General features: G+C 36.0%; 1 protein-coding gene across 1 annotated transcript; it reads left to right on the top strand.

Annotated features, from left to right (window-relative positions):
- Positions 1–40,911: 40,911 nt before the first annotated feature.
- LOC113435640 (cadherin-19-like) lies at positions 40,912–112,766 on the top strand. Its single transcript, XM_087931025.1, has 12 exons — positions 40,912–41,061; positions 64,881–65,108; positions 70,220–70,322; positions 82,536–82,637; positions 84,105–84,263; positions 87,651–87,835; positions 89,814–90,070; positions 90,894–91,030; positions 94,133–94,254; positions 102,695–102,812; positions 109,903–110,151; positions 110,847–112,766. The coding sequence occupies exons 2-12, from the start codon at positions 64,902–64,904 to the stop codon at positions 111,338–111,340; spliced, it is 2,133 nt and encodes a 710-aa protein (XP_087787151.1). The 5' UTR covers positions 40,912–41,061; positions 64,881–64,901; the 3' UTR covers positions 111,341–112,766.
- Positions 112,767–144,179: the final 31,413 nt, after the last annotated feature.

Consider the following 144,179-nt stretch of genomic DNA (forward strand, 5'->3'; position numbering starts at 1 on the left):
GGATCTTTGGTTGTTCGGGTTTTCTCCCGCGTAAGATTGAAGTATCTAGGCAGCGTTTCGATGAAGTCTCATTCATCATCTTCAGGCTTCTGTCTCCGGCTCTGTGCTTTTCAGAGTAATGTGAGATTGCAGCTGCTTCCTCCTTTTAACTGCCAGTGGGGTGGGACTTGATTGGGTGGGGGCTTGGCTGTGTTCTGATTGGGTGGGGTGTGTTCTCATTGCCAAGCCCCCACCTGAACAGAACACGCCTCCAACCAATCAGAACACGGCTAACCCCCCAACCAATCAGAACACAACCAAACCCCCTACCAATGAGAACACACCCCCACCCAATCAGAACACAGCCAAGCCCCCACCCAATCAAGTCCCACCCCACTGGCAGTTAAAAGGAGGAAGCAGCTGCAATCTCACATTACTCTGAAAAGCACAGAGCCGGAGACAGAAGCCTGAAGATGATGAATGAGACTTCATCAAACGTTGCCTAGATACTTCAATCTTACGCGGAGAAAACCGAACAACCAAAGATCCACATATATATATATATATATATATATATATATATATATATATATATATATATATATTATATATACTTCTTCTTCTTCTTTTTCTTCAGCGTTTGTCTCGCGCTCTGGCGAGGTCCGCTAATGTCCTTAAGTACTTTGGCGCAGGCCAATGGTCTCCTGCGCTCGTCGGTTCCCCCAAACGCGGTAGCATTGGACGTGTGTTTTGTAGTGGACATTTCCACCATGTTGATGCGGCATTTAAGTACTCCAGCCGGCCTGTCGCGTGGGCCTGTCGTCGGAGGGTCTGCTCTCAGTTACGGTCAGCGTTTGACGGCTTCGCGCATCCAGGGGACACCACTTATAAATTATATATACCAATTATACATACCATCTTTCTAAATATGTTCTGATTTACCATAAATATTTACTTGTCAAGAACATTTTTAGAGTAATTGCTTGCTTTTTAACATGTGAATGTTCATAATACAAGCTTTAAATGGTAAATTTAATGACAATTACCACTGTTTTCATGCACCTTTCAATAACAAGTTTTTTTTTTCTAAATGAGCCTGATCAAACTAAACAAAAATTGGAGGACTTCTGTAGATTCTAATATTTGGTACCTGCTAAATTCTGATTTAAATGGAATGCCTTGTTCACATACCTTTAAACTTGTGATCTCAAGCACAAAGTCCAAAAGTGGTTTCCAAGTAGAAACAACATTAATTGTGTTTTTTAAAAATCAAAACAGTCAATTTAGCCATCTCTGTTAACTCCACCAAATTTTGTAGACATTCGTCCATTGTGGGAATCAAATCATATTTTGCATAAAATATTCTTGCTGCTGGCAGTATATATAACATCAAATTTCCATTTTTTTCAAGTTTATAATTTCATATTCATATTCTCTTTAATAATCTTCACCGTTAAGATGTAAATCCTACTCCAATATTTCTTTCCTTTCTCACATTTCTACCATAAACAGTAAAAATTTCATTCTTTATATTTACATTTCCAACGTTCATTTGAAGTACCTTTATACATTCTTGACAATTTGTCCAGTGTTAGTTACCAACCATATATCATCTTATTTTTTTTCCTTTCAATTACAATTTAATGTAAAATTTAGACATTTCATCCATGTTTTCTTATTATTCAAGCATTATATTACATCCAAAATTCTTTGCCCACCGAATCATGACTATTCTTCAAGTTCAGTTTCAATAGCAATTTTAAAATAATAATAATAATAATAATATGTTTATCATTACCACACAAAAGAATTTCCAAATCATTTTTTTACAAAATCAAACCTATCTGGTTTTTATCTAATTTAAACCTTTCTTTTAATTTTAAATATGTAAACTAATGGCAAACACATCCTTCTAAATCCAACTCCCCTTTAGATTTGAGGATGGGTCATCATAATTGAAAGAAAATATTATTTGGCATAAGTCCACCAACCTGGCCTTGCCACAATTTCTTTTCTTTAAAAAAGTTTCCAGGGGTGACACCCAAAGGGGCATCTTTGCAATTATTCCAAATTCTCAGGATGATGTGGTCTAACAAAGTGGTTGTTGAAATCAATATTTATATTAACCTTATCATATCATAAATAGCAGTGCTGGGATTCATATTTTTTTTTACTACTGGTTCTGTGGGAATGGCTTGGTGGGCGTGGCAGCGAAAGGATACCGTAAAATCTCCTGTCAGATATGGTATTTGCCGGTTCTCTGAACTACTCAAAATTTCCACTACCGGTTCTCCAGAACTGGTCAGAACCTGCTGAATACCACCCCTGATAAATAGGCATGCCATCCAAATCTTAAGTCAAAGCCCTCCAGCTCAAATAACTGCTTATTTGGAGAGTCAACCACTCTTTCAGGAAAACCAAGCAACATCCGATGAAGTACATATTTCAAATCTGGTAAAATCAAACCTCCTCTTTCCTTAGCATCTTACAATAATTTATATCTAATTCTTAGTTTCTTTTCCACTTGCTATATAAACTTACCAATACCAATACTTTATTTAAAGAATAATGGAGTGTCCATTTGCTATTGTTTAAACAGAGTATTGGTTATAAGTATGAAACTTTGACTTTGGGTTTTGCTGATTAGATAGGTCTGTTGTTATAGAAATGGCTGGTATATATTATTATGTAAAAGTAAAAAAACTGAGGTTGTTTGTTATTACCTTATTCTACTGTATTAAAAGGAGTCTGAAGTCAATGCTTTTATTTTTCTTTCCCCCTACACTTTTTCTCTTCCTACACTCTTCCCCTTTTTCCTCCCCTATCTTCCTATTATTTTCATTTTTCTTTGAATTTCTGTAATTTATATTTTATTAAACTAATACAAATGTGAACAAAACAAATTCGTGGTGATTATTTTCATTTCCTTTTTAGAAAAATTCTCCAGTTGAAATGCTATTCTTCTCAAGTCAAAAGACTAAAAGAGAGAAAATTGTGCAATAGCGTAAAGATTAACTATATAAAAAGCACTGCAGTAAAACCAATTCTGAATATTAAACATTGCCTCATACCGAATACAGAACTATTAGTCAATGTAGAAAGAAAATGTTTTTTTTAACAAAAATAGCAATTTGAAAATCAAGAATCTAATAAAATAGATTGTGCATGTGTGGCCAGATGATAGAATACTTCAGAACTGTTACCATCCAGACATAAGTTGCTAAAGAAAGTGTCAAACTGGAAAAAAAGAAGTGAAAAAATGAGAGATCATATAAATAAAAATGTCTTGATGTTCTGATATCAAAACAACCTAAATTTCATTATCAAAAAATCTATCTCATTAAGATTACACATCAAAATGCATACTAGCTGTAAGTCAGTTTTAAGGTCAGTAAGATTTTCTTATGAGTTAACATTTCTTTGATTGAATTCTATAGCTACAATATGGTTGAGCTGCTATAATAACTGAGAAATGGTTATTATATATTTGCAGGTGTGCTATTCTGGTTTCTTTTGTTTCTTTCATCTTCTGCAAAACATTTTTTATCTTTAACTTATACAGCTAGGCATGATTTGTATAATAAGTGTGAGGTATGCCAACATTTTTCCATGAAATCCTAATATTTAATTTGGACCTGAAGGGGTTCCATGACAAATTAAGAGAGGGAAGTTCATTTAAAAGCAGCAAAATTTATAACACTAGAGCTTTATGTCTTCACTGGGGATTTTGAGAACTTTTTCACTAACAAAAAGTTTGAAAACTTCTCATGCTTGATATCATTAAGAAATAGACTGCAGACACTTCTTGTACTTGAAGCTTCTAACTTATAGTTGGATCTTGGAGTTCAAAAGACAGAACTCAGTTGCTTTTTCAGGAAAAATCCTAAACAATTTACCTGACTGATGTTTATAGTAGTCCTAAATTTGAGGGCCAATATCTCAATACAAGTTTCGAACAGGCTATTTTAGAAAAAAAAAAGGTAGAATAAAAGTGGAGATCTGCTCTGTATTAGAAGGCACTGCAGAGAAAGTGATTGAGAAAACAAGCAAAGTGATGCTCTACTATTCAGTGCATAAATAAACCGAGAAAGGCATCTTAAAAAATAGGAGTGTACACACACAACTAAAAGGTCTCATTAATATCATTCTGCCTCTTTTTTAAAAAAGAAATCTAATGGCAACAAAAAGAACAAGACTTTAAAAAGATTTAAATTTAAGAATAATATGGTATGCAAAACTAGCATGAAAAATTTAAATGGATTTATGGTTTCTATCTGTAGATAGATAGATAGATAGATAGATAGATAGATAGATAGATAGATAGATAGATAGATAGATAGATAGATAGACAGATAGATGCAAATATTATTAATTTATTTTGGCTATTGTCCCAGCTGTATATTGGATATAAAACTGGGCTTCTCCAAAAAGAGGATATGGGAGTTGTCATGGAGAGAACTGTAGGCTAAAGACAAGCTTTGGTAATTGGTCCTTTTGCCTATCATAAAACTTTTCCTGTGCTGTGGGACCTTCTCTGTCCTCTAAGAAGGGAGCGTGGTATGTTGGATGCACTCTACAGCCAGGGATGTTGTTGTTTCTTGAATTCCAGACTGGGTATGAATAAAGATCTGAGCCTTTTTTTACATGTGCATGCATTTAGGAGACATGGGCAAAATAGATTTCTAATCCCTTCCTTAAAATTGTTTGAAAGCTACTGGTCCTGATCTCATCTAATTTTGAGACCAAGGTTCTGAATATGTTGTAGCCTAATAGGGCCCTTGGGCTGACTGAAATGATGTATCCCTGGACTAGACCCTTTCTTTTAAAAAGTTACTAAAAGAAAAGTAGGATTTCAAATTAGTGCAATGATGGGAATTATTACACTATATAAAGACTACAGTCTGTGTTTGTGTCAGGACTCTTCTAATATTAGATTCCTAGAGCCCTGCATTTTCTGGAGAATGACTTTCATGTACGATTTTTCCCAAGTTCTCTTAGAAACCGAACTATCATTTCAAATATAAAGAATACAAATACTTTAATCCATAAATATGTTTCAAACATTTATGTATGTCTATGATTTCTGAGTATTCCAGAGCACAGGGATCAGGATTGTATCAGTTCAAAGCTTGCCTTGATGTTTTTACCCTCTCTTTACTATAGAGTAGAAAGATGATGAGCAGCAGAGAGTGGCAGTAGATGCCAAATCTGTACTTCAAAGAGCTTTCTTTCTTTCCAATATGCCTCTGGCCAAGTACTGGCTTTAAGGAAATTCAGAAGGTAGCTGTACTACAGATGCTTCTTCTTCTACTGCTAGGTCATGAAATGAATAATAAGTACTTAAGAGGCAAAGCCCATTTTAATCCAGCAGTTTTGTCTCTCACAATGGCTAATCAGATCTCTTTAGGGTATTTGCAAACCCCATCCCCTGTGGTCCCAATGGTGCTTTATTCAAAAGGTGACTGGAGTTTCTTGGTTTTTTTTTTTTCCCATTGAGAACATTTTGCTTTTCAACCAAGAAGCTTCTTCGGTTCTTCAGAACTGAGAAGCAAATCATTTTCAAAGTGAAAAAAACAAAGAAAGTCCAGGTTTTTTTGGAAAAAGCATCTTTGGGACAACTATAACCTGGATGATTAAGAAGCTTCATAGCCATCTTCCCCCCGTTGTCCCCCTGCAAATACTATTGGGAGATGTGCTTCTTCAAAACTTGTGATAACACAGCTATCTGCCATGAATTTAAACAACACCCTTTAAAAAAAAAACTATTCTAGTCAATGTCCAACACCATGTCTTGTGGCAGTGAATCCCACTGGTTAGCTGTATTCTGTGGGAAGGACTCTTTTAAATTTCTCTTCAATTGCCTTCATTGTGGCCCAGAATTGTGACAGAATGAAAACTACATCTTTTCTTATCCAGTTTCTCTGTACCATGTATGATTATGAGAAAAACTGTACACAGAATTTCTGCATGCCATAGATTTTCACCTCAATGAGTTATATTTTTGGTCTCTTTCCTAATTATCCCTAGCATAACATTTACCTTTTTTTTCACAGCTGTCATACACGGAGTCAACATCTTTGTTATGCTATCCACTATGACTCTCAAGATCCTTTTTTTTCTTGATTAATTAGAGAGATCAGTGTTCGATGTAAGAGAGCAATGGGGGATGCAGTTATTTCACAATAATTATCCACCAAGCTGGGAACTGATGCTGTTCCTGATAGAGACGCCATTACCATCACATTTGTGTAATATCACTATGTGGCAGGGTCACTTTATACTGAGTGCTTTGGCTCCATTTTTAAAATACTGGGGGTGCACTAAGGAAGTATGCCAACTTCATTTCACTCCTTAGAAATAGGGTGGATGGGGACATACGGCTTCACAAAGGAGTTTCAAAACAGTGCATTACTTGAAGAATCATTAAATCAAAACACCCCTGAAGCTTTGCGCTGCTGTATTATTTTTATCTCACTTTTCAAAGCATTTAAGAGCAGTGAAGAAATCGTCAATCTGTGAATACAAACCGTATGGTACTCTTCATGGTACGGAAGAAATATAATTAAGTGCATAGATTTAAGTTGTTTGCTCCACCTGGAATCAATAAAGAGACACCTGCATAACTAGCTACAAGTGAGGTTCCCACTCACCACAAGAAAGGAAAAAAAGTGAGAGAAACATAAGAGAGAAAGATATCTAATTTCAGATTGTTGAGGGCTTTGGTTTCCTTTTTTTTTTTTTTTTAAGATAAAATTTTAGAGAAAATCTCAGAATAAAGGGATCTGAATTGAAAGAGATTAGAGTTTTCATCAGGAAGCATGTATTTTGAGCACAACCAGGAGCTTGTTAAAAAAAAAAGGTATAAATTTTTGTAACTAGAGAAAGATTGGGATGAGATAGATGAGAGGGACAAAAGCTCTATGGATTTATTTTATTTTATTTTGTTTGGTTTATTCATTAATTTTCTATAGCTGACCAACTGAACCATATGACTGTGGATGGCTTGCCATATTATTATACACTATATAGCTTTGGGGCTTCCATCCCAATCATAAGGTTTTTCTTGATTATCTATCGGTCCCTGCTTGGATTTCCAATAAGGAAAATCCTGGTGATGCTAAATAGCCAGTGTGATGAATAATGCTGCTCAGAGATGGTTATTTAAGTTTACACTTCTATTTTATTTGTGAGGACAAAAAGTTTAAAATGGAACTATAAGAAGACAATTACCATTTCATTGCATATCTATCAATTTATCTGTCATTTCTCTCTCTCTCTCTCTCTCTCTCTCTCTCTCTCTCTCTCTCTCATATTATCTGTCATCTATCTATCTATCTATCTATCTATCTATCTATCTATCTATCTATCTATATCTATGTCTATATCTATCTATCTATCTATCTATCTATCTATCTATCTATCTATCTATCTATCTATCTATCTATCTATCTATCTATCATCTTTACCATTATAGCCGGTGATTAGTAGCAGTTAATTAAAAACAATCTAATAATCAACAAAGTAGTTTTTCAATTATGAATGCAACTTGAAAGGGAAACTCTTGTCCTTCTTGCAGTTGATGGGCTCTGCAATTTTATTTCACTTTTTAGTATCTTAAGTATGCAAACAGCTGACATTCCATGCCATAAGTTAATGTTGAGGTGTCCTAGGGCATTATAAGAAGGGAACAAGTGCTGAAAATACCCAGTGTGCAAGATTGATTGCCTATACATTTTTATGTGTGTGAAATGGAGTGATCTTTACTAGAATAGCACAAGAAACATCAGGCTGCAGTAAAATTATCTTGACAACATGGTTTTCCTCTTGTAGACTGTTATCTGCTTCTCAAGGCTGTTGTGATAGACTCAAGGGAGTCTAAAATTAATTACTCACATTTCAGTGAGAAAATAAATAGCAAGATAAAATATCAGAAGCATGCCCAAGGAATATGAATGTAGTCAGCGATAATTAAATGATTGGGTCTTTGTTTAATACTTTACATCATGATCATGAATATTTAATATCAGATTCAAAATAGTGTAAGTTACCTGTAGTCTTTTTTTTTTTGCAGTATTGTTTTGCATGCTTAATAATTGAATATATATGTGTTCATGTGTGTAATTTGTAAATTCTTTCAGATACTGAGTTAGTTGCCCTAGAATTAACAATAGATTTGTATATACCATATGGATTTGGGTGCAATTGCCTCACAGAATTGCCTCACAGAATGTAACCTACCCTATTCTTTCTTTTCCAAGAATAGGTTTCACAGGAATATTTAATGCACATGAAATTGTCTCTTCAGTAATAAATAGGCATATGGCCTCTTTTTTTAATGTATGCAAACTTTTTAGTTTTATCTGTGTATGAACTGGCCTAACCATGAATCAAATTGTTTGTTGTTTTCACACTTTTAGTGATATAAAGGAGGGGAGTGAGGGTGAGTTGATTTTGACATTTCAATAGACGCATTTGAATTCCAAGTCGGAGGACTGAATGATTAGGTCATCTTCTTTATTCAAAAAGACCTCTCAGTACTATGGTTTTTTGGGGGGGTAACTGAGAACAAAATTATGATTGTGTCCCATCAAACCAGGCTTTATAATCAGAAAAGTAATTCTAAGAAGCTAGCAGTGGGAAATGTTTAATTCACTGATACCAGTGATATCAGAGATGAATTTTCCAGGAGTCCTGTCAGAGAGGGGGGAAATTACAGTGAAGATTGTATCAAAGGAGAATGGTGTCTGTTTGGCATTGTGCAGAGTTCAGAATGAGATTGAACATGGCATGTCTGGGTGCTCAGTGAAAATGATGACATTTGGAGGAATCAGGATTTAAATTTATCTGGATATTTTCACTGCATATCAAACAAGCAGTTGACCAATAAGGAATGTGTCTGTACTAGAGGTGTTAAAACTTTGGTATTCATTTTGCATGTATATTTAGTTTTAAATCAATTCTGACCTCTTTTCGCATAGTGTTTGTCTAACAGAGTAATAAAGTCAACATATATATTAAGCATTCATTATTCTCTATAATTCTAGGATGTTCACTGAATGATGTGGAGATAAGGGAAAACAGAAGAGGAAGATTATTGCATTAGTCAAAGTCTGCAGAATATAGGATATCATCCCACAGTTTATAAATGTGTGAAAATTTGCATGTCATTTGTACACAAATATTTAATCTCAATATGTGTGGGTATGTGTATACATGCACATGTATATATACACATACATATACATACAGATAGATGATGGATGGATGGATGAACAGATTGACATACTCTAATGCAGGGGTGGGATGCTACCAGTTCGGCCCGGTTCTATAGCGTCTGTAGCTGCGAAGAGCAGCTGACACCAAACCGGTTTGGTGTTTGGCTCACCCGCCTGCCCGGGCTCTAGGCTGTCCTTTATTCCCTGCTTTTCCCTCCTCAGCTGCTTTGTGTGGTACAGCTGAGATTGAAAAGGCAGGAAACAAGAGGATTTTCAAACACTGTGTGCCCTCACAGAGCACTTGTCAGCTGTCTAGGCAGCACAGCTAATGATTTCTTGCAAATGCTGCACACACGATTGTCCCCAGTTTGGAGAACCAGCAAATTGCTCCACTGGTTGGCCCCTCCCCTCCCCGCCCACTCACTCTTTACTTGTCATGCGAGCCATCCAACTTGCCTGGTTTGGTAAGTTGCTATTTTTCCTTTTTTTCCCCCTGACCATTAGCTGTTTTGCTCTGCCAGGAGATTGAGATTAGCTAGAAAGCAGGAAATCCTTGGATTTCTTGCTTTCTAGCTAATCTAAAAGCAGAGCTGAACCTTCCTTAGGACTGGAGCTTTTCAGTGCAGACTCGGGTAGCCAATTGCAGATAGATAGATCTCTAAGTTAATCTGTGATTCTGTGAGCAACTCAATCTGCCTGCCTGCTTTGGACTTCCGGTTTGGGCTTCTTTGGCGATGGACTGAAATCGCAATTGTCCACGGTTTTGATCCATGCTCGCCACTGGAGCGCACAGAGCCACCTGGATTCGGGGCTGAAGCCACCCCGTAGAGGTGGTGAAGAAGGGGGAACCATCAGCAGGGTTGAGGAGAGCCACATCTCTCCTCCTCAGCTGGCCATTACTCCCTTTCCCAAAGGCAGTTGCAGCGGTGGTCAGAAATGGCCACCTCAAAGAAGAACCCGACTGGACAAGATTATGCAGGAGGAAGTTTAAAGGAGAAAGTTTGACTGACTGGGTTGAATGGAGAACATCTATTTAAGATACCTGGAACCTGAATTTTAAAGACTAATACTATTCCTAAAAAAGATTTTAAGCTGTGAAAGAGAAAGGGAAAGGAAACGGAATTAGCTTTTTTCCCTCTAACATTGACAGTTTTAACTGACTTGGAACATTAAGAAGAGATTCGAATAAGAAACTGATACTAATCCACTTTGACATTAATAGGCTATTCCTCGCCACCAGCTGCTTCTAATGGGCTATCATGGCAGAGCACAGACAGCTCCCTACTCCTGCCAGGCACCTTTGTGGCAGACCCAAGACCTTCAGTGCCCACTGCTGTTGATTTCCCTTCTGCCCATGCTGCTGCCGCGTTTGGAGCTGCCACTTACACGTTTGGAGCACCACTGCTGTTTGGAGCTGCCGCATCTGCATTTGGAGCTGCTGCTGAGTTTGGAGATGCTGCTTCTGCACTTGGAGCTGCCACTGTGTTTGGAGCTGCCGCTTCCACGTTTGGAGCGCTGCCGCTGTTTGGAGCACTGCTGCTGTTTGGAGCTGCCGCCGCCTTTGGAGCTGCCGCCGTGTTTGGAGCTGTCACTTCCGCATTTGGAGCACTGCCGCTGTTTGGAGCACAACCACCATTTGGAGTGCCGGCGCCACTCCAAACATGGCGGCAGCTCCAAACGCAGAAGTGGCAGCTCCAAACATGACGGTGGTGCTCCAAATGGCAGCGGCACTCCAAATGGCAGCGGCGCTCCAAACATGGAAGCGGCAGCTCCAAACATGGTGGCGGAATGGGCAGAAGGGAAAGCAACAGCAGCGGGTGCCAAAGGTCTTGGGTCTGCAGCAAAGGTGTTTGGTGGGAGTAGGGAGCTCTCTGTGGTTCATCATGATCACCCATTAGGAGCGGCTGGTGGCGAGGCTGCCCGGGGGTGCTCTAGATGAGGATGCAAGGGGGGGAAATTAAGTCACCCCCAGAATGACAGCCTAGCTGTTTGTTCGGGACTCAAAAAAAATAAGACCCGGCCTTATTTTATGATTATAATTGCAGAGCTGTACTTGAATATTTATTCCATTTACTATTGTTATATATATGTACACAGATATATATATATATACACATATATACTTTTTTCTTTTAAGAATTTAGTGTGTATTTTAAGGGAACGTACCAAGCAGAATTCGATTGAAAATAGGTATGTGTTATAAAATAGAGTTTAGAAAATGAATGTTATAACTATAAAGATGTAACTTAAATTTTTAAATAAGATTTGAAAAAAGATACAAAGGTGTTAAACTCCAGTCTAGTAATTACAAGGGAAAATTTGTTTTATGAGAAAAGATAATATGAAATTGTAAACAGGACAGACAAAAGTATAAAAACATTGATTAGAAAGATTTTTAAAATTAGAAAAAAGATATGTAATTGAATTAAGAAAGGAATGAGATAATTTAAAATAAGGCTATAGGAAGTAAAGAAAGGGAAAAGCTAGTGAAAAAATTGTGAAAATAGTTATAAGATACGAATTAGAATGTATAAAATAAATATGTATTGAGAATGTCTGTATGGAAAAGTGATAACCCAGGGCCACGCTGTTCTCAAAAAAGATATTTTATTTGTATGGTGTGTGAAAACTTAAATAAAACTTTTATTTTAAAAAAAATCTGCCTGCCTGCTTTGGGGTAAAAGTTGCACTTTTTTAATAAAAAAAAAAATCAATATTTACATACATGGTGTGTTATGAGTTAATTTTGTGAGTTTTCTTGCTAGCAAATTTTATGAGTTTGCTTGCAAGCAAATTTTATGTGACAGACTCAGATAGCCGATTGCAGATAGATAGATCTCTAAGTGAATCTCCGATTCTGTGAGCAACTCAATCTGCCTGCCTGCTTTGCCTGCTTTTGGGTAAAAGTTGCTCTTTTTTAATAAAAAATATATCAATATTTACATAGTTATAATGTTTACATACAAGCCATGCCCACCCAGTGACATGACCACCAAGCCATGCCCAGTCAGCAAGCCATGTCCACCCAGTCACATGGCCACCAGGCCACACCCACATAGCCGATTGTTAAGAAATTTGAATCCCATCCCTGCTCTAATGTGTGCCTTTTTATACATATTGGTTTTTTAGCCTAACAGCTAAACCCCGAAAACATAAAAGGGGATAATTTGAAGGATAGCTATATTTTCTCCCAGGTGTTGAAACATGAAATATAAGTTAAGATTGTTCTTTAAAAATACAAAACCTATATTATTCCATAGCATCTCTACCACCATTCTCATATCTATATACTTGTCTCATGCACAATTCATAAAGAAATGTAAGGTCTTTCATAGCCATATCACCTGAAGCATTTTAATAGACATTAAAAAGGATTTGAAAACACTGGATCATCACCAGTTGCATGTCAAATAACTTTTACTACCCCTAGAGATTCAGGACCCCTAGTGAAGAATGTTTTCAATTTCATGCAGCTGTGCACACTCCAGGGAGTATGTCTTTTATATTTAAAACTGTATGTAAAATCTCCTCCTCATGATTAGAGAAATCCTTTGAATTTGAAAAGGCACTATTATTTCTGTGAAAATGAACTTGCCTTATAATAAGGTTCTAGGTTATAGTTTCTTGTCATACAACTAAAATCATCATCATCATCATCATCATCATCATCATCATCATCTTTCTAGAGACTAACAAATGATCTCCTCTGAACAGATAAAATAAAGCAAACCTTCCCCTTCCCCAAAATCTTCATTTGCCCAATTCAAAGACAGACATGAGTTGCACTCTTCTTCATCATTGCAGACATGCAGCATAAAGGAAATGCTTCTTAATATCTCAAAATGGAGAGGTCCAGGGAACCAATTAGCTTACTGGGAGTCCAGGACTTGAAACTATACACCGGAGACTTGCTCGATTCACTCTGTTTTACCCCTCCAACAAATTCAACAGAGGACTTTTGAATCGCTCCTTTCAGCAACTTGCCACCTGTGATAGCTACCTGTTCCTCGAAAAACTTCTCCTCATGCATTGACTTTTTGTAGAATTCACAATTTTAAGGGCAACATTATCTAGATCCATAACTGTGTCAAGTGAGTCAGTGTCACTCCATGACTCTAAGAATCCCCATAAGGAACAACATGGGGATTGGTCTCAAGGCCCATCCCTGATCAGGAACTTCCCTTCTCTAACATGATAGAAATGACTGTGATCTGCCAGTCCAGGGAAACTATCTCTAGTCTGTCATTTATGTTGGTTCTTCAACTCATCTAAACAGATGTCAAAAAAGCAAGCTGTGCAGAGAATTGGGATCTGGACTCTCTGGGACAAAAAGTTCATGGCAGCTGTAAACAATAAAGTTGTGCCTAATATTTTCCCACTTTTCAAAATGCAGTTTGACACATTTCTGAGACATAGTGTCAATTGTCTTATTTTTAAATACTGTATATCCCTTTTCTTCCCTGTTTGATGTTGCAAGACAAATAATCTCTAAAGTTCCTCCTGCTGTAACAGACTAAAAAGAAAAAGGGAGAGGATACTAATGGCGTGTCTTCTAACAATTGGGTGTTAGCCCAAGCTGCAAAACCATGTAAGAAATAGCCTTTTTTTTTCTTCAGCATTTGCCTTTTTATATATAGCCATGAAAATGGGAGGGGAGAAATAAATACTGTAGTACAGATAGTTAATCTCTATCTGAAGCATCTTCATAATTTGGAACTTAGAAAAAAATCAAAGCACATCAATTGGTTCTAGCCAACTCTTGTTTATCTTCCACCTCTGTCGGTGCTTGATGGATGTTGTTCATGCTCTTTGGTTTACAGTAACAAACAGGTTTTTAATTTTTCTAAACCCCATCTCTCTAGTGCCATTCTGTGATGGATGATGTGACAAAAGGTTTCTCCATAAAGTCTGAATACTAAATAAATTAGCAGTTTTAAAATAGCACATCATTCATCCCTGGCTGCCTTACTGCTGCTTTCTTCCATCTTTACTTGTTTAATCTCCAGTGGTACAAGTCTTTACTCAGCACAGGACTGAAGCTCTGTAACAGATGGCATGTACAGCTAGTAGGGCATTACAGCGAGCGTCCAAAGAGCAAGGAAGAACTAATCCGACTGATTTTCCATATGCTCACATTCTCACCAAAATTTTGATGAACTAAACACAAAACATAAGGGCATGGAACCACCCCTAACTTGACCAAGTTTTATTGAAAATTACTTCATCCAATGATGAAAAAAAAAGTGGGGGGGGTATTTGGACTCTAAAATATATTAGGTTTAATGGCTCTTGAAATCAGTTGGGAAACTATCAATTTCAGCAGGAGCAAAGTTCAACCAAATGAGTCTGGATCCAACAGTTACTTTTGACTCAGGGGTTACTTTCAAGTTGACAGAGATTTGGCAGTATATACCTAACTCTGCAGACAGAAACAGCATGGTTTTTATCCCCCCAAATACTCTTCGCTAAATTGGACATAGGACCTGGTACTGCACTGGTGATTATGCAACTATCATTCCAAAATATTGGGTATCGGCTTGCTGAAAGCAAGGTTGAAAGGGGGTTAAAAAAAAAAATCTACAGCTATTATCAGATTTTTTTAAAAAATATTTGGACTTTAGACACAGTCAATTTTTTATGTTGCAAATACAGTAATCATGGCAGGTGGCATCTCTCTGGTTTTTGAATAATAGCCTTTGCAGCACATGGAAGAAATGATAAGATAGAAAAACATGAAGTGTGACTCTTTAAAGTACAATATACACAGGACAGAGAAAAACAGATTTGTGGAAGCTAATCATAAACTTTTACAAAACAGAAATGTTTACTAAAAGATATTGGTTCAAAAACAGGCTGCCACCACCTCACGCTTGTGCTTTGTAACCTTTCAGTATCAGCTTTCATGAACTCTAGGGGGTGGGCTAGATGGGAAGCGGGGATACTTGGAGGGAAATGAAAGTTCACTGTATCTCTGTGACATGGCCTTCAAGATCAACCAGATGGGAACAGAACACAGCTGGATACCTAACACCTGAAGTGACTGTTCTGAAAATATCTTGTTTGAATTTGACTGAACTTGGGGCTGGGATCAGTGATGGAAGGTAAATAAGGGAGAGAAAAGTTAGACTTGGGAATTTGGGTATATGGTTTTCAGTTCTGGCTATGCACTGTTTTAATTCACTAGACTTATAGTAAACTATACCTTTCTCACCAAATGATATAGAGTAACAGAGTTGGAAGGGATTTTGGAAATCTTCTAGTCTAATCTGCTTAGGCAGGAAACCCTATAGCATTTCAGACAAACAGTTATCCAATCTCTTCTTAAAAACTTCCAGTGCTGGAGCATTCACAACTTCTGGAAGGAAGTTGTTCTACTGGTTAATTGTTGAAAAACTGTCAGGAAATTTTTCCTTAGTTCTAAGTTGTTTCTCTCCTTGATTAGTTTCTACCCATTGCTTCTTTTTCCTGCCCTCAGGTGCTTTGAAGAACAGCTTGACTCCCTCTTCTTTGTGGCAGCCCCTGAGATATTGGAACACTGCTATCATGTCACCCTTAGTCCTTCTTTTCATCAAACTAGACATATCCATTTCAGCAACCATTCACTATATGTTTTGTTTATGTTTTGATGCTAAGGATCGTTCTTAATTAGAGATTCAAGCAGATACAGGCCTGACATTTGTCCTTCGTGGTGTATTGGCAGATTTCAGGAGTTTCTAAACCACTGAACAAATGGTCATGTTAAGTTGTAATATGAATTAGGCTCAACCCAAACCCATCAATAGGAATATTTAAATGATAATAATAAACTAAGCCAACTACAAAAGAAAAAGAAAGGTTAAACGATCAAACTACCAAATTTGCCATTATATGCTAGAAAACAGAATAGTTTGCATCTCTTTGCTGTCATCTAGTCCTATTTAGTTTATAGCTCCAATCAAACCTTTTGTGGTCATTCTTTCATGCTATATTGTTTAGAGCTATAAATTAACTAGAACTAGAGATCCAAAATGTTCTGTTTCCTGGCTAACTCAATGTTTGCAGCTCAAAACAGTAGTCCTATTTGGCTTACATTACAGAACGGATACTTTATTCTTACTTTTGCCCACAGATTTGCTAATATACTACTTGTTTCAAATTCTACAAGTGCCTTAGTCAAGGAGTAATAGTTAAGTCTGCTGGGTTCTCTTTATGATGTGAATACTAGAATAATCCTGTGCTGATTTTTCCCCATATTATTTTCTCAACCTTCTCATTCAAATTTGGTTAGAAAATAAATTGCTGTTGAATTATTATTTTTCCAAAGAAAAATGGTATTTCTATCTAATTTCAAGAAGTGGGGAGCTTTACAGTCCTACATAACTTTGTTGAAAAGATAAAGGTTTGCCCTTTCCAGCCATATCTGACTCTAGGGGGGAGTGTTCATCTTCATTTCTTATTGTTGTCAAAAGACACTTCCATATTTGTATGGCCAGCATTATATGCTGAAGAACACAGAATGCTGTTACCTTCCCACTGAAGTGGTACCTATTTATCTGCTCACATTCTACATGCTTTCAAATTGCTAGGTTTGCAGGAGCTGAGGCCAATAATGGGCTCACCTCATCACATGGAACTTGGGTCTTGAACCAGGGCAGTCAGCTTTCCAGATGACATTCTAAGCATCTTTAACCACTAAACCATCATATTGTTGTAACTTTGTTGTAAAGTAGTCAAAAAGTGTGAATGATTGTCCTATCTTTCACCACACAATCCTCTTTCCATGTATGTATGTATCTATGCTTTTTCATGTCCATGAATCTGTATATACCAAACAAAAACAAAACAAATTCAGGGAATTTTTTTTAGATAGATTACAGTACAAATGCAATATCTGCATTTATTAAAATATATAAACTCTTTTTCATAAAGCTTGAGCCTTGTTATTGTACCAAGGGACTCAATTATTCTTGATCTATAGATTCTTAAGTTGCCTAATTTTCACTTACTTTCTTATATCATAAGGCAGAGCACAAGTAATAAAAAAAACCTGGTATTTCTGTATTCTTAATCAGTCTTCCAGTCCAAAATGTGGTCAATAAATAATAAAGAAGTCATTAGATATGTCAGTGGGTGTGTCTAAAAATAGAATTCCCTTCAAAATAATTAACCTTTTAATTTTTAAAGGTCATAATAATGATAAATCGCAGATGATGAGCACATAAAATAGACTTTTCAATAGATGCTAACTAGTAGAAATGCATTTGAACTATTTAAAATAAGTTCCCTATAATAGGCTATCAGACCTAAACTTATTTGTGTTAAATCCATAATCAAGCTGTTCTTTCCAAATACTATAAAACACTGGCTTTTGAAACTGAATTTTGGATCTCTTGATAATACCATTGTATTAGTTGTCTGATCTTGCCATGTTAATCTGCACTTTTAAAGCAAACTTGAGGATACTTTGGGGGTTAATCTTGTTTTTTTCTAAAAAAAGGAAATAGATATTCTTCTATTTTTAAAGAAATCAATGCATCAAAGAAAAGAAAATGGAAAAGCCTGGACAATATATTGTCATTCCCTTATCTACGGAAAACATAATTTCACAGAAAAGTTGAAAGCTAAGGGAGAAGAAGAAAAAGGATGATACTGAGAGGGATAATGTCATTTAATTAAATCTGAATCAACCTTACTCAGCTTTAAGATGGCAGATTGTTGGCACTAGAAGCAGTAAAAACATGGCAAGAAAATTGCAGGCAAGTTTCACATTAGGCATCATTTTAGTTTCATTTCCATCTCTAAAATGGAAAAAGATAGGAATAAATTCAGAAAGGAAAGGAATGAACAACCTACCTTAATGGTATTTCCAAATGTCCTCTTTCGCAAATGTATGATTTGTTTCCTATGTATTTGGCCTTGCATTACAGCATTTATATTTCACTTGCAGTTGCATACCCAAAATTCTGAGTGATGTACCACTAAATTTGATTCCAAGCCATTCACTTTTTTCTCACCTTTATTTTGTCTTGTGGGGAGGCAGTGGTAGGATTCAAATAATTTAACAGTCAGTTTGCCCAGGGTCAGGTTGGCTGTCATGGGAGGCTTAGCTCATTCCCATCCTCCAGCTCCACCGCAGATATGGGATGAGCCTTCTGCAATGGCTAACCTGACCCTGGGCAAACTGGTTATTAAATTGTCACCCTTTGCCAAAAGGCTGTTTCCAACAGTACTTGTCTGCACTCTTGGTCTCGCAGCTGTTTCAGCCTTCTGGAGGCAGCTCCTTTAAGAGGCAAAGTTTCTGAGGAATGAGGAGGGGTTACCTTAGGGACAAGGAGTTGATGCTCCCAAGAGGTTGTGCAAGAAGGTGAAGAATTGGGGGGAAATGGAGGAAGAGATGCATGCAGGCGGTGTGGATCAGTCTGCAGGCAAAAGTGAGAGGGACGAAGAATTAAGTTGGCAGAAAATTGAAGCTGGGCCCAATGTAGGGGAAACTGCAGAGTTAGTTTGGCCAGGCAAATTATTACAAACTCCCCACTATCAAAGCAGATCTTGGGCATTGCTCTGCACTGCAATGGAGAAATGGAGAACAGAGCGGTTGGCATGTGGGGAGGAGGAGCAGGGACAAAGAGGGAAAGTGCCTTCTCCTTCCCTCACACCAGATGCTATGTTGCCCATTTCTCCATTGCAGCGTAGCACAGCACCCAAGATCCACTTTGATAGCTGTGTGTGTGTGTGTGTGTGTGTGTGTGTGTGTGTGTGTGTGTGATTTAATAATTATCCAAATCAGTGCGAAGCGGCTGAATCCTACCACTGGTGGGAGGTCATGTGAAATTTAGGGAAAGTCAGGCTCTATTCAAGCAGGAAGCAACAGGCTGGATCTAGTGCATTTGGTCAGCAAACTTGGACCCTTAAAGTCAGTTTCAGAGACTGTTCTATTTAATTGACCAAGTTCTGAGTTCTGTAAATTTGTTTTACTGTATGCATTTGTGAGATATATGAGGATGTGTCTAGTCCAAGGGTTGATGATATCTGAATTCAATTTCTTAAGAAAGGACTTAATAAACAGATAACAGATAATCAGAGTTGGAAGAGACCTTATAGGTCATCTAGTCCAACCCCCTCACCCAAGCGGGAGACCCTACACCATTTCTGACAAATGGCAGTCCAATCTCTCCTTGAAAATCTCAAGTGATGGCGCTCCCACCACTTCCGAGGGCAAGCTGTTCCATCGGTTGATTGCTCTTACTGTCAGAAAGTTTCTCTTTATTTCCAGGTTAAATATCTCCTTGTTCAGTTTCCATCCATTATTCCTTGTCTGGCCTACAGGTGCTTTAAAAAATAGCTTGACCCCTTTCTCCCTGTGGCAGCCCCTCAAATATTGGAAGACTGCTATCATGTCTCCCTGGTCCTTCTCTTTACTAGACTAGCCAAGCCCAATTCCTGCAACCGTTTGTTGTATGTTTTAGTCTCCAGTCCCCTAATCATCCTGGTTGCTCTTCTCTGTACTTTTTCTAGAGTCTCAACATCTTTTTTATAATGTGGTGAATAAAACTGGATGCAGTACTCTAGGTGTGGTCTTACTAAGGCTTTATAGAGTGGCATTAGTACTTCCCTTGATCTTGATTGTATCCCTCTGTTAATACATTCTTCCTTTTCATTCCTTTTCATTCATTCTTCCTTTTCATTTTCACTTGTTCATTCTTCCTTTCCTGATCATCTCAACCTCTGTTTTTGAACTTCTTTTGTATGATAAAGACTGAAAAGTCTAACTAGCAGATAGCCTTTAGCTTATACCAGGGGCGTCATCATCACGGTGGCATCACGTGACATATTGGAACTTTCCCACCTTCAATAAACTGGGTGGGAGCGGGGCTAGCATGTGATGCAACTGGCCTGCGGGCTATGATTTTGACACCCCTGGCTTATACCTTCCCACCAGGACAAACTAGTGAAGGAAGGTGTTTCCATCTGTTTCTTCTCTAGAAAAGTCACTATCTGAGTATAAAGAGCATGTTTTCCTACTATTCTGATGTAGGAAATATACCCAAGCTATATATTTTCTTCTTCCCCATTATCTTACACCTCCCCCTCCCTTCTTACTTTACAAATGTAACTTTCCTTTTTCCTGAAATGCAAATCCATTATCATGGATTTCTTAGAGAAGTACATATTCAGCAGGATACTTTCTTCTCTTTTTCAATTTCCTGTTCAGATGATACAGATCCAACACCATACCCTTGGTTTGTGCTACGTGAAATGAGAAGTTGCTCCTTAATTCCAGTATTTCATAAAACCACAGTTTGCTGGATTGTAATTCTGCACAACTATGATACTCTTATTTCATTTCTAAGGGATATTAAAGTAGTTCCCATTTAAGCTAATACCTAAAAATTATCTTCCTAAATACTTTCTTAATACATGTTTCATGAAGTGGATGACTTGCTTCTTTAGAATATGTTGATATTTCTCATTGAACAGCCTTTTACCATAGATTTTTGCAGCAAACCTGTTGATAAGAAATTAACTTGAAATACTTTCAGTGGGATATAAGATTATAAAAGCTTTCTTCTGAGTGTGGAGAAATGAATGCTTATCTTAGAAATGTATATGAATAGTTCCTCAAATCAATTTTCCTTGCTTGCTTCTAAGTGTTTTCAATCTACAATTTCCAAAATTTCTAGCTATCCTGTCTGTGGCCATACAGAAAGGAATTCTGGGAGTTGTAGTATTCATGTTTCTGTGGCTGAAAGTTGGGAAATACTTGTTAGATGTTATATGAGGACATATCACATCATTTTCTCCCTCTTTCTATACCCTGAAGTCATTTCCCCTTTTTCCCTATTTTGACATTTCTCTCTATCTCTATTTCCAACAAACTAGAATTTAACACATGTCTTGATAGAAATCAGTTTAGATCATCTTCATAAGCTCTTGTTTTTAATCTAAATGAGCAATTTTCTCACTACTGGTCACAAAGAAACATTTGAATAGATTATAAGAAAGACAATAAGTTTATTTCAAAAATAAAAGACACAGTTTATTTAATAAGGTTTTTTTTATATTGCAAGATTCAGGGTGGTGATACAATAGCACTCTTAGATAAATGCATAGCAAGATGGAAAATGCTGTTCCACTGATTCATTCTTTTCAGGGTCAGGAAATGTCTCTTTATTTCCAGGTTGGATCTCCCTCTCACAAGCTATCCTGCCCTCAGTTGCTATGGGGAATAAATGGACCCTCCCTTCCCCCTGACAGCTCTTCAAATATTGGAAGACTACTTAATACGTCTCTCCTAAGTCTTATATTCATTAGGCTAAAGTTACCTAGTTCCTTTTGCCATTCATTGTGCAATTTAACCTCCAGATCCTTTATCATCTCTGTTGCTCTTCTCTGCACTCTTTCTAGGGCCTCAGCATCTTTTGGATTTTGTGGTGACGAGAACTGGATGCAGTATTCCAAGTGTGACCTTACTAGTGAAGCATAGAGTAGTACTGTCATTTCCTGCAACCTTGATAATATCCTTCTGTTGATGCTACCTAGAACTGTGTTGGCTTTTTGGCAGCTACAGTGTACTGCTATCTCATACTTAAGTGGCGATTCACCAAGACTCCTAGATCACTCTCACAGGCACTATTGTTTAGTCAGATGCTGTCTGTCTTGTTCCTGTGCATTTGGTTTTTCCTGCTTAAGTGCAGAACCTTCCTTTTCTCATTACTGAATTTCATCTTGCTGGATAGGGCCCAATGCTCAAGTATGTCAAGATTCCTCTGAACCTCGAGCCTATCTTCCAAAGTCTTAGCAATTCCCCCCAGCTTGATGTCATCTACAAATTTGATAAGTGTCCCTTCAGATTCCTCATCTAAGTCATTTATAAGAACGTTGAAGAGTACTAGACCTAAAACAGAATGTTGAGATGCCCATAGCATTTTCCCCTCCTTGTAGATATAGTTCCATGGAAGACATACACTGAGCGCATCTGTTCAGCCAACTCCAAATCCAATTGGTCTACTGTGGTCAAATGCCTTCATCAAATGCCTTACTGAATTTTAAGTATACTATATCAACAGCATTTCCTTGAATTTAGTTACTTTATAGAAGAAGGCAATAAGGTTTGCTTGGCATGATCTCTTTTTAATGCTGACTTCTAGTAATCACCTTGTTTATTTATAAGCACTGCTTGATTATCTTTTTAAGAATTTTCTCAAGTATTGATGTTAAGCTAGTCTGTTGTTTCCAGTTTTGTACCACATTGTTGTTGTAATTCAGTCAATCTAGCTTGTTGCTGGTCATTCTCATCTTCTTCTACCTTTCCCAACATTATAGACTTATTAAGACAGTGGAGTCTTCACAATACGATAATTTGAGACTAGTCATCTGTATCTCCAGTCACAACTCTGTATTGATTTGTTCTGCCCCTGTTTATTTGTTTTCTTGGCTGCCTATGGCATTCTGCAGGTTGTTACATTTAACTATTACTCTGCTAAAAAAGATGTTTTGATTGTTGCATCAAGACTGATGAAGACTGATAGGTAGGACTTAATATTTGCATGAGAGAGTGACTAAGTGTTTTTAATCACCTTATTTTTTTTCAATCATAACAGTAGTTTTGTAACTGCTGGAAAAAAAATCTAAAGAGTTAATGGAGTCTAGCATTTGGCACTTGAGTTGTTGCTTGGAAAATGTGTGGGACTATATTATGTGGAATATAATTGGCTTCAACAAAAATAGAATTCAGTAAAGAATGGTTGTTCTGTGTGAACTCAGAGGAGGAGGGGGAAAAGAAAAGAAACTGGTAATGGGAAATGATGGGGTAAATGAGTCAAAGGTTCTGGAAGAATTCAAGGGGAGGTTCAGCTCAGGAAATTATTCATTGCTGTTAGCTTTGTTAATATACTTCATTAACATTCAGTGTTGGGTTCTGTTTTGTTTTGGGTCTTTTGAGCAGATGGTACCAGCCAAACAAGGGATTTTATATTGTGATTTATTTTATGGAAATTGATATTAAATATTATTATATTATAGGAATGCAATAAGGATATTAATGAAACTCATTAATACTAATTTATTTAATCTAATTAACTTGCAAATAAGGATGTGGAACTAAGAAGAGATATGTAAGACAAAAACCTGTGTTTTTTTTTAAATTAGGCAATGTATTTCAGCAGATTTTTTTTGCTAATTCCCAGTAAAAAAGGAAAACTTTCCTTTCATAAAGCTATTGTTTTCTTCTCTGTGTATATTCCCTCTCTATCTACATTGTTAATGATTGGTTGTTATCAGGAAATGACAAAGGAGTGTCAGAATTCCCATAGTTTTTTAAAATTTGGATTGTTGGAAGCCTTTGTGCTATTGCACAGTAATCTTCCATCTTGGTTAACTTTCAAGACTCTCTCCTCTGCAGTTACTTTTTCCACTGAGAGTCCTCCATTGAAAATTTGTGATACAAGTTTAGTCCTCGATTTGCAAGAATTGATTCAGTGACCATTTGAAGTTACAACGGCACTGAGAGAAGTAATTTATAACTGGACTCACAATTGTGATCATTGCAGTTTCCCCATGGTCACATGATCAGAATTTGAACATTTGGCAACCCAGGTATAGTTACAATGCATGCAGCATCCTGAGATCACATCATCACTGTTCGCAACCTCCCCAGCTGATTTCCAACAAGCAAACTCAATGGGGTAAGCCCGGATTCACTTAATGACCATGTGATTTACTAAGTAACAACCATAGCGAAAGAAGGTCATAAAAGTGGGCACAGCTCACTTAACAAATCCCTTGCTTAACAACAGAAATTCTAATTCCAAATCTGGCCATAGGTCAGGACTACCTTTATCATTATAAGGGTTCTCTGGGAAAACATTGATCAGTCAGAAGATGGGGAAATCACCAATAAACCATTATGATACATATACTTTCTTAAACACTGTGCATTATGTTGAGTGCCGTTTTCTACTTCCTTTAACAAAGAAATCTCTGAAAAGCTACACCAGTGAAGGCAGTCCATAAAAATAAAACAGGCTTCTCCATTTTGAGTCCAATTTGATTATGTCATTTACTTCTCTAAAGAGATGATAAGTGATTTTTGAAATGAAACCTCACAGTTCCGAGGCAAAGATTACAAGGCCTATCACTTTCTAGAATGATGTTGTGATTTTGCAGAGGGTGATAATGAAAACGGAACAGGTCTTAAATTGGGTAGCAGCTAGAGTTTTGAAAAATGCTTTTATGTTATAGGGAGATTACCATAATTTGAATGAGGTGGCTGGAACTTTGCTCTGTGTGTTTTTATAGTTACAAAACATTGCTGTCATTTATACTAATATTGGAAATTCTTTGCCTCTTTCATTTTATTTTTCCAACAAATATCCATAGGTAAAACACTCTAAAGGAGGCACAGGGGAGGAGTGGAAGGGAGGGAGGGGGAATACATGGGAAAAATAGTGAATGGTGATCTTGGGGAAGAGAAAGGGAAGGAAGAAATAATATCTTTGTTAAATTATTTAAATGAAGATATAAACTGATTCCCATATAATCTGGCTTTGTTAAAAGCAAAAATAATTTTCTCCCTTTTTTCAGGATAAAGGTTTCCCCAAAAGATACCGCTATTTTGGCTCATTTATTAAGTAACACTTTAGAATAAATCAGATGTCACACAGGAAATCCATAATCAGGTATGCTTTTTAAAAAAAAATCAAAGTGATTTCATACAGGGATATTTTTTTGTCTTCATTAAATTAATAACCACTTTCAAAGAAGGAAGATTAGATCAAAGAAACAGGCTGAAGAGTTAAAAACTTCCTCTACTACCACTGTATTTTTCAATTAAATTATCAACTGACTGCAGTTGCTTTGAAATAAAAAGGGGGGGAGGAAGCTGGAATGCTAGAACTTCTGAAGGTAAGGAAAATATATGCAAAAATATTCCTTGCATGTCCAAATAATTGGTGTTTATAACAGAATGTTCAGAGTATTATAAACTATAAATATCAGCAAGTACTGATGAAGGCTCCAGAACATAAAAAATATCTGTCAGCCAAAAATGCAATGGAGCTAATTGTGTTCCTATTTTTTTAAAGATGATAATTTGATGTCTATGTAGGCAGCATATCAGTCATGTAATAGTCAGTTGCAATAGATTGACTCTGCTTGCTTCATTCCCTTGGGTAAAACGTACCTGATTCAATTTGTAACAAAGGACTCTTTAAAGAGTGCCTGATTTTCTTTCTACCCCTCTTCCCTTCCCTTTTTAAAACTAAACTTTGTTATTGGAATAAAGAGTTACCAGTAGAGGTTATTCATATGAATGAGCTGCCTGGGTTGAACAGTGAAACTCCATCTAAGTTATGGCATAGGTTTTTGAACAGAAAAAGTCTAAATATAAAAACTATTGCTTCCCTCGTGGAAGGTAATGTTTCTGAACATAATAACGCCATTTTTCTAAAGAAAATCTGACTTTGACTTATAAATTATAAACACATTGTTGCCTGTAGCATATGGCCTAGGTAGGTTTGTTAACTGTGTCCGTGTGATCCTTCAAATGAAAGGCTTCACAGCTTAGTGAATTGATGCCAGCCAAGAAAAAGAATGCCGAACATCAAAACAAGATGAAACTCTACAAAGCTGTTGAATGGCTGCACATTGGTATATTTTTCCAGGGAGAGCCTATATTTTTTCCTCATAACGACAGTGAACCTATGTGATGTCTTGGATCACAGTACAAAATGCATTTTCATGAGCAATATACATCAAACTGTTGGACTGCTGATTGACAAAGACAATATGTTATACATTGCTTAGGTTGAGCTTGTGCTGTAACAGGCTGAAAATTCAGGACATCAAGTTCATTATGGCTTTTTTTTAATGGGAGGGGTGAAGGAAGTTCAGTCCCAGCATTTGTAACTGGTTGGGGTTTATAGAAGGGGAGAAATTCTTCTCCTTCACCCTTCATCCCTTCTAATGATTTGAATTGCTTCAATTTGTCCTAGTAATGGGCGCCAGATGTCAGAGCACAAAAGGAAATGGGGCCTGGTGAAAAGATTGCCATTTTGACCTTCTATTGAATTCCAGAGCTTTTGCCCTTTTGTGTGTGTGTATTTTTCCATTCTTTCCAACCAAATCAAGCATTCACAAGCACATTGCACATTGAATGAGATGGAGGGGTGGGGGGAGAGAACAGCTTGACTCTGGAGAAAGAACTCACAAACAGAAGTAGATGGCCATTTGCCATTTTTCCTATCCAGGGTAACATCTGCCATTGTTTGCTGAGATGCCTTTGGTAGGAGAGGAAGAAAATAAATAAAAAGATTTCCCACAGCAGGGCTGTTTTTCTCTTAATAATTATTTCTTTCGACTCAGAAAGACTTTCATTTTGGCCTCAGTTTATCCTCCAGGAATGATGAAATCTATATCTGCAATTTTTTTTCTTTTTCTGTTTCTCCCAGTTTCTTTCTGATGGGGCTAGAACCTTAACCTAATTCCTCTTTGATACAAGGAGTGCTTAGTTTATTGTATTTACCACTCCATTCATCTTGGCAAAGCATGTTTACATCTGTAAAAATGTTCAGCAGAGGAAATCAAAGAGAATACTTGGTAGATGCCCGCTAGCCTTGATAACAACTTTGTTTTACGATAACATCAATCATCTTGTACACAATTTACATCTTCTAGACTTTACACCTATCTTTTGGATAATGGGATCTCTCATGAGAGAAGAAAAAGATCTATGGAGGATTTTTTTCCTGTTAGCAGAATGAGATAAGGATAAGAACTAAATGAATTATTATGATTTGCTTTTTACTATTGTTTATTACACTTGAGCACAAACTAATCTGACACTCTCTCCCTTCTCTCTCCCCCTTCTCTCTGTCTCTCTGTCTCTGTCTCTATCCCTATCTCTCTCTCCAACATGTTGTCTGTCTGTTTGTCTGTCTGTCTGTGTAAGAGAGAGAGAGAGAGAGCAACCTTAATCAGACTAATTTTATCCCTAGCCTATAGCCATCTTCAGCAGTTGTACATACTCAAAATAGGATAATGATTTCTAGCATCTCAGAAGCCTTTAGAAGAGAGTGGAAGATCAATATTGCTGTTGTTTAGCCAAAGAATAGGATGGTATGAGATAGGCCATCATAAATATAGATGAAAGACAATATCTAAGGAGAGAGCATAATTTATTGACAGTCATTTCATGCACCTTTTAATGTTAATCTTCTAATAGTCTTGTACTCACACGCTTTACAAACTAATTTATGTAATACTATTATTAAAACTATGTTATATCTCATTCTTTTAAATGATATTTATCCTTTTTTTCTTGCTGTGCACATACTGGCTGGCTGTCAACTAATTCTCAATACTTCTCCACTCTTATTGAATCTGCAGACATCTACCTAGAGGCTTTATTTAAGGTCTACATGCTTTTTAGATCCATGCCTCGTCAAAATCCCTTCCAATCCTATGATTCTATCATTTCTACTTGCATTAAAAAAACAGCAGTGGCTATTTAAAAAAAAAAGACATTGGTCTCAAAATATTCTTATGATTTGAATTATCCAATAAATTGTTAGGAAACATACTTAAGGAATTATGAGACTCAATGCAGGTAGTCCTCATTTAATATCCATTCATTCAATAATCATTCAAAGTTATGACAGTGCTGAATGAAGGTGCTTATGACTGATCTTCAACAGTTTAGCCATGGGCACATGAAGAAAATTAAGGTGCAGTCAGACCTACCCACATGTATATTACCTGTGCCTGCCACCAAGAAAGTGGTTTATTGGTAAACAGAATCAACACACACACAGCATGCAATTCTGGGACAGCTGACAAAATAAAGTTGAGAATAGGGTAGATTTTTATACCTTTTTTATTTCTATAGGATCACGGCTGGCTCTATAGGCAAAAGGGGGAATTGCACATCCTAGGTGTTTGTCTAAGCTAATCTTGCCGTGCCTAATTGCTAATCTGGAGTTTCTGTCTGGCCCAATCTTTCTAAATGGATTACTAAATCTGTATTGCTAAAAGCTGGCCTCCCCAGTTTCTGCTTGGAGCCGGGAGACTGGTGCTGATTTCTGCCTCCCTTAAGATTTCCCCCCATTTCTCCTTTAGGGGGAATATTCTATCCTGTCTTTTTTAATATTCCCCAATATATTTCATTCTCTGGGAGGATGGCTGGGGGCTGACTTTCTACAGCATCAGGCAGGGCCTCTCTTTATACCCTGGTGGTATGCAAAAGGTGGTCTCCACTAGCACCAGTCTGAAAAAACAATTAGTCTAGAAGGGTCCTTATTTCATGCTGGTGCACCTGGGACCTTCTTTCATGTGTTAGGATTTATTTTTTTTAATGAAAGAAAGCCCTGGGCAGGACATGAATGGAGACCCTGACTGACATGTGAATGGAATAATTGGCTAGTGCATGAACAGAGGCCCTGGGAGGAGCATCAAAGCAAATGGCATGAAAGAATGAACTACTGGATCCACTGGTTGGCAGAGTAGAGGTAGGCAGGACTGGAAAACAGGAACAGCAGGTGGTAGTGGGCAAGCAGGTGGACAAAAGGGCCAAGATAGAGGGGAGAAATATGTGGTGAAGAGAGTTCAAGAGAAGGCAGAAGAGGCAGTCCCCGATCTTATCAAATGCATGTTTGAGAACCTCATTTGTGCAGATGGGAGGACGGATGTGCCATCAAGTGAATATTGACTCTTGACAACCACCTGGATTATTCCCTGCAGTTTTCTTGGCAAGATTTCAGAAATGGTTTGTCATTGAGTACTGTACAGTATTAAAAAAAGCAAAGAAATCCCACTCTCAAGGGGAGGAAGAGAAAGAAATTTATCAGCTTTACTTCACAACAATTAACATGACAGAAAAATACAGCAGGAAGAGGTAAAAAGGCTTACTCGTTAAAAATAAACCATTAAATCTTCATGAAGATGTGTGGAGGAAGAGTCATATATCTTGAGATTTGACATATAAAATAATCAGATGTGATGCACAAATTTGCTCAGATGGTAATTTTTTTTTCCTGGATGTAGTACTTTAGAATAGTCAATAAATGGCACCGAGATATTAATCTTCTAACTCAAATATGTAAAAGATGGGGGAAGTTGGCAAGGTTTCTCATTCAGATTCAATGAATCCACACTTTACATTTCATTTAGGCCCTGAATAATCCTTTTTTTAAAAAAAAAAAAGATTAAAAATCCCCACATATTTTATGCAAGTGCTCTCATGTTTACACCTTTAAGGGAATTCTTAATTGTAAATAAATCTTTTCCTTTGCTGTTTTCTTCCCAATCATCATGATCTACAGTAAAATCTGTGTAGATGCAATGACATATCATTACCATCATGTAGATATTCAACACATTCTGAAGACATCTCCATTTAGACAGAAAAAAAATGGAGTATGATGAAGTTATTATGGGTCAGTTTTTGGTTGTGGAGCAAACTAGAAGTGCAATAATGCCAGAATTGGCATGCTGAATCAGATTAAAGGACTCCTGACAGTCTTTCCTCTAGCAGCAATCAACTAGATTCCTAGGCAATGATTGCCATTAATAGCAAGAATGATGCAATCATAAATACAATAAATGCCAATAGGAGATGCCTTGCATTTGATCATAGCTTTGCTGTTTCTTACCAGTGGTTGTCCATCAAAAAGATTTCTCAAATTTATTTAAAAAACTAGGCCACTCGAACTGTGTGTCTGTGTATAAAAGAAAAAAAATGAAAACACTTATTTTCTTTAAAAAAAGAAAATAGCAATGTAGAACTTTCTAAACATATATAAAGAAAGTTCTTTTCTCAACACATTTTTGTTCCTGCTCTGTGAATATAAGGAAATATTTGAGTGATGAAAAACCAGTTTCTAACTTCATATAAAAGACTTCGAAAAAAAATACTTTAATCTAACATGGATAATCACTGCCTTAAGAGTTGGAGCTGTTCTTTAATCTTGTGCTTTATTTATATGGTTGTTTTTATATACAGTATTATAATTTTTGAGATGATATCATTGTTGTTGTTGTTAGTTGTGAAGTTATGTCTGACCCATCGCAATCCCATGGACAACATTTCTCCAGGCCTTCCTGTCCTCTACCATATACTGGAGTCCATTTAAGCACATGCCTACTGTTTCAGTGATTCCATTCAGCCACCTCATTCTCTGTCGTCCCCTTCTTCTTTTGCCCTCAATCTTTCCCAGCATTAGGCTCTTCTCCAGTGAATCCTTCCTTCTTATTAGGTGGCCAAAGTATTTGAGTTTCATCTTCAGGATCTGGTCTGCTAAAGAGCAGTCAGGGTTGATCTTCTCTAGGACTGACTGGTTTGATCATCTTGCAGTCCAAGGGACTCGCAGGAGTCTTTTCCAGCACCATAGTTCAAAGGCCTCAATTCTTTGGCGCTCAGCTTTTCTTTTGGTCGAACTTTCACAGCCATACATTGCAACTGGGAAAACCATAGCCTTGACTATATGCACTTTTGTTGGCAGGGTGATGTCTCTGCTTTTTAGTATACTGTCTAGGTCTGCCATAGCTTTCTTCTCCAGGTTTTTAATGATGTCATTACTCATTTGTATATTTGAAGCTGTCATAAGGCTAGAGATTTTTCTGATGTTCTTCAATTTCGGTAATGACAGTTACAATTGTTATTGAGCCTGCCTTCCTTCCTTCCTTCCTTCCTTCCTTCCTTCCTTCCTTCCTTCCTTCCTTCCTTCCTTCCTTCCTTCCTTCCTTCCTTTTTATTTTACTTGTTAAATTTGTCTGCTCCTTATTTGCAGCAACACAACTCACTTCCTTCCTTCTTTTTAAGTGACTTATATTGCAGATAGAAAAATTATCATACAGCAATTATTCCAATTCTTCTTCCACTGGAAGAAAAAAATACTGTTTTCTCCCAATGGAAAAGGAATCATACTCTTCACATTCTCTATTGATCATTCCTTAGCAAATATATTACTAGTGGCCAGCCCCAGTTCCAGTTAATATCATATAGGTTATTGTTAAAGGGAAAAGTGGGAGGAGGGAGTGTAGCTAAATTTCTATACAAATGGCATGATAAATTTAATAAATCAGTATTGTGTGTATAATCACTAAGGTATATATTCTTGTTTGAAGCTGCCAATAAATACCCAATAAAAACTTCATTCTGAACATCCAAAGGGCAGGAACCCAAACAATTGTTTATTCTAAGAATAACACAGAATTCATGCACCTAATTAAAAACAAAAAAAAATCACCATTATAAGAAATATGCAATTGGCAATGATACGAAGTGACAAGGTAAATTTCACTATGGAAAAGTTAATGATTATAGCTTGTTATACAAAGGTTTGAATTCAAAGATAATTGTGAGAGAATGTAGCTCTGTTAAATGATAGGATGTTATAGCAACTGATGGGCACAGAGCTTATGATCATTAAAACAAAATCTAATTAAAGAGGTAATTATGGCATACACTATCTTCTGAACTGTTCCTACTCATGGGAAGAAAGGGGAGAACAACATTTGTCAGATTATCATTATTTAGCTTTGAAAGGAGCCAAGATTCTTTCTTTATCATTATTGCTTTCACCTTTCTACAATTCAGTCGTACTTTTGGCAATTGGATTCTGGCAGGATCCTTTCAGGAGCGTTACATTGATCCAACTTTGCATAAGGAAGGGACTTAAGCTTGTTCTCTGAGCAGTATTGATTCTGCTGAATGTCTGCCTGTGGGGGGAAAGGTACTGAGGGGCTCTGAATTATATCATAAATACAGGCCCCACTAGTTCTGTGCCATTTGTTTGAATCAACCAGGCAAATTTCTGGCATTTGGATCAGCTTATGAACATAATGAATCAGATCAGCAGCATGATATGCCTGGTTTCACATCACCTTCAGCATCCAAAATGGCAGCTGGATCATTGCCAATTAAGAAGGACAAAGAAACAAGTAGGAAATCAGTTTTTTGTACATTTTGGGGGTATTATTGCACAAATGTTAAAATGATAGCTACAAAGGTTCTATCAAAGTACCATTAATTGTTTCTTTTTTTTCGCATGGGTACATTTGTGCCTGTATTTTTCATACTCTTGCTAATAAACAAATTGTCATGCCCCTGTTAGAAACTGACTCTGAGGGAGAGGAGAAACAGCTGACAGGGAGTGGGAGTGTGGCTCCAGAGGTTGTGTAGGAAATTGGGGAAGGGCACAGGCTGGCTGGGCATTCAGAGGAAGACCCAGGCCCATCCCCTCTTCATTCTAGGGCATGCAGGGAGGAGCAGATAAGGGAGAAATGTGAATGGCATGGTCTATGGGGGAGAAAAGGGCCTTGATCCCCTTCATGGGCTGCAGCTGTGAGGACTGTTTAAAAAGATAAACTGCACATGGGCCAGTGCTGGAAGCAAAGTGTGAAAATATTTCTAGTTTGTCAGTTCTTATCTGAGTTCTGGCGTCCTTCCAGTGTGTGTATTTCGATATCTGTGGGTGTCTTCAAGCCTTCATCCTGCCTTGTCTCATTAATAGCTTCAGTGTAGTTTGTGTTGTTATTTTTTTTTTCTATTTATAATTTATATGTATTTTGAGTTTGAACGGAAGTTCTTCCTTTTTGCAACTGTTTGTGGGGGAGTTTTTTCTCCAACCAATGATAATTGGACCTTTGAAGCCAAGTTGAAGGAATTAAAGAGACTTCACCTGTTTTTGTGACTTTGTTGCTTTTGTATCCCACCCTGGGTCATCACACAAATATAGAGAATCTTCTAAAGCTAGTTTTGTACCTATGCAAGATGAGGTATCTGACAACAGCTCTGTTTATGTAATTCCACATTCTTCTACAATCTGTTTTATGTCAAAATCACCTCTTAAATTAATCTCAAATGGCTAGTAAAATATAGTCTGTATTTAAAAGTGACTCTGTCTCCAACTGCTACTCTTTCTCTCTTTCTCTCTCTCCTTTGTGAACTGGTGGGATTTGCTAATTTTATTTTTTTACAAGAAAATTTATGACACATTCTTTGTAAAGTATGGACACAGTGCAAAAATTTGGGGGCTGTTGTGAGGTAGTGGTTTGAAGGGAATTTTCCTGTACAACAAATAGGACACATATGATATGATTTGCCATTAGAAACACTATATAGGTAGTCCTCAGCTTTCAACTGTTCCTTTAGTGACTGTTCACAGTTCCAATGGCACTGAAAAAGATGACTTAGGACTGTTCTTCACATTTTTGACTGTGATATCTGCACCGTCATGAGATCAAAATTTGGATGCTTGGCAACTGGTTCTTAGTTATGATGGTTGCAGTGCCCCAGGGTCATATGATCACCTTTTGCACAACCAAAGTCAATGAAGAAACAGATTCTTTTTAAAAAAAATTAGTAAATTTTATTTAGTTTTCAAAATTTAAAAACATAAAATAAAACTTTATAGATCATTATATCATGAGGAATCTATAGGAATATATCTATAGGAATATAGATATAAGTATTTACATAGTTTCTGATTCTATACCTAATTGCCATTTTGATTTCTTTTTATTCTTAAACCATTCATACCAGGCATTCCAGACATTATAATATATTGGCTCTTCTTTGTCTCTTAATTTCATTGTTAGTAATTTGTTACTAATTTAACAGATGCAGTGATTCACTTAACAACTGTGGCAAGAAAAGTCGTAAAGTGAGACAAAATTAACTAAGCAACAGAAATTTTGGGCTCAACTGTGGCCATATGTTGAGGGATACCTGTACTATTGTTATTAATAGACTAATAGTGTGGAACATTTGCTATCTGGTTTATTCATAGTGGCTATTTTATTTCACTACTCTTTGTATCATAATCAATAGGTAATTTTTGGAATGTTTTGAAGCACAAATAGCTTCTTTCTCACCAACACCCCTTCTTTCCCTGTTGAAATGAAGAAGGTTTTTTGTAAGAGAAATATGGTAGCTGAGTTTTCTCTCACTTAAATTAGACTGCATTGTACCTATTATTTATAAATATATTTTATTTCCTATAATTAAGTTCATGAAATAGCTCATTACCAGCACAGACATTTTAAAATGTTCACAGCTAATCAGTCTTAATTATCTGTATATTGTAATAATGTGTGTGTACTTTAAAAGGGTTCTTTCATGCTACAGGAAAATAATGCCACTGTAGATACTGGATCACAAAATTATGTTCACCTGAATAATTGCACTGGGGAAAAAAAATCAGCTTTATTGTTCACTTCAGTCATATTGATAAAATAATCTCAATAATTTATTCTGCCATTTTCATAATCTTTCATGCTAAACTCCACGTTCTTTTGGTATTTCATATTTTCCACTTAACCCTCATTAAAGGTGATAACATTACAGGGAAGGCTGTTACTCTTCCGTGCATTTTTTAAACTAATGAAATTACAATGAAACCAAAGTAGTTCCTCTCTTATTTAATTCGGGTTGCAATATTTATCTTTCCTTTCATTGTGCAGAGTGATAAAATCATAATCATTTCTTCTCATATAGGCTTCAAAATTGAACTAGAATCTACCTTATTGTTTTCCTTCATTCCTGACTATTGTTCAAAACTTTGGTGCCATTTTGTGCAACCCCTAGCTATTCTTATTGTTAAATTTAACACTTTAATTATGATACACAGCTTTAATTTAATTGAAACTCTGATCCACAGTTTCATGGAATTATGTTCCACTGTTTTCACTGGGAGTATACAAGAAATAAATGTAAGAATATCAACATTTTTTAAATATATATTAAGTGAATTTACTTTCTAAGTAAATTCTAATTTTTCTTCAACTAATATATTCTTCCTATCCCTTAATATTAGTGAATGTATCATTATTCATTATGCCTTTCTTTCATAATATCAGCCTTCGAAAAGGAAGAAAAGCTTTTGTCACAGAGAAAACAGAATGCATTCATTTGTTAGTTTGAACTAAACTTCTTTTTGTAAGCTTCAAGATAGAGCGTGGAATTGAATAACGTGGAACTATCTTTATATTATTTCTCGTGTCTGTTTGTAACTTCAGTTGGGTGAAATGATCCACCATTGAACAATAATTTCTGAATGAAGGTACCTCAAATTGGTAATTTACATAATGCCAGGACCTATTATCATTATGGAAATGAAATTTAGGGAAGATGTGACCACTTCAGCTATTGCTGCTGCATTAGCACTGCCATGCTGCTACAATCACGTGATCTTAATTTCTAATGTTTTCTGCCAGCTTCCCACAAGCAAAGTGACACCTCTCATGCACTCTTCCTGACCAGTGTGTGCCCATTCCAACCCTCATCACTTCTCTCCTTAACCCCCATGGACCCTTACTAACTGATGCTGCACCTATATGCACCATCTCTGACCTACATGGGACCTCTCATGCAACCCTGTGCATACCTCCCAACCTGTGAAACAAGTTCTCCCTCCCTAGTCTGTATCATACCATGCCTCCTATGTAATTCCATGTACTACCGTGCATCCTTCCCAACCCATACTATATCCCCCATTGGGGAAGATATACAGAGGTGCATGGATGGGTGCAAAAGATATCAGGTTGGGAAGGAATGCATAAGATGTGTTATGCAGATTGGGACAGTGCACAAAAATGAACAACATATGTAGTGTGACTCATGTATGTTGCATGAGGGTATGATACAGATTTGGGAGGGTGTCTGGGGATGCAAGGGATCTCAAAGATGTGAAGAAAACATAGCAAGTATTGGTGTGGATGCCTAGGAGTATGAGTGTTAAATAAGGAAATATCTCTGAAACAATGACCAACAAATCACAGTTATCTAGTTATTTCCTATCATTAGAAAAGTTGACTTCTTTTAACACAGCCTAAAACTTTCTTGTGTCACATTGTACTGTCAACTTATATTTGGTTTGTAATGTACAACGATTCTAAGATTTTTTTTCAAGAGAAAGAGAGACAAGAGATGGAGGGAGGGAGAGGAAGGGAAAGGAAGAGAGAGAGGGAGAGAATGAGAATGAAAATGAGAATAAAGACAAAGATTCAGGGAAACCCAATGATTGCTTTGGGGAAGGAATAAATGGGAGACCAAGGCAGACTGGAATGTCTTAGCTCAGAGAAGACAGAATACTAAAGTGAAACATTTTTTTTCTTTAAGAATTCTCCTCAAATAATAGACAAGTTGGCATGGTCTTTGTAGACAAAACTGCTTCAAGGAATCTGATTTCCCTCTGTGCTTCGTACCTAGTTACAACAATCATCTTCCAAACCTTAGGCTGATTAAATTATAATGATAGTCTTTCTTACTTTACCATTTTAAAGCTTTCCTTTGTTTAAAAAAAAAAAAGGTTCCCCCCCACCCTGGATCCTTTTGCTCAATTGTCAAGCTGATCTAGAGAATGTCCAGCTAGGCTCACAATGGATGCTCTTTTCCATCTGGTAGTAGAAAGCTGTCTCCAGAGAAACTGGACCTTACCATTTATCTTGCCAGCCCTTGAACTAACCGAGATGTTTTACACCTAGGATGATTCTTGTTTCCTTTATTTGCTTGATTAAGCTAGTTTGCTAATTTGGCTGCCTGCTAATGTAACCCTTTGTAGCTTTTCCAACTGGTTTACTTTTAGAAGTATTGGCTGCTGCTGATGGTTCATTACAGTTCTATCCTTCTCACTCCTGATACCATATATCTTCCATCAACTATGCATCTCCATACTCCTTTCCTAACTTCTGATATAGCTTTCTGTGTTTCGCACCAGTACTTTTCAGTGTTATTTTAATCTTTACTGCCATTCCTTCCTGATTCACTCAGTTTGTATTCCTTTATTTCCATTTAAGACCTACTGACTGTACAGAGCAAGTGCATCTATATTATAAAGTGCTTAGGAAACCTTTCCAACAGCAGGCAATTATTATTATTACTGCTGTTGCTACATCTATATTAATTGTAGCAATATATTTCATATCGTGTATGCTGACCTACGTGTTTTTAGTCCCCCCCTTTTAAAACACCTAGGGCAAATATAAGATAATCATAATCTTATGCATCTAAAAACCAAAAGGTGAAGAAGACTGTTCAGTTAAAATTTATCAATGAAACAGAAGCATTTATAATAGTGAGAACAGTAAAAGATACAATAATTTCACAATAAAAAAAATATTACACATTGAAAACTATTAAAATCAAGGTGTGGGGAACAGAAAAGAGATAACAAGGAGTTATCCTTAAGTTAAAAGCACCATCTGGCACAAGTTGAGCTATTTTTTTCCTGGTAATCTTATCTGCTGAACTGAGAATTACTGCCATTGATTTTCAAAGCTTTACCAGGAAGTCTTTTCATTAGTTATTAAGTACAAATGAGAGGAATGTCTTTGGTTCAGAACTACAGGGCTTGAAAAGAGATGAATAAAGTAAAGCTTGTACTGCACACAGTTACATAGCAAAAACTGGATCTTGGCACAGGCTCAAGATGCTAGAATGGAGGGATTCTGCAAATGACCATCAATTTAGTGGCAGGTTTAATTATTGGCTCAATAGTCCAAACAGGCTTGTTAAGATCTTCCAAGTTTGATGCTGCTTACCACAATATTTTTCTCCTTATTTTGTTTGCAACCTAGGGCAGAGTTTTCAATCTTTTTTATGGCAAACATTTCAGGTTCCAAAACCAGAAGTCCTGTGACATCACAAGTTGCTGGGATCAGTGAAAAGAAATGGAGGCTGTTCAAACCAGATGAAATCATGGTACAATCCTTCAAAACATTTGTGGGACATCCCAAGAGATTGGTGGAGGGGGATTTGTGCTGCTCCAGATAGTATATACATCTGAACAAATATTACGTTATCTGAGATATAGAGGAGATAACATTATTTTGTGACACATTATTTTCTAGGAAAGCAATAAAAACTAGGAAATTTAAGGGTGAAAAAAGTTTTCACCTTAGATGAGACATGAATGAATCACAGTATTTAGATTCAATTCATTATAAGTGATATAAGGTAATTTCACAAAACATTTACACGTTGTCTTTTTAAAAAACTCAGTTTGTAAGTAATTACATTATGCTGTGATACATTTAATAGTTCCTCTCTCTAAATGTATTGGAAAACTCTTCAACTCATCCCCAAAGAAATGAAGTGTTACAGCTTTACTGACTGATAGACAACACTAATCAAAGTCTATCAAGTATGATATACCTGCTGTGTCCAATTTTCTATATGTGGTAGAACAGATTCTCTAATACAATGAAAACTGCTATATTTCCAAGAAACAATCCTTTATTGTTCTTTGTTGCTTGTCCTACATTAATAGGGTGGATCTATAAGAAAAATGAATTCTACTTTTTGGCTGCAATGACTTAATATGCGGAAGGGATACCTTTGCAAATCAATAAAGGACAAGCCCAGCTTCAATTCAGAAGGATCCTTCTTGAAGGTTGGTTTACCTGGATTATTCATTTCAATAATGTTTGAAGGACTGGGAGATGGTCTTTGGGGGGACTCCTTAGGGGGTTGGTTTTCTTATTTGGAGAATATTTTCATGGTTATATCTTGTATAAAAGTTGCAAGCATTTCTGGAACATAAGCTCCTTCTCAGTTATTCACACTGGCGGTCAACTTTCACTTGGATTATTGTAATGCACTCTTTGTGGGCTACTTTTACAGAACATTCAGAAGGTACAATTGAAATAGTATGCGCTGCCAGGTGATAATAAGTGCATCCTAGTATACTAGGGAGACCCCACTGCTTCAAGAACCACACAGATTGCCATCAGTTTCTGGGTGAAATTAATGGCATTCGATGTCATCGATAAAAACAGTTTCAGACCTTGGTTATGAGCAGGGTTAACTTTTTCCATATTTAACTCCCTGCCCTATTAGAAAGACTCAACTGCTTTAATTCACAACTCTTAATGGTAAACGGAGCCTTTTGTAAGTAGTATTTTTTCAATAGAAATTCTCATATTTTGGAAATTCATTTGAGTGGATAACAAGCCAGCTATGTTCATGGATACACTTGTTCTATCCTGTGCAGAAGAAGATGTGGTTGTGGTCCACGTAAAAGGTTGCTTAATTTTGTTGACTTTTTTTTTAGTTATACTTTTATGTATTTTATATCTTTTTCTTCTTATTTATCAATGTTTTATTTTACAGGAAGATAGTCATTGTGAGCCTTCTTGGTTTTGGAGTAGAACAGAATAAAATAATAAAAACCCTAAAGAAATTCATCCACTTGAAATGTTACCATAGATATTTCTCAGTATTTGAATCTTTTATCACCAATCCAGTTTTCCTGTGAACTTCACTTCATGCTGGTTAAAAGTAAAACAGTTGTGGATACTTAAAAGAAAATCAAATTTTAAAGAGGCATATATCAATACCTCTCTTCTCTAATTTTGTTTATTCTACATACTGTGTTTGAGCTTCTAGCTTTTTTACTTCTAGCTACAGAATATTTGGGAGTTAAGAGTGAAATTAAATCTGGGGGCTGAGATTTTTACAGTGAAATAATGAATAATATAAAAATAATGAATTGATGCACTGCTGGAGTTATGTAAAAAAAACACAGGGAAAAGGACACAGGGGAAAGAAAAAAGAAGAGTAATTAAAATATTTCTGTTGGATTTTGAATTACTAACCATCTATTTAAAACGTCAGAGTTATAGCCATTATGCTATTACAGCATTCATGGAAAAGATAGCTCTAAAAGACAGGTTCATTATTTTTTCTTTCTTTCTTTCTTTCTTTCTTTCTTTCTTTCTTTCTTTCTTTCTTTCTTTCTTTCTTTCTTTCTTTCTTTTCTTCCTTCCTTCCTTCCTTCCAATAGCAACCCATTTCAAATAAATGTTCATGGGCGATGAACAATCATAAGATCAATTAAACCACTTAAAACAGAATTTAAAAAATACATATAGAAGCCATGATACATTATAACCTATAGATATTAACATTGCCAGGAAATGGGAACCTTTGCATTCTTAGGACCCCAAATCTAGGCTCATAATTAGATTGTTCAGGCCTACCCAAAACAGAATGTGACAATTTGTCTCAGCCATCTTGCCATGCCATCTTAAGGCCAACCCCTGCAGCCATCTTATTGTGGCCATTTTGCCATGGCTAACTTGCCATGAGATATCTGGCCATGGCCAATTCGCCATGGGACAACTCACCATGGGGCAATTCCATGCAGGATCTCAGGTCAGTAAATGTTGTTTCTTCGACATTATTTCCATTGACAAAAATGGAAATAATATTAAAGAAATAGTGGAGGATAACATTGTGTTGACAGCTAAATGAATGAACCTTATGTTCAAATAGTTAGATTTAGCTTGAGAATGTGCTGGTGTTTGGATGTAATAAAGGTTTGATTTGATTTGATTAATGTAAGAAAAGTCATTCCTGTATTTCATTTCATTGATACTTGATAATTTGTTTCCGTCACTAATCTATAAATGATGTCTATGTCCCATTCATATATAAACACATATGAAAAATGTATTACATTATTACTACTTGTGTACTTGAAATTCAGTTTTTTCCCATTAAAAGAAAGAAAGAAAGAAAGAAAGAAAGAAAGAAAGAAAGAAAGAAAGAAAGAAAGAAAGAAAAGAATTTTTTGTGTGTGTTTTGTTCACAAACACTATCTAGCTGTATTTTAACTATAGATTCAACCTCAACATCAGAGAAGAATTATGATGCTTTACACAAAAGAGCCAGTGTTTTATGAGGAACACCCAAAATAGAAAGCAGTAACCAGTGACATACTACGAGTTTTCAAACCCAAAAACATAAGTGCCTTTTACTGGCAGGAAATTGTTGCTTCTCAAAGCTCTCAAAAGCTCCAAACTCGAAAGGACTACTATTTCCTTTCATCAGATATTTATTAACAATTTTTGTATTCATTTTTTTCTAAAGCTAAAGGGTTTGATGCCACAGGTAAGTTTTATTTATTTACTTTTTCCATAGGGAAAAAATAATGTTCATGCCTTTAATTTAAAAGTTTTAAATGAAATTTCTAGAAAGACCAACTCCTTGTTTCTAAAAACATGCTTGCTTACAAGTAATATGTAATTATTTAGAATGTGACTTTAAAATCCAAGAAATGTATTTTTGGCTTAGCATATAAATGTATTGTGTTTTCCAATGCCACTTTCAATGTATAAAATATTGTATTTTACCTTCCTTGTAAGGAACTCAGAAATAAGTCCATTTTCCACAAGTACCATATTTTGTAGATGTTACCAGTTATCTATTTATGTATAAAACTCCATGGTTGATAATGGGATGGTAAATACATAATTCTTCTAGAAAGAGGTTACAATGTACAGATATAATTTGGTTATGTAAATTCTGAATATCAATTTCACAGCTCTGATTGCAGACCTCTACATCTTAATTGTGAAATTACAATGCTAATTTACTAAAGATAAGGAATTCCACCTTTATTTCTATTATAGACTTTTTTTTAAGTATAACAGAACAAACATTAATTAAGAGTATCAGAATTAAAGTAGCAATAGTTTTGAATTTATTCATAAAATCATATATTGGCTTGAAGGAAGTTGAACAACAACAATAATTTTCAATATGTATGCAGTATGGCTGAAAATGTATAACAGATATAAATATAAACTAGACCAGTTGCCTTTGTTTCCATTGCATATACAATTTTGAATAAAAATCTAGTTTCGATTACAATCAAAACACAATTCTGTAAGTTACCTAGCCTGTAATATTATGCACTAAAGTATTTTGAGTGGAAATATCTTCAAAGTAGATGTCCATAGAATTTTGCTTTACAAACTGTAATATATTCTCAGTGCAACTGCCTCTGAAACTTGTAAACCGTTCATTGACAACAAAGCTATAACTGGAAAAAAATGGTTACACAGAATCATTGTTTTCATGTCAGGTATGAAAATTCTGATCACTGTGTGCAATAAACGAACAAATAGAAGTATGTTTCACTGAATATCTGACAAACAGAACAAGAAATCTACAGAAGAGTCAAATCTGTTTTCTTTAAATATTTTATTCTAATGTAATACACCGTACATTTCAAGCACATACTTTAATGATAAAACAGTGTGATAACACATGTGCAACAACCTCATTGTTCTTTTGTTTGGTGGTTTTGGGTTTAATTGCAATGGCAAAACTTCAGTGGAAGTTATGCTGGAAAATATTTTATTGTTTTAAGAGAAAACGTCTAGAGTCAATCATTTTTGTCTTTATCCAGTTTATATGAGTATAAATTTAAACCTGGGCAGGAGCAGCAGTGTGTTTTGTGATTTTCTTCTTACAGAATATTTGTCTGTTTTGTTTTTGTTTTTTTAGGGGGAGGGAATAGATGGAAAATAGAAATTTGTTTCTGAAGTAATATAAAGCATTAGAATCAGATCTTGAGCAGTTAAAAATAAACTGTTTTTTTCCTGTCACACAACATATACACATACATATACAAACTCACACAGAGAGACTGTTATTATTTATTAACATTTATTATGCCTTATTGTAAAAAAAGTATTATATGTATTTAGTTGAAGTAGCATGTATAATACTTGATGAATGGCTTTATAAATTCCAAGATCGAGCAAGGGCAGATCTACCCTCATAATGAGTCTGTTGTGCTCTTTGTTGAAAGATATTTCACACATGAATGAACAGTTTGCTTTCTCTTCATTTGATGACACATATCCAACTTCCCAAATGCTTATTTACCACTTGGTTATTACACATTAAGTGATGATTTACCCAATTACCCATATAAGGAATAAAATGATCACCAATTTAGACAGTAAATGTATTCATGAAGGATGACGTTGTTTGATTATAAATCTTCCTGGTTTAAATAATACTAGAATCAATGACAGCATCCTATAAGATCTGCTCGTTGCTATGATCTTTTGCTTTGCTACAAATTTCTAGGATGCATCTGCTTTGATATTTCATGAAACAAAACCCTGGATTAGATAGATGTTAATTTGATCCAGCAGGAATCTTTCTTTCTTATGTAGATCCCAGAAAAGACAATTGAGGGCAATAATTTGGGTTACAATAGAAAGAAGTGCTAGGGAAATGTGTAGTGTCGGTATGTATGTGTCAATCTTCAAGGTAGTTGAGATCATGAAACCAAAATTATGAATCCAAATATTGCTTTTTCTGTAAGGTTACAATAACACAATTTTGCAAGCTGGAAAGTACTTTACCCTTCCTCTGCCTTTGATTTCCAGAAAAGTGGGGAGGTTCTTCTGAAATGTTCTCTGCTCTTCCTTCTCCTTTGGACTCAGATTTCATGTATGAAACTGATGTCTGGAATGTGGCTCTTCTTCCTGACTCCAAAGGTTATTCTCATGGCTTATTACAGTATGATCTTGTGTCACAATAAGCAAGAATCACTTGAACTTTGTGGTATTTTTGTTACATTACCCGAAATAAATCCAATACATGCTTACAAAGAAGGAAATTCCACTTTATGTTGCCAGTTTATTTTATTTATTACTTTTTATGCCACCCATCTCCTCTATAAGATGACACTGGGTGGCTTACACATATTGTTGAATTATAATTATTCATGATTCCTAATAAATATGTTAGGATTACAGTTTTGGCTGACTTTCATCTATACATGGGATGTGTTGTTTATCTGCACTATCACTTTCCTCACTCCTAAGGCATCTATTTTCTTTACAAATAGGAAAGGGAACAATCAGCACAGTTTATTTCTGCATGACATTTTACAGAATGATCAGGTATGCCAGCTGTTAATGATAATCTGGCATTTGAATACAAATCTATTGTTATATTAAATACAATGGGAGGAGGGGGAATAGCTTGTTATACTATTATCTGGATCTAAATTTGACTGGATGCTTCTTTCTTTCCTTCCTTCCTTCCTTCCTTCCTTCCTTCCTTCCTTCCTTCCTTCCTTCCTTCCTTCCTTCCTTTCTTTCTTTCTTTCTTTCTTTCTTTCTTTCTTTCTTTCTTTCTTTCTTTCTGCTTGCCTTTCTTTCTTTCTTTCTTTCTTTCTTTCTTTCTTTCTTTCTTTCTTTATTGGGCATCATTTTAAAATATTTAAAATATTATCTGCATAGTGTTCATATTATTTGCCAATACTAGCTACTTGACTAATGATTTAGTTCTTTTGATAGATAATGTAGTTATAGATACTATAGGTAGGTAAGTAGGTAGGTAGATGGATGGATAGATGATAGATAGATAGATAGATAGATAGATAGATAGATAGATAGATAGATAGATAGATAATAGAGAGACATCTCCTTTCGTAAGTTCAGAGAATGTATATTGTACCAAAACTACATCAACATTCAACTCAATTTAAGCTTATTCTCTCAAAATCTAATATTATTTTAATTGGAGTCCTTTGATGATACTTCATTTTTGTTTAGTCAAGCTTTGCAACCTCCTGCATAAAATACCGCAAAACAGTTGAAATGTTATTTAAGCTTCAACTATGATTAAAATACAAAAAAAACCACAAACAAGTAAAGTTGTGTATGTCATAACATGCTTGCTTATTTATAATGTAGAGGAAGAGATCCATCATACTGTAGTGTTTTGGCCAGACCCCAAGGGCAACATGTCCTAGAAACAGTAACATGGTTCACTGACCTATCCAGAATGTCAGAGTGAAATGCTTCATTTAATTCACAATAATCAAAAGAACACAGATTTTATTTACAAAGATTAGAAAGGCTAACCAGCATGAATTCTACACTCTACATAATGGTGATGTGGGTTTGAGCAGCAGAGAAAAGGGTTCTCTTTAAAATGTTTTTAGAAAAAAACAAGCTTTATAGACCACATGTAGAAAGACCATGAATATAAACTCTTCTATAAATTTAGTGAGTAGACATGTAACATTATTATTTAAGTTGAAGGTGCATTTTAATTAAAAAAAAACCCACTGCTCATCACTACCCTGCCTTCCCATTAATATGGAGCAATCACTAAAAAAGCATTTTCCCTATGCCTGACAATTGGACAATTGTATTTAATAAAACTCTGATCAGAGCTTAATCATAATGCTTGAGGATGCTGAAATGAACTTAAGTGGTCCTTGATCCCAAATTATGAAAGGCTGTAAATATATTAAGACCAACAGCTTCAAATGAAAGCAGGCAGCCACTGTAGCTAGTTTATGATCCAGAAGCCTGGTCCAATTTGGTCTGGCTCCATGCACTCTGCACCCACTACAACTTCACCAATGGAGTTTACCAGTCATTTGAAAAGAGTAAATAAAAGTAGGTCAGTTCTACTACCATTTCCATGTACTTAATTCTTTGAGGCTGTTTTATTCAGATCTCTATTCACCAAAGAGGAACATCCTTCTTCCTTTTAATCTCTTTGCTAATGACAATTCATTATTTTTCTTTGTTTGTTTATTCTGAAGAGGAATAAACCTCCCTTTCTTAGTCAACAGCCTGAACTATACTTTAGAAATCTTTCTTTTTTTTCCTTCTCTTTCCATACAATAATGCCTATTTCTATTTATTCGTCATCAAAGAAGTTGCTCTTCCAAATCTGTTTCCACTTTTCACATACCCACAAGTTATGCCCAAGAATAGTCACTAGTAAAATAGAGAGAAAAATCCATCATTTCTATTTGTTTTGATCCTTTCCTTTCAAACAGACTACGCTGCATCATGCTCATTTCAACATAGGAGCATAAAATGCTTTTTAAAATGGTGGATTTCATGGTGCACTGATGTGGTTTTCAACAGATTTTCCACTCTGTCATAGACTTACTTGTTTATTTGGTTCCCCAAACTGATATTTGCAAACTGAAGCTGAGTGAAGCGACACATCTCTTTAGTATTAAAAGTGAATGGAAGCTATCCCATTATATCCTTGTTTTATCCTTGCTTTCCAGCTCTTTCTCACAATTCCCAAAATTGAGAATATATTCTGGCTGGATATTCTTGGGGGAAGAATTGATTAATTACTAAGCACAAAGTAATAACAAATGAAAAAGTACACTAGCATTTCCCAACCTGTCAGAAGAAAATAATAATAGCCATAAACAATCTTATAATTGTCCATTTTGACATTTTTCTTGATAATTTGTCCAATATGAACTAAGTATGTGAGCCAAACAAAAACAAAAACAAATCAAAATGTTAACCTTTTTGAAGTCTGAAATGTTTTTCTGATATAATAATTCTAGAATCTTATACGCTGTATACATTGATCTATTAGGATCCAATCCTTTTAAAAATGACTACATTTGAGAAGGGAAATTAAGAATAATGTTGGAAATAAAACTATACAATAAACTGTAATCTTTTTGACTACTAAGATAAGTAACTGATTAATGTTTGGCTGGAAATTAATGAATGAGCTGACTAGAGTAAAATTTGTTGAAGTTGTTTTTAAAAGGAAGATATGTAAAATAAATAAATATATCATATCCATATTCATAATCACATGGATAAAATTAATCTTCCTCTAGCTGTAGCTTAATTGCCATTTAGACAAAATATCTCAAAACACTAATCCTATATAAATTCCCCTATCTGGAAGTAAATCCACTGAATTCAATTGAACTGATATGTCAATAGGCATGTGTATAGTTGATTCATAAACGGGGCTTTTATTCATTCAATGTATTATTTCTGACTCAGCTTTATTAAGATAATATTAGCTTCTACTCCAGTATAAATACAAGAAACAAGGTATTTTTTTTTTAAAAAAAAAGCTTTAGCTCTCTGTTCCAAAACCACTTTCTTTTCTGAAAATAGATTGGGTCCCAGAATAGGGACTGGTCATAAGTGATCTCATGTTAATTCATAACTTGTTCACTGCATTTTTGAACTAGTGCCATAACATCTGGCAAAATGTCTTTATTGTCAAACAATTGGGTGCATCTGGTATGACTGATACGATGATTCTCTCCATGTCATGTATCTCAATTGATCCCTCCATCAATCTTGGTTTGTATTATGAAATACTGAATTAGTTGAATCACATTAAAATAACTTCAACTTTATAAAGATTTATACAAACTCCAATTTCTGACAAAATAAAAATATATAAAGTATTTTTGAAGTATTTAGTAGAAGTGGCTTGGCCTGGCACTAACAGCTTCAAATGGCTTTTTCTCCAGATGCAAACCATATCCAAATTCACTAAGCTTTCAACAAGCGTCCATTTTCAGTCTTCCTCTTACAATATTTTATGAATAACCATCATGACATCATACTACAAGAACCTTCCAGAGGTGGTATTCAGCAGGTTCTGACCAGTTCTGGAGAAATTTTGAGTAATTTGGAGAACCGGTAAATATCACCTTTGACTGGAGATTTTGCAATATCCTTCCCCTGCCACACCCACCTAGCCATGCCCACAGAACCAGTAGCAAAAATATTTGAATTCCACCATTGCTGCCTACCTCCCTCTCCTTACATTTGTTTCTTGCCAATAAACTGAATTCAGGAAATAAACTGAATTCAGGAAAAGATTAAAACTTTTTTTTTTCTTGAACGCAAAGATAGTTTCATTAAATCTGGTCTGATCCCAATTTCTTTCAATCTTCCCATATATTTTTTGCCTTAAATAGAGTAAATATAAATGGGTAATTCCTTATTCATAATGTGAAATGATAGAAAAACATTTAGACTGGAAGACTGCACTTCTGAATAACCTTAGTTGAAAAATTTCATGGTAGGAAACAATTTTAATAGCAAGCATATAATGCATGTATAAGTAAATCTGAATAAGGATGTAAACCATATTCAGTATCCTGATTAAATCATGAATAATGATAAAGTACTACCAAGATACAATTGAATTTTGGCTTTCTGCCAGCTTTTAATAACTGTATTAGTACTCAGAAGATGTCTGTGTTGCTAAAACTTCCTGAAGTCAAAATGCCTTGATTTGGAACTAAGGCAATTATAATTGACATTAAAAAAATTCCTAATTACCAGCTTAGTATAAAAAATTTGTCCATCTTAAAAACATCAGCTGTATTGCAGGCATTATTTGGTTAGGAAATGTACTGAGGATACTACTATATGAACATATTATTGCCTAGATAATATAATACTAAATTACTTATCATCTATCCTTTTACTAAGCTTATGTTATTTTTAATCCCTTAGAGTCAAGCTGATAGGCTTCCATTAGGGATTAAATCCTAAAATCAAGCACCCGATACACAAGGCCCAACACCACAGGATCAGAATCAGCAGTATACTTTCACCTAGAAGAAGACACTCTTCTGTGGATCATAAAGTTCATGTTTTGGACAGGGAAGATAGATAGAGAGGAATTTATTTATCTTGAAGAGGAAAATCCTTAGATTGATGTTCCATCCTATAGGTGGAGCTCTTGTCTCACAATCAGGAGGTTGTGAATTTGATCCTAGGTAGAGGAAGAGTTTTCTCTCTCTGGGCACAATGAGATTATATCTGCTGAATATAACTCCGCATTGGTGACAGGAAGGGCATCTGGCCAGTAAATACTCAAATTCATTCAGTTGCTCAGATTCCACCCCGCAGGGGATTATGGGGGTCATTAAAATATTATAATGATGATGTTGATGAAGAAAGAGAAAAATCTTTCACTCAATAGAGGTGGAGGCCTCAGACACATCTTGAATCTCATTTTTTTAAAGGCTGCCCTTGCATTAATCCCCAGAAAGATCAAGACCATTTCAAAAGTCCACCAGGGAGGTTACACTTAATAACCCTAGCCTAACAAGTCTATATAGGTGAAAAAATTAAATTACCCTAGAGGACATATATGAGATCCCCTAAGTTGATTAGTCAAACTGAAGAAGCTATTTGGCTAAGCAGCAAAACATTTCAAACCCAAAAGAAAAGCAACTCTAGTTACCATGACTCAACATCCGGACCGACTTGAATTGTTCGTTAGAAGCAAATGATGAGTGCAGGTGATTTCCTGTGCTTCGAGACTTTTCTAGTGACCTGGAAGGCAGTGCTAGCACATAGCTGCCATCCTATGAAGTTCAGAGGCAGTCAGAGAATTGAATAAAATTGCTCCCGAGTTATTTTTTTCAGTTGGTTATCCTAAAATAAAGGTAGTCCTCGACTTACAACAGTTCATTTAGAGACCATTCAACTTTACAACAACACTGAAAAAAGTGACTTATGACCATTTTTTACACTCACAACCATTGTAGCATCCCCATGGTCAGGTGATCCTTATTCCTTACATCCTTATTCAGACACTTGGCAACTGACTCATATTTATGAGTTGCAGAGTCCTAGAGATGTGATCCAGAGATGGTATTCAGCAGGTTCTGACCAGTTCTGGAGAACCGGTAGTGGAAATTTTGAGTAGTTTGGAGAACTGGCAAATACCACCCCTGACTGGAGATTTCACAGTAAACTTCCCCTGCCATGCCCGTCAACCCACGCCCACAGAACCAGTAGTTAAAAAAATTTTTGAATCCCACCACTGATGTGATCACTGTTTGCCTCGTTCTGACAAGCAAAGTCAATGGGGAAGCTGGATTCACTTAACAATGGTGATATAGCTTTTTTTAAGAATAACTCATTTCCTTTTCAGTAGCAGTACCATGGATAATGTTCAGATGAGCTGTTGTGACATGTTGGTGAAATTGTTTGCACATAGAAAGTCTCCTGTTCATTTAGATACCAGTTGGACAAATTTAATGTGATAATGGAGTTACCACTGGTAATGTTAGCTGACCTTGATGAAGATTCCTAAAGGAAGTTCCATAAACTCAATCACTTATGGGCCCTGTTATTCCTTCAGGCAACTAGGAAGAGCATGAATGGATGGATCTGAGAGCTTTTTTGAGGGAGATTGAGGTCAACTCTTTTTTGAAAAAGACATCTCTCATTCCAGCCATCTTCTGCCCTATCTCTAATTGTCACTTTCTGGGAAAAGTTGTTCCCAGTGGAAAAGTGGTGAAGATGGCTTTGATCACAAAGATTACTAAAGGAAGTAAATTATCTGGATCCCTTCCCATCACCCAATCCATCCAGCCATTCTGTCATGTATCAATCATAAGCAATCAAAAATAAAACGACATTTAAAAAGAAAACAAAAAAGTAAAGAAACCCATATGTACATATCCTTCAGTAGAATTCAAGGTCATTTGTTTATGGGTAATGCCAGCTGCTATGCAAAATTTTATCAAATTATGTCTAATAAAACTTTTTTTGTTGATAAAAGAATATTACCATAAAATTCATCAGGATGAGCTAGGTCACATGATAATGAAATAAAGATGAAATTCTTCCTGTCATTATAAATCATGTGAAGTATCATATAAAGGATGGGCTCAACAGGATCAGAATCACAGGGACAAGCTTGTCAAATCATGAGCTTTACTAAATCCCCCACCCAAAACAAAATTATTGAGAATAAGATGTTAAACCTAGTTGTAAAGAGCAAAAGTCAGAATAGTAAAGCAAATGAAGTAAAAAATGCATAGGTAGCCAGTTGCTGTCTGGGTTGTTTTAGTTGTTCTTTGATGTGCTTGGAGTCCAGAGTAGTTTCATGTTTGTATCCAATGTCTAAAAACATTTCTCTGATATTTTCTTAATCCAGATACATTCTAAAACATGCATAAACTCCATAGATATATTTTATAATAGGCCATATTATGAGAGTTTACCAAAATTGCTTGAGACCATGATGACTGAAATTGGCTGATTAGAGCAAGAAGATTGAGTCCTATGGGGAAATAATGCATTTAAGCCAATAATTAAATATTAAAAGGCACACTTTTCCCTCAGTTTTTACTTGTCCAGTCCATGCTATATCTTTAAATGTGTGAAACTCTGCTTTTAGGAACTTGGTGTGCATTTCCTCAGCATTTACTTGTAATTAGGGTAAGGACCTATCTGTAAAGCCATAGAACAGCTAAGATATGGTAGCAAATTATTTCAGAGTTGTAGGAATGTGTTTTCTGTCTTTCCAACAGAATAATTTTACAACTATTGGAAAGTTTCTTTGAAGGCTAGAACCAGAAATTTAATGTGTGCTTTTGATGACAGTGAATCCTGATATATTATTTCATGGTATTTAAGATTCCTTATCTGTAGTCTCTTGCCCTTCTTTAATCCAGTTCAGCTTCTTTGGTTTATTGGCCAAAGCCATCATTCTGAGGATTGATTATCAGCTAGTTTCCCTGCATTATTGTACTAAGTTTCTGAGAGCTTGTTTAAGGTCAATCAGAGTCAACTAGATAATATCTGTATCATCTCTCTGCAACAAAGGGAGATATTCCTATCTGCTATTTTTGGAAAGTGGAGGTTTGAATGGAAAAACAGTTGCAAGTAGGTTCATATATTGTTTGAGTAGCGAAAGAACAAAATGCAACTCTAAGGCCATAATATACATTTGATGAGTTTTATATCGTTTTTTTCTCCTAGGAACAGATTTAAAATTAAGGCAAACCTTGATTTAAAAACAGAAAGCCACATACATAGACAATTTAAAATTTACCACTATACGGATAATGGGTGCAACATAAAAGCAACAGATTATTCTGGAAGAAGACCTATGTTGGGATTTCTGGTGTAGATGTACTTTTTTTTCTTTGTGGTGGAAACTCTTAGGTATCTCAGAAACTTTTGAGTTATTCAGCCATGGTATCTCACTGGATAATCTGCAGGATTTATGGTAGTTCCACCCCTATTTCCACCCCTACATTCTAAGTAGTTAGAAGGAGAGATGTAGTCAAGTCTGCAGGATTTAGCCTTTTCTCTCTGCTGTTTAACATTAACATAAGGTTGTTAGGAGAGTTTGTTTACTTGATTGATTGTTTGTTTGTTTACACAGCTATCCATCTCACATATGTGACTCTGCATGGCTCATGATAATTCTTTGGTTTTTGCACTAGATATCCCTAGGCCAAGCCAGAGATGCTCTGAAAATCCTAACCTTATATCTGAGGGTATGCGAGTCTGAATAGGTAGAAACAAACTCAAATATAATCATAGAAATGTGGAACTGCTATTTGTACAACCATCTATTGACTTAGACATGGTTCTATAATAAGGATAAGGACCTTTCTCTTGAAATAGCAAGTCCACAGCTGAAGTTCCTCCTGGATTAACCTGTATGCAGGAGACCTTTACCCTGTTGTCACTGCACCCATTGCAGCCCTAGCTGGAATACAAAGCCCAATATAACACTTACCTTCATCATTATACAATTAAATTATTCTAAAATATTCTACATGGAGTAGTGTGACCCAGAAACTTCATTTGGTACAAAATGCATTGACCTGGTTACTAGCAGGTACAAATCTATACCACAGTGGAATATATATTTCTCTGCTTCCTTCATTGATTCCAAGAATCATCTTGGAATAAGATTCCAAGTCCTGTTCAAAATGCCAGATTTCACTTACATTACCTGGCTCCAAGGTATTTCAGGTTACATCCCTCCAAGTACCCAGCCCACATGTGTATGTATAGAGAATACCAAAGAGTCTTTTCCCTGAATCAAATCATAGTGGCCTCCATTTTGTAGAACATCCTATTACTTGAGATTTACTGGTATTTCACATGGTAGTAAAGATCATTTTATTTAACCAGCCATTTGGCATGCTTTTTGTGTGTGTGTGATTTCTACTGATTTCTATATGGAATACCTTATTATTTATTTATGTTTATATTACTAAGTCTGGGGATAAGTGATTTCTGTATTTTTAATGTTATTACTGCAAACTATACCCAAAACTTGTATGAGATGGGAAATAGCAGGTATTGTAAAATAAGGAGATAAATAATATATAGCTTGATGAATAAGTCAATATATGTCTGGGTGCACATAAAATGCTAGATGGTAAACCAGTGTTTACAAACTAAAGGATATCCCCACCAGATCTTACTTGGGCAAAGTCATCCAACTGGCTTTCATCCTAAGAAAGAACTAGAAGTCATGTTGTCCCAGTTTCTATGTCTTCAAATATTTGAATGAAACAAATTATGTTTTATTAAATAATTAAAATATAAATATGTTTTCACTATATCCTATTTTGTTTGAAGATTGCAAACATACACTCTTCTATCTAGATGTAATTTTCCTGAAGTAAGCTTTTAATATGTTCAAGTGTTATTTGTGTACAAGTGCAATTATTTATAAATTAGTGTAGAGCACGGGTGTCAAACTCAAGGCCTGGGGTCAGATCTGGCCCATGGAGTGCTTAGATCTGGCCCACAGGGCTGTCCTGGAAACAGTGAATGATCGTCCCACTGTTTCCAGGGCGTTTCCAATAGGGAACTCCATTTTTGCTGGCAGAAGGCTGCAGGAGGCGATTGCGGCTGAAAACAAGGCCTGGAGGCGCACAAACACAGCCCACCAAGCTCTGTTTTTGCTGGCAGAGCACTTGGGCCACCACAGGCACCCCAGTCACCAGTAACATCAAGCTGGCCATGATCCTGGCCACACCTACCTCAGCCCCCAAAGTCAAACACAATCATGATGCAGCCCTCAATGAAATTGATTTTGATATTCCTGGTGTAGAGAAATAAACACTCCCCAATCCGAAACATAACCAAACATGTTAAGGTCCCTTTTCTGAGATTGGAATCTTTGCGGCTCTGATTATTTTTCCAGACATATGATCTATAAACAAAATACCCCCTTTTTCACTCTACTTTATTGAGGAATATGGATCATGGCAATGAGTTCACCAGCAAATACCTATAAGAATTTCAAGCCTTTAAAGCTGTCATTGAATGATAAATCAAATTATTTTACTGAGGAATTCCTGTTAGCAACAATTGGTTTGTGTGTCTGTGTAAAGATGTAGAGATTTTTTTGAATGAGAAATTTTATATTTAGGATGCCATGAGAACAATTAGCCAGTGAAACAGCTTGTCATCAGAATTTCTAAATGCTTCATCACTGGACATTTTTAAGAAGAGACTGGACAGCCACTTGTTTGAAATGGCATAGAGTCTCCTGCTTGAGCAGGGGGTTGGACTAGATGACCTCCAAGGTCCCTTCCAGCTCTATTCTAATTGATTGAGCTAATTTCAAATCTCACAGGTATTTAGAGAATTAACTATTGTGAATTTTTCAAATGATCTGAGTTATTTAATGTACAATAAGCTTTTTGTTTACTATATGGCATCCAGCACATCACACTTTAAGAGTTTTTGGCAGGATTTTTATTTTAATTACCTTGAAAAGGTAATATTTATAATAGGCTAAACTGAGTTTTAGAAGATATTATTTTTGGAAATGTTAGACAAATATTTATCCATCAATTATTCAGCTGATATTTGCATTTAAAAATGGTACATAAGATAGTTAACAATGCAGATAAAATAAAATTAAGAGAGGAACTCATCAGTTAAAAAATGTACTTTGTCTAACAGACAAATTACTTTAAAATTCAATATCTCATGGAGCAAGACAAATGAGACTTGGCCAGCTGCTGTGATGGAGCAGGAATGCAGTTGGATTTGTTTCCTGTATTTGCTTTAGAATTGTCCTTCTGATAGTGATGGAATATTTAAAAATGGCTTTTCCCAGGCATCCCCAGACAGCTGCATTTGGGAGAAAATGCTATTCTATCAGTGTAATCCAACAGTCTGATTTGTTTTTTCAGGTCATAACCAAAGGTTTAATTATGCTCAAAGATGGGATGAAAGCCAATGAAGCTATTGTCACAGTTAAACATCTCTATAAGATGATCAAACAACTGTTCTGTGAATATTCAGCATGCATTTATTCATTTGTTTATTTATTTGCCTCAATCATCAGATTCACTCTAGGCAGCTTACATAGTAGAGTTAAAATATCAGCATAAAGACAATAAAAGAAAAAACATTAACCAAATAGAAAAAAAATAAGTAGAGAGCATCACAAGGATGAAACTCACTTAACTGTAATAAAAAATATAGCTCTTTTATGTGTGAAAAATATCCTTTAATAATTACTGATTAGCATGAAGCATGCTCGGCGTGTATGTTGGTGACAGGTTGAAATATGTTTGCTTAGTTCTCCAATTCCTCAGTGTGCAATGAAAGAATCTGTTTGAATTCTTAACATGAAGTAGGCTATGCATATTCATATTCAGCAACAAATAAAATTCATGGAAATCTGTCAGAAAAGCAAATATAGGTAACTGAATTTCTGAAGATACTTTTTTGAGGGGTAAACAAAATAATTTTCATATGTCACAACCTGGAATCTTATAGTGGGTGATTTAATTTCCACGTTTAATTTGCACAGTACATGTTCCTAGTCAGTTTTAAGTCAAAACAAGCAAACCTATCACTCACTTCGTCTAGCAAGAAGTATAACTGTATGTTTATTTGTTTATAGCTCTATGTGTATGTTTAGGTGGCAAAATATAGGCAAAGGCAGGGAGAACAGTGAAGAACAGGCAACAAATTATATTATCTCTATATAAAGGAACACAGAACTTTCCAGAAGCATTGAAATTAATACTATGGATAATTAGCAGGGACAATTACTTTAGTTGTTCCAGCTTTAATAATTTTTTTGTATGTAATGGTGGCAGAACATATGTAGAAAGTAGAACACAGATAATCTTCCATCATCAATCCTACAACATTAAAGTAGCAACATATCTCCCTTGGTAGGAAAGAAGATATATCAGAAAAAAATGGGATTTATTTTCTTTAGGCTAGTTCCTAAATTTGCCTGAATTAATTTCATTAATTAATTTCATTAATTTCAGGTCATGGGCTGCATGCATTTGTATCTGATAATTATTGAAATTCATGAAAAAATCTGTTGGATACAGCAACCTAACTTTTTGAAATACACTTTCACAAACCAAACCCACTTCCATGTCTAACAGCAAGAGTTTAATCTGTATTGGGTTCCATTAAAAAATATGCAGAGGGAAGAGTTTTATGTCACATTACTTTGTAAAACCAATGCAAAGCAAAAAGAAACTTATCAAGATATACAAATCAACTGATTTCTAATAAGTATTTATGCCAGCTAATGGTATATATTATTCTTAATTAATCAACATAGAATAGAATAGAATAGAATAGAATAGAATAGAATAGAATAGAATAGAATAGAATAGAATAGAATACTTTTATTGGCCAAGTGTGATTGGACACACAAGGAATTTGTCTTGGTGTAAATGCTCTCCGTATACATAAAGAAAAGATACATTCATCAAGAATCATAATGTACAACACTTAATGATAATCATAGGGTACAATCAACAATCAAATCATACTAGGAAACAGTCAATATAAATCGTAACATGGAGAAGCAGGTGTGTCATCTTGTCCTCCTTTGTGCTGACCACAAAAGTTAAACAATACTTTTGAAAAGCAATGAAAAGGCTAATTAATTAGCGCTATTGATACAGTAATTATAGGAATAAACTTTATTATTATAATCTGTTCACAACAATATGAAATCAAGGCTGCCAGTTCTTTAGCTGGTGTTGGCCTTCATGTGCATCAAGTTTTTCCCAAGAACTCAGGATATTGTCATGTATTGGCATAGTATATGTGCAGATCCAAAAAACGCAGCCTTTCATAACTAACAGAAGGAAATTTTGTTTAAGTACCATGGTGGCACAGTAGATAAAATGAAGTATTGCAGGCTAGTTCTGCCAGCTGCTAATAGTTCGATTCTCCCCAGCTCCAGGTTGACACAGCCTTCTATCTTTCCAAGGTTAGTAAAATGTTGACTCAGATTGTTGGCAATATGTTGAGTCCAGAGGTGGGATTTAAATTTTTAACAACCAGTTATGTGGGCATGGCTTAATTGGTGGGTGTAGCTTGGTGGTCATGTGACTGGGTGGGCATGGCCAACTTGACATCACTCAGATCAAGGGGCACTTCTCCTCGCCTGGCCTCTCATGACAGTGGGGATGCTGCAACGGTCGTAAGAGTGAAAAATGGTCATAAGATACTTTTTTCAGTGTCATTGTAACTTTGAATGGTCACTATATGAACTATTGTAAGTCAAGGATTACCTGTACAAGAATACAAAAAGCTTCTTTGTTTGCAAAAAGCTGCCCTAAATACCAATCATTAGATTAAAAATACCTGCAGCCTGGAGTTACAAATCAGGCAGGGTGCCAGAGCACCTTGAGGAATTAAAATAGTTAAAATACAATGATAACTATCAGCAGCCAACTCTTGCTCATAAAGTGAAACCCTTTAGCAGAGAGGTCATTTAAGCTCTCCAGAAAGAGCACACCCAGGAAAAGCAATCCTTAGATCCATTTGCACCACTTAAAGATACCAGCTGGTCTCACTCATATCACAAGATATCCTAAGGAAATAATCCAGATTTAAGGAAAGGTCACGTGCCTCCCAGAAAGGCAGTAAAAAAAAGCACTGCCAAACTTACATCCTGCTTCTTGGAAGTACACCCCAAAAGGACAGTGTCATATACCACTAAAGCAGTGAAGGAAGACTCCCCTCCCCAGATAGAAAATGTAACCATAAGGCAGGAAAAAATTCAAACACAATACAAATAATTAAATCACAACAGTAGCAGTTGCCTGTTAAACCAGAACAAATAGACACAGGAACTAGCCAGATTTGTCAAACCAGTTTCTTTTAAGGAACAGAGATTAATCTTTTTCCTCCCAAAAAAAGCTGAATAGGGAACATTATCCCATCATGTAAGTACCCGCGAAAACAAATATGTATGTATGTATGTATGTATGTATGTATGTGTGTGTGTCTGTGTATCTGTGTGTATGTGTATGTATATGTGTGTATGTATGTATGTATGTGTATATATATATATATATATATATATATATATATATATATATATATATATGTGGATCTTTGGTTGTTCGGGTTTTCCCGCGTAAGATTCGAAGTATCTAGGCAACGTTTCGATGAAGTCTCATTCATCATCTTCAGGCTTCTGTCTTCAGCTCTGTGCTTCTCTGAGTGCTGTGAGATTGCAGCTGCTTCTTCCTTTTAACTGCTAGTGGGGGTGTGACTTGATTGGGTGGGGGCTTGGCTGTGTTCTGATTGGGTGGGGGGTTGGTCGTGTTCTGATTGGCTGGAGGCGTGTTCTGTTCAGGTGGGGGCTTGGTTGTGCTCAGGTTAGTCTTAGTTGCTGGGGGATTTGAGTTGGTGAGCTGTGATCTTGCTGTTGAGTTGCTCAACCCGAACAACCAAAGATCCACATACAAATACCCGCGAGAACCTCAGAAAACAAATATTGCACCTCTACGGGGAGGAAACCCACCATCTGACCAGGACTTATGAAAAACTTGAAGTCCAAAGAGCTTCCATTTTATGTGACCTTGCATTCCTATGCAACTGCCGAGATCAAAATTTAATTCCCACAAGCTTCCAATTGAAATTCCACACCAACACAGCAGCCACCAAATGCATCCTAAAAAGAACAGAATTGGCCCTAATTAGAAATGAACTTCACACAAAAAGGTTTCTCCTAGACCAAATCAACAAAGATCTCCTCACACTCCACCTCAGACTCAGCAACAAGATTCATCCCCTACTTTGGGACAAATCCAAACAACTCGCTGTCTGGAGAGCTGAAACACAGACCACCCTCAAGACAGACACACACACCAACAAACTCAGAAAACTACAACAACGCCAGAAACCAACTCCTCCCCTCCTCCCCCCACAGCCACACATGAAACAAACAGTGCACAACATCTCAGACAAGATCCTCACTGAAGCTGAAACCAAGGTCCTTTCAAAAGGATTCAACTTTGCTGTCGCCCCCAAACACATCCCCACAGAAACCATCATATGCGGAGTTGAAACCAGCTTGACCAAAACCAACCCTGATGATGCTAACAAAATCAGACTCGAAATCACCAACATCCTCTGCACTAGCAAACCACCCAAAAGCAACTTATCCAAAGAAGAACAAACTGCACTACTTAACCTGAAAGAAGACACCAGCATAATAATCCTACCAGCAGACAAGGGCAACGTGACAGTGGTAATGAACACATCTGACTACCAAACCAAGTTAACCAACCTACTCCAAGACCCCACATACAAACCCCTAAAGACAGACCCCACCACCTACCTAGAAAAAACTACCAAATCCAAAATAAAAGCCTCCCCCATCAGTGAAGAAATCCAGCAAAGAATCATACCCAGAGAGAAATCATCCAGATGCCCTAAGTTTTATGGTCTCCCCAAGATACACAAAGAAGGAACCCCACTCAGACCAATAGTCAGCTCCATAGGCTCACCTCTACAAAACCTGGCCAAATTTCTCACCAAACAACTACAACCCTATGCAGAATCCATCAACTCACACGTAAGAAACTCATTCCAGTTCATCGAGATCATAAAGAAACAAAACTTACAACCCAGCGACCTACTAGTAAGCTTCGATGTCATATCCCTCTTCACCCAAGTGCCAATAAAAGAAGCCTTGACAGCCATACAAAACAAATACAACCCCCCCAAGCACATCCTAGATCTGACCAACCACTGCCTATCCAATACATACTTCACCTACAATGGACAAAAATACAAACAAATAGAAGGAGCACCCATGGGATCACCCCTCTCACCTGTCATCGCAAACCTCTACATGGAACACTTTGAAACACAAGCTCTAGAAAAATACGACCACAAACCCAAACTCTGGCTCAGATACATAGATGATACCTTCATAATCTGGCCACACGGGAAAGAAAAACTGAACAACTTCCTCACACACCTCAACAGCCTACACCCCAAAATACAATTCACCATGGAAACAGAAGCCAACAATCAACTTCCCTTCCTAGATGTCTTGGTATACAAAAGATCCAATGGCTCCCTAGGACACACCATCTACCGGAAGAAAACACATACAAACCGCTATCTACATGCACTCTCACACCACCACCCAGCACAGATCAATTCCGTAGCTGAGACACTCATCTCCAGAACAAAATGCTTAGCCGATGAACAACACCAAAAAACTGAACTATACACTCTCACTAACGTACTAACAGCCAATGGATTCCAAAGAAAGAAGATTACCCACCTAATCCAAAAAGAAACCCCAACCAAAATCCAAGACAGAGAACAAGAAAACGGCAAAGCCCTCCTCCCATATATAAAAGGCACTACAGACAAAATCAGCAAGATCCTCCAAAAACACAACATTAAAACAGCATTCTGCACAAACAGAAAAATATCCACCATCCTAAGAAACCCCAAAGACAAAATTGAATTAGAAAACCAAGGAGTATACGAAATCCCCTGCACTGCCTGCCCCACCACATACATTGGACAAACTAACAGAAGAATAAATGCACGCATTGAAGAACATAAGAACTCAATCAAAAAAGAAGAAACGACCTCTTCCCTGGTCCAACACCTCAAAACCACAGGACATGAGATTGTCTTTAAAAATACCAGAACCATCGCCAAAACCGAACACTTCAACAGCAGAATAATCAGAGAAGCCATAGAGATAGAAAAACGCCCACACAGCATGAACAAACGAGATGACACCTCCCGCCTTCCAGCCATTTGGAAACCCGCCCTCATGAACAGACGAGTACCTAACATGAAGAAGGACACCAGACCCACACCCATGAGAGCCACACAAGATGCCACCACCACACTTCCATATAGAAAACAGACTCCCACCCATTCAGAAAATGAGACACGACCATGGACCAGAAGCTGCACTGCAGCTGCATCACTACCCACTTCAAACCCCTCTGAGCCATACATGAAGCAAACCGACACCCACTATGAAGATGCAGCAGGACCACGTACTAGAAGCCAAACAGCAAGATCACAACTCACCAGCTCAAATCCCCCAGCAACTAAGACTAACCTGAGCACAACCAAGCCCCCACCTGAACAGAACACGCCTCCAACCAATCAGAACACGGCTAACCCCCAACCAATCAGAACACAGCCAAACCCCTACCAATGAGAACACACCCCACCCAATCAGAACACAGCCAAGCCTCCACCCAATCAAGTCCCACCCCCACTGGCAGTTAAAAGGAGGAAGCAGCTGCAATCTCACATTACTCTGAGAATCACAGAGCCAGAGACAGAAGCCTGAAGATGATGAATGAGACTTCATCGAAACGTTGCCTAGATACTTCGAATCTTACGCGGGAGAAAACCCGATATATATATATATATATATATATATATATATATATATATATATATATATATATTTTCTTAAGTTTTCACGGGTACTTACATGTATGGCATTCAGCTTTGTTCGGGTATTTTCCCACGTCATTGTAGTTGTGCTTTTAAAGTTGTAGTTATATATATATATAAAACCTGGACTGATTTTTTTAAAGCACGACACCTATCTAACTTGCTGGAGTGGGGGAGGAATGACATTATTTCATTCGTGCAGTAGGTGAAAATGATGATATATTGAGTGGTGCTTGTTAGTCAGGTCTGATAATGTTTCTTTTATTACTGAATTCTGTGAAAGTTGAACTATATGGCATTTGAAAGGTGATGTATAAAACTTGGGGAGGGAGTTTACAATTCTAACCATTCTAAAATCTCAACTAAAAAAGTGTCCTGGCTATTTTTCTGATAAATAATATGCATGTTAATAGACACTCCAATGGAAAATTCTATTATCATACAGTATGTGTTCTGAAACTGGTTTCTATTGAAACTCTTGGTGTTTTAGTTGCAGAGTTTAGAGGCTGGGATACTTTTTAAAGGGACTCGGCCTCTATGTATCTCTTGATAGACAGTCCTTTATTTCAGAAAACTGCCCTTTAGATGTTTCTATTTTTCAAAAACTCACTTTTGTAGTTTATTTTGGTCATTTAACTTTTATTGTGTAAATGGTACTACTTAATGCATAGTCTTTCACATTGGTGAAGAAATATTACTATAGAACGGTCTTTTAAAAATAAAATGTTATTTTACAAAAAATAAATGTAAATACTTTTAAGAGAACCCATTTTTGTAAAAAAATTCTTGGTTTTAGTTTAGGCCCAGGATCCAAGCAGAAGGATACATGGAAAAAGTTCCTTTTTATTATGGTTTAAGCATTTAGAAGTCTTTGCCCAAACTATAGTAAAATTATATTGCTACAAGAGAAAATTCTAAAGTAAATGTTTTAGCTAATCTAGAACTTGGTTTTAATAAAGTGAATGTGACAGTTTTGTATGCAGTCAAACATTAAAGCTTAACCCTAACCCTTTACTGAAAAGTGTATATAAAAATGAAAGAAGAAATGCAAAATAAAGTATAGGATTTTCTTACTAAAAAAAAACAAGAGAAAAAACTAGTATTGGCCTACCTGTTGCAACACAAAAGATTAGAGTGACATTTCTGTGGGAGTACTTTATAATTTGCCAGGCTGCCCTTTGGCATAGCATAGAATATCTAGGAAATATGTGAAATATTAAGTGTTTCATATTTTATGAGCCATTTTTGGCATTGTGTAGATTTCCTAGGCATTTTATAAAATGCCTAATTTGATACATTAATGATAACATTCATGTGTGTTTAGGTATGTTTTGAATAAGCCAATAATCTTTCTTTTTGCTTTTAAAAGTCTTGATGGTTATTCATTTTAATTAATATTCCAAAAGCTGGTTTGTTTGTTTTTTTCTTTATTTTTTTCTGGAATTCTTTTACAATTGTAACATATATCTTCTGTAAGTCGAAGGTTAAAAAGTATTGTCCAAGTCACTCTTCTGAGTTGAAATCCAGGTATCCAAGTCATTCCTCTACTTTAATACCTTTGTGTCCCTTGTAGCTATTAAAATATCAGCTGGTTTCATTTGTCAGTCCCAGGTCATATCTTTATCCATATCATTCCTATAGTCTTACATTTTAAAATCCTTATCCAAAACAGCCTGATTCTCAGATATATTCTCATCCACCTTTTCTTCTAAAGAAATGTTTATAGTAGCAGACAGTCTTTAAAGAATGTTCTGAGTACATTGTTGCCAAATAGTCTTGAATTATGTCAGAGTTAAAATATTTCTATAGTCTGTATCAATATATTTCTTCTCCTTTAAATGTAATTTTTAATTCTTTCTGGTTACCTTTGATGATCAACTTTCAGGTCTCCTCTTATCATTTTTTCCCCTAATCCATAACATTTTCCCATGGAAAGATTTCTTGTAATTAAATTCAAAATCTTCATATATTTTAATGAGATTTTAAATAACGCACAGGAAGGAGAGTCATAATTAGTTTCAAAGTCTTATTTCTATTTGCAATTTTCCAAAACCAACTTTTTAGTTCTCCTTTTGTTCTTTAAGTTCTTAAATTTACATGAAACTTCCTTCACTGAGGATTGAAGGAGAATAACTTAGTGTAATGAAATTTCTCCTTCTGAAGATTCTTAATATCTAAAAAGTGGTTAACAAGCCATTTCCAAAAATGATTAAGCAAGCAAGTGGGCAAACCCAGTGTCCATTTGATGGAGCCAAACTGCAGCTTAGGGAAGATGATTTTCTCATAGATCCCAGAACTCTGAAATTCACTGGAAGCTACTGTTGGAAGAAACATCCTTCTAGGTTCAGTTCCAAGTGGGGAAAAAGACACTGGATTCATGGAAGTTGCTTGGAAAGAAGGCTTATTGATGAACAGGATCACATGCCTTGGAGATCCTGTGAACAGGGAAGAGATGGTGAGAGTCTTTGGGTTTTATGCCCTCTCTAGGCTTTGAACTTCCTGGGGCACAGAAAGAGTATCCTGATTGGTTGCTGTCAGGGGTCATACTAGCTTTGTAGGTTGTCTGTGTGCTAAGTTTGGTCGAATCCTGCTGGATGATGCAATCTTCCCAGGTGCCATGTGGTGAGATAGGTAATCCTTTCATGTCCTGAGGGCCATGTCTTTAATCCCATCAGCCAGGAGCTGAAGTGGGGGACAGGAAGCTGCTTTGCCTTTAAAAACATGTTTCTCCTTTTCTCATCCAGGGAAATATAATATTCTGCCTTTTAACATTTATTTATTTATTTTATTTGTCAATTGCTTATAAGATAATAGGCATAAGAATAAACATGAGTATGAATACAGGAAATAGGTGTGAATAAATTGGGGACAATAGGACAAGGACAGTAGGCACGATTGTGCGCTTATGCACACCCCTTAATATTTCCTAGAATATGTCATTCTTCTAGGAGTGGGGTGGTATTAACTTTTTACACTACTGTTTTTATATTTTTGTGGGGATTTTTATAAGGAGCACCTGTGAGCAATCTGATTCATTTCTTGATGCAGAGAATTCAGGGAGCCAAGCCATTTACCGACTTCTCTCTACACTGAAGCTGTCAGCTCCATTCACAACAGAGCTATCTTCAGTCTGCCATTGTTTCTCTGGAAGTCTTGCTAGGATAGTATTTCTCAGACTTTGCAATTTTAAGAAGTATAGATTTCAAGTTTGAGAATTACCCATGTTTGACATGTTTGGAATTGGAATCTATGCATCTTAAAGTTACCGAGGCTGGAAAACTTTTCACTAAGAGAAAAAAAAAATACAGAGCTACAAGTTCATATATTCCATTGCAGGACTGATTAAAATTGACAAAAAAGAAAAGAAGGGGAGGGAAAGACTTGTTGTTTTCTCCTTTAAGTGCTTATACTGTGTGGCTAAATATTTTTTTTTTTTAGAATTGTTGTTAGGTTCCATAACAATAATGTTAGAGCTTAATTATTGGTCAGCTATAATAAAGATGGTCTTCCTATCTCTATTTTATCTGTGGGTTTACATGATTCTGAAAAACCAACGTGGAATCAAGATACTTTTTAAAAGGTGGTTTTCATCAATTTGACAGAAACAATGTTACTTTTTTTTTCTTCCTGCAGATGCGTATTGATTGAAAAGGAATGATCAGCATGTATTGTAAGAAATGGATTTCCTTTGCTTTGACCCTCCTTCATGTGGGGCCGTGTCTTCCCTGCGTGCACAACTGTAATACTAAGGACATGGAACAAGGTTTGATGAGATCTCAGAATGTGAAACATAGGCATGTTCGGAGCTTGCTGGTTGCCCAGGAAGAAATGATGTCAACACTTCCTTTGAAATCAGGCCAGGTATGGTAGCTCTTCTGAAAGAAGATTAGCAATAGTCTGGGGGTGTTGATTGGTATCTAGCTGCTTGACTAAGCTTTCCTTTAATCCGGTCTGGTGAGAAAGATTTTTTTTTAAAATTGTTTTGTGTTATACTGCATATGTAGCAATATACAATGATCTATGAAAGACAGAAGCACAGAAGCATTCATTACTATTTCCCTAAAGGTTCTCATTTAAATGAATCAGGAGCAGTTCTGTATCTGCTTTTATTTAAGCATAGAGCTTCTCTGTATAGAACCTAGATTTGGCCGGGAATCTGGTGGAGTGGCACATTAGGTAGCAAAATCAATTAGATACCACATTGAGTGATACTGTCAGTGATAATCAACCTGGCTACAAGAGAACAACTCTGGCATGACTGAATATCCATCTGGCAGTAATAGTTTTACTATTTATATTTTGATTTTTTTAAAAAAAATAATAATAAAAGGTGCTATTCTATAGAGATTCACCAACTGGTTACTGGTATTTTCTCATTGCTGCCAGTCCCTTGTGGTTATTTGGGCTTCTCTTGAGTTATAGAACATCAGCAAATTTTGGAATGTGAGCTCCATTACCACTAGTAAGGTGTCTTGGAAAATCTACCCCAAGTGTTGGTATTCCTGGTTGGTAAGACAAATTTGTGGAACTGACCAACCCTTTATGTCTTCTAAAAATAAAAATAGTTAATTTATTAACAACATCTGGCCATATCAACCCTTTTTACCATTGTTGTTCAGTTTTGGTTCTTCATCAGAGTAGACACATAGCACAAGGAATGAGTTACCAGTATTTTAGCTGGATATTTTATTATATTAAGTAGTGGATAATTTACTCATCATTAATTTTAATGAAGCAGATTAATACTAAATCCTTTTACCAGTAAGGCAGCTCCAGGGCCCTGCATGGTTCATTAGTTTAATGTGGCTTTGCCACAAGGAGCAATTATTTTATCCTTCTTAAAATATAGACACTGGTTGCACATTTGCTAATTTTTACTCCAAATTCTTCCTCCTTTCCCCCTCTTTTGTTCCTCCTCTCTTCTTTTGTGTCCTTCTCTACTGCTGGAAAAAGCAAGACCAAACATGTAAACAAAAACAAACCTAATTCTACTTTTTGATCTTTAGATCTTGCAACCTTTTCTGTAAGGCAACTTTCAAGTTGAATGAATGGCAAAAAGTTTAACCACTAATTAACTGGCGCTAAAATTTAATTGGGCCCAAAGGGTGAAGTACTCAAAATCCATTAATTACTTTTCACAGCTTTTCAAAGCAACCATGGTGGAAGAATGATGACTTATTTCAGAAAGGGCAAAGAGAAACATACATTAAAATGCGTCTATCCATAAACGTGGCAGCCCTTTAGAATGTACTCATACTATCCAATGGTTTGCCTTTTAAAAAAATCAACAAAAGAATATGGGAATTCAAATATGGATTTTTAATCTGAATGCCAAAAAAAGTGATTGCAGAACATTTTGACCCACATAAAGGATAGTGTACATAGAAAATGAAGAGTGGCTTTTTCAGTGAATTTCTACAATGCATTTATAACAATTCTTGATGGTTTCCTTTGAATATGAATAATAGACTAATCCTAACATATCAGACCAATGTTCTATTTATTCTGACAACCTGGTTGGGTGGGGAGGGGAGACTTAGCTCAGTATGCCATTTGATTATTATTCACTATGGCACTTGTATGCCTACTAAGAAAAGACAAGTTTCTCACTTGGCATTATTAGAAATGAACTCAAAAATAAAAGTATCCTAAATATACATCTCTAATAAGACTGCATTTCAAATGCTGCATACAATTGTGATCATATATTCAGAAAGCATATGATAGAACTGGAAAAGGGTTGCTGTTTTTTAAAGCAACAAAATTATTACAACTCCTATATACAAATGGATTACAACTTTGGATGTTTCTTAACTAGAACAAGCAAAATAATGGAGAGAAGGTGAAGATAAATAAAATCAAGCATTATACAGAACATGCAAACCCACAGTTACAACTTTCACCTGATGAAACAAAGTGTAAGAAAATACGATATGACACAAAACAAGGTTAAACTGCAGGGTATGTTGCCATCAAATGTGGTATTAGCAATAGATTGGAATGTTTAAAAGGGAGCTAAATAATTTCATAGATGGTAACTCCAGGTGTGGTATACAGGTGAAACTCGAAAAATTAGAATATCATGCAAAAGTTCATTTATTTCCGTAATGCAACTTAAAAGGTGAACCTAATATATGAGATAGACTCATTACATGTAAAGCAACATAGTTCAAGCTGTGATGTGTCATAATTGAGATGATTATGGCTTACAGCTCATGAAAACCCCAAATCCACATTCTCAGAAAATTAGAATATTGTGAAAAGGTTCAATATTCTAGGCTCAAAGTGTCCCACTTTAATCAGCTAATGAAGCCATAACACCTGCAAAGGGTTCCTGAGCCTTTAAATGGTCTCTCAGTCTGGTTCAGTAGGAATCACAATCATGGGAAAGACTGCTGACCTGACAATTCTGCAGAAAACCATCATTGACACCCTCCATAAGGAGGGAAAGCCTCAAAAGGTAATTGCAAAAGAAGTTGGATCTTCCCAAAGTGCTATATCAAAGCACATTAATAGAAAGTTATGTGGAAGGAAAAGTGTGGGAGAAAAAGGTGTACCAGCAGCAGGGATGACTGCAGCCTGGAGAGGATTGTCAGGAAAAGGCCATTCAAAAGTGTTGGGGACTTTCACAAGGAATGGACTGAGGCTGGAGTCAGTGCATCAAGAGCCACCACACAGAGAGAGATCCTGGACATGGGCTTCAAATGTCCTATTCCTTTTGTCAAGCTGCTTCTGAACAACAAATAACATCAGAAGCGTCTTACCTGGGCTAAAGAAAAACAGACCTGGTCTGTTGCTCAGTAGTCCAAAGTCCTCTTTTCTGATGAGAGCAACATTTGGATCTCATTTGGAAACCAAGGACCCAGAGTCTGGAGGAAGAATGGAGAGGCATACACTGCAAGATGCTTGAAGTCCAGTGTGAAGTTTCCACAGTCTGTGTTGATTTGGGGAGCCATGTCATCTGCTGGTGTTGGTCCACTGTGCTTCATTAAGTCCAGGGTCAATGCAACCGTCTACCAGGAGATTTTGGAGCACTTCATGCTTCCTTCCACAGACGAGCTTTATGGGGATGCTGACTTCATTTTCCAGCAGGACTTGGCACCTGCCCACACTGCCAAAAGCACCAAAACCTGGTTCAATGACTGCAGGATTACTGTACTTGATTGGCCAGCAAACTCGACTGATCTGAACCCCATAGAGAATCTAGGGGGCATTGCCAAGAGAAAGATGAGAAACATGAGACCGAACAATGCAGTAGAGCTGAAGGCCACCACTGAAGCATCCTGGTCTTTCAAAACACCTCAGCAGTGCCACAGGCTGATAGCTTCCATGCCACGCCACATTGAGGCAGTAATTGCTGCAAAAGGGGCCCAAACCAAGTACTGAGTACATATGCATGCTTATACTTTTCAGAGGTCCAGTATTGTTCTATGTACAATCCTTGTTTTATTGATTGCATGTAATATTCTATTTTTTTTTTTTTTTTGAGATTGTGGATTTGGGGTTTTCATGAGCTGTAAGCCATAATCATCACAATTATGACAAATCATGGCTTGAACTATCTTGCTTTGCATGTAATGAGTCTATCTCGTATATTAATTTCACCTTTTAAGTTGCATTACTGAAATAAATGGACTTTTGCCCGATATTCTAATTTTTTGAGTTTCACCTGTAATAACTGTATAATATTTACTTGAATCACTGGTAATAAATTTTGAACACCCAAGATAGAGGACACCTATTGCCTATGAGTTTGTCAAAAAATATAGAATTGGCTACTGCATGACACAGAATGCTGGAGTAAACAGATCTTTGGTTTGGTCCATGAAAGTTCTTTGATCTTCTGCTTTAAAAATCCAGAAGTAGGATCAAGGTCAAAGCTGGATACGTGTGCAGAGGCCATGTGTGGAAAATTAAAATTAAATTATAGGTCGTGTTTGGAGATATTTAGTTCTTTCAGTCCAGAATTCCTGAGATTTGTTGGAAATAGATAAGAAGCAATGTGAGAGTAGAACATGTATCATTTTGCAATGTCCAGACATTGGGACAGACATAAAATAGCTTCACTTGGCTAGACAGTAACATAGATGTATAACTGGATATCTTCCATGATATATAGTATCATCGATTGCCTTCAGGAAATATTTAAAAAGAAGGAAGAGAGAGAGAAAAGCCTTGAATCCTCTTATTTGTTCTTGTTTGACCTATCATCTCTTGGATTTAGCATTTTTTTTAAATATTTGTCAGCCCAAATGTCATATTCTACAACTGTTGTTTTTTTAAGAATTTTCTTCCTGTGAATTACAAACAAACAAGTTTGGGCAGACTAGCAATGTTTCAGTTCACCTGCAACTGAAATGCCAGTTTGTGTGTTAATATGTTCTATTAATATGAATCTAAACCAGTTGTGGGATTCAAATTTTTTTATTACTGGTTTTGTGGGCGTGGCTTAGTGGATGTGGTGTGGCTTGGTGAGTGTGGCTTGGTGGGCATGGCAGGGGCAGGATATTGTAAAATCTCCATTCTCACCCCACTCCAGGGGAAGGATACTGCAAAATCTCCATTCTCTCCCAACTCCAGGGGACGAATACTGTAAAAACCCCATTCCCTCCACATTCCTGGGGGAAGGTTACTGCAAAATCCCATTCCCTCCCTACCCCATTAACCTGCCTTCCAGCTCTGTTCTCCTGTGCAGGGCAACAAAAGAAGACCCAGCCAATCAGCTGGGATTCGGGAGGCAGAAAATAGATGGGGGTGGGGCCAGTCAGAGGTGGTATTTGCCGGTTCTCCGAACTACTGAAACTTTCTGCTACCAGTTCTCCAGAACTGGTCAAAACCTGCTGAATATCACCTCTGATCTCAACCTAAAAAGCATTGCTGACCCTGTCTGTCTTTCTCTCTTCCTTTACTTCATTTTGCTTTACTTGGATGATATTTGCAAATGAGCTTATAACTCTCTTTTTTTTTTTCAGCTGAAGTCTGACTTAGACAAGCAAGATAATTATCTGAAGGATAACGGTCCACAATTTTTGGATGGGCCTTATGAAGCTACAGTTCCTGAAATGTCTCCAGAAGGTACTTACCTCTTTTATTGATGCTGTGTGGGTCGTACTGATAAAATAAGTATTGCTATAGGAATGTGGTTTTTCTTTTCAAGTATCCAGAGTTCACAAGGATTCTTTATTTTAAAGATCTTGTGCATTCCATTATACCCTGAGGTTGGATTCTTCTGGACATACCATATTTTGGACTTCTACTTTCTGGATATTTCTGCTTTTTTAACATAAGTATTCAAGAATAGTCTTTGCTGATTTGGTCCAATAAGGACCAGTGAGTGAGCGGCCTTCTAGGACCTCCTCCCCCAGCAACCCCCTCCCCAAATAAAACTCTTTAGCTTCAATTTCCAGGGCTTGAATCCAGAAAACCCTATATTTTCTGATACTCTAGGCCTGAAAAAGTTAGTTTTTCTCTTTAGAGACTTGTAATCTGGTTTACTTAGCTGTACAAATACCGATAAGAATATAGAGTGAAAAAAGCCTAGTCCATCTCATCTACCTTCAGCAGTCTTACTGAAAATGGCATAAGACATCTACCAGTAATTTGGATGAGAGTTGCAGTTTTTGTTGTTGTTACCTTTCCAATTTGCACTGGATTCAATTTACAGCTCCATCTTTCTGACTATGTCTTCTCTCTGTTTATTTTTTGCTTCTTATAATTGGCATGGCATTTGGGTACTGTAGATATATCTGAGCACTTTTATGAGGTATTGATCCAGTATAGATCACTCAGTTTCTGACAATTTTCAAGATAATTGATGCTGTAATGAAGAGGAACAACCAATTTAGTTCCAGGAGATGTTGATTTATTTACTGCCCAGATTTATATGCCAAGAAACAATTACAATAGATTAAAAAAAAATTAATTGGGGGGAAAATCAAGACAATAACAGAAAGCAAGCTAAACCAAATAACTAACAAAAACACAATGGAATATGAACATTTAACTACCTTCTGAAAGCTTTGCATGGAAATTACTAATCTAACCTCAGAGGTGAAGCTGCTTCCTGACAGGAAGACCACAACATAAAATATTTAAAATATAAAAAAATTAGAACACATGTTATTAGATACACAAGGAATTTATCTCTGGTGCAGAAGCTCTGGATGTACAATGTGGATTAGATCAGGGTGGGATTCTACCAGTTCACACCCATTTGCTAGAGCCGGTTGTTAACATTTTAAGCAGTTTGGAGAACCAGTTGTTAGAAGAAATTACTGGCCTAATCCTGTAAGGAAGGCAGGAAGGAAACATTCTGATGTTGCTTACAGAAACTGTTAACCTTTATTACATTCTTGGCAGGACTAGACTTCCTGTCTCAGGTACTTCTCTGGAGTTTTTTTCCCCTCCTTTGCTGGGACTTTGCTTATGTGGAGTGACCATTCAAAGTTACAATGGCACTGAAAAAAAGTGACTTATGACCATTTTTCACACTTACAACTGCTGCAACATCCCCACAGTCATGAGAAGCCAGGCAAGGAGATGCGTGCCTCAATGTGAGTGATATTGAGTTGGCCACACCCAGCCAATAACATGACCACCAAGCCATGCCCACCAACTAAGCCATGCCCACAGAACTGGTTGTTAAAAAATTTGAATCCCACCCCTGATATATACCAAATGTGGACAAAGGGAACAAGAGGAATACAATCAACTCAGAACTGTCAGGAAAGCAAAAGTTCAGAATAAAGATAGCAGATAAGCAAAAAATCATCGATATATATATATTTTGAAAAGGTTTGTAAAGAATTACTGTATCAGCTATTCAGTAAAGAAGGCAAAATGCAAACACATAACATGGAAAATACAACTTTTGTCATCCCATCCCTCCCCAAACAAGACCCCTGTGTTCTATAGAAAATCAGAAGCATCTCTTCTCAAAAAGAACAAAAAGACAGATAAATTTTCCTTTGAAGAAACAATCTCAAAGGTAACTCAGGGACAAGACATGTGATATCCAGCATTTTTAACTAAGCACCAGTTGGCAATCACAAAGGTGTTACTCTGCTATTGTTTTGGCACTGTAGTTTCTGAGTGGCCTTCAAAGGTAGCCCTAAAAGACTGTGTTGTAGTAATCTAACTAAAGGTGATGAAACCAAGATCACCATCACAAGGATCTCTTGTTATAAAAAATGCTAAAACTACCATATCAATCAAAGGTGGACAAAATTGTTCAAGAGTCAATATATTAAAACAAATATATTTAAGATTCAGCACACTATCTGGCAGTTTCTTCCTCCTTCATATACATTTCATCACTCAAGGAAACCATAACAGTAAATGATGCATTTTGCAAATGGAACCATATAATATTCCCTTAGGAATTTCCCCAAAACATAGTTCATGTAGCTTAAATGTCAACAAACAATTTCCAAATATGAGCATGATTAGAATGGACCATATATTAGACATTTTGGTGGACCAGAAGTTTCATTTAAAAGGCTTTTTTAATGTTCCCCATAATTCTCTTTTAGCTTCCATGATATTCATATTTAGTGTTTTTAATAATGCTTCCAAATGTTTAGAAGATGATTAGGAAAAACACCACATGAAACTGTCATGAAACAGTCACAAGTTCTCAAGTTGAAAAAAAATGTGGCTGCTTTAAGAAGTTCACTTGTTTAAAAAATGCAACTTTTAAAGCTCCAGAAGTCTGTAGAGATCCTCAGTCATCCAGGTCACAGTTGTCAAAAGATGCTTTTTTTTAAGGAGCCAACTGAACTTTCTTTCTTTCGTTTTTTTCTTTGAAGATGTTTTGCTTCTCATCCAAGAAGCTTGGATTCTTTTGTTTTTCCAGGCTTTCCAGAAAGCTTCAAAAAAAACAACCCATTCTTTTTAATGGTCTCTTCAGAGGCACCTCCGTTATATTTTCAGCAACTGTCTCAACTGTTAAAATGATTTAATTCAAGATGGCACACTGACTTGCAAAATCAAGCCATTGGGTCTCAGTGAAGCTGACATGAACACAATTCAGCTGGCTGCTTTCCTTCGGCAGGGGCCTGCATATGTAAAGGACAGCTAGAAGCTGCTTGCATCTAGAATGAAGCAATGTGCCTCTACTGATCTAATGCTTTGAAGGGGGGTGGGATATTTCAGTCTGGAGTGCCATTTAGTAGCACATTTCAATTAAAGCTTCATCAAATTGGAGTGCATCTTCCAATTAACATAACTAATTAACTAGGTATCCCAGTGACTGAAGCTGAATTAAGAGTTTACACTGTTCTTCTAATAAAATGCACACACCTGGCATGCTGTTTATTTTTATTATTACATTTATATCCTGTTGCAATCATGAAAGAATCCCAAGATATGTGACTCACAAGATAAATAGTAATAAAACATTCAACAGTAAAAGAAAAAGCATACAATAAATGCAATGAAGACCAGCACTTAGTAGAGCAGCCATAAAGATCCCAGAAAAATCATGTGATGCATGTATATCTGCAAAGGTAAGAATCATGCAAGCAATGGTGTTCCCTATGATATTCTATGGAAACAAAAGTTGGATTTTGAAGAATAAGAATGAGTATTGATACTTTTGGATTTTGATGTTGGTGAGGACCTCTGAGAATACTATGAACAAACAAATAAACTGAATTAATCAACACAGAGTTCTCTCTCAAAGCACAGATGACCAGGCTCAAATTATCCTACAAACTAAATATTATGGGAAGACCTAACCCTCTGAAGAAGGCTTTAATATTGAGAAAGGCAGAAGGAAAGTGAAGAAGAGAATGACCAGCAGTAAAGTGAATGGACTCAGTTACAGTGGCTATGACTACACACTTGGAAGACTCAAAAGATCATGTTAGGGACAGATTATTATGGAGAAAATCTATGTATGTGGTTTTTAACAGTCAACTTCATGGTACACAATCTGTCTATTAAATGATTAAAACATCTATAGTTTGGTTAAAATGAGAAACATATACATATATAAAACATAACCAGCTCCAGTCACCAACTATGTATGTGTGTGTGTGTTTATATATGTATGTATGTATGTATGTATGTATGTATGTATGTATGTATGTATGTATATGCATTTATTTGTAAAAATTATTGGCTGCCCATCTTGCCTCAAGGTAACTCTGAGTGGCTTATAATCCAGAAAGTCATGTCCATTTTTCAGCTGTTCATTTTATTTATTTATTAATCAAATTTATATGGTACCCATCTCATGAACCTGACTCTAGAAAGCATGCAACAATCCAATAAAATAAACAATAATTTACTGTTATAAATAAATAAAGCAATAATTAGCTGAAACTATTATATAATATTGATTATTTTAAAAGATTAAAAACTAAAAGCAGAACTCAAATATGAAAAGAAAATAATAGGTGGAGGGATGTTAATAATAGTGGAGCCACCTCATGAGTTCACCCATTCCTGGGAAGACCAGGCCTGCTGATATAGGTGGTCTTAAAAGACCTTTGAAATGATGACATTGTAAACTATTCTGACAGCGTTGTAAAGCATTATGGAGTGGTATATAAGTCTAAGTGCTATTACTATTACTAATATGATCCTGAAAGTAACCTACTGCCAAATCATAAAGGGCTTTATGGGTTAAACATTTTATTAATGTAAGCAATATGGGCTGTGCAGCATGGGTTGTCTGTAACACATTATGGAAGTTGTTATTTTAAAGAATGCTTGGAGATTTTCTAATGGTTTAATAGCTATCACTTTTCCTATCAACTTTTTTACAGATAATATCTTAGTTTTTTTACCAGAAAATAAAAATCCTTTGAGGCTCTCCTGATGAATTTATAGGTAAAAAAATATCCAGGAACATATGGAAGAATATGATACTCCAAGCCTTAGCAAATGCTGTAGGTCTTCTTTTACCTGACATGGAAATTGATTTGTATTTAAATTTAAAACCTGGGTGAGAAATGAGTTGGATATGAGTTTTTCTCATAGCAAGCTGAGAAAAAAAAAAGAGAGAGAATGCTTGGGAATATTTTTTTTTCATGGGTATAATCTCCCCAAAGGGCCTTGGGATAGTATTAGATTTAGATCTAGGAGACAGACAATTCCCAAGTAGAGATGAAATTGTCTTTGGTAGATGGATTGTAGTATCTGTTCTTCAGTAGAAAATGCTCATTCCAGACCTCAAAGGTATGAAAAGCTATCAGAATCCTGTTGAGGATCATAGGTGCATTACTTGTTTGGAATTTCTTTCATTCTTTCAAGCCATACCAGAGGCATTAAATTAGGAATTGATGCACTGCAATTGCTTTTTTTTCTGACCAGAATTTTCTATTATTATCTTTTCACTCTACTGCAACTGGAAAATTAAAAGAATAGAGCAGCTCACATACATACATGTGAGCATGTATACTTTCAAAAGCAGAAAGTATTAAAAAAACCTATTCATGCATAAATAATATAGGGAAGAAAGAAAAACCAAGCCTTAGTGGCTTGACTATTTTGTATTATTATTTTTTCTTCCTTTTACTGATTTATAAAATGTATAACACATTCAGGCTGGAGTGCAATAAAACACAATTTTAAACAAGCCAAACTAAGGAATGATTGGGATTTTTTTTAAAAAAAAAGGCCAATAAATTTTAATAGCATATTAAAATTATTGACAACATCAGTTTAAGTTGTTTAACATGAATTCCATTCATCAGGTTTACTACTTTCATGGAGAATAATAGTAAATCTGAATGTAATTCAAGTATCTTCACTAATTTATTTATTGCAATGGGTCTCCAATTACAGATATATTCTGCTTTCCCATTTATGATTAATTGCCATGTTTTATTGCTATTCTTAAAATCAAACTTGGCTCATAAGGAGATGTGTTCTCAGTAAGATTTCATTTAAAATAATTTTCCTACCATGCAAATAAAGCAATATGATTTAGGCAAATGTGAGTAGGATTAGACCAGGCTTGGGAGAGGTTTTTTTTTTCCAACTTTGGCAACTTTAAAACTTGTGGACTTCAATTTCCAGAATTCTCCAGCCAACCATGGTGGGAGTTGAAGTTCTCAAGTCTTAAAATTGCCAAGTTTAGACTGTACTATACTATTTAACATAGTGACATGAAAGACGTGAAAGTAGGATATAGCATAGATAGGGAAGCAGAATCCATCATGAATTCCATCTCAAATATGTGTCTTATAAAGGCTTAACTGGAGCTGGTGTCTTACATTCAGTTATCTGAAAAGGTGCTCTGCCCTCTATAGGTATTATAATAAAGGGCAGTTCTTTATTTCAGAAAATTGTCCTTTATTTTTCAGTCACTTTTGAACTGGGCAAGCATTCTGGTTATTTAACTTTTACTATACTGTTGTGGAGCGGTGGAATAACTGAGGTGAACGTGGAGCAAACGTGGTTGCCGCGGCTGCTGTGCTAACAAGGCAGCCAGCTGGCGGACAACAGCTGATGCTGTTTGACAGCTCCCTTTTATAGCCAGCTGTCAAATGGCATCAGCCAATAGTAATGGTCCATGTTCCCGCTGGAAACACGGACCGGAGTGGAGACTTCAGCTCAGTCTTTTCCAAACGCAACACTCCTTTCCCCAGAATGGAGCATGCATAGTCCTTTAGGTAACTTGGGCGCTTGTGCAGGCGGCCAGATCTTCTAGGCTCCGGTGGAGTTGCTGCTGGATAGAACTTTTCTGATTGTCAGGCATTTTGTGGCCCTGACGAAACTGGCATCTTGGCTTCAGGTGGCTCTGGGTGAGGGACCGATGACTGCTCAGGTAGCCTTGCATCACTGTCAGGTTCTCAGGAAGTTTCTTCAGGCGCTGGTGGCTTCTCTGCCACAGGAACATCCTAAGGGCCATCTGCAGACGAACTCCAATGCCTTCTAAGTTGATCGATATGGCAGCGCCAAATGTGCCCATCTTGCAGTTGGAGCCTGTAAGACTTAGGACCGGATACTGCCACAATCCTCCCAGGCATCCACAAAGGGTGCCCCGCATAGTTCCTGGCATAGACCTGGTCACTCTCAGCAAACTCCCTTGTCTGGTTATTTGATCCTAGGAGCATGAATGGGGCATAATATGGATAGAGTCTGTCTAAAGTAGTCCTCACATGTCTACCCATGAGAAGTTCAGCCGGAGACCTATTAGTGGTGGCACAGGGAGTCGTGTGCTGGATTGGAAGATACTTAGCGAGCCTAGAGTGCCAATCTATGGGCCCAAGCCTTTCCAGGACCTTCTTAGCAGATCTGACTGCCCTTTCAGCCAGACCATTACTGGCAGGGTGGAAAGGAGCTGTAAGTGTGTGCCTGATTTCCAGGTTATCTAGGTAGACCTCAAATTCACAGGAAGTAAATTGGGGGCCGTTATCAGACACGATGGTGTCAGGGAGGCCATGGGTAGCAAATATCCTTGATAAAGCCTTAGTGCTTCTAAAGTTGTGGTGGTCATCAAGGTCAGCTCTACCCGTTTAGAAAAAGAATCAACCATCACCAGGAATGTACACCCATGAAAAGGGCCAGCCAGATCAATATGCACCTAGGACCATGGGGTCCCAGAATCTTCCCACATGCCTGGAGTGGATGTTGGTGGAGCAGGTCTGGTAGCTTGGCATGGCTGACAAGCATTCACCCAACTTGTAATCTGAGCATCCATGCCCAGCCACCATACATAACTGTGAGCTAGGGCCTTCATCCTGACAATGCCGGGATGCCCTTCATGCAGGACTTTTAAAACTGTGGATTGCAACTTGGAAGGGATAACTACCCTAGTTCCCCAAAATAAACAGCCTTGCAAAGAAGACAATTCTTGCTGGTGAGTTTTGAAGGACATGAATTCAGGGGCATAAGGAACTGCAGGCCACCTCCTTCCCACCCAGTCAAGGACTTGGGAGATTACCTTGTCCATGGCAGAATGGGCAGCGATATCAAGGGCGGTGATGGGAAGGTTGAGATCATTGATAAGGAACACAGCATTAGTCGATGCAGGATCCTCAACAGGAACAGGCAAGGGGCAATGGCTAAGGGCATCTGCATGGCAGAGACTTTTGCCAGCTCGATAAACCAGTGTATAGGAATAGGCAGCCAGAAATAAAGTCCACCTGGTCATTCTTGGAGACAAAATCTAAGGACTTTGTCTATTGCCTGACAGAAGACCTAACAGAGGCTTATGATCCGTAACTAACTCGAAATGGTGTCCATATAGAAACTAATGGAATTTTTTGACAGAAGCAACTGCAGCCAAAGCCTCCTTGTTAATTTGGCTGTAGTTGCCCTCAGCTGGGGAAAAAGTTCTGGAAGAAAAAGGCAATGGGTGCCTCAGAACCATTAGGCAGTCTATGACTTAAAACGGCTCCTATGCCAAAAGGTGAAGCATCTGCTACTAAAACTAAAGGTAAATGTTCATTAAATTGGATCAGAACAGCATTGGATGTAAGCAATGATTTGACTGCATGGAAAGCATGGGCTTCCTTTGGTCCCCAATGCCAGGAGGATTGCTTGTCCAAGAGTCTATGCAGAGGTTCTGCAATGGAAGCCTTATGTGGCAAAAATGAAGCATAGAAGTTAAGAAGTCCTAAAACGGCCTGGAGCTTGGTTTTGTTAGTTGGTGTGGGTGCCTCAGGAATATCACTTACTTTGGATTTGATTGAGTGAATACCAGAAGCGTCAATTCTGTATCCGAAATATTCGACCTGTGGGGTGGCAATAGTGCATTTCACTTTTTTTAACCTAAGACCATACTTTCTGAAACAATCGAGGACTCCTTTGACTCTTTGCAGTAACTGAGGCTTGTCAGGGGCAGATATTAAAATGTCATCGAAATAAGGGACTACACCAGGTAATCCTCAAAGTAGTCTTTCCATTAATGATTGGAAAATTCCTGGGGCCACACTTACGCCAAATTGGAAGTGCCTACATTTAAAAGCACCTCTATGCATTACAATAGTTTGTAGTTCATCAGCTGTGTCATCAACAGGGAACTGTTGATAGGCCTGTGACATGTCTAATTTCGCGAAAATGGTTTCTGGCTCAAAAGAATGCAGCAGGTGCTGGATAACTGGGACTGGATAAGCGTTGATTTGTAAATATTTATTCAAAGAGCTCTTGTAATCTGCGCAGATTCTTAAGCTACCATCTTTCTTCAGGGGTGTCACTATTCTTCAGGGGTGTCACTATTCCCAAAATGGGAAACCCATTTCCACAGGTTCTAATATACCCTGTTTAATTAATTTGTCAAGCTCCATATCTAGTTTGGGGCGGATTGCAAAAAGTACCCTTCGAGGCTTTAAATGGATTGGTACTGCCAGAGGGTACAAGTTGAAAGATATTGGGGTTCCCGAGTAACAGCCCAGGCCCTCGCTGAACACATTAGCATAGTCATTAAATAAGGCATCCACTTCAGCTTTTGCAATAGAGTGGATTCTGCTTATATGGAGGCCAAGGGCAGGGAACCAGTCTAAGCCCAACAGGCTTGGAAGGGCACCATCCACTACCACTAAAGGCAAGTGACCTTTAAAATTTTGAAATTGAATAAAAAACTTGCCTTTTCCAATGACTGGGATGGTTCTGCCTTGGAAGTCACGTAGGGTTAATTCGCAGCCTTGAAGCCTCTTCTTAGCCATTCTGGGAAGCAGTTGTTTCAAGGTGCTCCATGAGATGATGGACAGTGCTGAGCCCATGTCAACCTCCATCCTGCAAAGTTTCCCTGCTATAGAAAGAAAAACACTGATTTTGTTAGAGCCTTTGTTAGTCAGCTTGGCTTGATAGCAGGTGAAACAGTCTTCAATTTGTTTTTGGAAATGCTGAGTTGTCTGAGGCTTTGGGGCAAAAATCTTTCCTGCTTGACAGATCCTGGCTAAATGACCCTTTCTCTGGCATTTTAGACAAATGGCATTCCTGAACTTGCAGGATGCCCTGAGGTGGTTTCCCCCACAGCTTAGACAAATGGGCTGACATCGTGGAGGTTGATTGGGGATTGACCTGTTTTCCCTTTGACTGGTTTTGGGCTGCCTGAGGTGATTTACATCATTAGCCTCTTCATAGTCTTCTTCTGTGGGGGCTTCATCGTAATGGATGGCTGAGCTGCTCTGGCTAATTGTATTTCCCTGAATTTCTGCTGCTGAAAGTGCTGACAGTTCAGCAGCTTGAAACTCTTCAGTTGCTAATTTAAGGATTAAATCCCCATTAGCCAATAGACACCTTTGTAGCCTTAAATCCCTGATGCCACAAACTAGTTGGTCTAATAACATGTCCTCCAGATAATCCCTAAACCCACAATGCAAGGCAGCTGTACGTAGGGCAGCCATGTACCCACTAATAGTCTCTCCCTCAGCCTGAATCCGTCTTCTAAAAGCATGATGCCTGGCAATTCAGGATGACTTAGGGGAATAGTGGTAGGAAAGAATTTCCTGCAATTCTTCCCATGGAACAGTCTTAATTGAATGTGGAGCCAATAATACTGTAGCAGTGTCAAACACTGTGGCTCCGCAAAAACTTAAAAAGTAGAACTTTTTCCTATGGTTGGAAATGTCAGATAGGTCTATTGCATCTAGGAAACAGTCAAAAAGGTTTCTGTAGGACTTCCATGTTTCTGCTGTTGGTCTGAAAGGTGGGAACGCAGGGTTCGAAGTGATCTCAACTCAGTGGTGCCGTATCTTCTGAAGAAAGTTGAAATTCGCAGTTGCAAATAGTGACAGTAAGTTCTTAAAGTGATATACAGCTTAGTAGTGGCTTCGGCTCTTTTTGTAGTGACTTCGCTCAGGGATTCTTTGCTCAGTTGCCTCTTATATGTATCCCACCCTCATCGCCAGTGTTGTAGAGTGGCGGAATAACTGAGGTGAACGCGGAGCAAACTTCAGCTTTTTACTTTATTATAACAATAAAGGGTTGCCGCAGCTGCCACTCTAACAAGGCAGCCAGCTGGCGGACAACAGCTGATACTGTTTGATAGCTCCCTTTTAAAGCCAGCTGTCAAACAGCATCAGCCAATAGGAACAGTATGTGTTCCCACTGGAAACACGGATCGGAGTGGAGACTTCAGCTCAGTCTTTTCCGAACACAACATATACAATGGTACACTTAATACCTAGTCTTCTACATTAATGTGGAAAAAAGGAGAAATTGAATTGTCTTTTTAACATAAAGTTACATTTACAGTTTCATTTTAAGTATTCTTATCAGAAAATATTTTTCATCTAAAGCTTTTATTTTTTGGGGTGTGTGTATTGCTTTTAAATATTCTTTGTAAAGCAAACTTATAAATATAAAACAATCATTATAAACAATGAACAACATGTTTATCTGTATGAACATCTTTCCGATTTGCCCCCATTTTAGCTTTGTCCTTTATATTTTCCAAGAAAATATGGACATCGTATCTATAGGCGATGCTTCTAAATGGATTTATTTATCTGCCTAAGTGCAGATGGCACAGCTTTGCCTCAGTCCACCAAATGATATGAACCTCTTCAATGTGTTTTATGTCTCCTCAAAGCTCCAGAGAGACTCATGCACCAAAATGTATCCCAGTTTCTTTCCATATTTTATTGGAAGCTTCTTCTGGCTGCTGGAATTGTCAGAGAAGATAGAGCAAATGTCATGAAGAAGCACATTATTTTACTTGTAGAACCAAGGGTGGCACGTTGATTTGTGAAGCAGCTTTAAAGCTTGTTATATTCCAATTATCATTTTATCCCTGACATTGTTCAGTTTTTATGACCATAATGCCCCTCATTCCTCACAGAAATGCTAAACTATAAAACATAAAATAGTTACAAAGAAACTCCATCTTACTGCCATGGACAGCCAAAATCAGCTTCCTTATCCATTCAAATGTGAGATTCAATAAAGGTCAGGTGTTGTAACATCTGTACAACAGTAAACAAATGGATAAAATTAAGACAGCCCTTAATTTCAAATAAAGAAAGATTCTACTTCCTCCTCACTCATGAAATAGGACCGCTACCAAGGATTTCAGCAAGTGAGTGCCGCTTTTGCAGATCATGTTTCATGTCCTAAAGGAATTTTACATCTTTAGAACAAAGATGTGATCTTGATGAGAAAATATTATTATTATTATTATTATTATTATTATTATTATTATTATTATTATTATTATTAAAACAAAAGGGATATTGACCTTTTCTTACCTTAGTCTAAGAAAGGATATAAAGGTCTAATATTATAGAATAAAAAGAAATGTAACAAAATATCATAACTGAAGGGTGCAAGTCTCTATCCAAAAATCAATATTCTCATAACAGCTGAATTTTTCATCCAATATTTTCTCAGGTACCTCAGTCATTCAGGTGACGGCAACATACCCAACAGGTGTTCGTCTGATTTATAGTATTCTGCCAGAACAGCCCTATTTTTCTGTGGAACCAACTTCAGGTATTGTTTCTCTTCTAACTTAAGTAGCACCAATAAATCACCGAAGTATATTGTATTCTCTAATTTTTATCAGATTCATTTTTATGATTAGTTCACAAAACAAATAAATGAGATTTAATTCAGTAAGATTATTTGTTTTTTTGTTTATGTATTTATTATCTATTTGATTTATGTATCACCCATCTCATCTAGAAAATCAGAAAGCCATATGTACAATATTATTTACTGAATCAAGGACTTGAACTATCATGATATAGTTTCAATCTAACAATCTTGCTTGGGTAAAAAAATGCATACTATCACAACATTTTGACTTTCCTCCCTTACTTAATAAATTATAAGACTGAATATTGATTGTATGATTTCTTTCTCCATGCAGAAGTATAAGTTTACTATAAAACAAAATATCCTATACTTTAAGTTTGAAATTTGGTCTCTAACAAAGAGTTAGGTTGATAAATACCATCCAGATCCTTTTAACATGCAAAGGTATTTGGAATGGTAGTATGAGGCCATGACATTTCAAAATAATAGTGCAGAATGCAAATTAGAGCTAGCAAGAAATGGAGGTGCTGGGGAATTTACATTTGTGGAAAGAGTGTAATGTTTGGAACACTGCCTCTTAGAAGCTACAGTAAATGAGGACAGAGTTGTACAAAAAAGTGAATATGCCAGGTTTTTCTTCCTTGTTTAGTATTAGAATTCAAATAAACTGCAATGAACCTGAATGGGAAAAATTTAGGTCATACAAAAAGGGGGGAAATCAGGGAGCAGTTAACTAAAATGACAAAAATATGGCAATTGTTTGGATAAAGCTATTGAGAATAACACTATTAATAATGATCATTATCATATTTAGTGATTGATAATTTTAATTTATGTATAAAATTAATATAGCCACCCAAATTTGACTATATTTACTATTTGCTATTACATCACATCTGGTTTGCCACTGGAGAGTAGCAAATTGTACTAGTTGTGTTTTTGGTTTAATCCACAATGACTATTCACTCTTTAAAAAAAAGATTATAATTGCAATAGTAAAAACTGATGCAAACCAAAAGAAAAAAGAAATCAGAAAAATGAAAAAAAAATTGTTTAGAGTAAAGGGAAAAAAAGAAATACATAAAGAAGTACTCCAACCAGAAGTATAAACAAAATTTGTAACTTTTTACCTTATTAAAGGTTACTAGAAAAAAAACCCAGTATATTTTAACCTTGATGAAATAATCTAACTTTCTATTCCTCCTTTTTATTTCTAAAAGTTTTAATCTTTAGTCCAATTCAAATCATGTCAGAGAATTTGATTTATTGTTACTTCTTTTTTTAATAATTCATAATTCATAATTCATCCAAGTTTTGACAAATTTCTTTTATAAATCCAGTATAAAATAATTATCCAGATCAAGATCTTGGTTTACTGTTTGTCACAAAATGGATGTTCTCTGCTCCTTCTGCATTATATAGGTGTGGTTAGAACAGCCTATCCAGGAGACAGAGAAACCCAGGATAAGTATTTTGTTGTTATCAAAGCTACAGTCAAACAAATTGGTGGACCTTCAGGAACAACAACAGTGACTATTAATCTTTCTGATGTTAATGACAATCCTCCTCGTTTTCAACATAGTAAGTTGAATGTATTTTCATCATTTTTTACCGTTTGAATACCCATGCAATTAGATATTGTATTCCTAGTATGTTAACAGTAATTGAAAGCTAGTATTACACTGTGCCTACATTTAATAATTATTATGTATGAACTTCATTTCCCTCATCAAGGAACCTTAAGAAAATTTGTTTTGTCACTGAATTCTTAGTACTGATATATAAACAGTATGTATCAATTATTTCTGGAATAATTTTTAATACAATAAATATAATCATACCATATTTTATTTCCATAATCATTTGTCTTCAAGAAAAAAAATGATGGTAGTTAGACCAAGAAATAGAAAAAGAAGAAGTTAAAGTGCTCTGGGACTTTAAAATACAAATAGACACATACCTGCCACATAATCACAGACGTAACAACTGTCAATAAGAATGGCAAAAATGTCTGGATATGGACATGGCAGTCTCTGGACAGCAGAATAACAAGAAAGAGTTCAAGAAAATAACAGAATACAAAGGCATGAAAATACAGGCAGTTATAAGCATTTGTAGCAAAAGAAAGTAAAGATAGTAGTAATAGTGAAAGTACCTTGGATACATCTGGAGCACCATCTGAACACCAGCACCATTGACAACATCACCACCAGAAAGGCAGCTTTCTTGGAACAGCTTACATCCTGCAACAGTACCTTTAACACCATCAAACAACAGCGCCTGTCTATTCCAGGTCCTTGGGAAGAATTTCACAGGTGGATAAAAATGCCAAATCTAGTCTCAACATTTGGCTGACTATGCAATCAACCATAATAATAATAAATGGACAAGGAAGTTAGGAAGATATTTTTTTCATCTTTGTCTAGGACAAACAGAGCTGTCACTAATTTAACATTCATTGTATCCATAGGCATTGTTAGTACTACATTTTTTTATTTATGCACTGGAATATGTTTAAGGATGAAACCTTTACACTATATTCATATTTCAAATGAATCAATATAATCAATACAAACTATAAATGTTAAACATTGCCATTAAAACCAATAGTAAGGCAGTTAAGAATACAGTTTAAGGAAAAACAAGAGGATTTAGAGATCTTTTCTGATGAGAACAATGACCTGAAGATGCTTCTAAGCTCAAAATATATTGGATATATATTGGATAATATATAACTGTCCTTTCATACATTTCCTAAATTTGTACTTGCCAATCTCTCTCTTACAATAACTGGGAAGGATCTCTACTGGCAACTAAGCTTGCTACAAGTGAAAGTACCTCACCCAACATTTCAAGTTTAAATTAGCACTGGGATTGAGAAAGCAGCTGTATGTTGTACTACCTGAAATTTCTTAATCACTTCTTAAAAGAAGTTTAGATAAAATAGATCATGGCAGTTCACCCTAACATCAGAATATAAATAAAATGTGTCTTTCCCAGGTAGCATCCACATGGTGTTTCAGCCTTGTTAAAACAAAAAGTATATCATTTGAGTTTTCCCCACTTCATATAAAACACACTGGTTCCATAGAAGGAATCCAAGATTGATTGACTGATTATTTATTTAAAAGATTTACATGGCTGTGCATCTTAAGCAAATCTGGAGGGCTCAAAACAATAACCAGTTACCAATTACTGACAATAAAACCAATAAATAACAGTACAACAGTAAAACAATAAAACAGAATAGATTGTAGTAAGAGGACCCAGATTGTTGGGGCAATATGCTGACTCTGTAAAATACTTAGAGAGAGTTGTAAAGCACTGTGAAATGGTATATAAGTCTAAGCGCTGTTGTTATTGCTAGTTGTTTGCCATAATCTATCTCTAAAAACTTTTAAAATTCCATCGGAGTTAAGTATGTAGTAAATTTAAATAAATAAACCATAACAATTTGCCTCTAACTTTAATTTACTAAATGCCAGTTATTTTATGCTAATGCTGCACCAAGTTGTCATGTAAAAAAAGTCTTGGAAGCTCACAATTTTTTAAAAATAAGAAATTATTATACTACTGGAAGAAATTATTTTCCTCTCTGCTTCATCTTTAAAGCTATCTCTTTTTCTGTCTTCCTGAATGATTATCACACAACTACTCAAGTTTGGCTATATGATATACATATATAACATATAATGAAGTACTGAAATGAGAGTTATCTAAGGACAAAAATCCTAGGAAGATGAAGTAGTGAAGTGATAAACCAATAGGGAGTAACATGGAAAACAAAGCAGTTCCTAACAATCCAACAGATTTTTAACTTAGGAAAATGAAAATACCCCTTGCCTTAGAACAGAGATAGAACCTCAAATTTGTAGAGTTAGTTTCCAAGCTAATAGCATAAACTTACCCAGACATGACTCAGTAACAAGAACAGTGATGTTACATAAATTTATTTAAATGGTGGCTCCCAGTTATCCACAAAATTCTATCTTGAAATTAATTTTTTTTAAAAAGGCAACAAAATAAAAAAATGCTACATAACAAAGTAACTAACTAAAGGGTTGGGGGAGAGACTTTGTTCTTTATTATGGGTAAATTTATTATGGGTAAATTTATAAGGTAATTTGAAATAAACAGTTCAGAAGAATCTTGATTTGCATATGTAAGAGCAGAAGACTTTTACGTGATAAAACCTTACTGTAGTTGCGTTAATGTATTTGTTTTTATTTTTCTTTTAATACATATATTGGGCTTTGCGGTTGTTATTTATTTATTTATTACTAGTTGCTCTGAATGAAGGAGACACATCAGAAGACCAGTATGTTCATTTCCCAATTAGGAAAAGAAAATAGAGAAAAAAGAATCGGATAAAAGCAAGGGGAGAAAAGGGTTTTGAGGGAATATCATGTCCTGGTAGCAGAAGCATAACCAATGTGATTGATGTATGAAGGAAGCTTCCAGGAGAGGGGGAGGAGAGAAGAGGGGGAGGAGTGAATGAAAAAAGGTGACAATAATATGGATATAACAAAAATAAAAGATGGTTGAATTTTCTTTATTTTATCTGCTTTGGAAAGTGGATTTTCGAATTGATCAGTATTCAAATTTAAGAACTTTGATATATTTTGATGTTCTACTGTTTGCTGGTGTTATTCTAATTATAAACAAGGGTATAAATGTGTCAGGTTAAAAGGAAAAACTTCAGACACAAGAGATTTAGCAGTTCTATATTGCAATACTTAAAAAAACCTTCTATACAGCTACTTCTTTTGAAATTTAAGAATGGTTAAATTAAACAGTCAAAAGCTATTATTAAAGACAATGAGCTAATAGCACAAAGAAATATTTGTTACAACAAATCTTTACATAACAATGTGATTCTCAGAAAGGATCACGATTTACATTTTGTTGCTGTCAAATGAACAATGAACGTTTAATCAGGCTTGTACTGATAATTGCCTTTTCTTTAAGAGCGCTATGAAATGAATGTATCCGAGGCAGCTCCCGTGGGCACCATCCTTGGCAAAATCATGGCAAATGACAGTGACATAGGAGACAATGCAGCTATGGATTATATAATAGAAGAAGATAACCCACATATCATTTGTATCATTACTAAGAATGACACCCAGGAAGGAATTGTCATATTGAACAAGGTGAGATGTGATTTGTTACATAAGAAATAGGGAAACAGGCAAAATCAAACAGCTTTACTCATTATATGGTTGGATGGAAAGAAGTTGTAATAAATATAAAAGCCATTCTGTCATCTTTTCTAACGTTTTGTCCTACATTAGCACAATCAATATAACATATTCATAAAATAGGCAGTTTACTTGTTGCATACCTGGAAACAAACAGTGTTAATCATTCTTGACTGAGAAAGTTAAATATTCTGCGCTAAACTCTACCGACTTCAGATTGTCTCAAGAAATGTGTTCTTTTGGCTTACCTTGTAATAACTCTTTCGAGCAGTCCTTATTAAGTCTAATTTTGTTCTGCAGGCTAAACTACTTACTTCCAATGTTGCTTTTAAAATTCCAGTCTGGTTTGTAGTGGTTTGGCAATGAAGCTGGTTTGGTGCTCAGACTATGGTTTTTTCAAGCTATGATCAGTCAGTCCTGGCATCTCGACCTTCTAATCTGTATAAGAAAGACAAGCCTTAACGGATAGCCTGTATTGATTGAATCTCCCAGAGTCTACCTTTGTTGCTTTTAGGGACTGTTTTCTTCTCAATAGTCCCCATTCTTTTCCTTTGCTTTCCAAAATGTTTTCACGCATGCATGCATTCTTTTACACTCCCTTCATATATTCTATAGTGTTCCTACTCAGTACTCATCTTACTATATCAAACCAAAAGACACAGATTATTCCTTCATTCCACTCTAGGCCCATAGAAATTTCAGGAAACAGAGAACTGATGGTCCAGATTCTTAGAAGTAAAGAAATAGCATTCATTGCAATTGTGTAACTTCCTTCCAACATGCCTGTGTTGCTACTGAAGTACTATAAAAAGTTGTGGTATAGTGGACACATAATGAGTGGAAATCAAATGGGTGTCGAACTCAATCACATCATGTGACATCACATGATGTATTGTGACCTCTTTTACCTTTGCTTAGCTGGGGTGGGCGTGGCCTGCACATGACACATCCAGCCCGCAGGCTGCCATTTGACACTCCTGGCAGAGAACATAATGACCCAAATGAGCAGCCCAGGATGAAATGGCGGTAAAGGGCAGCAATCAATGCTTCTTCTGTTTTTATGGAGAATCATAACTGTTCATTGCAAAGACTATGTGTTCTGCTGTCTCCCCCCCCCCGCCCCCGCCCCCAGAAGGGATCTAGGACAACTTGCTGCAATCATCTCACCATGGCCATCTTACTGTAGCCAACTCATTGTGGCCCACTTGCTGCGAGAGAACTCCCTACCAGACAATCCACACAGCAAAACCCATTGTAATAAATGTTATCTGCCACTGTTTCTTCTACGTTATTTCCATTTTTTGTCAATGGAAATAACGTTGAGGAAACAGTGGCAGATAACATTTATTGCAGTGAGTTATCCTACACAGAATTGTCCTGCAGAAAGTTATCCACAGTGAGTTGGCTGTTGCGAGATGACCACACTGAGATAACCATACTGGGTTGGCCACAGAGAGATGGCCACAGAAAGTTGGCTGTGGCAAGATGGCCTCTGAAAGTTGGCCATGGTGAGATGGCCATGGTGAGAAGGCTGTGGCAAATTGTTTCATTCCATTCCAGAAGTGATCCCTCTCTCCACAATTCTGCTTCTTCCTTATCTCCCCATGTTTCCTGGCTGGGAAACATTGGAGGATTTGTTCATGATGATTCTCTTTCTCTTGGATGGAAAACCCAGGGAAAGTGTAGATCACTGGACAGGATGAAACACCACATCATAACTTATACTACCAAAATCAACTAATAAAAAAGCTAACTGTAAAAAAAGTGCACTCATGAGGATTACACTAACATTTTCTTCCCTTTAGGGGAGAAAAATGAAATAGATAACATGCTATTTTGAAAACATTCCCTATGAAACCAAAGCAATGTTTCTCAATTACCTGCTTATTGTTAATTTCTCAGTATTGGATATTCTTCTTCTTTTTTACAGACAGTTGATTATGAAAGCCAAAGGGCATACAAAATCAAAGTAAAAGGCATAAACAGGCATGTTGAAAAACGGTTCCTTGAAAAAGACACTAAGTTTGAAGATGAAACGATTCTCAGGATCATAGTGAAGGATACTGATGAACCTCCAGTTTTTGTATTAGATGAATTCTTCATGGAGGTTGCTGAAGACAACTTGAAAGGCTCATTGGTGGGAACTGTGAGTGCCAGTGATCCAGATGATATTGACAGCCCAATCAGGTACACCCCAAATCTTAAGATAGGCCTGGATATAGATATGGCTGGACATAATAATATTATTATATGGTTTTTAGTGCCATTGACGATTACTCCCCAAGATCATTGATGTAGGCCTGAACATTGCACATGTAGTTATTTTATTGGAATGGAGGTTGTAGAGAAATCTTCTGCTTGCACTGTATCCCTTGCATCATGGGATTCAGGGGGAAAAAAAAGAAACTTTCATAAAGTTTCTGGCTCTGAGAGGTAGGGAAGTCTGTGAAGTCAGTGAAAATAAATCTATCGGTTTTGTTCTCCTGGTTCCAAGGGTTTTCTATCCTTTATGTTTAATGGAAGTGGTAGTTGTTCTTTTGCCTTTCTCCTCTTAGTATTTCTTTTTTCCCTTTGACATTGTTTCAAAGCAGCCACAATAAAAATGTACTGCCGTAGCCCAACTTAGTTGCCAGTGTGAGTCACTTCACAAGTGGCACTTCACTGTCTCTTTTTAATCGAGTCCTTCATCTGCTGGGAGCCTGTCTGTGAAAGAGGAATGAATAATGCATTTTACATTTGCTTCACTCTAATACAGGTATGAACATATTTCAGCGCATAAAAAGAGGGGCTTTGATCTTGGCAGCAGTGAATTTTAAATGTTTATCACTGTTCATTTTTCATGATTTCTGAATAGCCAAAGCCCACATATCCATATTCATGGCTACACAATTCTGTTTTCTTGACTGACAATAGTTTATACATCCTTCTTTATGGAGGATTTTTTTGTATTCCAGGTCTCAGAAACTCACTCTTCTTTTTCCTTCTCTTTTAAAAAATCTTTCATGTGCAGATATTCTATTGCCCACCGCAAGTACGTAAAGGAGTTTTTCAGTATCGATGCCCACAATGGAACAATTAGTATAACTGAACATCTGGACCGCGAGAAACAGATTTGGCACAACCTAACTGTTACTGCTATAGAATCAAGTGAGTAGGAGATTTAAGGTACCTGTCCCAAAAGTGCATTATGCAGGGGCATCTGTGGGAAAGGATGTCAAAAAGTCAAGATGGCAGCTCTGATGGTGAAATCCAGTCCCATCTTGCTATGATGCCTGTAAAAAAAGGACCAGAACTTGGCTCATGCATTTACCATCATCACTTGACTTATTTAACTACCCTTGCAGATGTCTCTGATACCACTATCATTTTGTAGCAATTATTTTCCAAAGGTTCCATCTTTTGCGGTTGAGAATTTTTGTTTCTTTGCTGCTTGGTTCAAAAGGTAACACTAAGGAAAGGGATGTGTCTATTGGGGTTAAATCTAAAATTTTAATTTCTTTGATCAAATAGAACTTTTGAATGGGAAAAAAAAATGTAATACAGGTAGGTCTTCAACGTATGACCACAATTGATCCCAGAATTTATGGGGTGGGAATTAGTTAAGTGACTTTTGCCCCCATTTTATAACTTTTCTTGCCACATTTGTTAAGTGAATCGCTGCAGTTGTTAAATTAGTAACACGGTTACTAATTTAAGTTTGCTTGTCAGAAGGTGGCAAAAGGAGATCACATGACCCCAGGAATACTGCAACCGTGACAAATATGAACCAGTTGTCAAGCATCCAAATGTAAATCCCATGACCATATGCATGCTGCAATGGTCATTCAGGTAGAAAATGGTCATCAGTCATTTTTTCAGTGACATTATAACTTTGAATGGTCACTAAATGAATGGTTGTACGTCGAGGACTATCTGTATAATAGAAATAATTAATATTTTCGGGTACACTGCAAGGATATAAAATTGTTCTCTTGATAAAGGAGTTCATATTAGTCAATGGTTAATTTCACAGACTTCTTTATTAATTTATGAATTATTAAAGTTAATTTCACTTTATTCTTTATTAGTGGTATGAAATTACCCAGCATTTAACTGAACTCCAGTCAGGAAATTAATTCTGAAATGGAGGGCATATTCAGTTAAACTTCTATATAGCCCCATCCCTTTTGATATTCTGAAAGGTTCTTAAGATCTGGTTATGTGACCAAGCTTGGATCTCATATGAATTTGAGATATGTCTAGATATCATACTTGTTGAGGGATATATTTTTATATCCTTCAGTTATGGGTTATGTTTTTTTAAGATATCTATAGGTTTTTTTATATAGTTGTATTTTGCATTTTCATTTTCTTGCTTTTTATCTATTGTTATGCACTCTCCTTGGGTGAGATGAGTGGTTAGTACATTTGATTAACAAATAAATATAGTTGGAATTGAAAAGCATTGGCTATATAATTACAGTCCTACTATATAGTTCTTCTGTTGGGTTATCTTAAATTCCAATGCAAGCTGCAAGTTGCCTAATCTGTGAATTTGTTTGTAAGTCACCCTGCCTTTCAGACATTATTTCTTGTGTGTGTTTTTTTAAATACTTTGTTTAGTTCAGTCTCTGCTAAATTCTTAGTTCCGCATAACAAAAAGGTAAATGCAAATCATAAAGGGACAGTTTTGTTTATCTTAAGATTGGTTATTCAATAGGACAAGCCTATGATTTTTCATTAAAAGAATAATGCAGACAAACACTTCAGCTAAATAAAAGGAGAAATCATTTCAATAATTTTTTTTCAGAATCCTAGCTGAGTGAATACAGCATTTTAAATGTACTAAAAATAGTGGATTTTATATCTGCAATGTCAAGGCATTACGTGACTGTTTTCATTCATATTCTTAGATTTTTTCTTTTTTAAAATCACAAAAACGTAGCAAAAGAAGTTTAATGATAAAATATTATTAATAATTATTTTAAGAAGTCAAAACTATCTAACTATAATTCTAATTATTTATTTAATAAGCACTTACATCTTACTAGGCTGATGAATGTGCACAGTTCCAAAGAGGTAAACAATTAAGGTAACAAAAAAACCTATTTAAAAAAAATAGAAAAAAAGACAAAAGTAATTCCAAAGGTGCTTTTTTTTTTTTCAAATGGCAGCTGGACATAATTTTTGATCTGAAGACATTTCAATTCTTATCCAAGAAGCTTCTTCAATTTTGAACAAGCCACAATTTTTGAATACTTTCTTGCAGTAAGAAAGGCCTATTTTCCAGGTCTTAAGTCCGCTGAATTGTGTTGAACATATATATCAGAGTAAATTGTACCATATTGTGCTTTAATTCACTTAAGTAATTAAGGAAAAAGTGTGGCTTTATACATTTGTCTAGCTTACAGCTCACAAATCATCTTGATAATTTAAATATAGAGCAATTCACTGTTATATAGTGCTTTTCTGAATGCCTTAAGCAAAGACCCATCTGTGCAAAAGGATTTGAATTTAACATATATTCACTCAATTAGGTACAAAACTTTATTATTTTATTTTATTTTTATTTTATTTGGTTTGTCAATTGCTTACAAGATAATAGGTATAAGTAAAAACATAGTTATGAATACATGGATACATATAAGAAAAATAAAAGAAACAATAGGACAGGGACAGTAGGCACGCCCCCTAACAGACCTCTTAGGTCTTCCTTCCTTCCTTCCTTCCTTCCTTCCTTCCTTCCTTCCTTCCTTCCTTCCTTCCTTCCTCCCTCCCTCCCTCCCTCCCTCCCTCCCTCCCTCCCTCCCTTCCTTCCTTTTTTCCTACCTTCCTACTTTCCTTCCTTCCTTCCTTTTATTTTTGAACTCATAAAGGAATATGAACTTTATTTGCTGTTAAATTTTGACAAGCTATATTATATCAATAAGCAAATACTTAATGCGCCTGAATTAATATTTGTGGTTGTTCATTACATTTTTTATTAATCATTTCTTATATCACCATTATTGAAGATTCTTTATGACATGATATACAAAAAAATAACTTGCAAAACACTGTACTGGTTTTATTGTGATTATTTTATTGTGTGATATATTAATGTGGAATATAGTTGTATATAATACTTTTTATTAAAATCTAAACTGAAGATCACAATGTTCCTTAGAAACAATTTTTGAAGAGACAGAGAGAGAGAACTTTAATAGTAGAGAAAAAGCTGTTGACTTTCCATTCTGCTGTGTTTTTTATTTTTGTTTTCTTGTGATTTAGTAAACCCAAAACAAATGTCAGAAGTAAATGTTTATATTAAAGTTCTTGATGCAAATGAATATGCGCCAGAATTTGCAGAAAACTATGAGACTTATGTGTGTGAGAATTCAAGAGCTGGACAGGTAAGACTAACATTACTTTGTAAAAAGCATTAAAATTCTCCTGAAATCTGCCAGTGTTTCTTTCTTCTACTTCAGAGGTGTCAAACTCATGTCATCATGGCAACATCATATGACGTATTGTGATTATTTTTCCCTTTGCTAAACCAGGCATGGGCATGTCCAGCATGTGACACATTCGGCCAAATGGGTCAAGAGTTGACAGCCCTGTTCTAGTTGTAGGAAATCTTGTAAGAATTTTGTTCATGCATGCATCTGGAGTAAACTCTTTCAGCTACCACTGACAACTTATCTAGTTATAACATTATTCTTTTTTTCTTCTACATCAGAAATTCAAAGAGAGGCTTTGTCCTGACATCATGTTTCTTGCATCTTCATAACCATGTGTTGTTCTGTTTGCCTTTACAAAATGGTTGTGTGCTGGGATTAAAAATGAACTATTACCTACAAAAAAAGAAGGGTTTTTTATCCTCTGCTTAGCTTTCCTTTACCTCTCTCTATGCTTTATCCTTCACTGTTATAAAGTGAGCATAGACCTGAAAATATATTTTTAAATAAAATAAAACAGCATTGGAGCTCCAAGAGATGATCCAATCTGCATTGTCCTCTTTCTATAATTTAGGGTTACTGAATCATTTCCTGCCATTTTAATGTCAACCACTTGCAGTTCTGGCTTAGCTGTTGATATAAATTTTAGTTTCTTTGGGCAGTTCTAAGAGCAAAGTTCTGTTCAATGATGGGACTGAATTTGATCTGTCATAAGGAGCAAATGTATGTGCAGAATAATCTCAATTCCACTGAGTTTTAGTTTTCATTTCCTGACCAAAACTGTGCACCAACTGGCTAAGACATCGATCCTCCCCTGTAGCCATAATTTGATTAGTTCTTAGTTCTACACAAGACTAATAAACCTGAGGAATAGACGTGCTCTTCAAATCTTAAGAAACTTAAGAATCAAAACAATGCATCATCTCCTATTCCACTTGAAATATTAAATTATATAACTTGGGCAATAGAAATCTTATTTTATTTTATTTTTTGGTGTATTGTTGCCTTCATCAAAGCTTTATTTCTGTGTATCTGTATCCTCAATTGATACAATCATAGCATCATTATTATTATTTTTGGTCTTTTAATGACCCCATAATCCCTTGCATTGGGGTGGAGTTGAGGCAAATGAATGGAGCTGAGTGTTTACTGGCTGGATGCCCTTCCTGTTGCCAGAGTTCTCAACAGATAGTTACTCATTGTGCCCAGAGAGAGAAATATCTGCCGCTATATAGGGTTGAATTCACAGCCTCCTGATTGTGAAGCGAGAGCTCCACCTCTAGGCCACTGCACCACTCATAATCATACCATCATATGATTGAGAAAAATCATTTCAATTTTTTCTTTAACTAGGTTTACTTGAGAGATTCTGATAGTGTCAAAACAAGAATATGTGTATTGTCATACCATTCAATTATATGATAATGTAACTGGACCATGAAGTCTGACATATGAATAATCATCATGATAACATGATGAGCACATGTTGATCTCTACATTGTGAATTTTATAAGCATGCAATGCCATTGTCTAACTCAGGGGTGTGAAACTCGCGGCCCATGTGCCAGATGCATCATGCGCTGGCCACACTGATGCCCAATTTAGTGAAGGGAAAAAAGTCATGATATATCATGTGACGATGCCATGACAATGTGAGTTTGACACCCCTGGTCTAACTGGAGCATGCTGACTATGAAGGAAGATTTTCTTGCTATTTTAGACTCCTTCAAAAAAAAACAAAACCTATGAAGCCAGTAACTGTATGCATAGTTGAGCAAGAATATCATTGGTTTTGTGTAAATAGATGAATCTCCCCATGAGTCCATGATTTTAATTTTAACCACAAATTCCAATATATATCTTCAAGATAGGATGGGACAATATGAAACAATATATGTGTGGTATACATACATGTATGACTGACATTAGCAAGAACAGATCAAAAAAGGATAAGATTATTGCTATAGCAGTATGAGCAAAACAACACTTTTTTGTTTATGCATGTAATCTTGATGAATGTGCAAAGTACTAGAGTCTAGACCTTCAGTGGTTTTGACAAAACTGCTAAATTGCCTTTCACTTTCTACTGCTGTTCTATTGCATGAATTGATGAAGAACGGTTAAGGGGAGTAAACAACTATACATTTCCTTCCTACAATTTTCTTGCCCCATGTTAAAAATCAAAGGAGAAGATAGGAGATCAGTATTCCAATTCATTTTCTACAATTTGATCACCGTCCTGGAAGATACAGAACTCTAGTAAAGTGTTTCTCGACATTAGCAAGTTTTAGATATGTGGACATCAACTCCCAGAATTCCCCAGCCACTCATCTTAATATTCCCAAGATTCAAAAACATTGGTCTACTGTATCAAACAATAATCATAAACACAATTTTGGGGAAAGTAGAATCTACAGAGCGGAAAAAAGTCACAGAACAGATTGTCAATTAGATTGCATGTGATGTTTGAAGAACTGAGCCAGATATCATAATATGAGTATAAAATCTTAATATGGAATAGCTGAAGATAAACTTTAGTATCAAAACTCACCTGGGATTAAAAGAATTTTGTAGATGCACTAAGTTGATTTATGATAGCTCTGCATTGAAGGCATAAATCTTTTGCTGTCAGGGATAGGTGGCCAGGTACTAGCTACACTAATTAAACTTTGTAATTGCCCTTGGTTTTTTGTTCCTTGTATCAAAAAGAAGAAAAGTTAATATATTTCTGTTAAAGGAGATGGAAAGATGCCCTTTGGATGTCATAGCATGAGGAACATGAAGCACCAAGCAGTCACACTTCTTATTCCATTGCTTAATGTCACACCTGAAATAATAGGGCATGTAGGTCATCACATCTGCAGAAGGGCTTCAGTTTGCAGATAAATTCTATTGCCTTCAAAAAATGCTTCCTTTCCAACAAGTATGCCAGAATGGCAGCAATTTATCAAACAATATAAACGGGGACCAAATTGATCTAAGGTATTACAAAGGAAAGAATTGGACTCTGTTAGAATTATGATGACCTGCAACTATACAGAAAAAAGGATTGGAATGTTCTGCTTCAAATCTCTCAGTAGGAAAATAATGTAAAAAGCAAAAGCTTGAAAATATTTCCTGTTTAGCTATTGTAGCAGGAAGAAGTACTTTACCATTGACTTTCCTAGAACTGATTTTTAAAGGCATATTTCAATTTTTTTTGGTATTAATGTTGCTTCCAATTATGTTTCTGCTCATAATAGAATTAGGATATACAGATCACTATAAAACTACCCCATGTTAGTTTTACATTGTTCTTTATTGGACAGTATATTGCTTAAAAATGAAAAAAGTTACAAAATGTATTTTATATTGACATATGTTTACCCAATATATATTATCTTGTACATATTTTTGTACCAAAAAGATCACATTTACCCATCATTTGTGCATTTTCTACAAAAATGGGAAAACTGTTTTCCCAAATCACTTGAAAAACATTCTGGTGGCTAATGTTATGCCTGGCAGATATAATTTTTATTTGTTCAAATGCAAGAATCAGACCCATCTGAACACAAAACATTGAATTTATCTGTGTCTTTCCACATTTGTACATATTTATTTTGACACAAATCCCTGTAATTTGATGATCATCTGTGGATTGAATTTAATATGGCAATTTACTCAATTTAATGTATTGTAAAGTGGGTGAAAGTGTGCACTTTCAGTCAGAAATGGTAAAACAACACTTATTTACCTAGCACTTAACATAAATCAGCAATTATAATAAAAATGAGGCCTGTTGTCTTGACATAAACTCCCTTTCAAAAAATATCCTAAATATTATAAACAATAACAGTTTAAGTCAAATGTTTTAATATATAAAATGGTGTTTTCTGAAATGAAAGCCATGTTGTAGGTTCACTTTGTTGTCCTCTCTTCCACATATATACAGTATAAATAGCTTTCCTCCCCTGAGTTACTGAGGGGAGAACATATAGGAAAAATGCAATTATGCAATAAAAATGACTTGAATAAACACAATATTAAAATGCATAAAAGTCTATGAAAGAACTATCAGAACAATTTTTGGAATGTGTACAGAATCTCTAGAGCTGGAACAAGTCAAAGTTCCAAAATCAAATACTATTATAGAAAGCACCCCATTCATCTAGTACAGTAAGCTTTACTCCATGTTCACTGAAGTGCATCATCAATCTCATCAGTCCAAAGGATACTGTCTGAATTAAGTTGTTTTCCTACCCCTAGTACAAAAGGAAGATATAGCAGCCACCTAAAACCTAGCCATAATCTATAATATAGTGAGCTTCATCATCTCCTAAACTAAACAATGTGCTGCTTGGGAGTTACAATCTGAGGGAGGGTTTGAACATCACAGATTCTTTTCCATTTATTACAGTTTTGTTATAGTTTCATATATGCACATCTCTCTATATTAATCCATTATCACCATCTTTTAACAACCCCATAATCCTTTGTGGGGTGGAATCTGGCCAACTGAATGGAGCTGAGCACTTACTGGCTCAATGCCCTTCCTGTCACCAATGTGGATCTATACTCAGCAGATGTATTCTCAAAGTGCCCAGAAAGAGAAATATCTGCCTTTACCTAGGATCGAACTCACAGCCTCCTGATTGTGAAGTGAGAGCTCCACCTCTAAGCCATCACACTACACATATATTAATCCATCATGATCCTCATTGATTACAATATGCTTTGTTTTTTCGTGCATTCATACTCTCTGATCAAAGAGGGCTGTTTCTTACCCAACAATGGGTTCATGATGCATTTTGGTAACATCCTTGTCGATTTCAGTTGTTTGTTGTACTTGCATGCAAAACCCCTTTAGCTTTGAGATTGCATCACCTTACTGAATCAAGTGCCCAGACAGATGTATTTATTTTGGAAGTAGAAATAGAACATCATTGGAAAACACTTCTTTCTCTTCTGGCATTTAAAAACAATTCTGATTACATATTTTTAAAATGTGGTTCTTTCATCATTCTCCTAAGAAGAATGCATGATGCATCTATTTGCTCTTTGCCATGGTAGATATTAAAGATAGGCCAATCACCCTGTCCAAACTCTTTTCCAAACTTGTAAGAACTGATATTGGGGGGACAATTTCTCCAAATTTGTCTGAGGATATCAATGCTGAAAAAGCCTTATCATAGCTTTTCCACCATGATAAGTTCCTTTAGGATTTACTGGAAGTGTGAGAAGAATAGAGGCTGATGTAAACTGATGGAAAGACAAGGACAAAATAAAGGACAACAGATACAGAGCCATCTCCTTGCTAAATCAGTGCAAAATTCTACTCTAACCATAAAGTGTTCCCAAATTTCTCTACTCTCTCAAAACAATTTTGAATGCAAATTGCCTTTTATCAGATTGAATGACAACATGTAAAAATAGATGTGGGAAAATGTCTCTAGCTGGCATCAGTAGGAATAGCCTTCCCTGAGTGTTATATTACTATTGCAAGCACACAATCCATTTAAGCAAATGTGAGGCAGGTACCCAGTTGTCTTTTTCACTGCCTTGTTGATAATTTCAGTTTTCAGATTAATGAGGCTTGATACAACACAGTTCTTAGCAATTAGATTACAATCAATAAGCCAACTGCAGATGCTGGGTTTTCAAAATATAGTCTAACTATATTACTTTTGCATTCTAAACCTTGATCCAAACATAATTAGTGCACTACAGTTGTTTTTTTAAACTTCGGTCTATCCAATCATTTGCTACATTTGAGTAATTAATCTAAGACCAAACTGAACACAATGTGGAATATCCAAGACTATAGACTAGTTCAGTCTGCAAAGTGAGGACTGAACCTTCTTTCATCACCAATTTCCTGACTCAAACCCAGGGGTGTCATTATTTATTCAGTGTCATTAGCTACTTAGAATTAGAAAATAGACAATTTCCTTTTTTCTTCTTATATTGCCAGTAGAAGCTTTAAATCTGGGGAAAGATGCAAGGAAATCCAGCTGTTTACTAAGCAATTCCCTCCTCCTTTGGCTGTTAGATGCCAAATTAGGAGCATGGAAAGCTGCCAATGGTCCATCTAATCCTAGGTAGTTAATGGCTGGCAGCTGTTTTCCAAGGTTGCCGGGAAGAGTTGTTTTTTTTCCCCAGCTCAGTTTGGAGATGCCAGAAATTGAATCTGGGGTATTTTGCATGGAAATCACATATTCAGCCAGTAAACTATGGCTCCACTTCTGCTTTAAGAAATTAAGAACGTGCTGAAAATATCTTACTTTGATGATCGTTCCACTTTTAATTCAACCACAACATCAGAATTCATATTTTTAGTAATTTATTGATTTTGCTGAATTCTGCCCCAAATGTTTTATGTATGCACATGCATATCAAATAGACAAATAAATACTCAGTGCATATTTTAATTTATGCATCTTGCTTTATGAGATGAAGCTTTCCTAGGATCAGTTAAGATATAGGAGATAAAACAGTTGAATGCCTGCCATTTACTGTCTATAGCTAGCACATATTAGCACATCTACTACCCCATTATTTAACCCTGGGAAATTGGTGTTTGTTTCTCAGTGTATGGGATAGGGTACTTGCTGGTATAGGAATATATCAAAGGAAGAACAGGTATGGAAAACATACACCAACCATAAAACCTATATTGTGTGTAAAATGTTTCTTTTATCACAACTTTAAAATTAAAGATGCTAAATATGATCTTAAAAGTCAGTCACCTTAGCATAATGGATGAAAACTAATCAAGAAGAGAAGCAACCTTGAACTAAGTGGAATTTTTCTGACATTTAAAATAATTAATATTTGGAATGACTTGCCTCTAGAAGTTGTGGGTGCTCCAGCACTGGAAGTTTTTAAGAAGAGATTGGACAATCTCTTATTTGAAGTGATATAGGGTTGGACTAGAAACCTCCAAGGTCCTTTCCAATTCTGTTATTCATGCAAATATATAGCAACAGGAAATGCTCCATAGAAAGTCATGACAGAAATGCTGAGATAGGGAACTGTCACCAATTGCAATCATGTTAAACTGAATGAACAATTTCATTCATACAGTAGCCTAATTGAATTGTGCTGATTCAGCCCCAAGGCACAATACAACATACCAATACTTAAATGTCTGGTTCCAAAGCACATCTTTCCATGCATGATGGGTGAACTAAATGTATGTCACTGACCAGTGTTTTTTTTTTACTGCCGGTTCTGTGGGCGTGGCTTGGTGAATGTGGCAGGGGAAAGATACTGTAAAATCTCCAGTCAGAGGTGGTATTTGCTGGTTCTCCGAACTACTCAAAATTTTCACTACCAGTTCTCCAGAATTGGTCAGAACCTGCTGAATACCACCTCTGTCACTGACTAATATAATGTTTCTTTTATGTCAGGCATAACAAGAAATGTGCACTTCTTAAATGCTATAGGGCATGATAATAAAAGTCAAGGTATTGCTCCTTTTTAAGTAAAAAAGTGTGGAAACAATTTTAAAACATTAATGGAAATATGCATATGTTATTAAATTAGATTTTCTAATGCCAAGATGGTTCGTTATTTGGGGGTACTTTATAAAATTGAATTAAAATGGGAAATTGGTGTTTTCAAAATAGTGTATGAGGCAGTAAACAACTTCTACTGACAATAGTAACAAACAAAAAATCTGAAATGGGTTATTATGGAAATTTTAAGATGATATATTTAGAAATGTGAAATTTATCCCTTTTTTAATGTAAACATGCTAATTTTTATTTTTCTTAGAAATGGCAATTTAGTTTGATATGTTTGTCATTGGGGATTATTTTCTTTCTTTGAAAACACAACTGAGCGTTCCCATATTCAATCTGTTACAATCTCAAAGAATCAACAATTCAGCACATGAACCTGTCACAATCTTTGGGTCACAACTACCATAATACATCACTTAAGTGATGCCAATGAGATTTTGTACAGGGAAGAAATAGGTATTGAAGGATATGTTCAAACATAGAAAGTTGTACTTTTCATCTTGAAAAACAAAGGGTAGAATACTTTATTCATTCCCTTTTCCTGTCCCTCTTTGTTGCTTATGGAAACGTTAATTAACCTTTGCATTGCTATTCTAAAAGTAATTTGCATTACCTCAAGAATTTAGTGCTTATCTTCTTCCAATCAATATAAAATCAAATGGCATAATTGTAGGACATTTTAAAAAAATCCCAACACCCCTAAAAAAATTGAATTAAATAATGTCAGTTTGTAGCAGCAGTTACAAACATTTCCTGCCCTTTGGAGACAAGCACAATCGTAACAGTGTTAATTGAACAGAATATATTGCCTGCAGTTGTGACCCATTGCATTAAAAGCCAAGCAATAATCTTTGGCACTAAACACGTTGTGTATTGATTTTTGTTTCCAGCTCATCCAAACAATCAGTGCAGTAGATAAAGATGATGCTATGGAAAACCATAATTTTTCATTCTATTTGATGGAAGAGAGCAAAAACAGTTCCAGTTTTGAACTTGAAGATAATGAAAGTAGGTATTAAAAGCAGCTTTGAGATGTTTGAATTCACTTCTTTTTCATTATTAGATTAGAAACAGAAACTTTTATATCAAAGGAGTGTTTCACTTAGTTTGAAAAATGGCCTCCAAAGGCATCCATCACTCTGGGTTTTCCCCTGTTATCATCAGCAACTGCCATGGCTAAAGAATCACAGGCTGAGATACATCTTCTCAAAGAAAAAAAAAGTCCAACTGCCTTTTGGAAAACACTTTTGGGGCAACTATCACCTGGATATTTGAGAATACAGTCCTGAGAGCCATTAAATATCCCTTCTCCATGCACTTTATCTTGAAAACTTATTTTTTGCTGTGTGCCTGTTACAGGAATTGTCATTGAGTAGTCTACTGTTTCTGGCAGCCTCTCTTTGCCATTTATTTGGTCATCCTGAACAGTGTTACAGTCTTGCTCTTGTTCTTCAGCTGTATTCCCTGCCGGGTGGCATGGCATCAACTAAGTACCCTACTGAGCTGTTTCCAAGGGGCTTGCTTCCATTTCCTTTGTGCCTCCTTCATTACATGTAATACATGGGCCTAATCTATCTCCAGATTATGAGGCCTTTGGAAAGTCTGACAACTGACAGCCTCTCTTCCTCTTTACATTTGGGAGTCACTATTGCCATGCAGGTGTTCTTGGCAGTGACACTGCTGCTGGCTGTGGACATCCTTGTAGCCATCCTTATCTTAAACACTGTTTTGTCTCACAGTGAGTATGGCTGTTGTGGTGGTCCATAGGAGATGTGGGGTGCCTTAGTGGACTCATTTTGTTAATAATGGTAACAATGTTAATAATAAAGGCATTTTGCTAATAAACCTCAATGTTTAAATGAGACATTTAAAAATGGCATTCAAGAGTCCGGTGATCTATTTTGAGAGATTGTTCATATCATAGTAAATCCTCACTACCTAAAATAATTATCCAGAAGCTAGAAGGTCATCAGAGGTGCTATGCATTTACAAGCTGACTTGAGTTATTGGAAGCTTTGGTTGGGAAATATTGTGAAGTGTGATTGATAGCAAAAACAGACAACCACAGAAAAAAATTATCCAGGGAAGAATTAGAGGTGACAAGAGAAAGTACCAGATCTCCCAATAATTTTCCCCTGGTTTGTTATAACCAGCATACTATCTTTTATTCCCCAAATTTATTTCCACTATTTTCTCTAAGCTCTAGGTCATCTCTACTATAAAGTCATAAACTCTGTTCAGTTTTGTTATCCATTGCTTTAAAGTATAAGATTGTAATCCCCCAAGGAATTCCTAGCAAAGAAATACTATCTGTTTTCTCCTGTGTTGTTAGTTTTTTGAAAAAAACAGAGGCCAAGTCTTTGTGACTGGGTCATATATGACTTAAGATACCGGTCAAGCTGGGTATACAATCTCTGGCTTTCTAAACAGCATTTATTATTAGGCTTATTTTTTTCAGTAGGCAAGAGTGCAGATAAGTCAGTGATAGTAAAGTTAGAACATACAGTTTTCCTACAACACATTAAGAAGCTTACATTATCCATGGGCTGAAGTAATAATCACTAGTATAAATAACTTCACTTGATCTGAAGTCAACTACAGGCCCCCCCAAAAATATTTTTGTGATCCTTTGTACTTTCCTGTGCTAGACATAATCCTTTTGTTCATCCTTGTTCAATTTTTTTTTATTTTTCTGCCTTTTGACATTGTCTATTTTTTTCTGCTTGCTCTTCTTCAGAGATAGCTTTCCCCCAGAGTTAAGGAATGTTTTCTGAAAAGGAATTTTGGGTATTGGTGAACCAGACTACTGATTTGCAACATATGGATATTATTTTCATAATCCTTGATGTAAATGAGCAGCTGACAGAAAATATAACTTTCATCACTATTGTAATTTTGATTATTAAATTATCATCTATGAAATACCCTATTAACTTATTTACCGATTACAACTCAATACTATCTGTTATATCAAATATATAAAAAAAGAGCTGTGCTCTGTTACATTTGCTTTCTTTTTATAGGAGAAAAAATCTACACAAGAATGACTGAAAATAGGGTGCTTGGTAGGACCTCCAAAAAGTTATTGAGATATATTTGGCATCATTGAAAAATATAATTGATTGGCTCTTTTTTTGAGAGCTATTTTATAAATCTGTAGTTCAGGTTCTTCTTTTAAAATGCATAGAAACCTATCTGAAAGGTTCATAGCTGGTTTCTAAATATGGCAAATTTTCATAGTAAAGACCTTCCTATTATCTGATAAAGCTGCCAAATGCTGAGTGGTATTAGAAAAGAATATAGAAAAGCACATAGAAAACCAAAGAAGCTGGGTTTAAAATGAAGCAAAGGTGTAACATTAATAAATGCTTAAACTACATTTGCTAAAATGAAATGAAGGAGGAAGAAATGAAATTCATACATATATAACTTTTTTAGTTCTTTTTATTGTCGTCATCATGGGGATGACTTTTCTGTGCTGGAGTGATATGCAGCATTCATATGAATCTTGAAAATTGAGAAAGAATAATGTAGATGTTATTTGCATACTTACCTATGATAGGTTGGTCCGTGGTGACGAGAAATTTGAAGAGCCATTATTGGCCACAAGCCGTGAGCAGCCAGCTATAAAAAAGGCTGCCACGGTTTCTCCGCATGCGATTACTAGAAAGAAAATAAAAAGGAAAAAAGGTCAACTAGGTCTCGAGTCTCTTTTCCCACAACGCAACACTGGCGCCGAAGGTGGGATAGTGAGACAAAGGAGCCCAGTTGTGCACGTAGCAACGAGGACCGAGCGAGATGAAATGGCTGGGAACAACTCGCCACCCGCACCATTCAACCCAACAACCCAAGACTGGGAATCTACATCGACTGATTCCTCATGTTTCTAGAAGGGAGTGATCTCCAAGGAATATCCGAAAATAGGAAGAGAGCCGTCTTTCTCATCCACTGCGGTCCCACAGTATTCAAAATAGCAGAGGCATTGGCAGCACCCAACGATGTAAAGACGATGGCATGGACGGACTTAGAGAAATTACTGCGAGCACCAACTGTTTCATGCCTCATCAAAAGATACAAATTTTATCAGTGCAACAAAAAGGGAGATGAGATCATCAGAGATTTTGTTGCAGCACTAAGAGACATTGGTGGAGCATTCAAATTCCTAAACATGGATGTGGCCATGAGGGATCACGTGGTCCTCGGATTAAAGGACCTTACACTACAGGGTCAACTACTAACAAGACCTAAGATAACATTGAAGGAGGCAATAGAAGAAGCCACCACAGCGGAAGCCACACAGAAATCAACAGCCACCATGCCACAAATGAATAAATTACCAAAGGAAACCCAAAAAGACACTAGTCAAATACATAGTAAGACTCCAAAAGGAACAAAAAAAACCCATCACCACAACACACCACGAGCATATCGAATCCCTATCAGAAGAGGAAGAGGTAAATCAACTCCAGTCGGAAAAAGGTAGATGGGAGCAAAATGAAAGAAAGTCAGAATTCTGTTGTGCCGGGTGTGGAGGAAACCATCCATGTTCCAAATGTTGTTTCTTCAATGCTATTTGCAGGTACTGTGAACGGCGGGGACACATAGCTAGGGCATGCCAAACTAAAAATAACTATCGCTCTAGACAAAGATGGAATAGCCCCCCAGAGAGAGGAAAAAGCAAATAGGGAGCCGTTGGAGTCAAGAAAACAGAAACAAGTGATGGAAAGAAGCAAACAGAAAAGAGGAAACACATCAAATAATAACCATTGACCACTCAAACTCAATCAATGCAAAAAAAGGTACATGTGCAAGTCACCATAGAAGGCCAGCCATGCGAGATGGAAGTGGACTCAGGCTCGTATTTATCAGTGGTATCGTAGAATAACCTAAAAAGACTAATACCTGATATAAACAAGGGAGAGCTTGAAATACAAAAACTCACACTAAAGGACTACCAGGGAAACAGAATTCCTGTAGTAGGTACCAGACATTTCAAAGTTGAATTCAAAAAACACACTAAAGTCCTTCCATTAACCATAGTCGACCGGGATCGACCCAGCCTACTGGGACTTGAATGGTTTGCACCATTAGGAATTAGAGTAACCGGAATAAACAGCATTACTGAGACAGACTGGGAAGAGAACCTGAAGAAAGAATTCCAGGACGTCTTCAACGGAGAACTGGGCAAGGATCCCCTTACCAAGGATCCCCTATCTCATTTAATTTAAATCCAAATGTAGACCCTATAAGACAAAAGGCGAGGTGAGTTCCTTTTACGTTAAAACCAAAAATTGATGAACAATTAGATAAACTTATCGCACAGGAGTATTAGAACCAATAGACCACGCAAGGTAGGAAACCCCAATTCTTACCCCTATTAAACCAGATGGGTCAGTACATATCTCCAGGGACTACAAAGCAACCCTTAACCACATGCTACAGCAAAGCGCATACCCAGTTCCGGTGGTACAGCACCTATTACATTCTTTGGGGGGAGGTAAAATCTTCGCAAAATTGGACCTTGCATAAGCCTACCAACAATTACCAGTTGACCCAGAAACAGCGGAAGCACAAACAACTGTGACACACAGGGGGGCATTCAAATGCAACAGACTGCAATTCGGAGTTAGCGTGGCCCCAGGGGTATTCCAGAGTTTAATGGAATGTCTATTGCAAGGAATAAAGGGGGTGGTACCATACTTTGATGATGTATTAGTATCATCCAAGGACAAAGAACAACTGAAAGACTGCCTAAGGGAGGTCTTAAAAAAGTTTAAAGAGGCAGGACTTAAAGTAAAAAAAAAAAGAAGTGCCAGTTAGCCACCGACAAAGTCGAATTCCTGGGATACCTCATAGACAAAAAAGGGATCCACCCCACTGAAAATAAAATCAGAGCAATAAAGGAAGCTCCCAGACCCAAAAATAAAACAGACTTGCAACCCTTCTTGGGACTTATTAATTTTTACAATGTATTCTTGCCACAGAAAGCAATGATAGCGGAACCACTACACAGGTTGCTTGATAAGAAAGCTACCTGGACCTGGGGGCGATGAGAAGAAACAGCATTCCAGGAAATAAAAAACTTACTTACATCAGACTGTGTGCTAATACAATACAGCGAAACCCTTCCAATAACATTAACATGCGATGCGTCGCCATTCGGCATTGGTGCCATACTCAGCCACGTATTACCCAATGGAAGAGAAACACCTATCGCATTCTATTCAAAAACTCCATCTAAACCGGAGCGGAATTACAGCCAACTAGACAGAGAGGCATTGGCCGCAATAACAGGAATAAAACGTTTCCATGAGTATATCTATGGCAGACCTTTTTCACTTGTCACAGACCATAAATCCTCGCAGGAAACAAAGCTACACCTAACATATTGTCACCGCGGATGATGAGGTGGTCGGAATTCCTAGCTGCCTATAACTACAACTTGATCTACCGACCAGGAAAGAACATAACGCACACTGACACCCTGAGCTGTTCCCCCCTACTCAACTTAGATGATGATCCTGCACCAACCACATCAACCCTTCAAATCGAGACGATGGCAAACATACCAATCACAGCAACAGACATTGCTATGGAAACCGCGAGGGACAAAAACCTGGTGCGGATTTTAAATTGGATAAGGAAAGGGTGGCCAGAGACTGCAAGTGACGAGACTGTTAAACTGTTTCAGAATAGACAAACGGAACGATCGATCTTAAAGGGATGTATACTATGGGGGGATAGGGTGATCATACCAGACATATTAAGGAAACTAATACTTGAGTTATTGCATGAGGGTCACCCGGGTATTGTCAGAATGAAGTCCCTGGCACAACGCAACAGTAGGGGATACCAATTTTTTAAAAATGAAGGAAAAATCTAAGTCGAAGAGCTGATAAAAATGGCAGCAAAGCAGATCACTAAAGATAGCCTGAAGAGGCTTAGAAGAAGAACTATTTCTAATTCAGCTAAAGTATGCTTTGCTCATAGTTACTTTGCTAATTATATGAATGTTCTGTCTAACTGAATAAATCAATAAAGCTAACTTCTGGAAAGTTTATGGAGGTGTAAATAAGAAGTGACTTGTTCACTTTTGGATTTATTAAAATGTCCTATAACAAAATATGGTATCCTGAATCCCACACCTATCATATTTAATATAATTTCCTAAAGGACTATTGATATTATATGGGTAAAATGTGTATTTTGTAATTTATATCTAGCTCTGATTTGGGCTTTTAGTTAATATACACCTCAAGAATAAACACACCAGTAAATCCTCTAAGTTACTGTTCCATTATTAACTGTGCTGTCAATGGTGGCACCCTACATAAAGGCATTTCATTACTTATAACTTATGTACAGTACATGCTCAAATATCACTTCACAGTGGTGCAGCAATATTATGATTTATCAAGGCACTTCATGTTGTTTTGGGGCCTCCTCCATCATGTCTAGAAGCCAAATGAGGCAGACAAAGTTATGGAAAAGGAACGGACGATTCACTTTGTTCTTTAGAAGAAGAACACAATTGTGTTGTTGAACAAAGCAGCTTTGAAGGAATATTTTGCTCCAAGCACTGTCTTTGAAAGTCTGCACAGCTTTATTAGTGTTATGCTATTCCATAAGTTACTCCAGCTACTAATAGATAAATATAATATTCAAGTCCAGTTTGAAGCATTTTCAAAAGCGTATTTTTAAAACAGTAATAAAACATTACATTTTAAGCTCAGGGATTCAGGATAAGCAAAGATATCATCTATTTAAAAATGTCTGCATGAAATTCTATGTATTCATCAAAAACAATGGTGACACCAATGACAGTGTCAGGAATTGTGGAAAATGATGCAATAGTGGCAAAAAGAAATATTTTATGCAACTACTCCCTCTTTCCAGAGAAAGTGAAGAACTATTACATACTGCAGAATTAAAAGTCAGGTTTTTGTTTCATTTTAATTTTTGACTATCATTATATTGGTAGAATTTACTAGAATACAAATTTGCATTTTTTTTAAAAAAAAATCATATTGAACAGTTTGCAGTGAAACTGATTTGTTCATAAATAGGTTTGTTTTTGTTTTTCATTATTATTTTACAGATAACACTGCCAGGATCCTTACTACAAGAAGTCGGTTCCATCATTCTGAACAATTTCTTTATCCCTTGCCCATACTAATTGTGGACAATGGAATCCCTGCTCTCACTGGCACCAGCACTTTAACGGTCACTGTGTGTGATTGTAATGAAGAAGTTAGCCTTTTGTCCTGTAGATACAGAGCATTCCTGATTTCAATGGGGATTAGTGTACAAGCTTTAGTTGCTATCGTGGCTTGCCTACTCATATTAGGTAATTATTTTCTTCCATTTTATGCAAAATACATCTCTACTACCTTTTCATTGATTAGAACAGGGGTGTTAAACTCAAGGCCTACAGGCCAGATCCGGTCTGTGGGGTGCTTAAATCTGGCCCATGGGAATAGCAAAGGACCAGCCTGTAGTACCTCTGGCAGGCAAAACGCGGTGTGGAAGACCACATGTTTCCCATTTTCATCCTGGAGCACTTTGCCGGCCAAAATGGGGCATGGGGGGGGGGGCTGCAGGAGGCCACCCAGGCTGAAAATGGGGCGCTGGGGGCTGCACAATGACCTTGGTTTGATTTTCTGAATGTGACCTCTTCATTCATCTCTTCCCCAAGCTAACTCAAAATGTTCACACTGTCCAGTTCATTAAAGCTTATTTCAGTGGACACCAGGGGCTGGTCAGAAGGGGAAAAAAGAAATGGAAAGTCAATTTTAACCTCCTCTGTTCTACAGAAGGATATCTGGCTTCAACATAATGTATCAATTATGCTTAGACATTTTCATCAGTCACACTATTTAATCTAAACATGTTTGCACATTATCAATTGACACCTAAAAATATGACCTTATTCCACCAGACACAATTTAACTAACCACATAGCTGGCTAGGATTTGCATGTTTATTCTTTGTAGACTTTTCAAATATTTGTTTTTTTTTCTGTTTTGTTTGCTTGCTTGGCAGTATTTGTTTTAGCAGTTGTGGCTTTGAAGCACCAAACAAAGCCAGCAGCATTTCACGAGAAAGGAGAAATATTCAGAGAGAATATTTTCAAGTATGATGATGAAGGAGGTGGAGAACAGGACACTGAAGCTTTTGATATTTCTGCACTGAGACCACAAACTGTTATGCGGCAACACAAGCCACGAAGAAATATTACAACAGAAATCCAGAGCCTTTACAGGCAATCTCTTCAAGTTGGTCCTGAAAGTGCAATATTCCGGGAATTCATTAATCAAAAGCTAGAAGAAGCCAATTGTGATCCAGATGTTCCTCCTTATGATTCCCTCCAGATATTTGCTTTTGAAGGAACAGGTTCATTGGCTGGGTCCCTTAGTTCATTGGAATCAAACTCAGAGGGATCACTTATGGATGACCATGATGATTACCTTGTTGAACTAAGACCGCAAGTCAAAAGTTCAGGAAGCGTGAATAACTACAGTTCAGCAGAATGGTGAAGTGCTAAGAAGTGAAGTGCTAATATCAAAAGAGTGGGAAAGAATTGGAGGGGTGATTAGGATAATATGAAAAAAATCAGAAGACAGAGAAATTGATGGCTCTGCCAAGCACTGTTCAACTCAGCACAAATCTTATTGCTGACACATCATTTTCTAATACACACTATCACAACTGAAAAAAAATATGTCAGCACATGGGAATAAGAGATCAGCCACATACACTCTTAAAAAGAAGATTCTGAAATAAATAACAAATTGTGCTACTCTCATATTATCTTTTGGGTCTTAGCAGGCACAGGGATATTTTATTTTGCAAAAGCCATATTGAAATCATGAGCAGAAACTGTATTTTCTAAGAAAGTTTTCAGCAAAAGAAAGACACTAGAGTGCAGAATTTTAATTTTTGAACTTTTTACAAAACTGTAAATATATTGACCAATTTAATTATCATCATAGTAAAATAATATATGCACACACACTTTGTTTTAAAATATAAATGCAATATATGAAATTATATATGAATGAATTTAGAAACATGAAAAATAATGTGGGTGGAGGAATATCAAAATAATATGTATTTTCCATTATCCTCAAATCAAACCTCCTATACTTTCCTACAGTTGGCTTAAGTTTCACAGCTTTTTTTTCCAGATAAATTAACCAGTTTACTATTACACATAACTTAGCATTTGATTGTTGCTTATGTATCTATATATTCTTTAGAATATAAATTATTTTATTTTTCTAAAGCACAGTAGAATAAAAGCATGGTTTGTTAATAAATGTGGAATCACTGTACTGGAATTAGAGATTGAACAGTTGCAAGATATTATTTGAATTTGTGATTCAAGAATTAAGTAAAAGAAGTTATTCAAGTTTCAATATTTGATTAAATTTTAAAACATTGACCATGGAATATTATGGGAAAATATTTGTGACTTCCACTCTTGGGGAAATGGGATGAAAATAGCAAAAATGACTATAGGATATTAACCAAAGTGTTACTTACAAAGCTTCAAGAAATCCATCACAATCAAATTTTAAAATATTCTCTGTATTTCCCTTAAGGCAGGAATAGGTTTAGAGAAAAAAAAGACTAAACCAATCTTTAGATTTTCAGCAAATTGCCTACAGTGAACTGTACCAAACCACTGCAGAAAATGAAAGAAAGAAAGAAAGAAAGAAAGAAAGAAAGAAAGAAAGAAAGAAAGAAAGAAAGAAAGAAAGAAAGAAAGAAAGCTTTTGTTAAAGATTAAAGAGTTTACCCACTGGACTTAGAACCTACTAGTTTATTGGTTTGCCTTATTGTCAAGGGTAGCCACACTTGTTTATGGAACAATTTAAAAGCATGTGTGAGAAGCAAATGCATTAAGACTTCTTTGTATATAATACAATGCTATATAAAGGAATACTCTATTATACACAATAGACTAAAAACCAAGCATATATCTAAGAGTCATTTATTTGCTGAACATGCAAAAACAAAAACAGACTTTTTGTCCTGTTTAATATTTTGAAGGGATGGTGGGAAGAATGCAAAAGACTATAAGGGAAACTGAAAGAATAGAGATTGCCTTACCATTCAAATAGAGTTATTTGGTAGTTAATGAATGATATGAATTTGAGGAAGAGGTGATAAAACACAGAGAGAGCAAAATAAATTCAAAGATGTCTCTTCTTTTGTCCTTCCAGGCAGACCTATATATTAAAAAAAACCTAACTGAAAAGTAAGAAACAAATAACAAAATAATATTCTCCCAAGTATTCTGATAAGCAGGGTTGATGAAGGAGATCAAACCCAATGGTTGATGCCAGTATTGGATCCCATTACCTTATTCATGAGATCATTCTGCAGCAATGTTTAAGCATTGGTGATTCCCGAATCTTCTTTGAACTCTGAAACAATTTGAATCATCTAATTCAGTTCAATGTCTCAGAGACATTTGATTTGAAGGGATAATTTGATAGAATCTGATGAACTTGAAGACCTTTCAAAGCTTTGCAAAACCTTAATAGTCAACTTGTATTCACAGTTGTTAGTTTTCAAAATTCATTTAGAAATTTATTGATTTCTCACTGGCAGAAATCTGAAAAAGTTAAAATCGAGCAATTTCAAGAATAAATTCATTTTAATTGCACTAAACAGCTTGTGTTACAATATATAAAAACAAAGGCTATTCATATCTACTGTAGCTCTTCCCTTCTTAAAAAATGATTGACTTCCCAGTCAGTTATTTTATTTTTATTATACAATATAAAATTAGCTTCAGCAATCATTTTTATTATCAGAATATTAAACATCTTTTAAAATGCTGACATAAAATTTGATGTATAAAATTAGTTAATATGCTAATACAAGGCATCAATGTTAATCTAGCTCTTTAGGAAACGATCCCATCCATTACATCTCTCCAACATTAAATGTTTCTATTGTATTGTTTGTTTGCACAGTTTCTAGACAGAATAAAATTGGCTTCTTAACTATTATTCTCTGTTATTATATCTATAATTGAGTTTGGGAAATTGAAAAAGTTCCAGTGCATTCAAACAAATCCAGTGAGAAAAACTTGTACATCTTGATTTACCTTGTTTTTGTTAAGTGTTTGTTTCATAGCCACAGCATCATGTAATAAACAGAACAACTCCAAAAACTAAAACTGGCATTCTAATAAGGGAAGTCAACCAACCTTTCCCCCTCTTCCTCCAATGAAAAGGTAAGTGATGCAACAATTGAAAAGCAAATGTGCAACTCTTCTGATTCTGTTGGAAGTGTCAAATGGCTTCAGTCATGGAATTCTTTTGGACTGGCAGGAGAATTGGTTGAGAAGCATGATGTAGCAGCTACATAACGTAGCTCTTTCCCAAGTTGTCAGTTCCAGCTGGTGGGGAAGGGCAAGATAATGGGCATTTTGTTTGGGGTATTGCAGGGCTCAGTCCTTTCCAACTTACATAAAGCCACTTAAAAAGGTCACCTATTGTGTAGTGGGTTTCAGTAGGCAAGAACCAGACCAGCATAGCTGCAACAGCGTTTATTGACTCAAAACTCGAACTGAGAAACTGCAGGAAAATGCCTGTAATTTATACTCAGGGCCCACAGGGTCTTAACCAATGCTTGAAAAACCCACCCCAGCATAAAGTTCAAAGTTTTCATCCCAAACAGCTGGAGCTAACAGTGAGGGTCATCTAAAGTTACTTTCACTTTAGCAAACCTTACTCAACTACATTCAATACATAACATCACCCATTACCTTGCAATAAGATATTATTAATATTGTACAAATGATGTGGTCCTAGCTCTGCACAAGAGCTGTTAGGGATTGGATGTGGAAAAACAGACTTAGGTTTAATCCCAGAAAGTTGGAGCTGCTGAGAACTTGGAAACCCTCTGATTCCAGAAATCATCTTGCTTTGAATGGATTATTATATTCTACAAATGCAGGTAGCCTGAAAGTTGGGGTTTCTGTAGAGATCATGGTATTGATTTAAAAGCAAGGGGATAATATGGGACAACAAACCATTTTCACAATTACACTTTTTTTTTCTGTTACTTGTGACCAAGATTCTTTATTCATGATCATTCACTCCTTTGTCATTTTATATCTGGATTATTGAATGTTGATCTACATGGGTCTAGGTAATGAGTTATAAATCAGTCATGTAAGTGTAACAGATGGTCTAGAAATTTGATAAATAAATTTGAAGGCTGGTTCAGCAGGCAACAGCTGAAATATAATAGCATCCCTTGGTTCATTTAATGGAAGTTGGATGGTTGTTGTCAGCATCTAGGTGAGATTCAAAATACTGGCCATCAGCTTTAAAAAAAAAAGCAATGGATAACTCTGAATTTGCCTTTTCTGGCAAAAATCTACACATACAGCAAGATCAGGGAGAAAATGTTTGTATAGGGTCTCACCACTATAGGACCATCTGCAGGGTTCCTGAAACTGATGCTTCTCAGGAATGTCTCCCTCATCTGGGAAAACCCTTCTTAAGTTAAAATATGGCTCTTTATGAGGTTATTTAGGGTTGAAATAAATTAAACTACCATGATTGTTATTGTTGATCTGTGATGCTTTAGTTCTCATTCTGTATTTGTTTGTTGTGAGCCACTCAAAGCCTCTGCATTGCAGAGGATAAAATCCAAGGTAAGTAAACAAATATTGTTACACAAAAACAATAAGAGAAATCACAGTTTTATTTAAAACCTCTATATTGTTGCATCCAAAATTTTTCTGATGATTTATTGTTCAGGGTTCATCTGAATATTACACATTTAGAAACCATCAATTACTTTTGTCCAAATCCCTAAAGCATTTAGCCTAGCCTAGCCTAGCCCAGCCCAGCCCAGAATAGAATAGAATAGAATAGAATAGAATAGAATAGAATAGAATAGAATAGAATAGAATAGAATAGAATAACAAAATTGGGAGGGACCTTGGAGATCTTCTAGTCCAACCCCCTGCTTAAGCAAGAAACCCTACACCACTTCAGACAAATGGTTATCCAACATCTTTTTAAAAACTTCCACTGTTGGAGCATTCACAACTTCTGGAGGCAAGTTGTTCCACTGATTAATTGTTCTAAGTGTCAGAAAATTACTCCTTAGTCCTAAATTGCATCTTTCCTTGATTAGTTTCCACCCGTGCCCTGCCCTCAGGTGCTTTGGAGCTTGACTCCCTCTTCTTTGTGGCAGCCCCTGAGAGGGCACTTTGACCTAAATGTAAGGCAGCTAAGATGGTAAACAGACCTTTTTCAATTATTTATCTTATAAAGCTTCTGTGATAAATAAAAGGGAGTCCTTCTCTAGAATATTTATCTGTATAACTTTTAATAGCACTTGAAAAGAACATTTCTATTTGGATTGTGGCATAGTGAAAAATGATTAGGTTTCCCTTGCTTGTACCATAGCTCTGATCTCACTTTTTCTTCCCTCTTTCAAGGATATATCTACTTAAGGATCTCAATCAAATAGAATAGAGCTGGAAGGGAACTTGGAGGTCTTCTAGACCAACTTTCTTCTCAAACAGGAGACCCTATACCATTTCTGACAAGTGGCTGCCAAGTCTTTTCTTAAAAACCTCCAGTAATGAAGCACCTACAACTTCTGAAGGCAAGCTGATCCACTGGTTCACTGTTAGGAAGTTTCTTCTTAATTCCAGGTTGCTTCTGTCCTTGATGGGTTTTCATCTACTGCTTCTTGTCTTGCTTTCTCATGCTTTGGAAAATAAGGTGACCCCCTCTTCTTTGTGGCAGCCCCTCAAATACTATAATACAGCTATCATGTCACCCCTAGTTCTTTTTTTCTTCATATATTTTAGTCTTCAGGCCTTTACTCATCCTAATTGCTCTTCTGTGCAAATCTCTCTTGGTACTTAGACAAAAAGTTTTCAGTCATCAAAGTCACTATTGCTTAATACCTGTATTAAGATATTAGAAGGCTGGAATCAACGAGGCCTTTGCATATATGACCAAATGAGCTTCGGTGATGCAGTGGTTAGAGTGCTGTACTGCAGGCCATTTCTGATGACAATCGGCTGCCTGCAAGTTGGCAGTTCAAATCCCACCAGGCTCAAGGTTGACTCAGCCTTCTATCCTTCTGAGGTGGATAAAATGAGGGCCCAGATTGATGGGAGCAATATACTGACTCTGTAAACCACTTAGAGAGGGCAGTAAAGCACTATAAAGCAGTATATAAGTCTAAGTGCTATTGCTATATGGATCACCCACCCACTCTCTTTCTGGTCTGTGTCACATACTTCGTATGCTTGTATATTTATACATGTTTTCTGTCCTCTTTTGTTAAACTTTTATTTTTTAAAAAATATACAGTATTAAAATCTATTTTTTAATACAGAAGTTATAATAGTTATAATAGAGAAATTTCTAGGACAGAATCATGAAGATCAGACTTGTAGCTAAGCAAGCCCTTACTGATTTTATCTATCTAGCTCTAGAACCTTTATAGAATCCCACAATATCAGATTGAAATAATATTGTCTGAAATCTGTGGTAATGAAAAATAACCACATAATAACCAATTAATTGGACTTCTATAAGAGCAAATGAAAGGGGATCACCATAGTCTGATTCTGGAAATGTGAGGAAAATTCTTCTTAGTTTATTGGCTGAACTGGAGCCAATTACAGATATCATACATCTCATAGGTTAAGATTCAGTGGAGGTACAGCACCATGACAATGCTACAAATTAATTTTGTAGACTTAATGATTAGACGGACATTGCATTTTTCATGAGATTTGTGTTAACTCAACCAAGAATAATAAGTAGACAAAACAAATAGACAAAATACATTATTTCTTGCTCCATTTAAGGTTTTCTCCCACTCTTAGCATATTTCAAGTGTCTTGCCATTTCTGGCATCTGTAGAAACAATAGATAGGTTTGTCAAGGTACCAGAATAATATCATTCAAAAATGCAAACCCCAAACTCTAGATGCACCAAAATCTACAAGAACTTGATTTCTTCAGAGTAATATCAACTTGGCAAATTAATACAATCCTTTCCTGCCATGAAAGTAGCTTTTCTGGCCCAAGGACATTTGATGAGATAGTGAAGTCCTACCCTTAATAGAATCTCCATTAAAAATTGCAGAACAATAAGCATAACAATGATTGTAATGCAAGGTCTTCAATTTGGCGTTTGCCACTGCCTGTCTTATTATATATAGTTTGACTTTTGAACATCTATTGTTCCATAGCTATAAAGGAAAAAATAGCCTTTGACAAACTCTACCAAGGCAAAACAGAATTCAATTTTTTTTCAATTATAATAATGTTCTGAATAAGGAGATCAACAGCATTTTAATATTTCTCAGTGATCGTTATATGTTACAATGCCTTGGGCAGAAGAGAAAAGTTATAAAATGTAATATAAATGTTAGACTGAATATATAGAATGCCAAAATTCTTTTGGAGAAGTATATATGTCTTAAAACAATCCCTACAATTTATCCATGTGCAAGAAAAAAGCAGTAAATCTTTAGATTCAACAACAATAAAAATAAAAAAGTTCTTTTAACTCATAAAATTACAGGATTAAAAACTTGTGAAAGGTTGTCAATGGTTCTATGCCATTTGTCTGTCTTTGGGACTAGACATCATATAACTCAATCACATAATCACAGTAGGTTGTAATGTTTAGCCCGTCTTAATCTCTCAAAACTAAACGGTGACTTGATTAGAATTTGGACGGGAAGCTATCCAGTAATCTCAGAGTCCTACAGACTGATATATATATATATTTTAAGATCCTGAAAGATGCAGTGGCATAATTCTGCACTGTGGCCAAGAAAACAACAGAGACTTCCAATTCGAGGATTCTAGAGCAAGCAGATTTGGATCCTTTCCAGTCAAAATTGAGACTGGTCATGGGTGAGAAACAACACTAATTGTTCTGTTAGATCAGGGCTGTCAGACTCCCTGCCCATGGGCTGGATCACCCACTGGCCAAGCCCACTCTCAATTTAGCAGAAAGGGAAAAAGTCCTGATATGTCACATGACACTACTGTGACGATGTGAGTTTGACACCCTTGTGTTAGATTATCTTTCTTGGGACCTGTCTGGAAAAAGGACACTTATTTTTATCCTCTTAGACCTTTTAATGACATTTGGTATCACTGACAATGGTATTCTTTTGTCCATCTATGGTGGTTGGAAATTGGGTTCATCATTTTTTAAAACCCTCAATCAGTAGGTCCAGCTAATGGTGCTTGAGATAGTGGTAATTGAGGGGTCCTTGGTGCTCTCTGAACTTGGTTGTTTTCTTGCAGACATTACCCAAATGATGATGTTAGAGATGTTAGAGATGTCAGAGAGATCTAAGACCCATCATTTCAACCCTGAGCTATAAATATTCCCCTTTATTGGTGGTGGTAGTTGAGCCCTTGGTAGGTTCACAGTAGAAACATATCAATATTTGATTATTTACAGTAGGACTTTTAAGTTTGTAAGACTGAAGAAGAAATTGAATGACAAAGAACAATTCAATAACTCCTATTATACATTGTAATAAGAATTTTTTTTCCAAAATGAGTGACAGCAAATTGCCCAAAATGAAAAATAGTAACTATCTCTAATGTTGGATGAGTCAGATCATATATGAGTTACAAAATATCTTGATTAAGGGACCAGGAACATTTATTATTTTCTGAGAATACCAAAAGAAGCTTGTGATATTCAGCCACAAATCATTACCACAGAACAAGCTGCAATTTCATGAACACTGGATGGACTGTTTTATTTTTCAAGCAAACAAATAAAAAAGTCAACTGAATGTAAGTCAAGTCCAGATAATCCTGGGAAATTGATATGGAGTGTTGTAAGCACTAGTTGGCAACTTGTGGTTTTCCAATTGTTCTGAAATCAAACCCAACAGGGCTGGTGATCAAAGATAATCCTGTCATTCAATGACATGTGGAGGTTGCCCACTGTTGTGCATTGTGGAGAAACCTACTTATATTAGATCTCAAAGATGATTGCTCGCATACTGTATCCTCACAATTGAAGTCAATTTATCAGTTGTGTATGTGAAAGAATAACCTCAACATTACTGGGACAGAAATGTTATATATATAGAGAGAAATCTAGTGAAGGCTACAAAGCAGGCACCTGATTTTTGCAACATATTATGCAGTGACCAAATTTTTACTTCCCAACTGATTCAGTTTGGCACATTTATATTATTTTATAGTTAAGGTTATGTCAGAAATATTCTTGATGACATACTCAGATATCCAAATGCATTCCAAAATAAATATTTTGAAGGAGAAATGCATTTAAGAATTCCAAAAGAGTGTGTGTGTGTGTGTGTGTATGTATACACACACACACACATATACATACATACATATATACATGTGTATGTGTCAGTTTGAAAAAAATCCAGTTGTTTTTCTATATTTTTAAATTTAAAAAGTAACAAAAGTGATATTAAAAAGGAACCTGTACCAGAAAAGGAAATACAGTATATATTATTGTGCTTTAACATCACTAAAGAAGATACAACATCTGTTCTGGGATTCAATGAGAAATGGCTTCAATACCATTAAATATTGACAAAGCAATAGTTTTACTGTTCTAAAGAGTAACCGAAGAAATACAGTAAGGCAGCAAGGAATAAAACTTTCCCCCACTCTTTTTTCACATTTAAAGAATGAAAAAAAAAAAGAATGGGGAAAAATCTGTAATCTATAAATTGGTTACAGCAATTATTAGTAGTAATATGTATACTTATCCAACTGCATCCTTTTCATCTACCCAGGTTCTGTTGATGAATAAATAATGAATATCTGCAGAATATCTAAATTGTAGACTGAACTGCTGAAGACAGCACAAAGGTTTCCTTTTAGAATCCATTTCATATGTGAGGTTGTTAAGGTATGGTGAGAGCAGTGACCTTTGTAGACTGAGAACTGAGAAGTTGACTAGTAAATTACATACTCTCCAATACTCTCCAATACTAGTACTCTCCAAAAGAACTTGCTGAAGTTTATTTCCCCCAGTCCCCTGAGTATCCAGGGATTTTTTTTTTTTAAAAAAAACACTCTTTGGAGCCTAAGCAGTCTATACTAAGAAGTCAAGCTAATGTTCAAAATCAAACATCTCACCAAAGAAGTTAATTGATCTGACAGTAGCAATGTGAAGCTTGGTCTTCTTTGTCACCAAAAGTCTTAGGAACTGTTCTGTCTCAGCTGTTGCATTGTGTAGCTTGTGCAGGCTCTACCAGGTTCCTCTTCTGTAAGTTTCTCTTTGTTACCTTATGCTATCTCCCTTCTCTTTAGATTAGCCCCTACTGGACAAAATCCTGATATATCCAGTTGCTACTTCATATTCTGATTAACTTTTCAGTAGCAGTTACATAAGGCTTTTCATTAAAAAAAGTCTTTTTACAAAATTATGTCTGAGGAATCCTTTAGCTGAAAAGATTGTGATTCCTGGATTTTCCTTAAAATTGATTCATATTTTTCTGAATGCCAATACATTTGCTAATTTAAAAATAGAGGAAAAAATCCTACTTAATACTGATTCATTGCAACTCTAGGCAATATTTGCAAATACCTTCATAAAGTTCCATTTACTAGATTTCCAAGGACAGTTTCTGTTTCCTAGTACTTGAAAAGCCATTACCTTATTAATATTGTTGTTCTAAGCTTATTTAATTTCTATGTACGTAACTTCTTTAATGCAATCATTATTAATATTACATAGCATAAACTAATTAAATTCATTACTGAATTCTTTTTTTTTATATATATAAATTTTTATTATTTTTTTAACATAAAAAACACAACAACAAAACATAAAAGTATCAGCTCCCCCATATTTTTGTACACACAGTAAGTCGGTTGGTCCATCGGTTTTGTGCATTCACCTCATAGTCACAATTACAGTTACTTTATATAATACTCTTATCAATACAAATTTATAAATCCTAGTATCGCTATTAAAGAAAAAAAAAAATTTGACTAAACTTTTATTCGGTCATGCCTTTATGAGATAACTATATTTTAAATATTTTATTCTAAAACAAATCTTATAATCATACCAATTCTATCCCAAATATGAAAAAGAAAGAAACAAAGAAAACTATTATATAGATATAGTATCAAAAACCAATAAAAAGAAAGGGAAAATAAAGTCATTATTATTCCTTATTATCTAACTTTTATATTTTAATATTTCATCATTCAACCATTGATAGAAAAGATCCCAAACTAAATAAAATTGTTTATCTTCTTGCTCTCTAATTTCAAAAGTCAATCTACTCATCTCAGCACATTCCAAAATTTTCTTTACAACTTCTTCTTGCAATGGAATTTTCTCATTTTCCAATTTTTGCAAATACAATCCTAGCAGCAGTCAATACATTTACAATCAAATATTTCAACTCTTTACTATAAGTATCTGGTAGTATTCCCAATAGAAAAAACTCCGGTTTCAAGTCTATATGCTTCTTTGTCATTTTTTCCAGCCACATGTGAATTTTAGTCCAATATTTTCTAGCATCCTCACAAGTCCACCACATGTGATAGTATGAACCAGGTTTCTGATGACATTTCCAGCATTTTTCGGATTTGTTCTTGAACATTCTTGCTATCCTTGTCGGGGAAAATGCCACCTGTAAAACATCTTATACAAGTTTTCTTTATAGGCTGTAGACATTGTCATTTTATAATTTTGCGACCATAATTTCTGCCATTTCTCTAAATCAATCCCATATCCAAAATTCCTCCCCCACGCAATCATAGTTTCTTTAACTTGTTCTTCCTCAAGCTTAATTTGCAATAAATAACCATACAATTTTTTAATCATCTTTTCATCAGTACCCATCAAAATCTTATCCAAGTCAGTTTGCTTATCATAAAATCCCTCTGCTTTGGAATCCTCATAGTACTTTGAATGAATTTGCAAATATGAAAACCAATTCATCTGTATACCTTGTTCTTCCAATTTTTGCATCGATTTAAGTTCACCCTTTTCATCTAATAATTCCCCATAGTTAACTGTTTGTTCCTTTTTATAAATTATAGGATAAGAAAACGCTTCTATATCGTCGATAACCAAACTGGAATTTTCAAATAACACTGTTTTTTTATCTTCTCCCAATTCAACCACAGAGACTCCCGTATATAATGTCTTCTAAAATACCCCTGTGTTTTAGTTCCTTGTACCATAAAAAAGCATGCCAGCCCAACAACAAATCATGACCTTCTAATGTCAACAATCTGGTTTTCCTTAATGTTATCCATTCTTTGACCCACGTCAAGTTTGCAGCTTGATAGTACAACTCCCAATTAGGCAGACCAAACCCTCCTCTAAATCTAGCATCCTGTAAAAGCTTTAACTTTATTCTTGCTTTCTTGCCTTGCCATATATACTTCAAAACAATTTTATTTAAATCCTCAAAATATTCTTTTCCAAGCCTAATTGGTATTGTTTGAAACAAAAATAAGACTCTGGGTAAAATGTTCATCTTGATTGTTGAAATCCTTCCTATTAATGACAATTGTAAGTTCTCCCATTTTTCAAATCTTGAGCTATCTGTTGTTTAAGTTTAATATAATTATTCTCCTTCAATGTACTACATCTTGATGTCAAATATATCCCCAGATACTTAACCTTGTTTGTAACTTGAATTTTTAACAGTTCTGCCAACTCTTCCCTTTGTTTCAGCAACATATTCTTTGACAAAATCTTTGTTTTATCTCTATTTATTTTCAAACCAGCCACCTCCCCATAGACCTCTATCTTTTCCAACAGTTTCGAGGCTGTTTCTATAGGGTCTTCAAGATAAAGACTAGGTCATCTGCAAAGGCTTGTAGTTTAAATTCTTCCTTTTTAATTTTCATTCCTTTTATAGTTTTATCTTCTCTGATATTTCTATTCAACACTTCCAAAGTCAATACAAATATCAAGGAGAAAGAGGACAACCTTGTCTTGTGCCTTTTCTTATATTAATAGGATCTGTAAATTCTCCCTCCATCATTACCTTAGCTGTTTGTTCATTATAAATTGCTTCTATTGCCTGAATAAATCTTCTAGCAAAGCCCATCTGTTCCATTAAAAGTAACATAAATCTCCAATTCACGTTATCAAATGCCTTTTGAGCATCTAAAAATATCAAAGCCATTTGCTTTTCAGGATCGCCTCATAGTATTCCAGGGTGTCCAGAATTACTCTCATATTGTCTCTGATTTGTCGCTTTGGCAAAAACCCATTTTGGTCTGGGTGGATAAAGTTATTCAAGTACTTTTTAAGTCTTTCTGCTAATATTGAAGCAAAAATTTTATAATCTGCATTTAGTAAAGAAATCGGTCTATAATTCTTGATTTGCAGTAGGTCCGCCTCCTCTTTTGGAATAAGTGTAATGTAAGCCTCTGACCATGTTTTAGGTATCATCTTTTTAACATAACTTCATTCATAACTTCTAACAGTGGAATACACAGTGATTCTTGAAAGATTTTATAAAATTCTACAGGAAACCCGTCTGGACCTGGTGCCTTTCCATTATTTTGTTTCTTAAGTGCTTGACTTAACTCCATCATTGTTATATTACTTTCTAGCATTTCTTCAATCTCTTTAGGTATCTTAGGTAGATTTGCATTCTGCAGGTATTGTTTAACTTTCTCCTCATCAATGTCTTCTTTCTTATACAAATGCTTATAAAAATCATAAATAATCTCTTTTTTTTCTTTGCTGCCATAACAAATTTTACCTTGGTAGTCTATTAACTGCGGTATTTTCCTCGACTCTTTCTCCTTTCTCAATTTGTATGCTAGCCATCTACCTGGCTTATTTGCATCCTCAAAATAATTCTGTTTAGCATTCCTAATTTTCTGTGCCAGTTCTTCTTTCTCTATTAAGTCCATTTTATGTTTAGTTATATCCAGTTTCATTTTAACATCTTTTCTGTGTGGCATTTTCTGTAATTCTTTTTCAAGTCCTTATATTCATCATCCAAGGCTTTAAGAGTTCGCCTTTTCCTGTTATTCTTTTTCTTGTATAGTCTATTATCAAGCCTCTAACATAGGCCTTCATTGTGTCCCAAACATTCTGTATTGAGGTGTCTTCTTTTCTGTTCTCTTTAAAAAAGAAGGCCAATTCTTTCTCCATCCATTGTATAAATTCCTTATCCTTTAAAATAGAATTATTTAATGTCCATCTCGATCTTTTCCTTTGTCCCTTCCATTCAATTGTCAATGGGTTATGGTCAGCCCAAGTACTTGTTTCAATATTTACTTCTTGAATACTAGACATTAAATCTGTTGAGATCCAAATCATATCTAGTCTGGACCATGATAGATGCCTATTTGAATAGAACGTAAATTGCTTAGATTTATCATTTCTTTCTCTCCATATGTCTTTTAAAATTAATTCATCTATCATTTTAAAAAAGGATTTAGGAAGAGTTTTCCTGTTATGCTTTACTGTTGTTGCAATATAGTCAAGTCTATTATCCACAATTCCATTAAAGTCTCCCATCATAATTACATTAGCATAGTCAAGTTCGGCAGTCTTAGTATGTAATTTTCTATAGAATTCTTCCTGTTTATCATTCGGTGCATAAATTGCAATCAAAAGTATCTTTCTATTATTGTCCATTATTTCTACCATTAATATTCTCCCATCATCATCTGTATAAATCATTTTTGCTGGAATGGCCTCTTTAATATATAAAACCACCCCTCTTTTCTTGGATTGTGTCAAAGAGGTAAACAGTTTCCCTAATTTTGGTTGTAATAACAATTGTTCATGTTGCTTTTTAATATGAACTTCTTGTAAACAAATTATGTCGAACCTTAATTTCATTAATTTATGAAAAATCTTCCTTCTCTTAGCAGCTGAATTCAGTCCATTTATATTCATTGTAATCAATTTTTTTCTCTTCCATAATTATGTTTTATATTTAGATTTCACCACTCTCATGGGTCTTGCCTCACGTTGATCTTTAATATCCACTTGTCCACCTACTGCACCTTCTTCTTTTCCAACCTCCATTTGTTCCTCTTGGGATTCAATTGATGGGACCTCCTTTCCTGCTCCTCCTTCTCTGCCTCCAAAAACCTCTGCACAAAACAGTTCTGCTTTCTCAATTGAATCAATTCTATGTCTCTGTTCCTGCCACGTAAACATCAATCCTTCTGGAATCAACCACCTGTAAGACACCTCTTTTTCCAATAACCTTTTAGTCAGGAATCGGTATTCTCTTCTCATCTCTCTCACTCTTCTAGGTATTTGTTTTAAAACCAAAATTTCTTTACTTTTGTATTTCAGTGGCTTCTCTCTTGCTACTTGCAATATTTGTGTCTTCAAAGATTTTTAATAAATCTGATATGAACTTCTCTGGGTAGGTTATTTCTCATCGCATATCTTGTAAAAACTCGATATATCTCATCAATTCCATCCATCATCTTCTCTTCTGTTATCTCGAGCGCCTCCGCCAGAATTCCTACCATTATCGCAACCAAATCTTGTCCTTTTTCTTCTTCTATATTTTGGAATCTAAGATAAAATTCTGATCTATCCAACTCCCACTTCAACATCTCACTTTTTCTTGTTCAATCGCTGTTAATCTATTGTCAATATTTCCAATTTTCTCCTCTCTTTGTTTGCCTCCCTCTTCAACATTTTGGAGTCTCTCTTCATATTTTTCCATCATCTGTTCCATCCTACCTGTTCTTTGTTCAATAGTATCCATTTTTACCTTAAGATCTTGAATTCCTTGCATAATCATCTGGAAGGATACTCTTTCTTGTTCTTTTTCTTTCTCTTTATCTTGCTTTAACAATGTCTGAATTGAACGCTGTCCAGATGGTGGGGAGGCAGAAGCAGACATAGAGGCACCGAAGATATAAATTTCTTACTCATTTTGAGTGGTTCCAACTCTTCAAGTTTTTCAAATTTTAATCCACAAAAAAGAAAAAAATATGAAATTATAATCCAAGGTAAAAAGGCCAACAATAAAAAAGCCAAAAGTGAGAGAAAAAAAAGAAAAAAAATTCTTCAAATTCTTCCTGACCTTAGTCCAATAAAAAAAGAAAAAAAAACCATAAAAAAAAGTAACAGTAAAAATAAAAACCCAATAATAATAATATACAAGACAAAGCCAAAAAGGAAGAAGGGAAGAAGAAAAAGAGAAAAAACAAAAAACAAAACAAAAACCAAAAAAAAATAAGTTTCTTCAAATTCCACACCTTAGTCCAGCCAGAAAAAAAAAAGAAAAGAAAAAACCTCAATTGAAAAAAGGAAAAAGAAATAGTCCGCTGATGTACATTAAAAAAAAAAAAAAGGAAAAAAGAGAAAACAGGATCCAAATAGGCAAAAGAAAAAATAAAATCAGTTAAATCAAAATAAAATATAAGTAAAAAAAAAAAGAAATTCAGAGGCTTCCCTTTGCAAATAAATCAAACTTAAAAGTAAGGACCGTGAAGGGGTTGGCAGAACTCAAAAACAACAACAACACTGCACTCTATTTAATTATCCAAGGCTCTAATTATAACTCCCTTCTCTTTCCCACAAGCTTCAAAGCTGAGCCATGTATATCCAGAAAGACACCTGTAATAATATTCCACAAAGTGCTTTCCTCTATCTTATCAGGGGATGTCCTTGAGAAGAAGAGTCTATTTTTTATTTTTTTTTAAATATTTCCGAGCCTCTAGGTGGCAGTGTTACAAAGTATCATAGTTCTCACTTTCCCCCCTCCTCTCTTAAGGGAAAGCCGGCTTGCAATACACAAAACAGAAACCGAAAAATCAAACAAAATCAAGAGAAGCCTCTAACCCAGAAAAAAAAAATAAAAAGTCCAGAAGAAGAATAAAACATATGAATATATAAAAAAAAGAAAACAGTCCAGTTATCCAATAAATAACAATAGAGTCCGGAAGCAAAGAAAAGAAAAAAAATGGATTCTCTCTTTGACGTTTCCCTAAAAAACGCCGCTAAATCAATTTTGTCAAAAAACAAAACAAAAATCACACAGGTTTCTTCAGATAATTAGAGTAAACTTTCAAAATTCAAAAAATTAAATAAAAAAAAGAAGTTCTCACCCAACCGACAAACTCTTTCTCAAACTCTTTCCGTCTGGAGTCGCCCGGCCTCAGCAGCATGGGGCTGCCTCTCCGCCGCTGGCAAGAAGAGCTTCACCCGGGCTCTCCAGGGATTTTTGCGGTATCCCGGAATCCTCAGGATATGCTCTTCACGATGGCTGTCCCTACGGGACAGCGTGGGTCCGTTGGACCGGCCAGTGGCGGAGATATCGGCTGCAATCGAGAGCTCGATTGCAAACCGTATCGCCACGGCGCAAGCTCCTCCCATCTCCCCATTACTGAATTCTATAATGGGGATGAGAGCTCTCTAGATACTATTGCATTATAATTTTAATCAGTGCTAGTTAGTATGGTATGATACTGTAATATACTGAGGGTTAACTGAAGTTGTTAGCCTGTGTTATATCCACATATCTGGGAATGAAGCTCCTTTAACCAGAAGGAAGGTAGGAAAGAAGGAAGGAATAAAATATTAAAATATAGCAATAGCACTTAGACTTAGACTTTACAGCCCTCTCTAAGCGGTTTACAGAGTCAGCATATTATTTGGGTCCTCATTTTATTCACTTTGGAAGGGTGGAAGGCTGAGTCAACCTTGAGCCTGGTGAGATTCGATCTGCCAAATTGCAGACAGCTGGCTGCAGCAGAAGTAGCTTGCAGTACTGTACTCTAACCACTGTGCACCGAGGCTCTTCTATACTGATTCATAGTGCTTTACTGAGTTTACTCGGCTATCTAGGTGGTTTACAGAGTCAGCATATTTCTCCCACCAATCTGACTCCTCATTTTACCAACCTTGAAAAAATGGAAAGCTTAGTCAAGTTGGAAAACTTGAGTCAGCCAGAATCAAACTGGCAGTGGGCAGAATTAGCCTGCAATACTGCTTTCTAACCACTGTGCCACCACAGCTCTTTAATAGGTATAGCTAACATGCTGACCTAGTGGGAAGGATTAAATAATAATAAAGTCACCCAGATGGGTTTATCAAAAATATTCTAAGGTCATGCTGTAATTTCTACTATGACTGTCATTTTCTTGTCTTGAAATATAATAGACCCAAAGTTACAGAAATTGTGGTTCTGCTTTTGCAGGACTGCCAATGCTTTGTTGGGAGCTCAGGGTATGCTCATTTTACTTAATAAATTCATGTTGTATTTTCAGAGAAATTTGGTTGTTCTAACTGAGCCAGGTTTTGGCCGGAGCAGTATATTATTGAACTGCATTTTTAAGCTCATGGTTAATGTACATAATCTCTCTCTCTCTCATATATTGGAAAATACCTGGAAAATACCTGAAGAAACCATATATATAAATACCTGAAGAAACCATATATATATATATGGTTTCTTCAGGTATTTTCCAGGTATTTTCCAAAAACATAAGAAAACTTCTATAATATTTATATCTATATCTATATATCTATATCTGTATCTATATTTATCTATCTATCAATCTATCTATCTATCTATCTATCTATCTATCTATCTATCTATCTATCTATCTAAATACAAATATATGGTATGTTTTATTAGAATTCTTAGCTTTACTTGGAAATCTACCATGCAAATACAGCAAAAATCAAGGAAATGAACAAGATAGATAGATAAATCTGTAAGAAATTCATTTTAAAAGAGCTAGGATCAAGTTGAGCCAAATTAAAAAAGGTGGATTAATTGCATCAAGGTCCATTATCAGAAAACATTTGTGAATTTTCATATATTTTAGGAAATCATCAATCATTTCTGTCCTCTTGGGGGAAAGAAACAGGAAAATTTGTTTTCAGAACTGAGACAGCAAAGCCAAACATTTTCAAGGTTAAATGGTATACAGAATGTAAATCTTGAACAGAAGTTTTCTGACACTTTTATGCATTAGTTGCAATGACTACTGAATGTTAAATGGGCTGCATATAAAAGAATATGCCATGATTCCAGAACATAAAGATATTGAAACATCAAATGTAAGAGACATTTTATGTGTCATGATGTAGATGACCAAAGTACATTGCAGACATAATTAAAATCTTTTTCCCCAGTCTTTTCTTACTACATATTTGTTTCTTTGACCCACATTAACCTTGACTATTACAATAATATAGTAAGTTAAATTCATTATTTTTACTCACATAAAAAACCAGCAGACAATGGCTTTGTATTTTTGTTTAGATCCCTCCTTCCTCCTTCTCCCTTTGCTTTTTTTAAAAAATAAAGGCAGATCCATCATTTCACTGATTGTCCAATCATCTGAAGTAGAAGATATTTCTTCAGCTTCCAAGTATCCCAAACAACTGTGGGCTTTTAGAGACGGGGAATGAAAGCTTTATCTGAGTGAAATCTCAGATAAGTTAAACATTGTGAAATGGTAGTTTCACAACTACATCAGCAGTTCAAGCTTCATTGAAAGAGTTTTCAGCACGGCATTTACCTAAAAAGGAGGCCACCTTCTGGGATGTAGAAAAGCTTCAAAGATATTTTGAGACAATGGTTTCAAATTCCAGATTGTTTAGTACCATGAAATTTTAGTCATAGAAGCACATTGAATAAATCTGGAACAGATTCTCACTCAATGTACAATCACAGCTGAGCCCAAAATTTATGTTGCTTACTGAGAAATGTATTAAGTGAGTCTTGCCCCATTTTAGTCCCCAAACTGCTTTTTCAAGAGGCAACTGGACTTTCTGGTTATTTCTTTGAAGTCATTTCACTTCTCATTCAAGAAACTTCTTCAGCTCAAGAAGAGGCTTCTTGGATGAGAAGTGAAACATCTTCAAAGAAAAAACAGAAAGTCCAGTTACCTCTTGAAAAAGCACCTTTGGCGCAACCATCACTGGATGACCAAGAATCTCCATAACCATTAGTCCCATGTTACAACTCTTCTTGCCATATTTGTTAAATAAATCTTTGCATTTGTTAAGATTAGTAACATGGTTGTTAAGTGAATCTCCATTGACTTTGCTTATCAGAAGGTTGCAAAAGGGGATCACATGACCCAAAGACATTGCAACCATCATAAATGTGGGTCAACATAGGAATGTAAATCATATAACTATGGGGATGCTGCAATGGTCACAAGTGTGGAAAATGGTCATAAGTCACTTTTGTGATGTCCCAGGGTGGGATATAAAATAAACACAGTCACAGAAAACAGGTGAAGCTCCTTTTATTCCTTCACTTTGCTTCCAAGCTCCAAGTATCCTTGACTGGAGACAAAGAACTCCTGCACAAGCAATTACCAGAAAGAGAAAAATGCCGTTTAAATTATAAAAGTAAAAAAACAACACAAACCAGGCAAGATAAAGGCTGAAGGACATCCACAGATAACAGAACACACACTGTGAAGGACGCCAAACTCAGAACCATAAACTAGAGATATTTCCACACTTTGTTTCCAGCACTTGCCAGTATGCATGTCCAACTTCTTATCCTATTGACACAGCTGCAGCCCATGAAGAGGATCAAGGCCCTCTCCTCCCGAGTAGACCACGTTTCTCCCTTATCCTCTCCTCCCTGCATGCCCTATAATGGAGAGGGGATGGGCCTCCTCTGACTGCCCAGCTGGCTGCTGTCCTTCCCCAGCCTCCTCCACAGCCTCCTCCACAGCCTCCAGAGCCACACTTCCACTGCCTGTCAGCTGTTCCTCCTCTCTCTCAGAGTCAGTCTCCACCAGGGGCATGACACTTTTTTCAGTGCCATTGTAACTTCAAATGGCCATCAAGCAAACAGTTGTAAGTTGAGGACTCTATAATCCAACTTAGTCTACAGACTTGGGAGGAAAAAATAGAAGGATGGGGGGGGGGGAATCAAATGCCAGTGTGTTGACACTATCCTGAGTTATAGTGGTCTTTGAATATTAACTTCCCCATGCTTTTTAAGCATTATGACATGAAGTCATTTCCCTTTGGCTGTTCTCTTTCTGTTTCTGTTGTTTTAAAAGCATCCATTCTTGTTGATTAACTGTAAGTATGCATACATAACCTTGAACATTCTTTCCAAACGCTCTATTTATTCTTAATTTGCTGCAGTAGCACTCTAGATACCTTTCAAACAACCTACATTTCTTGCATACAGCTTCATTTCTCTTACAATTTTTCCTATTGCAGCAGTTTATTTGAATGAAATTGCCAGCGGAATAATTACCCTATAAATGATTCATCCCATATAGGTATTTAGTGGCAGCATACAAGTTTAATAAAATTATTGTTGCGATTGATGACACAATTAGCCAGATATTTAGATTGGACTTGGCATTTTTATTTACCTATCAAGTCCTTCCCAAGGACCTTGAATAGACAGATGTTGTTTGAAGTTACTAAAGGTATCATTGCAAGAAGTAAGCTGTTGCAAATAAAGCTGCCCTCTGCAATTGACTGGAGCTGATTTTGTTGATATATTATTATTGGTACTATGTTTTCTTCAACTTCTATCTGCAGTTCTTTGTATTTTGTGATTTTCTTGAGTTCTTTTGCCTGTCCTCTGCTGTCTCTCAGGTACTACAATGTCCATTATCTATTTTTTTTTTTGTCTTATCAACGGTTAAGTCTGTAGTGTTCTGGGGAAGATGCTTGTCTGCTTGAATTCTAAACTCCCAGAGCACTTTAACTTCTTCATTTTCTATTACTTTGCCTATTTTGTGGTCCCACCAGTTTTTTCTTGCAGGCAAATGATATTTCTTGCAACTATTCCAATGCAGCTTTGTTGCTAATTTTGCCACACTGTTATTTGTAATCAGTTTGTCTTGCAGCAACTTAACTAGGTGGTACATTGTTTCTTCAATTACTTTGCAAAGGTGGTATTTGAAAAGGTGGCATTATTTTTAAGATAATGGTCACTGCTAGTGTTTTGATAGGGAAAAAGGTCATACACTGCTTTGACAAGTTACAGAATTTATGCAATGATGTCATCATATACATACTGTTATTTCACATATACCATAGCTTCTATCCTATAGTATCAAGCATTATACTGTGAATGCTAAAATGCTGTTTATCAACCTGCACTTAAAATTATGTTTAGCTCTGCTCTGGAAATCTTAGTTAATATGCCAAACTATATAGTGCAGATAATTCTGGGGGGAAAAAATGGTTCTCAATTGCTTTCCCCAGTGGAGGAAACATGGTTAATAAAGGGAAAAATAAGAAGCAAGTAAATAGCCTTGAATAAATCTCCTGAAGTAAATGCTCAGTATCTTATGAGCTGACACTACTACTTTAGCCCTAAACTGGTCAGAATTGGTCCTTATTTAAAGACAATGGTAGGATGTCCATATGGAATTCAGGTGCTATAAATCTGCTAGAAAAACAATGTGTAACCAGTATAATCATCAAGACAAAATGTAATCATGCATAAAAAGAATATTACTTAAATGAATATGTGTATTGAAAGTATATGTCTTATCTATACCTATTTTCAGACTTGCAAGATTCTGTCGAGATAGCTGTACAATAAAGTGACATTAACTCATCTGGTCATGATTCCTATCTGGTTTACCTGGCAAGATCAGCATCAATCTTGCAGGTCTCAAATAACAGTTTTTCCTACCTCTCCTTTACAGTTCTTGCACTGATGAAAAGAGAGTGATAAAAATAGTTTCTTTTAATCTGTAAGTAGATATGTATAATGTTATGATTTCGTTTGAAGCAGTAAAAAAAAGCTATGAAGAACATTTGAAGACAGAATTCACAGGATGTATCAGTGCAGACTAAATACCCCTCCTTCATCCAGTTCTCTGGAAAGGTCAGCCCAGTTGCTCTGAGGTCTACAAACATATGTTATACATTTCACTTTTCTAGCAGTCCCAGCAAAACTCTGCCTCTGTACACATTAAGAAGCACAGAGAGCTCTAGGAAACTCTAGTAGCAGCCATACAGAGGATAGCTGTTTCAATGCCCCCTTTAAGGAAGAGCATTTTGATTGCAACAATACTCAGTATGAGGCAACCCTGCAAATATTGTTTTAGTCTTTCTAAAAAGGGGGGGGGAGTCCTTTATTGCCCCCAAAGTCAGTAACTGAGTTTTCAGCAACAGAGTAGGAATTCACTACATGTGCAAAAGGATTAAATATAACAAAAAATGTGGTATACATTTTCTCTAGGTGTTTAAAGAAAATAGTAATCAATTTAATTTATTAAATTTTCATAGCTGCCCACCTCATTAAATTCTGGGCAGCTTACAAAATCCAGGAAACCAGAAAACCAATTAATAGCAATTGCACTTAGACTTATGTACTGCTTCATAGTGCTTTACAGCCCTCTCTAAGCAGTTTACAGAGGCAGCATATTGCCCTCAACAATTTTGGGTCCTTATTTTACCCACCTCAGAAGGATGGAAGACCAAGTCAACCTTGAGCCTGGTGGCATTTCAGGCAGCTGACAGTCAGCAGAAGTGGCCTGCAATATAGCACTCTAACCACTGTGCCACCAAGGTTCATTAAAACAATTACATGTGCATAGTAGTAACAGTTCTACCACAATTTTTCTCTTATATACCACTGATCTAAAAAGGAGGAGGAGGAGGAGGAGGGGGGAGGGGGAGGAGGAAGAGGAAGAGAAATGTCTACATAAAGATATAACTGCTGAAAATTCATTATTTTCAAAATGTCATAATTGTAACAGCAAAAGCTATTGCTAAATGTGAATGTCTTTCAATTTATTATACTTTCTTTCTGAACTGGCACTACCAACACATATTAGTTAATGTCAGATAATTTACTGCTTCTTTGTCATTTTTTATTTTTGTCAAATGTCATGTCTTTACTTTTCCCTTTATCAGAAGCAGGCCTGTGTTAATTTCTTCCCCATTCTTTCTCCCATTTTCTCATTCCCCTACGTTGGATTTCTGCTTCTCTTCCTACTTAGAATGATTAAGCCAAAACATTTGTATTATATGTATAGCTCAAGCTCACATAATAATATTTTTCTCTAAATTGATCTCTGTTGCATATTAATTGCCACTTGAGGAATGGAAAAATATGTCATAGAAATTCATTTACCTTGCTTCTTTTATATGAGAAAAGCTTTTGCTTTGTTCTGCGACACCGTATTGCGAGAAGTTATAGTGTAAACTTCCCATTATGTAAGTTATTTTTCAATAGTGACAGAGAAAATATAATTTGGGTTACGTGGAATTCTTGTAGAATCATGAGTGCTAGTTTCATTTCATAGTATACCAGAAAAATATCACTCAGATATCTAGTCCAGAGATTCAGTTCCTGCTTTTCCAAATTCCATGAATGGTTAAAATGAGAATAGCAGTTTCTTAGAAGAAATTGGGAGCAGAACACATTACATTCAGTACAAATAGACAGCCTGGTTCAAAGTGAATCAGGAATTTCACAGAGAAAGATGTGAACAATATTGCGTGACTATTCAGTTGGTGAATTCTTTAGTTCATCCTGTAGTCATCTTTCCATATGTGTTCTAGAGCAAACCTTTCTTCAGCCGAGCCCTCATGTCATTGCTTTCATCTTATCATCAGCCCACAAATGATATAGCTAAGTCATTTTCAGCTACTCTGGTTTTAAAATGTTTTTTTTTCTTAATTTGGCTTCAATGGAAGTGATAGATGACAGAGGGAGTCTCAGGTCAATTGGCTACTTAAGGCTACTGCAGTTATCTCTCCCCCCTGGGGTTCTAGGACTTTCCCCAACCTACAGGTAGAAAAGGCAGGATATAGATAACTGCTCAAAGCCTACCAAACAAGCTGACCAGCACCTGGGGGAACAACATTGCCAAATAGGAGACCCAGTTCTGCCCAAAATCAGAATTACCAAAACAATTCTGTTGGAGGGCAGATCATGTGAAGGTATTGCATAAAACCAATTCACACCTATTCTCTGGAACTGGTTGTTAACATTCTAAGCAGTTCAGAGAACCGGTTGTTAGAATAAATTACTGGCCCAATCCTGTAAGGAAGGCAGGAAGGAGACATTCTGGTGTTGCTTACAGAAACTGCCTCTCCATTAACCCTTATTACATTCTTGTCAGAACTAGACTTCCTGTCTCAGGAACTTCTCTGGAGTTTTTTTCTCCTCCTTTTCTGGTACTTTGCTTGTGTGCAGTGACCATTCAAAGTTACAATGGCACTGAAAAAAGTGACATATGACCATTTTTCACACTTACAACTGTTGCAGCATCCCCACAGTCACGAGAGGCCAGGTGAGGAGATGCATGCCTCGATGTGAGTGATATTGAGTTGGCCACTCCCAGCCAATAACATGACCACCAAGCCACGTCCACCCAGTCACATGACCACCAAGCCACGTCCACCAACTAAGCCATGCCCACAGAGCTGGTTGTTAAAACTTTTGAATCTCACCCCTGCATAAAACCCCCACAAACAAACAACAAATAAACAAACAAACAAACAGGAAAACCTCTCCAATTTTTCTCTGTTATTTCCCTTGAAGATCAGCTGCCCAGATGATTTATTTCAATCTGTGCTTCCAAAAGTCTACTGGCCTTCACTGGTTGCACCCACAGCCTGCATGCCTCGAAAGATAGTATTTTGACAAATTGCTAAAGATGTGATTAAATGCTTCAGATGGTTTCCCAATAGCTAGTGAGCAAAACTTGAAGGTTTAACCAATGGCTTCATTTAATATATCTTATTCCAAAGCAGAATAGCAACTTCTGGTAGGATAGGGATCAAGTGGGTTCTGGAATGTTGAGTTTGGTAGGTTTTTTTATCAGCAAAAGGCAGAGTAAAAAGGCAGAGTTTTAATTGAGCCCTGGGAAACATCCTGAATGAATTCAGGATGGAAATGCCAGATAGAGGGAGAGATAGAAAGAGGGAGGAAGATATCAAAATTCAATAGATAAAGCAAAATTATTTTCATGTCACCTTCATGTGTTATTTTCATGTGCATTTGAAATACCTTGTAAGTCAAAGATGCCAAATTCAAATGTTGAACATTCCAGATATTAGCAGTTGATTTGCTGGGACTGATATAGTATTTCATTAGCATTCTGTAGGGCCACAAGTTTCTTTCTCCCAAGTAGGACAGCCAACTTTTGGCAAAATTGCAGGATGGTGATACAAAACAATTAATCTGGAACTGCAACTGCAATCACTGTTAAGAATTCAGTGTCAACAGCATATAAAGAAAATTGGTATAAGATGTTTTACAGGTGGCATTTTCCCCCAGCAAGAATAGCAAGAATGTTCAAGAATAAATCCGAAAAATGTTGGAAATGTCATCAGACACCTGGCTCATATTACCATATGTGGTGGCCTTGTGCGGATGCTAAAAAATACTGGATTAAAATCCACATGTAGTTGGAAAAAATGACAAAAAAACCTATAGACTTGAAACTAGAGATATTTTTATTGGAAATTTTACCTGAAATATATAGTATGACTTGAACAGCCAACTTTTGGCAAAATTGCAGGATGGTTGATACAAAACAATTAATCTGGAACTGCAACTGCAATCACTGTTAAGAATTCAATGTCAACAGCATATAAAGAAAATTGGTATAAGATGACTTGAAATATCTGATTGTAAATGTATTAACAGCGGCTAGGATTGTATTTGCCAAAAACTGGAAAAATGAGAAAACACCATCACAGGAGGAAATCATTAAGAAAATATTGGAATGTGCTGAAATGAGTAGATTGACATTTGAAATTAGAGAACAAGAGGATAAACAATTTTATAAAATTTGGGATCTATTCTATCAATGGTTAGACAATAAAATACAGTAATGAAATATATAGACTTTTAAAAAATAATAAATATATAAAGATGTACTTCTTTCTTGTTATATCTACAAAATGATTTTAGGATAGATTTGGGATGATAATATGAACTGTTATAAAACAAACTAAGTAAATTATGATTATCTTGTAAAACATGAATGAATAAAAGTACAGTCAAATGATTGATTAATAATGATACTAAGGTATTTAATTTTTGATTGAAAATGCAAGATTATGTGCAATATAATTGTAATTGAAGACTACGAAATGGAAGTACAAAACAATTTGTAAACCAACTGGCACACTGTATGTATACATATGGAAGATGGCTTGATGTTTTTATGCTTTGTTTGTTTATGTTTGTTTTTAAAAACTAATAAAAACTTAAATAAAAAAAAGAAATAAAAAAAGAAATAATAAAAAAAAATTATTTTTGTAGCAGACAGGTCTGAATACCACTTGAGAGATAGTTTCTACCTTTGAGAAAAAGAGATGAAATGGGAGGGGGATACAGGAAGAATTTTAGTAATGTCACCTTACCCTATCCTGATCACTCTTGGCTTCCAGTACTGTAAAATAAAAAGCGAAGCCTATAGCAATGTTAAGTCACTCTGAATCATTAAAAAAATTCAAAATTATTTTTAGCTTGCCACTCTGGACATAGGAACATGCCGCATTTATTTTAGGAGGCATAATTAGGAAAAGTGCAGTCAAATGACAGAGAGAAGTTGCCAGATGCTAGAAATAGAAGATTATGTGTGTAGTTCTTATTACATTGGTTTTTTTTTTTTATATAAATGAAATGACACTGGGGACCATAGAAAATTATCTCATTTCTTTTTAAAATAAATATTATCTCACTTCTCTCTTTTTTTGTGTATGTTAAGTGTCAGTGTTAACTTTTCCAGAAAGTTATTGTTTTTCTATCTATACATAATTAGAGCCAGTGTGTGTGAATTTGGCAATTTCAGTATCGCTTAGCTTCTGTTTCCAAGTTTAGGTTCATTCTGTCTTGTTTCTGTCTCACTGTAAGAACACTGTTAAGGTTTGGACTGAGATTTCTATGCATTTAATGGGTATTTCTCATCATATACACATTTCTGACATCTCTTTGGGACTTATACATTCATTTAACTATGACATCTCTTTAACACATTTCATTATTGGGCGACATTATGCAACAAATAAATGAATAAATGAAGCACATATAAGATTATGCTGTCCGAGAACTTCTGAAATAAGAAATGAGAAATAGGGATTCTTCATTCATAAGCATTAATGTCATTCATTTATTATTATTATTTAAATAGTCATATTTATTTATTAATTTGTCAAATTTACATATTCCTATGTATGGCCCATATATAAATGAAGTAGAAGGAACAGCAGTAAGGAAAAGTTTAAGTCCCACAAAATAGTATTTCATTACTATAATCATATATTGTCAAATTATTACACGGTTTGGGTAGGACAAATCTGAGGGCATTTACTCAGAAATGAGCTCCACTTATTTATCATAACTTTTTTTTCTGTATATAGCATTATGTCAGCATTTTGTTTGTTACTCTCTGTGGGGAACGGTGGTTTAATAATAGCATCTCTTTAAAACATTAAATAAGTAATAGGAATTGGAATTTGGGAAGTCTTCAGATGTCTTATTGCTAATTATCCAGTGCTTTGGCCATAGGCATTCATTTCAGCCTCGACATGGACAAAATATGCATTGTGATGACACAATACAGCTTGGAAAGTTAGTAGATTCTGTAAACAAAGCTTTACATTGCTTCCAAATTGTGACTAGCTTTGGGGTTATCCTGAAAATGAATCTTAACTTGACAGGAACTTTTAAGGCCCAAATAATTGGCTCTTTATCTTAATTTTCTTTTTCAGACAGTTCTACTTATTGCAATGTACCATCTGTTTTTATATCCAGTACAGAAATTTTGGCACTTTGCTGAATGGCAAATTAGTTTTGTTTTATAAGCTAGCCTTTTTTTCTTTCTAAATGCAAGTTAGCAATCAGAATAATATTTTCTTCCCCAAACTTCTGCATTTACTTCTTTTTCTGAATATAAAGTAATTTTCCATCATATTGGAGCACTAAAATTACAGAGAGGATTATATTCCTTAGCCTATTGAAAGTTTATTATCAGTTGGTGTCCTATTGTTTCAGTTGATAGAAATTTCAGATTTCAAAGCAGAAAATGAATAAACAGTATTCCACACCCAGCTCACCCTAGCCAGTATAGCAATCTGTCAATTATACAGTGTAATCCAAAATATTTTGGTCTGCCAACTTGATTTGATTTGATTCTTTCATGAGAGAACCAATTTGTGGCAATACTAAGGCAAATATGGATGAGTGTGCCAGATACCTATGGACATTTTATATGAGTGTGCATCTGCTTTCACTCGAAAAATTATCCTCCCTGTGTCCAATGCAAAACAAGCATATGTGACACATTTTTAATGTTGCAATTACTCAGACAATAATAGCTGATTTCTCAAATTCAGTAATGTAGTACATGAATTTTTCCCATGTGAAAAATGAGGTTTTTTTTCTTTATGTAATGGGACAAAATATGAGGACATTTGAAAATTGGATTTCCAGTATCTAAAGGCCATCTTTCACTTACATGAACTATGTAAGCTGAATTTAATAAAACGTCTCTCTGTTACTTCTATTTATTTATGGAATTTAGCTCTCAAGGTAGCCATTTCTGAGTATCTCTGCATGTGTTCAACTTGTTACTTCACTATATTACATATTGACCTTCAGCAGGAGAGAAATGGCTAGGTGAATTTACTTACTTATTATATTTTTGTACCATCACACTCAGAGGGACCAGGGCAGTGTGGAGTCAAAACCAAATCTTGATATAACACCAGTAATAAACAATAATACCTTAAAGTGGCTAAACCTTTCATAAATCTCTATAATTAACAGTGATAAGAGGCATGAAGATGACATATAGTCTTATGGACAGTTCATTTTTAAAGGGTTTTCATATGTTCAGAAGCAAGGGAACCATCCAGATTTCTGATGACAAAGTTCCATAGCATCGGTGCCATTGCTGAGACATAGAAACCCCATTAGATTTCACATAGAGAAGAATCCATCAGCAACTGGATCTGATATGTGTATGGTTGATGGGTAGGATCCATCAGCAAGAACCTGGATGACAAGTAATATTATGCACTAAAGATTAAATCAGAACTTTGAATTCCACTTGAAAGCTTATTGGAAGCAGATGTGGGCTCCACAGCATCAGTATTAAAAACATGCAGAAGTTTTTACCTACCAGTAAGCATTTTAAACCACTGTGGCTTCTGAAGTGTATTCACAAATAGCTTCTCGTTGACCACATTGTGGTCATTTAACCAGGAGATAATATGAGTATTGGTCACAACTCCTTTTTTTTCAGAATTAACTTAATCTTTTTTTCTAAAACATGGTAAAAGGCAACATTAATAGAATTCCCTGGACTGGCTAACTTTAAGCTAATTTAAGATCTCTATCCCCTGTGGGCACACCAATCGCAGAAGAGAACAGATTGCATTTTAACAGCTACATAGTTTATTAATTCAAATTTCCAATAATTTCCTTCTTAATATATTTCTCAATTCCAGCCAAACTACTTAGAGATTTTCACAGCTGTTCAACACTGCCTTCTTACTAAGATAAACAGAGTTTCTATTACTTACATAGTAACCAAAAAGGTGTCCCACTGCTCCTTAATCCCAGATACATTTACACAATCAAATCATGAGAGGAAAAGAAAAAGCTATAGAAATAAACCCAAACAAAACTGAATCAAATTGAACTAAACAAAAACTGAATTAATTAGTTAATTTCTTTTTCTTTTATTATACCACTGAGCAGAATAATGCACTGATTGACCAAATATGGGAATGTTTATTACTTTATATCCTTTTGGAAGAGAGTTAGTGGAAAATATATTCTCCTGATCTTTGGAACATTCTCTTCAAATACTGGTCTTCCATAATGCCTTGATTCATCAAAATCAGAAGTTTGGCTATTGATCACTGGATCTCATTTCCTCCAGCCATGTTCTTATGATTCAATATCACTAACTTAGAATTATTCTGTTTGTTCCTATTCATCCTGGCATGATTTTTCTCATTGGTCATGCTTTGCTATGAATGATTCAGTCCGACATGAATTTTCATTTAAGTGACAATTAATTGTGCAATCATTGAATATGTTTACAATGGTTGTTTTCAGTTCAGACATGGAAATTCTTAGGATTAGTGAAGTTCTGTATGTTTTTCTGTATTTAGTCTCACAGTTGTCACTATATCATTCCAACTTTTCTACAGTGATAAGCCTGGAGTTTGGAGGCTTTTGATGTATTGATTTTCTATTATGTAAATCCATTTATAGAAATTTAGCATTGATGAAAACTAAACTACATCCTGCCAATATGTCCTTAGGAAGGTAAATTTGCCATCATCTGATTTTTGAATTGCTGGCTATACTTAAAAAAAGTGTGGGTGTGGAATCTCTCTAGTGAAACTGGCTACTAAACATTCCTTATATTTTTCAAATTTGTAAGTATTTACAGCAGTAAGCAAAAGAAGGAACAAGAAGGGTGTTTAGGATATCCTAGCAGGAAGCCCACATGATTGTTTTTCCTCCAATTATTCTTTCTGCAGTAAGTACCTGATTAATATTGGCATATTGTTCTGTTTTTATGGAAATCTGTGGGTGATTGTTATTTATCCTTGCTTCCCTTGTATTTCTCTTTCCCCGGTAACTCCCCAGTGTTTCTGAATACTTGCATTTGTAATTTTTTAAATGAAATTTTCCATTAAAATATTTTCCAAATAATAACCATTGGTCAAATTTTGTATTTCTAAACAAAATGTTCCCCAGTAACTTTAATATTTGCAAATACTTACAGGATATTTTCTTTGGATTTTGCTGCTCCATATGGCCTTTATTCCATACTAACCTATCTGAAGATAAAGCAACCTCATCTTTAGGAATATCTAAAGGGGTGAGAAAAGGGGGATTCAAAGTGACCAGTCAATCATTGCCTTGGATGATGTGATCAAATGTATTTCAGGCAATTCATATATCTGTTTAGCTGTGGGGAAAATAAAGCTAATATGGTATTTCAAGCATGCTGTCTAAGGAATTCTGGGAATTGAAGTCCATAGATCTTAAGGTTGGTAATTTTAAAAACACTGTGTTTAACACAATGCTGAATTGTAAGAAAATCAGATCAGAATGTGGTTTCAGATAAATTTTGGACTGGGCATTCATGAAAGTATCCTTTATTAAGAGAAATGATCAATGAAGTAAGTTGAAAAATTTGAATCCATCATAGCATGTATATTGCTTTCAACAGAACACCTCTCTATTGCTATTCTGGAAGAAAAAGGAAACAACATTTTCTAGACAGGATTCTTTTGTTAGATATCATTACAATCCCCAGATAATTTTTTAAAAAATGGTTGAATTTGGGTTATTTCACATGTGGCTTGTTTCATATTATTTAGTCACATTCAATCTATAGTAAAAAAAATTTGCTCATTATTTGGGCCATATCTTTTACAAAAAGATTTTTTTTTCCTACTGAAAAATAACTTGGAGAAATATGTATACTCGAAAATTTCATGCAGAAACTTATATAACAGAAACTATTATAAAAATTATACAAAGAGCCCTGCAAACTTTTTCTGCAGATGCATAAAATACAGGGCCAAAAAAGATCAAAAGATTAGCTATGAAAAAATGAATATAATAATCAATTCCTAATCTAAGGTTGTTAATCGTGGCCTAAGCATGCCACTTGTGTTGTGTTTCTTTCAGTTAAATTTCCTCTACCTTTGCAACCTACAACAACAGATTTATTAAGTAGAGGGTTTATGAAACTTTACTACATACTGTATATAAATAAAAAAAAACTATTGTACTGCTATAGTTAAGAGTACATGATGAACACATTAGTCCTCTAGTTCAGCATTATATAATTTGTTTGTACCAAGAAAATTGGGTTTATTTCATTTCCCTCCAGATTTCCTTGAAATGAAAATCTGTTAATTCCTTCAATTTTTTTACTGTATGGGGCTGAATTGTAGACTAAACAAGAATGTATAATACTTCTTTGACAAACACTACCATTTCTCCAAGGTAAAAAAAAAATAAGTAGGAAACCAAGTTTATTTAAAGGGAAAAAAGGCCTTTTTCATTGCAATATGGAATTGTAAATCAGTTGTCAGAGCTCATTCTATATTTTCTTAAAATAACAAACCCACAAACCCTAGAACTATTGCTGGTGACTTTTATATTTGGCGCACTTAGAAGAAGAGGCGGAGGCAGCATAAAGCTCTAACAGGCTTTATTGTTAACTTGTAACTCAACTGCGGCTAGCCACGGCTTGCGGTAGCAGCTGAGAGAGAGAGAGAGACAGCTGATTCCATTTGACAGCTTCTTTTATACCGGAGCTGTCAAATGGTCCAGCCAATCAGGGACTTTCCTGACTCCCGCTTAAACAACGGACCAGAGTGAGGACTTGCTGGCCGTAACAGTGACGGTTTGGCTTTGCCCAG

This window comes from Pseudonaja textilis, chromosome 3 (assembly GCF_049901715.1).
Source record: "Pseudonaja textilis isolate UNSWEBS1 chromosome 3, rPseTex1.2, whole genome shotgun sequence".
In the NCBI taxonomy this organism is placed as follows: domain Eukaryota; kingdom Metazoa; phylum Chordata; class Lepidosauria; order Squamata; family Elapidae; genus Pseudonaja; species Pseudonaja textilis.

Bases quoted from the DNA above. Each gene is read 5' to 3' on its own strand.
- LOC113435640 (XM_087931025.1), top strand. From the start codon at position 64,902: ATGATCAGCATGTATTGTAAGAAATGGATTTCCTTTGCTTTGACCCTC. The intron at 90,071-90,893 runs GTACACCCCAAA...TTTCATGTGCAG, and splicing joins GATATTGACAGCCCAATCAG to ATATTCTATTGCCCACCGCA. The intron at 102,813-109,902 runs GTAGGTATTAAA...ATTATTTTACAG, and splicing joins TGAACTTGAAGATAATGAAA to ATAACACTGCCAGGATCCTT.